The 144,179-nt window shown below is 41.0% G+C and overlaps 2 protein-coding genes across 2 annotated transcripts; one reads left to right on the top strand and one right to left on the bottom strand.

The window, feature by feature from the left end:
- Positions 1-46,243: 46,243 nt before the first annotated feature.
- On the top strand, positions 46,244-53,385 carry CSRP2 (cysteine and glycine rich protein 2). Its single transcript, XM_040553850.1, has 6 exons — positions 46,244-46,400; positions 49,491-49,609; positions 50,922-51,090; positions 52,026-52,158; positions 52,862-52,955; positions 53,082-53,385. The coding sequence occupies exons 2-6, from the start codon at positions 49,498-49,500 to the stop codon at positions 53,156-53,158; spliced, it is 585 nt and encodes a 194-aa protein (XP_040409784.1). The 5' UTR covers positions 46,244-46,400; positions 49,491-49,497; the 3' UTR covers positions 53,159-53,385.
- A 6,956-nt stretch (positions 53,386-60,341) lies between these two features.
- Positions 60,342-134,429, bottom strand: ZDHHC17 (zinc finger DHHC-type palmitoyltransferase 17). The gene is made up of 17 exons (XM_040553833.1): positions 134,310-134,429; positions 114,569-114,672; positions 105,068-105,190; positions 99,603-99,680; positions 98,060-98,204; positions 91,936-92,000; positions 91,019-91,181; positions 86,299-86,424; positions 84,872-85,014; positions 82,085-82,185; positions 74,126-74,250; positions 71,081-71,143; positions 70,087-70,180; positions 66,058-66,141; positions 65,516-65,673; positions 63,309-63,403; positions 60,342-61,627 (listed from the first exon to the last, which is right to left on the bottom strand). Exons 1-17 carry the CDS (start codon positions 134,370-134,372, stop codon positions 61,489-61,491), a joined length of 1,869 nt encoding a protein of 622 aa, XP_040409767.1. The 5' UTR covers positions 134,373-134,429; the 3' UTR covers positions 60,342-61,488.
- Between the last annotated feature and the right edge of the window lie 9,750 nt (positions 134,430-144,179).

The raw sequence follows: 144,179 nt of genomic DNA, 5'->3' as shown, positions 1-144,179 counted from the left end.
AAGAAACCTTTTTAGCTCCGTTTCAGCCATCCACATGTTCTCAGTAGCAGCAAAACTGCAGCCACTCAGTTTTGCATCACAAAAGGTTTCATCAGATTACCTCTGATTGGTGGTAGCCTTAGATTTCCAAACCTGTATTGTTGCACTCTGGACCCAAATATATTTATGACCCAAATATCATTTAATGAAAATGGATTTTTTTTACATGTGTATGTGATATAGCCCCATGTAAGAGGGGTGCAGAAGGACCCTGTGAAAGTCAATGTATTGGCCTGGGGTTCTGGCAAGCTCTGGCACTGTCCCATGCCAGAATGAATGCGAGATCTGCTGCCCGAAACACAGCACTGCTGACGTTAGCTCAGCTGCATGAACAAAACAGGCCTCTGGGTCCTGCCAACCTGCCAGTACTCCTCATTTTCCCCCATTATAGAGGGTACATATATATTTTTTCAGGCTATGATGTCCAAATGATGCCAGCCTCTGTCATCTAGGACCCCTGCTCTTTTCCCCAGCATTAGAGAGCTATCTTGTGGCACTTGTATTCCAAAGAGCAGTGAGCATCCTTGTTGTACCACAAACTAAATCTATGTACGATAAAAACACAGACTGTTTTTATAGTTTCTGGATAAACAGTTTGATTAACATAGATGACACTATCTTGACATTTCTTCCAGATTTGCTTACGTTTATTTTGGTTCTACCCAGACAGGAGCTTTTCCAAGCAGCCACAGATTGTCTGAGAGTGGAAATACCTCAACAGCAGGGGGGCATAGACAATCATTTCTATTTCTTCTCTTGGTTTCCATCTTGGAGAGAAATATGCCATCTTTCATGTTTTCTGCAGAATTTTAAATTCTCTCTATATGTTTTTTAAAAGCTTTCAGCTTCGGGGAATTTTGAGACAGCATTTTCCTCTGTAGCTATTGATACTTCTTCCACAAAGCTATCAGCCTCCATGCAATAGACTAAATAGCGTGAGTGTGGGTAACATCGTGCTAAAAAGCTGCAGTTTGTGTGGCATTGTTCCATTAATATGCCTAGCTGACATCTGCTGAACCTGTAAATCACTGCTGGAAGCAAAATTATCCGCTCTGTTATTTGCACATAAAGAACTGTTGGCGTGAATGAGGAGGCAAAAATCTTACAGAGAGGACATAGGAAAAATCCATCTTTTCCTCTTCTGTGAAAAATATATTATGTTAAAAGGAATGAATAAGACATACTGAACAGTGAGTGAATACTAGCAATGTATGTCAAAAGATACAGAAACATTTATGACACGGACACTGGGGGTTTAGGGAACTTTACTATTTTCTGCTTTTGGTCACTTATCAGTAGCCCATAAATCTGTCACCCAATATTGGATTTTAGTAACTCTGTGTTTAGCTAACCCTGGACAAACTGTCCTTTTTTGGGCAACGCTGTATATCCTTTACAAAAGGACAGACACAGCTTTGGATCTGCTTTAATTAACTGCATTTACTGCTTGTGTAAAAAGCATCTCGTACTGGAAGAGAGCCCCATGACCTGATACACACATCTGAAAACACATTTCCTGGCCTGAAAATGTAATTCAAGTTGCAGTATACTCAGAGGTTTACTAATAAAATCCTACACTTAAAAAGACTGTGTGGGCATAGATGAGCTCAGTTCCAGCCACTAAACAAACTGTAAGTAAGTAAATTATCACAGAAAGTGCTTACAGGGCATTCAGTGATTTAGTATAGGAAGAAGCAGTAAGTCAGAATAATATAAAGAGCACGAACATAAATCTACCTTCTTTGAATCTGATTGACACCTAGTTTTACAGGGCCTTTGCTTTTGGAGGGAATGCTTGGATAGCAGGTAAAACTCTCCCACTGCAAAATAACCCTAATTCAACCAGTCTTGAATTGGTGAGAATAAAACAGGAGTTGGAGAATAAAACAGGAGAATAAAACAGGAGTTACCTGGAGTTCCTAGGAATTCTCAGTCCATAAATGAAACATGCACTGAGATTGACTTTAGAAAGACTGAAATGATTGCAAATGCAAAAGTAGGTTGATGCAAAAATCAATTTATTCCAATCAGTTTTCAATCATAATTCTACTGCCACGATAGCGTTGTTTGGGTGGCTTAACTGCACATTTATGCAGCATGAGACATGCATGTATTTACAAACTTAACTCGACTTGGTTTAACTTTACTGAACTTAAAACAATTACTTGGGTGTTACAGCATGTTTTAAAAGCAATATTTTTGAAGCTTAAATTATTATTTCATTCTCTCTCTTGGTTACAGTCATTTATTTTACCTAAGCATTAATGAATGCTTCTCTTCTAATTACGAAGAGAAAAGTGCAGAGGTAACCATACAGTTCTGCTAGGATGGAGTGGGATGTCTCTGTGAGCAGTCACAGCCCAACAAAGATGAGAACAATAGGTGGAGTGTGAATTAGTGGGACATACAGAGCACATAAATTCTGGAGTCAGCACGCAAATGATTTTGTAGTACCCACCAGTTATTGCAGAGTATAAATCATACTAGCCAGACTCTCTTAATTTTTGCCCTTTGGTCAAGGTACATCTTGAGGCCACCAAGTCCCAGGTAAGACAGCAGGCAGCTGTGTCACTGTGCTGCAGGCACCACATGAGATGCAGAGAGCTCTTCAGGGCAGGTTACTGGTGCACGTCTGAGCAGAGACACCATTCCTCTCTGATTTACTGGACTTGATGAAAAACAAATAGTTGAAGAAGGTTTGTGCAATGAAACCATGTTTTAAGAATGAGCCTACTGCAAATTAAAGTGGGACTAAGAGGAGGGGCAGTGAGTTCCTTCCCATGAACATCCCCAGTGTAGGGTCCCATGGCACCCAGGTATTTCCTCCCAGTAGCCTCACACATACTGGTGGGCCATGGTGGTGTCTTGGACACCCTCCCTCCCCAGCTCCCTTCCTCCAGCCCATCACCCTGCCAGCCTGAAGGTGGACGTTCACATGGTGATGTGTAATCCACCAGTGCCAGTGGCCCTGGTAAATGACATCCTGATAAACTGGACTCTGACAAGCACTGTGGTTCTGGAGGTGCTGAACTAGAGCTTCTCACTTTATCTTTTGAACAAACAAACAAATAAAACATCTCGGTCTAATCTGATCTGGCAAAAAAGAGGACCTACTTTTGATCATGCAATGAGCACCACTACTGGATAGACTTATAGTTATCTGGGTGATTTGTCTGTGTATTCCTGCATCTTAACCTACCTCAGTTTCCGCTAAAGCCTAACTTTCAGTCTGGGGGATCTGGTTAATCCTTAGTTTGAGCATAGCTACAACATCCTACATCAGCCTGAAGAAGACAAAGCTCTGGGGAGACCTCATTGCAGCCTTTCAGTACTTAAAGGCGGCTTGTAAAAAAGATGGAGAGTACCTTTTTACTCAGGCAGATAATGATAGGACAAGGGGGAATGGTTTTAAACTAAAAGAGGGTAGACTTAGATTAGACATTAGGAGGAAATTCTTCCCTCAGAGGGCAGTGAGGCCCTGGCACAGGCTGCCCAGAGCAGCTGTGGGTGCTCCATCCCTGGAGGTCTTCAAGGCCAGGCTGGATGGGGCTTTGGGCAACCTGGTCTGGTGGAAGGTGTCCCTGCCCATGGCAGCGGGTTGGAGCTGGGTGGTCTTTAAGGTCCCTTCCAACCCAAACCACTCTGATTCTATGATTCTATGACCCTCATAATGAATGTTGGCATCATAGGCACATTTCAATAACCTCAGTTCATGTTTAGCATTTTTTTCCCTTCCCCTGAGAATACATGTGAGCTCAGTTGTTCCTAAACCTGAAACATTTATCTTTCTGTGAATTTCTAGCCTGTGTTACGTTAGCAATTGAACTTTCCCTCAGCAACAAAACCATGATAAATGTTCAGTTTCCAATGAACAAAAGGGAAGTCAGAGTAGAGTCTGCTTAGCTTCCTTTGCCTGTGAACTAATGAACAGAGACCATAAATGACTGTCTGCAAGATCAAGTTATCTATCTCTGTGAGAGGAGCGTATACTGTAGGAGAAAATGAGATTGCAAGAAAGAGGGAAGCAGGAGGATTAATGACTACAGGAAAGGAAACTCATTTAGAAGCCTAACATGATCATTACATAACTAAGCTTTGTTCATGACCATTCAGATAATAAAGCGGTATAAACTGAGAGCCACCTAATGACTTGCTCAAAATGCTTTAGAAGCTAGCATTTGTTAGCATGAGCCCTGACCAAACCTAGACCAAGGTGACTTATTATTAATTGATTATTTTTAAATGTGTTCTGTACACATGAGGAGTGTTTTCCTTTCCCCAGAAATCCAGAAAGAAAAAGGCTAATGGGCTTGATTTTTTCCCCAGAGATGCACCTGCAGCAGGAGGGAACCCGTAGGTATACTGGAAAAAAAATCATGTGGGATCAAGATGTAAGAAAAGCCTCTAAGGACTAGGCTCAAAAAAGGGCTGATATTTTGGTATCTGTCATCGAATTCAGATCAGGGGTGTACAGTGAAATGCATTCACTAACTCTACACTTCAAAAGACTGTGGAGAAGCATTCTTAGGTAGAACAAGAGACTGCTGGGCCCCTCAGCAGACAAATTGCTGTAAGGCAACTCTGTTACAGCTGCCCATGAGGACTATGGTAAGGGTGGGAATGGTGTGTGCTCTGCATGCCTGGACAGAAGAGACGGGGCTTTTGCTGGGAGGGTTTGTCTTCAGAGGGTATATCTGAATTCTTCTCAGTCTCTTTATCTGTGTCCACATATCTCCTTCAGCTTAAATGGGCTGATGGGGCAGCATCCCGGTTCACTCCTCCAGTGCGGTGAGTGCCATCTGGTCCTGCACTTGAGGGACACTTGCCTCTTAAGGCAAGTAAACACAAGCAAGAGGGCAAAGCAGCCTACTCTTCAAAAACCAAGCAGCCTTTTAGCAGTCACCTAGCAAGACATGGAGCCCTTAGGCCAGAAAATCCATCTCAGACCTCAGCCCAAATACACATTATTATCCCCCACCTATTCCAGAAATCGACTTTGCTTCTCTGTCCCAATGTGCGTGTGTGTGTCAGACTGTCTATCTTCTGCTAGATGGCAGCAAAACCAAAAACCCGTCTCTTCACTTTTGGTCTTGTAATCATGGTTTTCCTGGTCTTCCTTCCTGGCAATCCTTCCCGGTGAAGGTAAGTAGCGACATCCAGCTCTTCGTGGCACACTTCATGCCACGCCAGACACCCAGCAGTTGTTCCCCATATCTCCCCATAACCTTCCCTTGCTCACAGTGGAAACGTCAATATAAAAAAATGGAAGAAATGGAGTCATGAACAATAACTCTGCACTTATTTAACATTAGCACAGGGACTGTACATCAAGATATAAATCAAACCAATGTTAAAGTACGCTAAGAGTTGGTGGAAATCTGAGGTTCAGAAGTAAGTAGGATTTTCAGACTTTTATGAGCATTTACACTTTCTCAATGGTTCTCATCAAGACTTCTATTGCCTCACAGTGCTAGAGAGATCTCCTGTAGCATATAAAACCACAGCATGAGAAACAGAGGGACATCATTGGGGAATATTAGTCTGGAAGCACAGAAACAACACAACCATAGCTACCATAGCTGCCAATGTCTTCTGGAGATTCAGCATAAAATAAATTTACATATTTCAATCTTTTGCCATTTTAATTGTGCTCCCAGGTCTAAATAAGATTCTGCTGTTTGCTTGGGAAATGAGGGACTTTAGATTGTATATCAGTCCTGACTGAGAAAAAAATCATCCTGTAGTTGCTTGGAGCAACAAATACTTGCTCCATGCAAAAATATTTCCTCTCCAGCATAATTTTTTTGTAAAAATGAACACAATATGTCCATTAATTGCTATAAAAGATTAGTCACTTTTAGACATTGGACAGCCAATGACCATGTAGATATATAAAGGAATTTTGTAGCAGATAACAGCTATGTGTAAGATTGATGTGAATGATGCATTTATTTGTGGGATGGTTACTGCACTCCCCAGTTGGTGAGTAGGATGCAAAGGGTAACATGCCCTTTTAATCTCAAGAAATTTAGAGTCATTAAAGTAATAGCAGTATTTATGTCTTCAAAACACTTTGTAAACATTAGCTAATGAATCCTCACTCCATCTCCAGGAGAAAGACACTTTATAGATGGGGATATGCATGAAGAGATGCAATAATTTACCCAAGGTCGCAGGGACAGCCAACATTTGCAAAGATTGGTACACAGTATTCATTAGAACACATTCATATCAGGAACAATTTCTTAAATATTTGATTAAAAAAATATATTACCCTTCTCATCCAAAACAGAACAATTCTGCAGCTGTGACAAATGCTTTGTCCAGAAACAAAATGACCTTGTGCAGTGTCATTTCCTCCACCTTTTGTCAAGTAGGGCACCCTGCTTGGTTTGATTCCCACAGCATCTAATCTGAAGACAAATTATAGCACAGTATAATTACCTACACAATCCTCCACAACTTGAGTGATTTTTAATAAGCACCTTATATATCAAATAAGACAATCGCTTGACAAAACCTGCTCGCACAGACCTGGCTATTCTCTCACATGCCATAACTAATGCTTCTAATGCAGTTCTAACTGAAGGCATCAGTAAAAACATTAAAATTATATGCCTGCTCTTCAAATTCACAGCTGGAACCAGCTCCACCTTAAAAGGGTGATAAATTCAGTGGGCCAAATTCACAGGCAGCTTGATACCAAGGACAAATACAGCTGTGCCAGCCAAAGAGATTACTGCTCTAAGCTTGCTGCCAACCACTTGTCACCACTCTCCCTGCTTCTCAGGGGAGCATCTCCTCAACCACTTCTCTTTGTCTAAACAACTGCATTTGTAGGCATTGGTTAGCTTGGATTGAAACGAGGAAGAGAGGTTCATGAGTAGCCAAGACAACAGATCTGAGCAAACAGAAGCTTTCAGCAGACCAACAGAAAAGAAAGGGAAAAAAAAAAAAAAAAAGGAAAAAAAAACTTCTTCCACTGCTGTGTAGTCCAGGATATACGTGCAGATTTATGGAGTACGACCCTGCAGAAAGGGATCTGGTGGTTTTGGTTGATGGTACGGTACATGTGAGTGCCCTAGGTGGCCAAAAAGGCCAATGGTATCATGGGGTGCATTAAGCACAGCATAGCTAACCAGCCAAAATAAGTGATTGTCCCAGTATACTCAGCACTGATGCAGCCCCACCTTGAGTACTATGAGCAGTTCTGGGCTCCACGACATAAGAAGGACATAAAAATATTAGAATGTGTCCAAAGTAGGACTACAAAGATGGTTCAGGGTCTAGAGAGGAAGATGTGTGAAGAGCGGCTGAGGCCCCTTGGTTTGTTCAGCCCAGAGCAGAGCAGGCTGAGGGGAGGCCTCATGGCGGCCTGCAGCTCCCTCACGAGGGGAGCGGAGGGGCAGGCGCTGAGCTCTGCTCTCTGGGGACAGCGACAGGACCCGAGGGAACGGCATGGAGCTGGGACAGGGGGGGGTCAGGCTGGGTGTTAGGGAAAGGCTCTTCACCCAGAGGGTGGTCGGGCACTGGAATAAGCTCTCCAAGGAAGTCATAATGGCTCTAAGCCTATTGATGTTCAAAAAGTGTTTGACCAATGCACTTAAATATATGGTTTAACTCTTAGGTTGCCCTGTGCGGAGTCAGTAGTAGGACTTATTGATCCTTGTGGGTCCCTTCCAACCCAGGATATACTATGTTTCTATGATCTGTTTGCAATTCATGTTTACTTGCATGCTGGGGCAACACATCAATGCTGCTTACACCTTCCATCATCAGGTACAGGGGATAGTTCAGTCCTACTCCTACTTCCACTCCATCATAGCATCAGTCCTATTGTGTATCTCAGTACAGCCTCACATTGGTAATTCACTCACCTATGAAGGAAAAGAAAGAGAATGACCATCCTGTGTTGTTTCGTTGTTTCACTTTTTGAAAATTTTCCTTCCCCCTCTGTAGTGGAAACTAGTTTTGTTCCATTGTTTCATAATTTTTTAATCCTCTTTTGCTACATGCTATACTGTAACCTGTTTTCCTCCAACTGTAGTTAAGAGAGATACAGCCTTAAGAGGCGAAATGAGTTTTAACATGGGCAAAATAGTAAAGAGATCTCTCTGAAACAAGAGACACCTATATGCCTACTGAACATCTGCAAGTTGTTAAGGCAGTTATAATAATTCTTCCTTCTTTTTTCCTCCCAAACTATATTCCAACCTGTTCACTTTTTGGTGTTCATCTAACCATAACAGAAATAAACCTGGAGATTTATGCTGGAAAAAAAAAAATATATATATATATATTATTTTTTTTTTTTAGGCAAGAAGAATTTGATGCCTTTTCATAGCAAAGCAACATTGGCTCATTTCTTACTAGACCAGCCATCCTTTCTTTCCATTAACTTCCGCATGTTCTGCCTCAGGTGTATGATTAAAACAGGGCCAAAGCTGGATCAGTTTATTTATCCAAATAATCCAATTAAGAACAGTGGGGAGTCTAACTGCTGGTAAGGAAAATAACCCACCTGTTGAATTGTTTGGACCAAGTAAGAGAAAATGAGTCCCATCTGTTTTCTCTATATTCTTAAGGCAGAATGAATAGCTCTGCAGGAAAATACATTTCTGGTGTATTTTTAAATCATCATAGTAAAGTTAGAGGCTATTTTCAGACAGTAGAAAATAAAAAAAAAATCTGGAAATGAGTACTATCCCAGATGCCTAAGTCAGGCATAGAGCTTCATTTTAGCAGAACCATCACTGAGCCATCTCTGGTGTGCCACACTTGGAAAAATGGAGTTCTGTTTTTCAGTGCCATTCTTAAATGCTTCCATCATTATAGGCACCAGCACTGTGACAGACTGTGTCTCCTAAACATGTTTGATTATATTTAATAGTGTTTCATCTCAGACATTACATGCAGGGAATGAAGAAACTGCCTATGTGTAATAGAGCTGTCAGGTCTGGAAAAGAGATACCAAAGGGGCACCAAGGAACATCTGTAATTCTGGAATTACTTCAGGATGGGGTCAGTCCCTAACTGATTTGCCTTTTGTTGTTTTTCACTTGCTGATCAATTCCATAAAACAGAGTATTCTTTCCTATATATGCATTTCTACTCGGAAAAAAAAATGGGGAAAATGCCAGAACAAGAAAAAAAAATGCCAAACCACACATCCAAACAGCAGAAACATTACAAATCCTATTACAATTTACAGCAATTGGGATTAGAAATGCCACAGAATCCCCTCCTGCCATCCTCTTACTGACAAATCTGGGCTCCTCCAAGGAAATAGCCCGAAAGCAGTGACTGCCAGATTAGGCCCACAACTCTGACTTCCAAGGAGACATTTGTTAAGAGCCAGTCTTGACAGGTAGGATTCAGGGTCGCTATCGTCTTGAATAGGCCCTTTGGCACTGTAAGCATTTTGGATCAACACCATAATCTAACGGATGATGAGGGCAATGGTCCTTGGGGAGAGGAGAGGCTGGGAATATACAGAGGTCCTGGACCCACCATTCATGCCATGTGGCGTGGTGGTGCCACATGACGTGTGGGTGTCACACAGAGTGGGGGTGCCACTGACACAGAATGTTGATGCCTTCCAGGTCCTGCCATGTCCCCTGGAAATGATCTGCATCAGACACAGGCCTGGGCTCCAGGGAGGCTGATGGCCACCACTCAGGTGCAGTGCAGGTACAGCTCTGACCCCTCCAATGAATATTCTCAAGCATCTCGTGCACAACAAACAATGAGTAAAACAAATTGAAAACCCCTGTCCTGAAGTATTCCTGAGTATCAGGACGTTAGCACATTGCTCATTTTATATGAAGCGTTCAAGTGCCTTGCAATGAATTCCCACAAACCAGCAGAGAACAAAAGCTCCCCACACCCCTGCTCACCTCCACAGATGTTTCCTTCCTGCACACAGGCACATGGGTGTCCTTGGGAAGAGAACCCATGATCTGTTCTTCTCTGGGGAAACAAGATAGCCATCTACTTATGAAAAAGAAAAAATACACTTCAAAGTCATGCGGGAACACTTGACTCCAGAGTCCTTGTTGTCGTTGTAACCCTACGAAACAACACCACTGTGGACTGGATCAGCCCCGCGCTAGCTGCTGGAGGCAGAACAGCTTCTCTGGGTTTCCTGTGTTGTATGGCCAGGAGGTGAGATGCTGCAGCTGACAGCACTACCTGGGGAGTTACAGCCCCCCCGACCACCCCACAGCCCAGCTACCTGTCCCAGGGTTTGAGAGTCCATGCTCCCAGAATAGCTCTTCCAAGTACTGCAAGAATTAACTGTTTCTGTACAACTCATTTCTGTCTATATAAATTATTAATTCTGTCCACATAAATTATTAGTTTATGTACATGTAGTTTTTGTTTTGTTTTGTTTTAACAATTTCCATCTTCCAGATGACGTTCCTCGAATAGGAACCTACACCCTCTGTGGCCAGGCTTACACAGCACTCCAAGACGTCACCGATCAATCTGTTGCCTAGAGTCCCTAAGGGGTTTTGGATACTTCGGGGACATGTGGAAAGTTTCAGGAGTGTTACACATTGCAAAATGAGGTAAACATGACCTACTGCAAGGCAAAAAATGAGTTAATGCAATGAAGCACTTGGGTTTTTCCACTTTTTCAAAATGATGTTTTTGTTTACAGAAATGAATGTCATGTCCAATAGATGCACAATGAAAGGAAAAAGGATTTCCTACACTTAAAGATGCTTTTATACAGGCATGAAGTATACACTGAAAAAAGGAAAAGAAGGAAACTAACACTCAGCATGCGCTTTCAACTTCAAACAAGTGGGTAACTGTATGAAACAAAAGCTAAATGTATGTTTTGATATCTGAACAGGAAAGCCAACATCCCTTATGGGTATCAACACCTTTATTTTATAGGAACAACTCTTGAGGCTTGGAATGTGTTTTCCAGGCTCAGAGCGGGACAGAGGATTTCCAGGATGCAGACAACCTTTAACACCTCAGGAATCACAGCATGGTCCAGCCCTGAACTATGGAAGATGGACAACAGAGAAAGATGGGCATTTTCTGGTGGTACCTGAAGCAAGCTAAATAAACCTAGCACCTGGAAGCAGCTCTACTGGCCAGGCTCTTTGGTAACTTGTTTAAGTGCCTGAAGTTGAGAGGTAGAAATCCAGGTCACAGTTTTGGAAAACCTTTCGTGATGTCACAGCTGAAACTTGCCTTCATAGTGCCCCTTTCTGTTTCCATCCATAAACTGGCAACATATACTTTACTTAAAGTACAGAAGAGCTAGCGCTTCCATAAATAAATAAATAAATGAAAATAAAGGAAAGAAAAAAAAAGAAAATTGATGAGAGTGGTAAACAGAAGGGGAGACATCACTACATGTCTTGGAATGGGAGAAGGCAGAAGAAAGGGCTGTGACATCTTTCAGAATCAGTGTTTGGAGATGTTGTACCTGATGCTGGGAAATAACATGGTTGAATCAGACCTTCTCAAACACTGCAACTGAGGTCCAAGAGGATCCAAGATGAGTACCTGCTATGGAAATATTTAACAAGAGGTGACCTAAAAGGGCTACAACAATGGAGACAGAGTTGCACATAGCTGCACAAGGAAGCTCATGGAAATCTTGGAAGTATGTCTGCTCCTTATGCACAACCAACATGACAGATCACATTGCTCTCACGGTATGAGATCTGATGAGTATGAGGTCTGATGTCTCCAAAGGAAGGACAGCTGCAGCATTTTGACAGCATTTAGCTGCTGTGCTGGCTCACTTGGGGGAGGAAAAAAAAAAAAAAAAAAAAAAAAAAAAGCCTTCATGAAACTGTTTTACAAGTTTAAACTTTATTCCCTTAGCTTACCTCATCTGTCCACAGCAGAGACGCAGAGACACTTAGGTTAATAGCTCTTTTGTTTCCTCTGTAGTGTCCTCTAGACTGTGTGGGTAGTGTGTGTCAGCATGTGTCAGGCCAGAGCTGACTCACCCCAGTGAAGCAGTCAGCCAGAAGAATTAACCACATCTCATAAACTTTACATAGACAAAAAAATCTAGACTCTGACTTTTAAGCTGATAAACAAAACCAATCAACCAACCAACCAAACCAAACCAAACCAAAAAGTCTTGGAGCGCCTACATTGCTCACACAAAGCTTCCTTAAAGAGGGAAACAGGTACCCTGAAAGAGCAATTCAGGTTGTAGGAGGACTAAATTGCATTCTGGAGTTCCTTGTCTACAGCAATAAGTGAGCTTAAGACAATGAGACTCTTAATTCAGGCACCTTGTTAAATGCCTAAAATGAGATGGGATGAATTTGGGCGAAAGCGTTCATGCTACTGCAACACCTGCAGACTCTGGTGAGGGTTGTTGCTGTGCTTCTACCCAGAGAAAGGCTAGCTCATCATTTTCCCACAAGCCTTTGATCTCATCCCAGTGGCTCAGCTGAAGTCACTAATACCCAAAAGCCCAAAGCATTCTCTTTTCTTTTCAATTTAGAAAGAGAGTGGGTGGATAGATGAATATACCAAAAGAGTTTAGGGAAACCAGAGAAAGAGAGGGAATATAATTTCAAAACCCTGCTCTCAGCAAGGTATGTGCTTCTTTCTCCTCTTACATGTTTTAGAAGAGAGTATCAGACTTCTGCTATTGCTTTAAAGTCTGAGTGTTTAAACAGACATGCTGTCCTCTTGCCTGAGGACAGCTGCAATGCACAAAGTGCATTTTAAGAAATCATTACTTTTATTAACTGCAATAATACGGGGCTGTAATGAAAACAAGTAAAGACTATTAGCCAGTCCATCCCACCTATCAAAATTCAGAGCAACAAGCATCACTTTGCTAAGGTATAAAGTAAATAACTTAAGCCAGCCAGAAAGAGCCAGGGTAGGAGTATGACTGACCAAACTCCCAGCTTTCACACACCACATTCCTGACCTTCTGCCCACCTGATGATTTCATGGTAAGTGTTCTTGTCTGGGGAGGGAAAAGATGCTTTATGAACATCTTTATGCTTTATGAACATGTATTGTCTCAAGTTCACACTGATATATAGAGAGAGATCAGCGGAATCTTTCATCCATATTTTCTCAGGAAACAAACAAAACAAAACATTAAGTTATTAAGAGACTGAACTGCTGTTGAAATTGAAGCCATGGGATCATGGAAATGTTGGTTGGAGAGCACCTTCAAAGGCCATCTAGTCCCACCTCCTGCTCAAAGCAGGACAGTTTTGGATCCCAAGGATGAAGATTTGACAACGTTTCTGGGCATCCTGCTCCAGCATGGCACTACTCTCCTTGTGAGAAGTTCTTCCCCACCACCAACTCCAACCTCCAAAGGCTCAGTTTGTGGACTTTGTTCCTTGGTACACCATCAGATGTTGCTGAGGAAATTTTGGCTGTCGTCTTTGTAACTGCTCTTCCAGTAGCTGAAGTCTGCCGCCAGATCACTCCCCAGCCTTCTCATCTGCAGACCCAGTAAGCCCATCTCTCCCAGCCTCTCTTTGCCTTTGCCCATTGTAGCAGCCCCTTGTTGGATCACTCCCAGTTTCTCCACATCTTTCTTGAGCAGAGGGTCCCAGATGGACACAGTATCTCAGGTACAGCCTCACAAGTGCTACGTAAAGGGGAGTATTGCCTTCCCTAAATCTGCTGGCAGTGTCCCTCATAATGTAGCCCAGTACGTGGGTTGTCTTATTGGCAGGAAAATGTCCTGTCAGCATTCATCCACCACAGACACAGACATTTTTAGCATGGCTACTACTAACCTGTACTGATGCATGGGGTTATTCTGCCACAGGTGCAAAACTTTGCATTTCTCCTTTTTAAACCACTAAAGCTCTTTAGGTTAGCCCAGTCCCCATGTCTTGGACTGAAGGTTAATTTTGTGTTATCAATCAGGTTGTTGATGAAGATGTTAAACTCCCGTAGTACTCCTCTCATAAATGACCGCCAGCTAGATATGAGTTACACTTTGAGTCCAAAGCTTCAGCCGCTTTTCAATCCACCTAACAGTAGTTTCTCCAGCCCATTTTTCATTGGTTTCCAAATTACAATTCTGCACCAAAATTATTAACAAAGTTAACATGTATTGCATTTGTGTCTCTCACCTTTTCCACACAGCTATTCAACATATTCGATCCATGTTGACTATTTCTCATAACCTTCTTATCCATCCTGTCTGTGAGTGGATCCCCAGAAGACATGTGCCATGATCTTTCCAAGAACTACGGTGAAGCTGGCTAGCCTTCACTGCAGTGAAGTTGCCTGGGCCCTCCCTTTTGCGCTTCTTAAGGACTTACTGCTAGCCTTTTTCCTGTTGCCACGGACCTCTCCTAACCACCATGATTTTTCAGAGATAACAGACAGAACACTAGGAAATCACATAAGCCAATTCTCTCAGCTCACTTGCAAAAATATCATCCAAACTTGACATGAGCCAGCAATGTGTGCTTGCAGCCCAGAAAGCCAGCCGTGTCCTGGGCTGCAGCAAAAGCAGCGTGGGCAGCAGGGCGGGGGAGGGGATTGTCCCCTTGCTCTGCTCTCATAAGACCCCACCTGGAGCCTGCGTTCAGCTCTGGGGACCCCAGCACAAGAAGGACATGGATGTATTGGAGAGAGTCCAGAGGAGGGCCACGAGGATGATCAGGGGGCTGGAGCACTTCTCCTTATGGGGACAGGCTGAGGGAGTTGGGGTTGTTCAGCCTGGAGAAGAGAAGGCTCCAGGGAGACCTTACAGCAGCCTTCCGGTACCTAAAGGGGGCCTACAGGGAAGTTGGGGAGGGACTCTTTTAGGGTGCGTAGTGATAGGACAAGGGGTAATGGCTTTAAAGTAAAAGAGGGTAAATTTAGATTAGATATTAGAAATAAATTCTCCACTCAGAGGGTGGTGAGACACTGGCACAAGCTGCCCAGAGAAGCTGTGGATGCCCCATCCCTGGAGGTGCTCAAGACCAGGCTGGATGGGGCTTTGGGCAACCTGGTCTGGTGGGAGGTGTCCCTGCCCATGGCAGGGGGTTGGAACTGGGCGGTCTTTAAGGTCCCTTCCCACCCAGACCACTCTGTCAATATATGAATTCTTGCTATCCTTAAGATTCCTCACTAATATTAGCTCCAGGGCTTTGACCTTCCCGACCTTCTTGAAACCAATTGTCTCATACAACCTCTTTGCTGCCCATACTTGTATTAATGCCTGGTATACTCCTTTTTTGTGTTACAGCTCATCAGGTAACTCTCTTGCTCACTGAACCTGAAGCTGCCATCCACAGGTACATTTGCTCCCAATTCTTCCCTTCCTGGAAAGAGCACAGAAAAAGAGCATTGCCCAAGTGGATATTTTCAGAGTTTACATTAGAAAAGGGTTACTAACAGGTTGGGATCTGCTAAGTAACCCTTCCAAAATTCCCCCTGTAAACTCAACTACATGGTCTTCAGGAGTTCATGAACTAGAAAGGTTTCTTAACATTCCTCCTAGATGCTAAGATATGGAACCACTTTTAAAATATATCATTTTTTAATAGCATACATAATCTGTTTGTTATCTAAATACATCCGTTCTACTTCCACGCATATAATGAATTTGGTTCTATATCAGGCTGCTTCCTTCTGTCTTCTGCTGCTATCTGAAGAAACTTGATTTGATGCTTCCTCTACAAAGCTCACTTTTGCATAATGAAGAGAACAACAAAGATGAACCATAGCAGTCAGGGGCTTAGACGATGAAGTTCTGGTTTATTTTTAGAGCAAAGCTAGAGTATAGAGTCTTGTACAGACTTAACATTGAGATCTTACTGCACTGCAGCTTCTGGGGCCTTGCACTTTCTGTAGTCTTTTCCACTTGTGCAAAGTTAACAACAGTAATAACAACAAAAGTGAAAAAGCTAGCAAACCCAAAAAGTCATTGCATTTCTTTATTCATTTTGGTGTCCCCCTGATTTCAAGCACTGGGGTAGTGCAGACTCAGGCCTCTTATACTGTATTAAACTGTATCCTTAAAAGGATGCATATAAGAATGTATGCATTTTCTTGCAATATGTACAAGAAAAAAAAAATCTCTGATGCAAAAAGGAGCCAGAACTTACCCTCTCTTGGGAGGAGAAGGCCACAGTCAGCCAGGCTTGCTGTGCAAAGACTTGATGTGGTACTAAACCAGATGCAGCAGGGAGGTTCGTGTGTCAGGGAGCTGAGTTCTACCAGCATTGGAAACTATCAGTGTCTTAGCAGTGTCCATGTCCTACTGTCCAGGTTTTTCAGTCTTTCATTTCCCCCAGATCTATACAGATATATATATATATATATATTTATTATTATTTTTGCTGGGAGAGCTTCTCAAATAAAGGTCCGGCAATACTTAAGCTCTGCCCTGTCATCCTCCCCCTTCCCAAAAGCATATGCTTTAGCCAGAAAAATGGTTGAGTATAAAATGAGTAGAAGAGAAATAAGGGCTCTGCCCCTGCTTCTATCTGCTCAAGTGGTTACTTGTTCAGCAAGAATAAACTCTTTTTGTCCTTCTTGTATCATGCATCTCAGGTCAGGAAGATGAGAATCCTGTTACCCTTAGAAGCAGGGTCTCCTGCAGCCTTACCAGCTTTCAGAATCCTCTTTCCATCTCTTAAATCACACCGAGTGACTTAAACAGAGCCGTGTTTGTTGGCCTCCTTCCTTATCTCACACATACAGAGTTCTGTAACTCCTTTCAAAAGGACTTCTGAGGTTTTCTCCAGCACTTTGGGTATCAAGTTATCCATTAACACCGTCTCTGCTGTCTGAGGTCTAAGTGCCCGATGGTAATATTTAGCACCAGTTCTCCAGCCTCTCTTGCTAACCAGGATGTTTATTTTCTGTAAGAGCCTTATGAGTTTAAGCTCCTCACTGGAATTTGCATTTGCCTAGTGAATGTAAATTCCCTCCCCCTGGCACCTGGTAGCCTCTAACAAGGTAAGCCCTTGTTACAGGGTATCTGGTTCCCAAGAAAAGACGAAATCTCATCTCCCTGAGACCTCTTTGGCTTTCACCCTGTGCTGGCCCCAGGAACCTGTCAATGTGGGTGTATTTTCCAGTGCCTTGGGGGTGCTCAGTTTGAAGAAATCATCGGTACCGTTTAGCTCAGTCTGTGGGAGCCAGCTGGTCATGATTTGTGCCAAGTGGCTTTTTAGTAACATTTACTACTCTTGGCAGGGTTTTTACGAGGACTTATCAATAACAGGGATTAGCCCTGATTTGAGCACTGGGAGACCAGACACTAGTACAGGCACACCAGTGCACACCAGGAACCAGCTCCTTGTGCACCCAAAGCCTTTCCCCATTTGGAAGCGCAGCGTGCTCTGCCACTGAAAGCTGCTGCTGCCTGCAGCTGTGCTCAGGCTTCGACCACAGCAGCCAGCATCACTGGCAGGTGTGTTACACCTTCAGAGTGGATAATGCAGCCTCTAAGGCTTCTGCTCCTCAGTTTGCACAGGAACAGCAGATGCTCCTGGTTCGATCCCCCACGCAGATGCCAAGAGCTGGAAAGGGGCTCTGTTGCTGTTGTACTTTGTATATGCTGTGCTGGCAAGAGCACTTTTTGTTAGCATGACTGCATCTACGCTACGGCTTTTGCTGGCACGGATATGCTGTACTGAAACACATGCCTCTACCCCAGCCAACATTCCTGCTGCAGCCAGCATTTCCAATGTAAGCCTCACTGGAGAGCCGGGCAGGCTGGGGTTGTACGCGGCCCGCAGCGTCTGTCTGCTCTAGGGTGAATTGTCTGTCCTGCAGCATCATGTTCCAGCAGTGCCTCGCCTGCAATGCCTACCCAGGCCTGGAAATGTTTCCCATTTTTCAGTCTAAAGAAGCTGTCCCAGAGTGATGGTAGATTTACACTCAGTACATGGTTACCTTCCTGTGATTTCTGCCTCACCAGGATTTTTTCTTGGGCCTCAAAGAGTGTGGAAAGTGTGGAGCATAGCTGTTTTTAAAGCGAAACCACTCCGAAATACCCATCTTCAGCCAAACAATAGAGGTTTGGCACCATCCGTTGCAGTCTAGCCAGCTTCCAGCTCCCTCTGAGCATGCTCACCAGAAGGAGTCACGCTGAGACAGCCACTGTCACATACAGCTAGGGAAAATGAAGTGCAGGGAGAAGCTCTGCCTCTCACCTCCCACTGATTCCCCCACAGTAAATCGTTCTGGAAAATTAATTAAGGTTCTTTGTATCTTCAGTTCTATATTTGGCAATAATTCTTTATGCTTACACATTTTATAAGTGCCAAAGGGAAGAAAAATGCTATTAATTGTTACAATTTATGTTGCAGAAAAGCTTTCTTCCCAAGGAAAAAAAAAAAAAAAAAAAAAGGAAAGAAAAAGGAGGAGAAGAGAAGAGAAGAGAAAAGAACAGAAAAAATAAAGAAAACATAAAAAAAAAAATAAAACAAAAGAAAAGAAAAGAAAAGAAAACAAAAGAAAAGAAAAGAAAAGAAAAAAGAAAAGAAAAAAGAAAAGAAAAGAAATGAAAAAAGAAAAGAAAAGAACACTTACCTGAGCTTAATCAGGCTGTATCCTAGGGCTTGCCTTAACGGAAAGCATTCCTGAGATAAAGCAAATATCATAACAAGATGAAATGTGATGAAATGTGTGGTTCAGTGCTGGTCACGGATGGTCAGTGTGAACAAGACCAGATATGTTGAGTTCAAGGACACCCCTCTGAGGGGTACCCACCTCAGAGGACAAGGACTAAGAGCAAGATCACTCCAAGAGCACACCCCTGGTACTGACTGTACCAGGCTGGGGAGTACACATCTTCAAAGGTCTTTAGCTGGCCCATGCATGCTGGCCAGACCAGGCCTCGATTTAGGCATTCCCCATGTGGGGAGAGTAATTTTGGTGGCCAGGAACCTGGCCTGGTGCAGGAGTGCAGTGGGAGCAGCTCTGGGGGCGCAGGCTGAGCTCTCAGTTATGCCTGTTGCTGCCTGAGGGCTAGCACAGAGACGCCAGCAGGCAAATTGTTGTACAGGCTCCTAGGAGAACCCCGTGTTGAGCAGGAAACCGAAGTGCTAAATGGCCGGGGAGAACGGAGGGGATCCATCCATTTAACACTCAGGATGTAAGGCAATAACCAACTTCAGACAATTTTGCTTCACATCCCCAGGAGTCTGACAGTTTGTCTCATTGTATTGCCCCTCAGTCCCTGCCCAGGGACAGCGTGCATGCCAAAGTTCACCTGCTTCTGGCTGGGATCTCGCCTTCTCCGCAGAACCTGGAGCTGTGAGCTGCTGCACAGGGAGCACGGCCTCCAGCAGCCTCTGCTGAGCAGCCAAGCAGACCTGAAGCCACAAAGGGAGCTGCTGCTGCTGGCTGCCTCCCAGGGAGGAATTTACAGCCCTTAACTAAGCAAACCTTGAACGGTAAGAGGCAGAAACCCGAGCTGGCCAAAAGGAAATGCTGAGAGGAAGTGCATAAAGTAACCTCAGCCCTGCTCCTTGGGGCCTGGATGTCCTCCCAAAGCTCCATGGCCGGGCAGGGGATGCTCGCCCCTCTCAGCCACGTTGCTCACGTTGCTCCTCATGGGTGAAGAGATGTGTATGTTTTTTTCCTTTTAGCTTTATGTAATAAAGCATTGCCTGACTCAGCAGCATAGACATCTGCTGTGTTCTTCTACCCTGTGCATACAGATAATGTTAACGGCTCAGGCTCAGCTTTCCCTCTATCTGAACAGCACCTTGTTTTTTCCCCATGCCAACCCTGAATTTCACAAGTATTTTGTCTGCACCTACTGCGCACATCCTGACCTTGTCCTGCTTTGCCTTGTCCTGCCCTCCACCAGCTGCCAGGACCCTGGGTCTTCCTAACCCAGAGACCCCTGGAGCTCCCTCAGCTGCCATTAGGACCTTGGCCCTCCCTGCTGTCCAGGAAAAATGGGTCTTACTCACCCATTGTCCCAACAGGTTTCATGATTTCTTTCATTGCACTGGGCAATGAAAGGCAGGGTTTGGGTAGCCGTGGCTGCAAGGGAGGTGGCCAGGAGCTGGTGCCAGCTGTTTTCCCAGCCAGTTTGCCCAGAGCCTCAGGCATTCAGGTTAAGGAAAGGGGCAGGAGATAGGAGAGGAGACACAGGGGAGGCAGATAGCTGAGAGGAGGCAGAGGACACACATGGGGAGACATTGCTGGGACACAGCTGGAGATGCAGTCTTGGGAGGAGCACTGTGTGCCAGAGTAGGTACCTCTGCAGGGCCATGGCCATGGGTCACCATGCAAAGAAATCAGTGCCCTGTGCTGCCTGCTGCCTCGCCAGAGGAGATGGGAAGGACTGTGTGCAAGGGGTGGTGGAAACAAGGGGAGCTGAGTCTAGGGAGGGGGTGGAATGTTGCTTGGCTTAAGCTGAGTCTGGGGAATGGGAAGGAAAGGTTCCCTAAGTGTTCAACTGTCTTCTTTTTCTTTTTTATCAAAATAACTGATTAAAATTTTATGTTAACTTGCAAAAAATATATATATATGAACTAAAATTTTCCAAGTCAAGATCATTTTGCCAGTGACACTCATTGAAAGCTGCTTTTTTCATTAAACAGTAGTTTACAACTAGTCCCATCAGTCTATTTGGAACTCCAAAGTCCTTTGATGAGAGACCATGGTCTGAAAATAACACTGCTCTTTTATAAAGATATACTTCAAAAACAGCTACAAGTCCCTTATATGCCTCAGTTCCTGCAAAAATCCCTTTACCACTGTTGCCTAGTTCTGTTCTCTGCATATCTGTCAGTTTCTATGTCCATAAACACTCCTCCTGAAAAGTACAGTTCATTTTCTGTGATAGCACATATTGCCTCATTCTCAACGTCTTGATGCACATTGCCTGGAATAAGCAAAACAAGGCTTCATATCAGAGGTTCTCAAAATGCAGCTGACGTGCTTGCTCACCCATACACTCCCAGACTTGCACAGTGACTAAAATAGTAGGTTTTTTCCTATTTGTTTTTTAAACTGGCCAGTCAGCTACCCTGCATTTGGATAGGCAAAAAAAAATAAATTGTCCCCATTGGACATCTTTGCTGGCACCTTAAAGTTTGTTCTCTTCCTGGGGTTCACTCCTCCCATGCCCTCAGAGCGGTGGAGGTACAGCTCACCTCACTGGACCATGAGATATTTTTTGTGTGCACAAAGAGCGATATCTCCATGCACAGCCCTGCCTCACTTTATGTGAAATATGGGGAAACAGTTGTGCAAACCTGTTGTGCATGTGGAAACCATCACTCCGAGACCTTGGCTAGCTTCACTGGAACACCAAAAGGCCCACTGCATCTCTGAGGGCTATTTTCCTATAGAGTTTCAGTCTTTCCTTACCCCCACCCATTTTGACACCAGAACAGTTCAAAACAATCTATTGCTTTTTTTTTTTCCCTCCCTTCAAATGAAGGGAGAATATTTTCCCTGTCTGCAAGAGTAACTGAGCTCTGTTACTCGCACCTTTAAATTAAATTAATCCCAGGGAAGAAACCCAGTCTGGAAAACTTCAGCTCACATGCTGAAGGTTTCAGAGTGTAATTAGCATCTGAAAATAGAGCCACTAACCAGGAGTAGCTTGACTGTGATATTCCAGGTGTGTATCTCTGTGAAGAAATAGGGAAAGAATCACTCCGTTCCAGGCAGAATACAGATCACGGAATGCTAGAATGGCTTGGGTTGGAAGGGACCTTAAAGATCATTTACCTCCAAACCCCTGCCATGGGCAGGGATGTCACTCACTCCATCAGGTTGCCCAAAGCCCCCTCCAGCCTGGCCTTGAACACCTCCAGGGATGGGGCATCCACAGCTGCTCTGGGCAGCCTGTGCCAGGGCCTCACCACCCTCTGAGCAAAGAATTTCCTCCTAATGCCTGGTCTAAATCTATCCTGTTCTAGTTTAAGACCATTCCCCCTTCCCCTATCATTATCTACCATCATTTTTATAAGACCCCTTGAAGCACTGAAAGGCCCCAATGAGGCTTTTTTTTTTAATTTGATTTTTTAATTTTTATTTTGTTTTATTATACTTTATTTTAATTTGATTTTTTAATGAGGCATTTTTTTTTTGCCTATCCAAATGCAGGGTAGCTGACTGGCCAGTTGTTTAAAAAACAAATAGGAAAAAACCTACTATTTTAGTCACTGTGCAAGTCTGGGAGTGTATGGGTGAGCATGCACGTCAGCTGCATTTTGAGAACCTCTGATATGAAGCCTTCTCTTCTCCAGGCTGAAAATCCCCAGCTCTCTCAGCCTTTCTTCACAGGAAAGGTGCTCCAGCCCTCTGAGCATCTTTGTGGCCATCCTTTGGACTCACTCTAACAGATCCACATCTTTCTTACGCTGGGGGCCCCAGACCTGAATGCAGCACTCCAAGTGGAGCCTCATGAGGACAGAGCAGAGGGCCACAATCCCCTCCCTCCACTTGCTGCCCACCCCTCTGTGGATGCAGCCCAGGATGCAGTCGGCCTTCTGGGCTGCAGGTGCACACTGCTGGCTCATGTTGAGCCTTTCCTCCACCAGAACTCCCAAGTCCCTCTCTGCAGGGCTGCTCTCAAAGATTTCTTCTCCCAGTCTGTCATCATGTCTGGGATTGCCCGACCCAGGTGCGGCACCTTGCATTTGGAGTTGTTGAACCTCACGCCATTCACATAGGTCCAGTTCTCCAGCCTGTCCAGGTCCCTTTGAATGGCATCTCTTCCTTCTTTGGTATCAATGCACCACTCAGCTTGGTGTTGTCTGCAAACTTGTTGAGGGTGCACTCAATCCCATCATCTATGTCACTGATGAAGATATTGAAAAGCACTGGTCCCAAGACAGACCCCTGAGGGACACTGCTCATCACAGGCCTCCACCTGGACATAGAGACATTGACCACCACTCTCTGGGTGCGGCCACCAAGCCAATTCCTTATCCACCGGATGGATAAGATGTAATTGGTCAGTCTTCCCTGTTTGAATGATGCAGTCACTCCATCACAGAAGGCCACCAGATTGGTCAGGCATGATTTGCCCTTGGTGAAGCTGTGCTGGCTGTCTTGGATCACCTCCTTGTCTTGCATGTGCCTTAACATTGCCTCCAGGAGGATCCTTTCCATGATCTTCCCAGGCACAGTGGTGAGGCTCACCGGTCTGTAGTTCCCCGGGTCTTCTTTTCTACCCTTTTTAAAAAGGGGAGTGGTGTTTCCCTTTTTCCAGTCACCAGGGACTTCACCTGACTGACATGATTACTCAAATATGATGGAGAGTGGCTTGGTGACTACATCAGCCCATTCCCTCAGGACCCTGGGATGTCATCAGGCTCCATAGACTTGTAATTGTTAAGTTGCATCAGGAGGTCCTGAACTTGCTCTTCGCTTACAGTGGGAGGGACTCTGCTCTCTCAGCCCCACCTAGAAGTTTGGGAACTTGAGAGATGTGAGAAGCCTGACCACTAGTGAAGACAGAAGCAAAGAAGTTGTTAAATACCTCTGCCTTCTCCACATCTGTCGTTACCAGTTCTCCGTCTTCATTTGTCAGAGGTGATACACTCTCCTTAGTCTTTTGCTGACAGTGTACCTCCAGAACCCCTCTTGTTATTCTTTGCATCCCTCTCCAAGTTTAGTTCTGCCAATGATCCCATTTCCTGATCCCATCCCTGCACATCTAGGCAGCATTTCTATACTCTTCTCAGAGCCATGGCCTTGTTTCCACTGTCTGTGCATTTCCTTCTTTTGCCTAAGTTTGACCAGCAGATCCTTGTTCAGCCATGCTGGTTTCCTACCTTTCCTGCTTTCTTTATTACCTATGGTATAGAGAGCTCTTACACTATCTGTCTCGGTGGAGAAACAGGGGAAAAGAGGTCTCTGATGGAGATTACCACTTCTTATGGACCAGAGCCCAGAGAAGGTCTGTGCCTGCAATAGCCCCAGCAGTCCTTATTTGGTGGATTTAAGAACTTTTATGCCCTTTCATTTCTATCATTGAACCACCCTCATTCTTCAGCATACTTAGCATATCTGATGTAGAAAGTACTCTTTTTGCCTTTTACAGTTAGGAACTCTAGGAAAGGGTTACTGAGATCAGAGACCTCAGAGATATTTTAGTTCCTAATTCAAAGGAGGGTCAAGTGCTTAAATGCATGTAAAGGTTTGGGATTTACCCAGCCCAGACTTGTCTCCCAGCTGGGAAGGACACACTGCAGTATGCACGGATAGGCACATGGCATCCCACTGCTGAAGGTTTCTGCCTTTTTTGCTTTGGCCATGGCCCTGCACCAGCTTCTCAACCACCATAAAACCACCATAAAGCAATAGCTAGGAGCAAGTGCGTGGCCACACAACTTGCCTGTGCCAACCTCTTGCCTGACCTTGCCCTCACATTGCACGCAAAATTTGCCATTAGCCCCCCAAAGCTCCTCCTTTGTCCCTGTGAGCCCCAAGAACAGTGGAAAGAGCTGCCCTACAGAGAGGTATTTCTTCTTCCCTCAGACTTTTACAGCTGTATGAATTCCTGAAGTCAGCCCTAATGGCAGCAGATTTTCAGAGAATTAGTTCAGGTGTTTTGGAGCTGAGCCCTTCACAAATCTTCTTGAAACTCCACGAATTTATTGCTAATGTTGGTTCCTGAGAATCACACCTTCAGCCTCCAAAGCACAAAAATGTCTCTTTTGTTAGAGGATTTAACTACTGCTTAGATTCATTAGCAAAGGTAATTTTGGCCTAATTAGTCTTCTAATTTCTATGTTATCCCTTGTAGAAATATGCCCTCAGAAATTAGTAAAATGGCTTATAATATATGCTAATCACCATAATCTAATTCGTCTTTAATTATACATGTAATAGGGAAACTAATTGGCAGATGAAGGATATTCTGAATGGCCAAAATATTTAAATCAGGAGAACAGAATACTATCAATTAAACAACTGAAAAAAAAAATGTTTTCCAATACGTGGAAGAATATGAGTTTCCCAAAGCAGAAATATCAGATTGCTTAATTTCTATTAAAGCTCCTTATTGCAGCAAAACTGATTAATAAGTATAATGGTAATTGAGGTTTTGGTCTTACAACGCCTGCCTGGGCTGAAATGGAATATTTAATACTAGGGGCAAAATTTAGGAAAAGTTATTTACAGAATAGAAGGCAACGTATAAATAAAGTTGCAAATTATAACAGTGGTTTCCAAATGAAATTTTTGTAGTTTCAATTTTTTCTCCTTGCAGGAATAACGTCACTGTAGTCTGAAGTTTCCTTTGTGTTTGAAAAACTCTTTGGGCTGTTGGGTCTTGTAGCAACTTTTCAGTGTATTTTTTTCCCATCCCATGGATTTAATTAGCAATGGCAGAAAAAAAATAGCAATTTCCTGGGCATTTACTATTTCTGTACTTGAAAAGTACACTTTGTATGAAGTACTGTCAAGTTCTATCCATGCTTTAAAGGCTGCAGTGTAATGTGATTTTGCACGCACAGCAAGAGAGAGAAAAGGAATAGGTATTCTGTAGTGATGTCAGAAGGGGGTCATTTGAGAAGATCTTATTACAAAAAGAGACATAGATTAATAAAAAATGAAGATATCCATGGTTTCTGGCATAAATACTTGAAAAGATAAGCATTTTCTGAATTGCGTGCTTCCTGATTAGAGAATTCAGATGAAGATTTGGAATTTGTCTGGATGAAGACCAGGTTTTTGTTTAATAGTGGTTTTTATAATGCATTTTTGTTTAGTTTATTTTTCCTGTTATTAGACTACAGTTGACAAAAAAAAAAAAACAACATGTTTTTGCACTGTAAGCACTCCAGTCCAATCAGTACCTTACCGAGCTCTTGAACTCAGTGCTGAGTCTGGAAACACCACAAGGCCACGGGGGGAAGCTGATGCATGCGTGCTGCTCTCCCAGCCAGATATTTGCCAGAGCTTGTCTAGCAGCCCTGCCTCTCCTAGCCTTACTTTGTGCCTGGCCCTGCAACTTCATTCACAGAAGATTTTCTATTAAAAACAAAACAAAAAAAAAATCACAACAACAAACACCACCACAGTTACACACATTTGCACCAGTTTTCAATCATTTGGTGTCCAGCTTCGCTGGTTCCAAGGGTAAGTTATGTATCTTAATCAAGTACATGGAGAGCATCCACACTAGATTTTGGGGTATTTTAAGAAACTTATCTGTTAATTGTGTGAGTGCATAGTGAAATCCAGGGTGTCAGAAAGTTGTGTGGGGCTGTAGCTCTTCAGCTCTAGCAGGCATGCTGCCTCCAGTCATGTAGCACACAGGGAAAGCAGCTGTCCCCAGGGAAAAGCACATCATCACCCCTTGCTGCAGCCAGTGCTGGATCTGCTTGTGTTCCCATCCACAGCAGAATTTGGCCCAACAAGTTCCAACATAGTTTTGCATAGATTTTTAAATCTGTTTTCTTCAGTACAAAAGCTTTCGAGAAGACTTGATCCCATTGTTAGGCAGGTTCTTTTTGAGCAAAAATACATTGGTATCTGACAGTATTCAGCATTTCAAATCAGAGTGCATTTAAGTTATTAGAAAGATACTCCAACACCCCAAATTTCTCCTTTGTACCTTCAAGCTGAGATACTGCTGGACAGAGTGCTGGCCACACCAGGGTTGGGAAGCTGACAGAACACATTAAAGAAGAATTACTTGGGTTTTTAGCAAGTACAATATCAGATGCAAAGACTCTCACTTGAGCTGTCCTTTGGCATTTAAACAACAACAACAAAATCATACCTGTTCAGTTTGTTTTTGTTTGTTTTCAATACAAAATCTTGTACTGAAGGCTTTTCTAGATTGTCCAAATTTTAGTTTCATTTGTACAATTTTTTTCTGTCGGTTTATGTCAGCAGTGGGTTCAGCCTAATGAATATCATGCACTAACATCTCCTAATTTAGGCAACTTAAAATACCAGTGATTATATTTTTTAATGACTTGTGCATACATGGGGGAAGATTCCAGTCTTTCAGCAACTGGCAGTCAAGGTCCCAGCACAGTGAGGACTGGGATGCCATGACATCTGCTAATCTTAAGAGAACCAGCAGCACAGTGGGATATGCCTTAAAGCTTGTTCTTAATTTTTTAATATATTTTATTAAATAGGGAATTTGGGAATCAGAGCACATTCATACATGTGTTACTTCCCCTGTCAATAGGACAAAACCAGGCCAGCTACACAGAATAAATTAAACATGAGCCAATTGAAATATTAATTTAAAATAATACTCTATATAGACATAGATCTTTCATGATGACAAAATATTCAGAAGACTTTCTAATTGTCTGTGAATTTGGAATATTTGCTGAATAATTTGAACAAATAACTTTCCCATGAGGTATTACAAATTGTTTGTTTCAACTATCCACCAAGTCTTCTCTTTTGGCTGGTAACTTAAGTCATCTGGTATTGATTACTGCTGTTGGAACATGAAATGGCAACAAATTTAAGCAAAAACAACCTGTCCATTTTGTAAGTGGTCACAATAATTAAATGATATCGTTACAATTGGGAAGCCTTCAGAATAACGGTAATTTTCTGAACATGTACAAACCATCAAAAAACATGAACGGCCCCCCTGGCCAAGCACAAAAGGGTGACTTTTTTTTCAACAAGCAGAGTGTATGTTATTCAACGTGTTATTCTAAAACAAAGAGAGTCTCCTTAAAAAATCTCAGTAGGTCAGTGGAAGTCCCCACAGACAAAGTGGGTCTTGAATCAGACCCCTACTGATAACACCCCAGAGCAGCACAGGAGCTTGCCAAGGTGCTGGGAGATGCTCTGTCTGCCTGCAAGCGTAGTCAGGGATCAGCCCTTGTCCTCTCCTTCCCCATCAGACTCACTTAGGAAGCCATGTACATGCAGAGTGCTGCAGATGTTGCCGCAAATGATCATCATGTGGTTCACCGCACGATCCAAACGCTGCCACTGCTGATGACCCTTTCAAGAAAATACGTAGCGGATGTATTTAAACCTCTATATCCAAGGGGCTTTGTGCGGATGCAATCTGTCGGCAAATGAAGCCACAAACTAGAAGTGGCTTCCATTTCTAAAGTAACCGTGTACTTTAAGGAGAAGTCAAACGGGAAAGATTATCACCCATCCCTCGCGGGCTTCATTTGAACTTCATTTTAATTTTTTCCACAGATGTATCGCTGAGCGAGCCCAAATGTGGCCACACACCATAGATTATGAAAACACACATACAAAAGATGCAGAGCAGTGAAGAATGATATGAACAAATCTGGATGACATTTAACATAACTGTTAATGGTCATATTGTTCTTGGGTTTTATTGAAAATTGCCAGGCGGGCTCTGGAAAATATGCGCTGTTGGGAATCTGTTCAGAGTTTTTATCAAAGCTTCTTTGCAATTAGTGGCAAATTATTGTTCATTCCTCTGGAATTCTTTGAAATAAGATCACCCTGATTTCAGCCTGATACTATTCACGGCCCCGCAACGCACAGCTCTATGGGAAATGAGTTTTAATAATAAACGTAATAGCAAGTATTAGCAAGCAGCAGTGATAAGAAGCTAGTGCCGTTCATGGCATTCTCCCCTTCAAGGAACTTGACGAACCTTAATCTGCACGGCTCCCAGTGAGGTGAGCCCGTGAGCAGCTTATCTATCTCAGTAAACATGCCGATAGAAGCAGCTCATCCTTCGGTCCTGGGGCTGGTGAGTCACGGCACGATAAGCTCCAGCTTGGCGGCAGGAGGAGGCGATGGCCGGGCAGGCCTGCGGCGGGGCCTGGGCCCGCTTTGCCCTGCACTTACATGGGCTGGATGTGGGCACAGCAGTTCCTGGGCCTCCGCTGCTGCCTCGTGTGCCTGGGTACAAGTGGGGCAGGCTCAGCTGGTTGGAGCTGCTCTTCGGATGTGCTTCAGGCACTTCACAGCCCTGCGAGTTGATCTGTTTTTGCTTTGGATGGTGGGAAGACACATGTCAGAATTGCTTGCCTGAGGCCAGAGTGCTAGCACTGAGCCAGAGAGCCAGAAGTTCAGCGAGGCCATCAGCCCCATGCTCCCAAACGTCCCTCAGCTCCTGGGCTGCTTCTGTGTCATGCCTCTGAGTGAGGAAATCTCTCACTTCCCAAGTGCCAGTTCTCCCAGGTGGCCACCACAAGTCCCACCTATGGGGTCCATGGGCTGGCCAGTGAAGCCTGGACAAGCTACACAGGGCAAAGGTCCCCAGTGGAGATGTGAGGACCTCACCCTTGTTCCTTCCTTCCTGCATCCATTTCTATTTTATAGCAGCCCTTAAGCACCTTCTTCTGTAGGGGGCCTACAGAAAAGCTGGGGAGGGTCTCCTTGTCAGGGAATATAGTGATAGGACAAGGGGTAATGGTTTTAAACTAAAAGAGGGGAAATTTAGATTAGATATAAGGAGGACATTCTTCATTCAGAGGGTGGTAAGGCACTGACACAGGTTGCCCAGACAAGCTGTGGATGCCCCATCCCTGGAAGTGTTCAAGGCCAGGCTGGATGAAGTCAATCTGGTCGGGTGTGAGGTGTCCCTGCCCATAGCAGGGGATTTGGAACTGGATGGTCTTTAATGTTTCTTCCAACCCAAACCATTCTGTGATTCTATGATCAAGGACAGCAGGTACAGACATGGAGGAAGGAGTGCAGAGACACCTGGTTGGACTTTTTTCTTCAGGGGAGGTATCTACCGGCTTGCCATCCACTGTCTGTATCACTGGTCTTCACAAGGGGACACTCTGAAGTCACTGCAGTGTGTTAGTAAATGAGAATTAAATACTCCTCTGCTGGGGATCTGCACAAAGTCTTCATGCAGCAACATCTACATCATTCACAAGCATACTGCTGGTGAGCCACCAGGGTACAGAGAAAAAAATATATATATATATTATTATTACATATGGCATTGAGAAAAAGAGAACATTAAAAGTATTATGAGTAGCTGGTTTTGTTCAGTACTATAAGGCATGAGGTAAAGAATATTAACCATGAGGGAAAGAGCTGGAGTGCTGTCAGTACTTTCACAGTTGTTTCTAACAGTATAATTGCTAGTAGCATGAACAATGGGAAAGCATTGTTAATTTAAGCTGCGAAATATTTTCAAGTAATTTATGCAGCAAAAAAAGCCCCTGATTTTTAAAACAGCCTGAGTAAAGGCATGTAATGATTTTAAAGGCAAAGACATTACTAACAGTTCTTTTGAATTGATGGGATGTATACTGCTTCTTCCCTTCAAATAACAACAACAAAAAAATGTTACTAATTTGATTAATGATGAATCTTCAGAGATTAAAAATGCAGCATGGAAATCTTGATTAGCAATCATTGCTACCCAAAGTTAATGATTGTTAATGATTAATTAACAATTGCTCAAATGAGTTCCTGCAGCAATTGGATGAAATTATATAGGAAATTACTGTGCCATGGTACACTAGACAAATGATTCCCCTAGTGTATATTTATAGAAGTAAATTGCGCAAAGAAAACAGCAGAACAATTATCGAAATGAATTACTCCTGGAACTTGGGATCTTGTTTACCTTTTATTTGGAGCTGTGAAATGGACAGTTAATACCCATGAAAAGCAGTATCATCAGTGGCAAAGCAGCATCTGGTAATGGATGTTCACCCAGACTACCAGCCTTACAGTAACATATGCTTGTCATGCTCCCTCATAACCTTCTAGTTTTAAAGGAAAATGCACAGAATTGCAGGGACTTTGAATTTTTCAGTGATCAGTGATGTAATGATGGCTTTGTTCCTCTTTTAGGGCCTTACTCAACAGAGAAATGGTGCCAGGCACTATTGTGGGCAGGTGTGTGACCACTGGTTTCAAGGAGGCAGTACAGATCTATTTGAATTCATCTCTCTGCAGGATCAGCTATCAGTCATTTATTTTACTTACAACAAAGTGACGATGGAAAATGCTTGATATTATATTGAAAGGGAAATGGGAAGAATAAGAAGGAAAAATTATGCAATCATCAGAAAATTATTTGAAATGACAATAAATTTTTAATAGTCTAATAAAAAAGATAAGTGGAATGCAAATCTACAAAGCCTGTCACATGGCTGCATTTTGTTTAATAAAAGATTTTTTTTAAAGTGAATGGATGATTCACATGGAAAAATATGTTCTAAATGTTCATCATCTGTGGGAGAGTATTGTTACAACATGCATAATGTGGTTTCAGAGAGAACAGTTTGGCTTTGTAATAAAGATGTGGGCTTTAGTGGTAAGAAAAGTCTACATTACTTTAAAAATTGGTCAACGTTCCACAAATAAAACTTTATTTAATGGAAAAAAATAGCACAGTTATTCCCAAACTGTTATTACGGCTTGGTCTTGTCATGCAGCGAAATCCACAGTTGGTTATCCATGCCACTGAACCATTTGATAGTCTCCTTGCAAGACACCATCCCATCCACATTATAACACTACAGTAACACAACCATGGTGTAATCATCTTTCCTTTCACAATAAATGAGGGTCATAACACAACAGTGGGGAAAAATGTTCATATCCTAAAATTTTCATTGCTCCTTCTGGGCTAGAAACCCCTTCCTTGTCTATTTCTGCTCTTGTGCTTACTTCCCCTTCCTTCTTGCATTAATTTATTCACCATGGGAATCTACTGTCAAATGAGCTTCTCATCTAAGTTTCCAGAGCCAAAAGCTTGTTTCATGTATGGAAAGGGAAGCCCAGGTTCATTGTTTCCTCCAAAACCAGTTCTGTCAGTGATTGCATCTGATGAGAACGGTTGGACCAGCATTTGTTCACCACAGGGTGCTCGTACACAGCACGTGGGGAAGGTACACATGTCCCTGGGCATATGTCAATGTAACGATGTGAGATAGCCCCGATGCCTCTGGAAGAGGCGATTTTCTGAAATAAATGGGTGGCAGAGATACAAGCAGGATCCAGCTTGTCCACAGCTCAGAACAGAACATGTGTGGGTACTGAACTGAAGTACTTCAGTTCTTTTTTTTTTTTCCTTTCTTTTTTTTATATATATATTTTTATATATTCTCAGAGAGAATTTTTAGAAAGATGGTTGCCTGCTTATTTGTTTAAAACATTGAAAATGAAATGATTTGCTGTAGTAAAAGTATAGCTATTGCTTCTACAGCATAATTTGGGTCTATCTGAATTTCATTTCTAGCCATGTCAGTATCTGGAAACTGAGAACTTCTCAGCGTTTGCAATTTAATCTAGTTACAAGTACTTATACAAAATATAGGTATATTAGAAACAAATAGGTGAGCCAGAGAGAGAGAGAAAGAGAGAGAGAAGGGATGTATTAACACTGAAAAACAGCCATGACCTGATCCATTATTCCTGCATTTCTGGTTTGCCAGAGCACAGGACAAGAGAAAATAACTTGTTTAATTCATTAAGAAACAAAGCAAAGATGAAGCATCCTTTCTGCTCTTTGATCATAGCTTCCTGAGATATAATGTTTATACCGAGTGCAAAGATGAAAATTTCCATACACCTCTCATCCAATCTGAAAAATGCAATACTTTTTTTTCCCCTCACAAAAATAAGATGCTAGGAAATCTTCAAGCAGGAGATTGCATCCATCAACAGGCACTGCAGGACAGTAGCTATATCCCTTCAACATTACTTTCCGGTTAATGTGTATAAAGAAAGCAGATTTGCAAATTGGCATGGCTTTGAACCAGGTTATATATTTCTTCAATAAACAGCACTGACCACAACAAAACTAAAATACATATTACATAGCCATAAAGGCAACCCATTTAGAGTGTATTTTTAAAGTAATATTCAGGGGAAAAAATATGAAACTGAAGAACTCCAGACCACTTGCAGCCGCATTAAAGGAGAAAAATGAACCTTTTAGTAATATTTATATTAGTAACTTGTATCAGCCTCAGCAATCCTGATACAGACTGAAGTAAAATTTCAGCAGCCAGCTCTCATACATGCTGCATACAATTTGGAAAGATCAATATTTTGACTCTTTTTTTTGGTTAAACTTCAACTTAAGATCCAAATCCTACTCATTACTGAATGTCCCCATGCACTGCTACATGCTCGCTTGGGATGCTGTTTGCCCCCTGATCCTAGTAATTCAAAGCCCTCTTTGTGGCAGAAGCCTATGAGGATCTCCTAAAGATAAAAGAAACACAGGTTACAGTTTCCTCTTGGGTCTCTCTCTAGGCCTGGGGAAATTCAAATCAGACAGCAGACTTCTACAAATGGAGAAAGAAAAAAAAAGAAAAGAAAAAAAAACAATTCCACAAAAAGGGAAGCTGCACATGATTCCCTAAGGGCTGGGATGGCTGCACCAGATTTGTCATGTCATTGGAGCGCACAACTGAGCCCTGTTCCTAATGATGAAGTTGAAGGAAATGGCCTTAATTGGGCTCTTTGAAAACGCCAAAGAATTAAATAAAACTGATGAGTCAACAACGAACATGGAAATGAGCCACTACAGCCGCTGAGCCAACAAACAAGCAAACAAATGAGCTGCCCATAACTCTGAAGTAAATACAAAGAACCCGTGCCTTTCACCCACCCTGTACCCGCAGTACTCTTCTGTGGCAAAACCCATTCTAGCTACAGGGCAAGAGAGCTGCCTTCCTGCCCAAGCCCTCACTCCCTTTTGCCTTTTAAAATGTTTTTTTTTTTTAAACATACTCTTTTGTAAACCTTAGCATTCCCTCCCCCACCATCAGACGTCTAACACTGATGCTCTCATTCTGTATATACTGCCCCTTGATGCAGACTAACTCTGATGTCAACAGCCCTTTGGGGCAAATAATAGTGTGAGGACTTCAAGATTTGGCCAGGAATAGCACGCATGTGTGCTTTTCAGACCCTCATCGATATGCTGTTCACCAGCCCACCTGCATAAGTTAATTTCTGTGCTCTTTGTATGACTGCCCTTATTCCCATCCTAAGTAGAAGGTGCCAACGTTCCTTGTACTGTCACTCCCCCTGAATTATAAACAAACCAGAAGACATCTCAGATTTCAGAGCTTTGACTCCAGGATCAAGCAGCTCTATACAAGGATGGTGGAGCACATCCTCCATCCCAGGTCCCCCAAACAGTAACGGTGGTGGTGGACCAGCAGCCCTTGCCTACAGAGAGCAGGCACGTGGGACACTGCAGGCACCTGTGCCGCACCTCTATCCACAACAGCTCATTCAGCTGCCTTCTCAGGAGACCCAGGTGCCCAAGCCCCAAGCAACAGCTGATGAAGGGCTGCCCTAGCACAGCCCTACAACTTAAGCAACGCTGCGAACAGGTATTTAGCCATCTTGCTCCAAATGGACCGTTTGCAGATATTACCTTTTGCTGAAATATACTCTCTCTCTCTTTCATGCCTGTAAAAATCAATTAAACATTTATTATCAGAGCACCTGCAGCACAGGGCACTGGTGACACCCACTTACTGCTCCCCTGTGGGCTGGAGGGACATCCCTGTGCTGCTGGAGTGACATTTCCTAACAAATGCTCTCAGACTGTCATCAGTATTTTCAACATCAGGTCTCTGCGTTCAGACTCTTCAAATGTGTTAATGCCTGCGAGGACTGTACTCAGTGAAGCTCCCCTGGGACCTAAGGTAAATTCATGGGTTTGTGCTTGCTGAGCTGCGCCTTTTGCAGCAAATCTTGGTACTCAAGATGAATGAGAAGCTGTCTCCTGGAAAACTGGATTCCTGGAGACATTTTCGTTGATTGGTGTTTAAAATAAAATGCTTCGAGAAAATATGGAAGTGCTTCAGTTCTAAAGGATGAGGATGACAAGGTATTTTATAAGCCTCACATGCATAAATATTGCAAGTCTACCATCCCTGCCAAGCTGTGCAGAAAACATGCCAGGGCAGCAGAGCCCAGAACAGGAGCACAGACTAGTTTCTGTGGTGGAGATGCAGATGGGGGACTATATCCTCCACAGAGGATCCTGAGACCCTTGCTCAGCTCCAGGGCCTGACTAGGCCATGGTGGCACCAGCCTGCTCCTCCCACGAATTCCCATGCCTGAGCAGGGACAGCAAAATCAGGTCCTGAGGCCACGGTCCACTTCTGCAAAGCCACCAAGTGGTACTTTGGGAACCTACTTAAGCTTTGTTCCGGCGGTTCAGGGACTGAAGGTATGCCCTTAAGAGTGCATTTTACCAGGGACCTTACCTCAGCCCTGACGGAATGAAAAACACTTGCTGCATGGCAAACTGCAACAGCCCCGGGCATAGGGAAGAGCAGAGCAGGTAGCACCCTGTGCTGGGGAAAGCCTCTCCAAGACATCTTCTGCCGTCAGCCTGGTGAGGAGGGCAGTCCCCAGGGCCGCAGGCTGCCATCCTCCCGTCCTCCTGAGAAGCGAACGAAATCTGGGTTTCCCAGACTCTTGTCGGTGGCTCTAATTGCAAGGTTATCCTGCACAAAAGCACCACGAGTTGCCCTCAGGGCAGCTGACAATGGTGTTTCTGTGAGAACAATCCAGCCTGTGTGTGAAGCATGAGCGATGGCGGTGGGCAGGAACATTTTGTTCGGGATCCCGGCTGGCCTCGGGCATCCTCCCCGCCCCAAGGGGACATCTGGGCCAGGGAGGGGGAGCTCCGGGTCCCCTAAACCTGCACCTCCAGCAAGGGGGAAACCTTCAAATCGGGAACTGAGGGAGCTTTGCAGCCAGGTATAAAGCAAGCCTCTCCTCTAACTGCCCAAGTGCTCTGCTGGATTTGACTCCAAGTTTTTTACCTGTAGACTGTACACAATGAGCTAAGACACACTGAGGGGAAGAAGAAAAAAAAAAAAAAAAAGAAAAAAAAAAGCTTGAAGCAGTCCAGGTGCTATAGTATTACATAAAAAATCATATCTGACATCTAGTGAACACCAGCAGCAATGAGAACTGCTGGCCGTAGATGAAACCACAAGTGCTGATGCCACAATATGCAAGGACAATATTGTACATTATCTGCGAGCGTCCCCCTCCTGCCCACCCCAAATTAAGCCTGCTGGGAAGACATCCAAGAAAGAGTACACCTAATACTCAGGCCCCTGGTCCCCTGTGACAAAACCCTATAGAATGGGGCAGATTTAAGAGCAACAGAAAACCTAAAGCAAAACTAAGAAAACCATTTTAAAGAGCTACGCTGAGTGCCAGAAGGATAAACGAAGACTTTATCTACTCCCAAAATAACAAATTGGTCCAGTGCCATGAGAAGTCTAGCAGCTCTGGAAAACGTATCACTTAGTGCCAACAATAATAGACACCTTCACTCGAATATGATCCCTTTACAGAAAGTTACCATATATGACTATTTCAAACAGACCGTAGTACATCAAATGTCTGTTCCTTATTTATATATGAAATTATTTATAAAACAATGAAATTCTAACATTAGAGTAATACATTGCATAATAATTTTCCTTTGTATGTTATTTTAATTTTCCAACATTTCTTCTCTGAAGTATAGTTGAACAAGGGAGAAAAGAACCAAACTATAAAGTCCCGTATAAATTCAAGTGTAAACATGCTGCTAAGACAAACTAACATAAGACTGAAATTTGATATGAGTTATTTGAAAGGTCGTGACAATAAATGCGTGCTCTCTAGAGCAGAAGAAGCACTCAGAACTGTGGAAATAACAGCAAGGATGTGCTGCCAGATGAACTGAGTGAGCGCCTACTGCAAGGGGAGAAGGACTTGAGCTAAAGCAGAGAGTAACTCCGGCAAGAGAACAATTTCATTACATGCAGAATAAATGGACACACTGCTGAAAGAATGGGAAGTGCCAGCGGAGACGATGTGCACAGTTTAACAAATGCAGATGGGCATGCAGAGGGAAAAGCATGGTGAAGAGCAGAGTGCAACTCAAAGGTGACAGAGCTGGCTCACCCGGCCGGCTGCTCTCACATCAGGCCCTGAACTACAGAGGCACTCCCCTAGCACGGCTGGTAATACACATGCTGCCACAAAATAAAGCCGTGTTGTGCTCCCAGACCATGTGAAAACAACACATTGGTACCTATGCACGTGTATACGTATGCGTATACGTGTGGTATTGACTTGGGATCTGCTCTCGGGCAGGGAGGAGGACCACAAGCCAGCGAGGGCTTCGGGGTGGAGGTAGAGAAAAGACTGCCAGGCAAAGGGGAAAATGAAGGACGGGGCAACATGATGCGTTCTGCATTTTCCATGCAGTGAGAGCAAGAAGGAGCTGAGGCAATGACAGCAGAATGAATAGCAGGAAGTGTTTTTATAAGCAAACAAGTAACCCCTAGAAACTATCTCCATACATATTCCTGGAGCAATTAGCTTAGAAAACATCAGGAAAGGATTATATTTATGCAGGTCTGAACATCATATGGAGTTACAGTAGCTAAAATAAATACCTCCAAGGACCACTGGCTTTCCTCATTCGAGAAGGATTTTGCTGGGTGGTGCAGACTCCAGCAGCAAGAGCAGCTCACTGAGGTCAGAGAAACCATTAGTGGTCTCTGCTTGCTGACTGGGTGACCCGTTGTTTCCCTGATAATTAAGGCTTATTTCAAACACCAGGGCCCCGTGGTGTGCTGAGGCCCCGGCAAACATCCCCATGCTGTTGTGGGGTCTCCATGCTGGAGAGCCAGCCCCACTGAGCCAGCACAGAGGTTGCAGGAGCAACCAATTTGATGTCTAGCCGGTCTGCCTCTTATCTCTCAAAACGAGATCTGTACTCCTGGATCACACCAGCACTTTGAAAATCTTTTCCTGAAATACTGAATGGGTGAGAGCGACCTGAGCATGCTGAGAGAGAAGGCGATTTGTGCGTGAGAGGTCTCCCACTGCGTGCCCTTGAATTCAAGTCCTCTGTGAACACAAAACAGCCACAGGCTGATGGAAACCACCAGCTTTCATTACCCTGAACGTGTAATTATCAGCAGCTGTGTCACCCAGTGGTTAAATCGTTGAGTCTTGGCCAATTTCCCTCTTGGTTTTGGTACCAGAGTCCAAGTGCACTGCAGACTGAGGAATTGTCCCATTGCCTTCGCTAAATTTTAGACAAGACCACTGAAAGGACCGTCAAACAGTAAAAATTGCATTAACATGCAAAACAGTTTTATTTTGCCTTATGCCTTTTGCAATTTAGTATATTTATATATATCCTCTTACGTTTTGCATAAAATGACTGCTTTTTAGAAGAGCTAATTGCTACTGATTTCTGTTAACCTTTTTGCTAGGAACATAGGGCTGCATTGAAAACGGGATCTGATCGCATGACAAAACTTACACGGAAATAAATCAAAACAAGTTTTAGTTGTGAATTTCAGGCCTACGTAATTATTCGTGGGACGTTACAAGCTGGTTTTGGAAAAATGCGTACAATGCCAAGGAACCTTAAAGAGGCTTGGTTCCCTCCAAACAACCACAAGCTGGAAACAAAGCTCTTTTGTTTCTGATGTAAGCAAACACAAAGGTTGGATTTGGGAATGTGAAATTAATATGAAGGCTTTTTAATACTGCAGCACCTCACGTGCTGAGACCATGTGGCGCTTATTGCACTTTTGTTCCGCTGCTGTTTCTGCAGGGTTTGGCCGGAGCTAAGCCGAGTGTTTTCTGTTTGAAACACCGGTGTCGTGGCCAGCTGCAGAGACAAGGCTGAACCGTGTGGGACGCAGAGAGACAGACGGCTGTTTGCTAAATGGCCACTACCGTAGCAGTAATGTCAAGCATTTCATCTTCAGACCACTGAGTTCACCTTTCGTTAGTGATAGGACTTCGGTTGTCACAAGCTGTGATCACGGTACAGCACCAGGTAATTAAAACTCATGCCTCACGCTCTGCTGTCCCAACGTTGGTTACTATTACTCCCATTTTATGGGTGGTGGAAGACGAAGAAAAGAGGAGAGAAGGCTTGTCCAGACCTTACCGAAATCCATGAGCCCCTTTTAGGAGTTATCAGTGGGTTCCTGATGCGGCCTCAGCCTTAGCTTGCAGGGTTTTGCGGTTCAGCAGCAGCACCAGCGACCTACCAGTACCGCTGCCGTGGCCACGGCTGTCCTAGGGCACCATCAGCCAGCCCCACCAGAAAGCTGCTACCAAAGCCCTTTCTGCTGTTGTTCCTCTCCCCTAACCCCAGCCACATCGCCCAGGCTGTTACGTGTGCGCAAAGCACACTGCTAAACTGCACTGCCGAACATGAGAACCGGGGGTGTCTCAATTCAAAGTGGAAAGGTTCAGGTGATTTATGTCGAACTGATGGTGTGTACTCACACTGAGCTCAAATGTGCAGAACAAATAGTAGAGGACAAACAATAACGTGAGTAACCGAGGATTAAGAATGACCCACACGTCATTGAGGTGATGTGTGTATTTCCATATACATACATATATGTGGCTATATACATTTCTGACTTGAAATTCCGTCTCTGAAAAAACATTTACAAATTATTTTGACTTAGGGGAAGAAGCTTTTTGGTGGTAAGGGGAAATGAAACCCAACACCATTAACTCAAAAAAAAAAAAAAAAAAAAAAACAGCTAATTAATTGTTTATTAAAGTTTTTGAACATTGGAAATAAAACATTTATGGACTGCTGCAGGGAAAAAGAATCATTGGACAGAAGTGCAAAACCAGTACCATGACTTGCAAGGGATACAAAAATAAAGATAGTTCTGCTTCTAGTAACCAGTCTGGAGTTAATAAACTTCTGAATTTTGGGGTAAGAATATTTCAGCCTGCTACCAAAACTTTTCTCACACTGACGACTGTCCTTAAACCTTGATCAGTTTCATGTCTCACAGAGCATTAGATGTCAGTTCTTTGATCTCATCCAAAAGACCTTCTCCATTGGGACATTGCATGTTGTCTTCCTTGTTAACTCTGTTCCACTTTACCTTGGTACCACTCATCATTTTCCCCCATTTACACATTTCCCCTCTTTGCTCTCTTTGTTTCTTTTTCTCAATCCAGGCTTCATGTTTTCTGCGCTACTCATCATGTTCTCCCCATCTGCACTTACAAAGCAACCTGCAGAAACTTTTTTTTTTAATATACACCTCTCTGTAATCCCTACTTTTCAGTCAATAAATCTCAATCACCTCCTCTTCAACTTCTGTATGTCTTCTCCCACTTTAACTTTTAGGTTAAGCAAGCTGTTTTTCTGACCTGCATACATGCTACCTCTTTTCGCGTGCAATGCATCTTTTAATTAATTGCATGGAAGAATCTATGTCCCAACTTGGAAATAACCCTGTGAGAGACAATACCAATTTGCGCAGTTTTGAAGTTAATGCAGATAACCGCATCATCTATGTTAGAAAACAGAGATCGCTGTTGCCCAAAATCTAGAAAGACAAACTGCCTTTGAACATAAAGTGGAATCAATAAGCACAACAACCTTGTTTCATAGCCTTGCTCAGTGAAGTGTAAAAACAAACTGACAGCACAACAAGGAGAAGAGCATAATTGATTTTCAGGTGTATTCCAAAGGTGACATTTGTAATCCAATTAAGGAAAATATTGTAACTCGTTTGGGCTTTTTCCTGACCAAGGAATTTCCCTTTTGCTAAAGTTGAGTTTTCTTTTCCAAGTGATAAGAGGTCTCCAGAAGTCCTCTAGGCTCTTTCATTGCCTTTTTTACACCAGCAAAAGTGATCTGTATTTTAAAGGACCATTTGCACACTGTTACAGGATGATCATTATGTGACCGTGGCCATTATAATTTGAATGCAGCATTAAAGATAATTAATAAGCCAAATGTTGAAAGCTGACCATCAGCACCATGCAGTAGAGGCCCTGACACCCTGTAGCATCCTAGCACTTCTGTATTTGTGCCAAGAAAAAGGGATGATTGCCAAGACTGCGTGATGTACAATAACTAGCCAACGTGATCTTCTTAAGCACAGCTTGTTTTCACTCACTATTTGCGGAAGGAGGTCGTAAATTGTTATCCAAAGAAACCACAGAAAAGCAGAGTGCCTTACTATGATTTGTTGCTGATGATTCAGCTGTATGATCGGCCAGAGCCAGTACTGCCACTATAGATGATTTTTGCACAGTCGGCTTTAGATGTGCACCCTGATTAATGCTCTGGCCAGCAAGATGGACAGGGCATGGCTGAGGACAGGCACTGGCGGGAGCAGGAGGGCCAAGTGACCAGGGGAGCCGCTGCTGGAGCCCCTGTGCACAGTCACCATTTCCACATATTGCCTATTTTTCTGGTTCTTAGAATCATCATAGAACCATCCAGGTTGGAAAAGGCCTTCGAGAACACCAAGTCCAACCACCAGACTGACGTACTGAGCCTCATCACTAAGCCACATCCCTCAGTGCCACAAATAACGTTCTAATAAATGATTTAGTGATAGAGGCCATTAAAATATTCCACCCGGTGATGATAACTGCATTAACGAATAATCAGCATTAGCTGATCTAATTCGTGAGGTATTCTCTCCTCCTCAGACAGCGCCAATGGGAACAGCTCAGCTTCGCCTCCTCCTAAAGCACACGGTGAAAGACAGGCATGAGGCGTTACGGCCTTATCCTGAAGGAAGTCTGATGCTCTTTTTTGTGTAAATGAGAACAGGAGCAACTAGCAGCTACAGACCAGCCACACTCAATACTCATTCCCCTTGAGGCTGGGTAGGTTTGCCAGGTGGCACGACCCATCCCGCAGCCCTGCTCCCTGTCAGGCAGGCCGGAGGCAGAAATCACCATCCCACCCAGCAAAACGCACCTCTGCGCTTCTTTTACTAGGACCAGAAGCGACACACAGCAGTGCCGGGCTGGAGAAGGGCTCCAGGTCCTCACCATTACCCAGGAAGAGGCTGACGGGGAAAGAAATCACCTGGGCTCTTTGTCCAGCCTAACCATTGCTCATTCACGTTATGGATTAAGCACGGCTGCCCTCTGCTATCCGGGTTACATCTTCCTGGCAAATCCCCCAGCAGCCTGATGGGGCTGGGAAGCTTTCCGAGAGCAGCAAAGTCAGACCGTCCCACCTGGCTATCCCCTCTAATATTAAACACATTTCCCTGCCCTCCTCAAAGTCAGGAACAGCGTTATTGGAACAAGCTGTGTTCGTCCTCACATTTTGTCCTGTGCTAATGAAATCCTGTCAGTCAGCAGCGGAGCTTGTACGTTTTGGAGATTAGCGAAGCTCTTGCCTGCAGGTTTTTCCATGGCAAGATGCGAGGGATAATCCGGCCTTGTGAGCATACTGTGAATAAATCAAGCTTTATTAAAGAAATCAATACTTTCAACCTAAATTATGTCTCCTGCCAGGAAGGTGACATCATTACTGGTGCAGGTACTAGTATTCTGCTGAGCTGGCATCTGGAATAGAGTCCGTGTTTTGCTAGGCCTCTCAGAAACCGCCGTCCAAAACCTCAGGACCCGAACATAATAACTTCAATATTTTGCTGGGTTTTCACAGCACTGTCGCCTGATAGCATCAGTCCCAAAAGCCTATGCTGTGTGTTACGTCGTTCAATGTATTTGGGATTACATACAGACCATGTGCTCCTTTCATCTTTACGGGTTTAGGCAAACCTACAAAAGTCTCACACGAGGCTCAGGCTTTGCGTGTGACTGGGAGCTCTCTGCCCTGTTTCATAAAGACTTCCCCAAAGCGAAAGCTTCACCCCACTCATATTTCCTTAATGAGGAGACGAACAATTCACGAGCATTTATCAGCTCCTACATCCTGAATGACTTTAATTGAAAATGTTTTGAAAGCCCACATCTAAGGGCTGTAAATTAGGACAAGTTTTTTGCAGGCTCATTTCAAGGCAAAAAATTTGCCTTGCTGTTGTGAGCTGGTGAGCGTGCATGGGCCCTGTGTGAGCTAAAACCCAAATTATCTCCCTGGGGGATTGGGACCACACTGGGTCCATTGCGTGCAAAGCTTTGCTGAGCTGGAGTGGATCTGAGCAACTCTGAGCCGAAACAGAGAGCTATAGGGATTTTCTTAGAAGCCCCACAACTGAGTCTCCTAAAATCCCATAGCACCCATATTACCCACTGCTGCCTCCGCTCCTGATCAGAGTCCTTGAAGCAAAGCCCCCCGAGAAGTGGGACCATCAAGGACAGGTATTCCTCTGCCCCTCGCACCTTCCCCTGCTCTCCAGGACACTTTGGGAGCATACCCGGAGTGAGAGGTTTGCACGCCTCCATCACCCCAATAACTTGGTATTTGCTATACTTGCTTCGGCCACATGAAAACCAGGCTCAGATCTTTGCATTTGAGAAGAAGACAGAAGTAGCAAAAGCCGGATACCTTTGAGGACCTGTGTTGAAGCACATACATCTCCCTCATCCATGACTTAGAACAAAGCAGGTTCTTTAAATTAAGAGTTTAAATCTTCTTCACTTCTTAGCTTTAAAATGCTGGAAGCAGAGAACCCCTCAGTATCTGCCCCTGTGTCTCAGGAATCTAACAGCCTCAGGTACAGTGTTAAAAATGCATGCTCCATAAAAAGGAAAATTTAGATAGATTTTAATTAGGATCACAAACCTGACTATTGACTTCTACATTGAGAAGTCTCACTGATATGAAGGTGTGGGTCAAGAAAAATGAAACTATAAATTTTATAAAATTAAGCTAGCTTGGATCATGTTGTTTACTGGACATCCAAATTGCTCTTTCTTATAACCTCTAGGCAAATGAGGATATTGTAATTAACTTTTCCTAGAAGCTGAAATTCCTAGAAGTAAAATAACTTTCAAATATGAGCAATGATAAAGAAATCAATGAAAACACAGCCTGCTCATATTGGATGTCTCTGAGATCCCTGCTTTGGATTTAAACAGCTGATTAAAAAAAAAAAAAAAAAAATCTCAGCTCTGGTAAACCCTAGAATTGTCTGCATTGGCTGCATTTTTTACAAATTTATTAATTTGTGTAAACTTCATTGATTTATCATTGCTGTATTTACAATAGAACAAATGTATAGCATTATTGCAATGCATGAATATTTAGATATAGCAATTAGCTGAATAGGTATATCCTTCTAGAACAGAGCAAGTACAGGTAACTGAGCAAGAATTAGTTTTTCACTAGTTGATGTTGCATAGAGCTCATTTAAAAAGACCTTTTACTATGGGCAAGTGTGGGTTTAGCAGTGAGAAATTAGCCAAGGTACAACAGAACACCTGGAGAGGTGTCTGACCTCGAAGGTTAGTAAATGATAAGCTCTGACGCTAGCTTTAAAACAATCTCTTGTAACAGGAAAGTTAGTTAAATTATGCTCTGTCAAGAGCATAAGTAAGAGAGCTCTATCAGTAGTGTCAGTATTTTGATAAAAATACATCTGGCAAAAGCTATATCAGAATATGACCAAACTCCCTGCAAAGTAAAGTCCCAACCATCTAGAAAAACGTACATAAAATGACAGCAAGGATTACCAGGGGAGCGAGCAGACTGACTGAGCTGTAAGCAGACATGTGGGACCGTACTTACAAGATCAAACAAGGATAAGATAATCCCAGGTGAGTGGAAGGTATTTAGTGGATGTAAAAGGCCCAAGGCTGATGTGTGACAAGTGGAGAAAATAGGTCAGAAAGCCTGGTTATTTACTCAGTCCCCAAAACCTGCAGACCAACTTTTACGTAAGATTACAGAATAGGTAAAACCAGAGAACTTTGTTTTGAGGTGAAAACAGTGGACAAACATGCTTCAGGTCGGTTTTACAAGGGAAGGGAGAACTGGTTTTGTGCAGGTGGCCACGGAAGCAGAAGAAAGCAGAAGCATGTGTCCCTGCTCACAGGCTGATGCCGGAGCTGGCCAACCAATAGAGGAAACGAGCAGTGGTTGTTGAGAACCTAAATGCTGCTTCTCAGAACAAACTGACCTGTTTGTGAACTGCTGAGCTCAAAAAAGCACAAGTCAGAAAAAAGCTGGCAGGCAGCAGGAGCAGGGCACCTGGTGGGGAGGTCAGACAGGAGCTCCTCCGCAAGGCAGTGAGGGGAGTCAACATTTGGGATTTGGGACGAGTGGGTTGGAAAGAGGAATGTACAGCGGGTGTTAGACAGGAACGTGGGGCAGGATGGGATCGTGTCAGGAGGGTGGCGAGGAGGGCGATGGGTCAGGGAGGCTGCTCGGGTCACCGGATGAGGGAGTGTGCAGGACAGCGAGGGGTGCAGGAGGGTCAGATGCAGGCTTCGTCTTCAAATTGTTCCAAACTGTGTCCTCGGGAAAGGCAGGGACAGAGACAGAGAACAGACCTCCTGCGGAGATACAATGTGTGTGTGTATGGAGTTATACCTACATACATATTTATAAAATATGCACATATAAATAAGAATGCATTTATATATATTTATGCCTATTTGAATATATTTATGAAGCGTATTATAGATATAGTCATCAATAAAAATAAACTATGTGGTGAAAGTTTTCACTCATTTCTGCTTTCCTTCATTCCAAGCCATGATTCCTGAGGGTTGTAGTAATGTACTCCTTAACGTTGTTCCTACAGTAACGGACTTACTAACATATTTGTGTCAGTCCCTTGTACCTACTCTGTTTCTGACAGACTGATTAAATACTGGACACAAGAAAAATAATCCTTGCATGTCAGACCGTCTTCTAACTCCCTTGGCAGCGCTGAAGAAGGTTTTATTTTGTACCAGCACGGCCCCTTAATCACAGTGAGCATTTCCTTGCCTTGCACACGTTCACATCTTAACAGGACTGCAGCGCTGCTTTCTTCCCTTCAGGATCCTCGCTGTTTATTTTCTTTACAGTCTTTAGGAAACATTATCGGGAGGGAAAATCTCACCGCGTTGGAGGCTACCTGAGGAGACGTGGTAAATAACTCGGCCTCGTTACACGCAGTCCCAGCAGGGCTGGGAGCGGGACTGGTTGGGCAAGAGAGCACAGGTACCTCGTGCAGTAGGCGCAGGCAGCCTGCTCTGACTCACACGCCTCTTATTTTCCTCAACTGGAGGGATCCTCTCCCTTAACCTCACCTCCAAGCCGAGCACCAACCACGGCCAATACTTCGGGGGTATTTCTACTAGCACCCCGAGCCTCTGGGCCTGGCTGGCGGCCACCACGGGGGCTGGTGCTCTGCTCGCTTTTGGAGCCGAGCTGCGGGGGCAGGACCCGGGCAGGACCCCCGCGCCCTCCCCACCCGCGCCCCTTGTAACACCGAGGCCACTTTTGGCCCCAGGAGCCCGGCCGCGGGCCCCGGCGGGCTGTCGGATGGACGCGGACAGGCCGTTTGGGGCTAAAACCCCCTAAAACGGAGCAGGGCGAGTTAAAGCGCAGCCTGACCCCCCCCTCCAGGGCCCGCGGTGGGGCACCTCGGACCCCCTCGCCCCGTCCCGTCGGGTCCCCCCCGCAGACGGGGCGGCCCCGGGGGGGCAGCGGGGCCGGGGCCGGGGCCGGGGCCGGGCCGGGCCGGGGAGGCTCCGCCCCGGCGCTTTAAGCGGCTGCGGGGCCGCGCCGGGCCGAGAGGAGCCGAGCCCAGCCCGCGGTGAGTGGCGGCCGGGGGGAGCGGGGGTCCTGGGGGCGACACCGGGCCGAGGGGGGGCGTCGGAGCAGCAGCTACCCCCTCCCATCGCACCCCATCCCATCGCACCCCATCCCATCGCACCCCATCCCTGGAATTCTTTTGGGGCACCCTTTGGGGTCTGCCCGGCCGGCGATGGGGCTGGGGGATGCTCGCCCAGCCCTGCCTTGTGCAGAGGCATGGAGGGAGCTGAACGGGGAAGCCCTTCGTTTTTCCCTCTTCCACTTCGGCTGCTGAGGAGCCCCCCGGCAGTGCATAGCCCGTCCCCATAGGTTTATGGGTTCCCTTGGTGTTGGTTATGGTGGGTAGCCCTGTGCTGGGTGGCTGTGGGTGAGCGGTGGGGCTGGGGCTGGGGAGAGCAGCGTGGGGCTGCTCGATGCCCATCAGCACTCAGCTTGTCCCATGGAGCGTGTCTGGGTCCCTGAACGGGTCACTGCAAAAGCTGTTTTGTGTATTTTAAGGATAACGGGCTAGCTTGAAATTCCTCACTGTCTGTCCTGTGTCTGCTTTGGGTATCTTGTGTTTAAACCCCATTAACAAATGTGTCGGAAAGGACTTTGCTGTTGCCCTAGCTCGTAACTGGCATTTTGGAGAGCGCTAGCTGAGGAATGTAGCCTCCTCTCAGCTGGGCACGAGCTTAGCAGAAGCCAGGGTGCTCTTATCAGAGGGAAGGCGCTGCCAACAAACCTGCAATTAGAAGTCAGAATTGTTGGTGCTGCTGGTGAGATCATCTGGATGCTTAATTACTGCGCTGGAGCTCCCCGGAGGCCTGCCTGAACTGGCCAAAAAGCCTCCTGGGGGTGGAGAAGGCTTCGTGCGGGCGCTGGGGTTGGGAGCCGCTGCCCGCGGAGCTCCCGGAGGAGAGCCCCATTCTCCTGGGGCCTGCACGCCGTCCTGCGCGCCCCCACACCATCAGCACTTCCTCCCCAGGTGCCTCCCAGGCACCGCCACCTCAGGGTAGCCCTCGCTGCCGGATAATTGAAGAAATATTGCCGTTCTTCCCACGCGAGCTGTCATGGGAACGTCGCGGGGAGGATAAATGGGAATCTCTTCTGTGGAAGAGAGCGAGGTCACCTTGAAGCTCTGACTTCAGTTCCTTTTTTGCTTTTCATTTAATGAATTCCCAGAGCCCTTATCAGGGTATTGGAGTCAGCTAATGGTTGCCAGATCCTCTAATACTTCGTCTCCCCGAGGAAGGAGGGGTGGAGCTGCACCCTGTGTTGGCCAATATTGCATGGGAAATCTGGGGCGAAGCTGGAAACCGGATCCAGGTCTTCAGGTCTAGTGTGTGTGGAAATTAGACAACTGTTTGCCAATAAAGCAATTAAAATAATTTAAGCTGAAGTGAATGCAAAAAAGGACGTGAGCATGGGGATGGTGAAAGGAAACTAGAGAAGAAGTAGTTCTTGTACCAAATACCTACCACTTATGCTTTGGAAAGTGTACAAAATGGATAGGAATCCCTTCTCCATTTTTTTTTCCAGTTAACACATTCCTTTTCCAAAGCTTTGTGCAGCCTATATTCCCGTTAGCTAAGGACGCCGTATGCCATGATTGATGTCAGCTGCTGTGCAGTAGCACAGCCAAACACTTGAATAAAAGAAATGGAATCTTAATTTTTAGACTCTATGGTTGTGCCAAGAATGACAGAGACAAACTGGTGAACGTCATAAAACTAATTTTATGAGCTTGGTCGGAGTATTAGTGCTAGACCATGAGCAGTAATGTTGTTAATCCCCTGGAAGCATTAAACAAAGGAATATCTCAGTAATTAGTGTCGGTGCTGTAAATGGCACCGCTCAGCCACTCCGAGGAAGTTTCTTAAGCCTTTGTGTAGGAATGTACCAAAGATGCCCTAATTCGCGTTAATAACTAATCTTATTTTCCCACATGCTACGAGTGGCTGCTTGCCTGTCTGGGACAAAGGTCTCCCAGCCGTGGCTTGGCAGCGTGTCTCCCTGGGGGCCCATGCAGCCCTCCCTGCACACCCCGCACTGCCGAGCTGGCACTCAGGCTGCGTGGGCTGGAGGCACTTGTGCAGCACGGGTGAGACGGGTGGCTTCGTTTGGGCTTGGCAACGTCACCTTGGAAAGGTGTACCCCAAGCAAAACTGCCCTGTGGCAGAAAGCTCATAGCCCTCAGTGGCGGCAGGAGGAGGAAAACCCCATACAAGCCAAAGGTAGTGCTCTGCATTAGTGCTTTAGCCCAGGCCAGCTAACAGGACCCTCTGGGGAGCAAGAGGAGCTGCAGGCCAAGCTGGGTGGGATTTGGTGGGGGTGACAGCGTGAGGACAGGGCAGTAGGTTGAGGTGGGAGAGCTGCTGCTGCTTCTGGCTTCGGGTAGGCAACTGCTATTAGGGCTGTAGCTGGATACGACTGGTAGTGATAGCCATCCCTCCTTGCCAGCCTCCCGGGGCCTGCTGCAAATCATGCATGAGAGAGTTCCTCTTCCTCTTAGGGCAGCTGCAGTCCGTGGAGCAGTTGGGTTTGGTTCCCGTAGCTGTCTGGTAAAGATGCAGTTTGTGTAACAGCGGTGGGGTCCCTGGGAAATAATCCCCCTTAAACAGCCTTGAAGTGCAGGCGTGATCCCAAGGGAGTTCAAAATGCCCCCACAGCCCTAATAAATGGCCCTCCAGCGAGCTGAGCTTTGGCTTGTGCTGCGTCCCGAATGTTGGGCCCTGCAGGAAAACAAAATGCCGTTGTTGGCACAATTGGTTTGCTTCCACCAGACGAGAGGCCCAGCGCTAATGAAGCATAGAAACTGAAATTACATCCATCTGGGGGGCGTCCGCTCAAGGTACAGTAAAGCCCTTGTGCATGAAAGCCTAATTTGTGCATATCCAGTTTATGTAACGTTGAAACTCCTGAGCAGGCACTGGAGGATGTGCCTCGTGGATTCGTTGTCTCTGTTTTCCTTGCTTGGAGCACCAAGCTCGGCAGATTTCATTGTCAGTACCCAAAACCCTAACCCTCGGGGAGCCGGGGCCCCGAAGGACGCGGCAATCAGCGCAGCTAACGAGCTTCTCCTTCTCCCCCACCGCCCCGCGGCCTGCAGCACCGCCATGCCCAACTGGGGAGGAGGCAACAAGTGCGGCGCCTGCGGCCGGACGGTGTACCACGCCGAGGAGGTGCAGTGCGACGGCAGGAGCTTCCACCGCTGCTGCTTCCTCTGCAGTAAGTACTGCCCCCGGCCCGGCCTGCCACCCCAAAACCGCCCGGCCTAGCTCGGGGTCGCGGCGGTGGCCACGCTGTTGGTTGGGGGTCACGTTATTTACTTTGAACACTTGGCAAAGCAGCAGCCTGCCTGACCGAGTCAGGGAATTTTACCTCATTGCAGCCATGAGGTACTGTTTTGTCTTGCTGGCATTTAATACCTGCAGACGGAGCTAGGATTAACCTTCTCTACAAGCCACACTTGCGGCTGGACCTCTCAGTCTGGTTTGCCATGAATCTGCAGCACAACGTCAGCACGCCGTGCTGGCACGGGAGCCCCGGCGCACCTACGCTCCTTTTCCTTAGCTCTACAGCAGTCACAAAAATTAGATGTCTCAGCTGCCTCACTTTCAGCCTTTTATGGGAGTTTCTATTAAAAGAAACCTGGAACTTGTAGGCAAACAATGGCTCTAGTGTGTTTGACTCCGTGTTTGCTTTTGCTTCGTGCATAGTTCTGCTGGGGTTAAAGTCTGTACACTTGAACAAACGTGCACGAGTTGATTTACTTATTGGATATTTGTGTCTTATAAAAAGAGCCTTGGAGCTAATGAATGCCATAAGCAAAGGTTGCCGCGTATTTTGAAGACCCTAAATTCTTTTTGAACACAAAATTCTTAGGGCTCTCTTTTTTTTTTTTCCCCCTCAATCCAAATTCTTTATCACTGCACAGTGCTGCTGCAGACTGAGAGAACATGTCAGTGTGGTTACAAAGGAAGGTTTAAGAAGAAGCAGGAAATAGTTCTGCCTTCAGCTGTAACCTTGAGCAGGGTGCTTACGTTGTGCTGAAGGACGATTTATGAATGCCAGAAAAGCGAGGCCCCTCTGGTGACAGCTGTGAAACAGCACCAACTGTGCCCCAAACCAGAACCAGGCAGGGGGGAAGCCTTCAGGTTTTCCTTCCCTGGCCAAAAGGGCAGGACAGGGACTCTTCTGCACTGATTTGCTCTCTACTATACGGCATCTGTCAAGGGAAACTGCTGACGGCACTATCTGGGTTTCTGAGCGGTCTCATTCATCAAACCACGGCAAGTTTCCAGGCTTTAAATGTCATGGCTGTGGAAAGGTGGGAGGGAAGAGAGCTCTTTATAGGGCTAAGCATAATTCACTAATTCAAAAGACAACCTGCCCCCTCTAATCTCCAGCCGTCCCACAGCCTAATAGGAAGACTTGTGGACAAGGAAAGCCATGTAACCACTTCTCCCTTGACTTCTGGCTTTCTACGTGTGCTGTTGGAAATTGTCCCTTAAGGCTGTTTAACTTTTTTCCCCTCTAGTGGTCTGCCGGAAAAACTTGGACAGCACAACTGTAGCGATTCATGATGCTGAAGTTTACTGCAAGTCTTGCTATGGGAAAAAGTACGGCCCAAAAGGTTACGGATATGGGCAAGGGGCAGGCACGCTGAACATGGACAGGGGAGAGAGACTAGGTATCAAGCCTGAGAGGTGAGTTAACCGGGCTGGGATGTGCCTCACCTTTGTCCTCCAGCACTGTTCTCACAGGAGGCTTTCAGGGCGGATTTTGTCTAATTCATGTCACTTGGAGAGGAATGCCGCAAAAGATATAAGCGAATGCAGTATAACCGAACGCGAGGCGTTTAGCTGACAGTGCACAAACCTTCCACGATGCCTCTGAGTAGGCACTGTAAGAGCAGGGGTCAGCACAGGTAAGGAAGGACACAAGAAGCAAGCCATATGGATTAGGATGGGGTAGGGTTGCTGCCCTGCTGGAAGTTCTGAGGAGCCCTCAGCAGGTCAGCACCCTGCTGGGTCTTGGGGTGCTCTCCTAAGCAAGCTGCAAATGCAGCTGCTCAACAGGTTTGTGGAGGGATGGATTCAGGGAGCTGCAAATCTGGGTCTACAAGAATGAAATTTTAATTGGTAAATGAAGAAGCATTTGTGCTTAATTACAGCCAAAACCAAGTGGCTTATTAAACTGTAAACAGTCCTAATCTGATTAAGTTCTTGCTGTAAAGCAAAGCACCTGAAAAGCACCGTAGGTATGCCTTGCCACTGGCCTCATGCAAGTTCCCGAATTGTTACTTGACTTTTATATGATGCCTGCTCTCCAGCCAGAGCAAATCTAGAAATGATACATAGCTCAATCCGTTAGGTTCACTGATCAGTTCAGGTTCCAGACATGATCAGATGACAGGAATTTAACAATTGTTTTTAGCTTACTAAAGGTAAAATAAATCTGTGTCCTGATAAAGGTCTTGGAATTCATCATGTCTCTAGAAGTGGCATGTGGTAACAACCTCTCAAATTTTGGAAAAGTACTGTATTCTGTACTGTGTGTTAGATGCTGCACTGTTAGCGTTGTCAGGAAGAGCAAGAGCTCTTTTACTAAGAAAAGAAAACAAATGTCCTCTTTCTTTCAGCACGCCCTCTCCCCACCGACCCACAACAAACCCAAACACTTCAAAATTTGCTCAGAAGTTTGGAGGTGCAGAGAAATGTTCCAGGTGTGGGGATTCTGTTTATGCAGCAGAGAAAGTAATAGGTGCTGGAAAGGTAAGGGAATGTGATTTTTTTTTTTCTCTCTTAAGTGGACTTTAAAGTGAGTGAGGTATATTATGAAGGCTTCTGATAGTGAGTGCTATCTAGAAGGTATTGGAGAACCAACTGTGGGGCGGTCACCTTAAAACTTAGTTTTTCAAAACTGGAAATGGTCAAAGTAATCTAGTCTTCATTTTTTGTTTATATATTTTTTAATTTTTTTTTAAAGAGCACTTGAAATGGAAATTCTGGGTAACAAGGGCTCGCCTTGGATTTCAGAGATGAAGCTTCAGTACCTTCTCATGCCAGAGACTTGAACCAAAGTTCAGGAGCCCTCTCCCTCCAGAAAAGAGAATGATCCTTTTGTGCGCAGCTCATGAAGGGCTGAATGTTTCAGCAGAAAGGGCATATTCTCTGCAAGCACCACATAAAACTGTGTGTCAGTCTGCCAGCTGTCTGACTGATAGCCAAGATCAGAATTGATTAGGGCAAGCCCAGGCCTTTCAAAATGCTTCCCTGAGCAGTAAGCTGTGTGGAATCCAGGGCTTTGTGCCACCCAAAAATGCAGACACTAATCAGCCACTAGTGCACTTTAAGTGGTTTTCATTGCACCAATATATGTAAACAATACTGATACAAGCATGTCTAATTAATAGCTTTTTATTTTTTACAAATTCAGGCATTCTGTGTGTTTAAGCTTTTTTTTTTTCTCTCCTAGCCATGGCACAAAAACTGCTTCCGATGTGCCAAGTGTGGGAAAAGCTTAGAATCTACGACCCTAACTGAAAAAGAGGGAGAAATCTACTGTAAAGGTGAGGAAAAACAAAGACGATTTGTTAATGGTTCAAGGTAATCTGTTACAAGGGCAGAGGCTGAATTTATTCCTGTTTCAAGAGACTTTCAGAAGCCTCAGCCCCTACCACTCCTCTCTCTTGCAGGCTGTTACGCAAAGAACTTCGGCCCCAAAGGATTTGGCTATGGGCAGGGAGCAGGTGCCCTCGTTCATGCCCAATGAGGGGGCACAGCGCTCAACCTGTACGGCTCTGCTCGGATTCTGCTGCAAGAAAAGAGTTTCCAAAATGTTACTAACTACTGTGAAACCGATAGTAGTTTACTGTAGCGCTTGGGCCATACTTCTAGACGTTATCTTTGAAAGCACTGCTTTTTTCCTTGCTTTATGTACCACACTTTAACACTTCTAATACTGTGTATCGATTCAATAAAGCTTTGCTTGTTGACGTATCCTAAAGCCAAGTGTCACCTGCTTTGCCAACTATGAACAAGTAATTAAAGAGACTGTTACTGGGGTGCTCCAGCGAGCAGGGGTAAAGACACAATGGCATGGACTTGGTGCAGATCTTCACTGAAGGTCCAGCAGGACTGGAAGGTGAGAGGTGCAGCACTGGCCATGGCCTTCAGTGGTGACTACCACACCATCACACGTGTGGAAAGTGGCTAACCACCCGCTGCGCAGAAGAGGTGGGTTTTACGTAGCTGTGTGCATAAATGAGCAGCTGTCCCGGAAGTAGATTCTCTAGGGAGGGGACATAGCCTCACCATAATTTTCTGTGGGATTGCATCTGCTTTGGTATTGAGGTTTTATTATGCACAGGACTTGCTTTTTGGACAGGAGTACTGTACCAGTACAGCTGCAGATTAATAACATCCCTACTTACAGTTGACCAAGCTCCAGACTAACATGTCAAATGCAATCTTAAGAGAAGCTTTTGGCCTTTTTCCAGTAGTGTTACACCCCTCGGTTTCCTAAAACCGTGGAGGATTACAGCCATCTGAGGACTGCACCTGCCAGAGGCAGCTGTAGTGCCACAAGAGAGCAGAACAAAATCCTGCCTCCAAATGTTCTGGTAGATAACAGGACATGGAGTCAAGTTGACTAGGCAAGGAGCGCTAGCAATTACACATCGATGCATGGGTAAGCACAGACTTACTCCATGTGATCACGCCAGTTGTGTGAAGGCTGCAACAGCCAGGGCCCTTGAACCTGCTAACCTAAGTGTTTATTAGCAGCAGTTTGCTAAGGTTTGGAGAAAAGTGCTTCTGCTGTAGCCATACCTTTAGTGGAAAGCTCACTGGCGAGCTTGGCTTATTTTAGGGGCTGGAGCATCTTCCACCATGAAATTGCTGGACCTAAGCTGACAGCACCTCAGGTTTCACTTCTCGTGGTACAAGCAGGAGTCACTTCCTCAAGAGGAGACCAAGGTCTAGCCCAACACAGAGGCCTTGCGTGAGAATGAGGTACTAAAACTGGGAGGCAAAACGTTTGAGGCAAAGTAACCAGCATTTAGTATGAACAGCTTAGCTGTTTTTGTTTTGTTTTGTTTCCTGAGTGCCAGGAACAAGCATTTACTGGTGCGCTCAGGCTGCTCGGCCAACCTTTTGCAAAGCTTAGGGCTTCTTCTTGCCTACTGTTAGGAGGAAGCAGACGAGATCTGGGAGTCAGCTCCTAAAACCACACACCATACCTCAGGGGAGCGTGTCTGAGCAGGTAACAGGCTGCTGTACGAGTTTCTTTCCATCCCTTCCCGTGAAGGATGTGCTACTGCACAGCGAGGCCACCAGGGCAAACTCCCAGAGCAGGGCCACCTGGGTGCGGAGGCACGAGCTCGTGTTACAGCCCAAGTGGTGGTCTGGGGGGAGGTGGGAGGCTGTTGTGTTCTCATCCTGCCCAACAGAAGTTCATTACAGAAGAGATGAGGTTTGAAGCAGTCTGGTTTTGGACGCAGGATGATACCTTTGGGGGAAAAAAAGCCTTTACAGAGCGAGTTCACGGAGGCACATTCAGGACTGGGAACGCTACAATAAAATGGTAATCACGAGCGTGAGCGTGGTCGCAGGCAGGGTTTCAAGCAACATCTACCACTGCAGGCTGAGGTAGTGTGGCAGCATGAGCCAAAAGCCTGATTAGAAAAATATGTACGAGTCAAAATAATACACAAAGAGCATTTTGTACGAGTTATAAAGGAACAATATGGGTACGAGGAAGAACAGACAGACTGATCAAAACTCGAGCCAAGAGCTTGCACAGCTCACACAGAGAGAAAAATTACAGCTGAAAAAGACACCAGTAATGTGGAAGCAGCACACATTTGGGGTGGGAGTGAGATCACAAGCAACAGTGCAGCCCGGGAAACCTGGGCAGAAACCTATTCACACTGCAGAATTTAATACTTTTCTCCTAAAAATCATTTTTCTCCTTTGCTGACTCGACAGTTGTGCAGGAAGGCTCCCGCACCCCCAATTCTTCCATCACACCGAAGGCGTGTGCCTACACCTCTGTGACAATCCTCAAATGAGTCTGCCTTTGGACTAAATATATAAATACACGGCTGAGAAGCTGGCTTCCTGAAACAGGGGAGGGAGGCTGTTACACAACAGAAAAAAAAAGGCAAGATACAACTTCCAGAGCAACTCAAAATGAATTAATGTTATGAAGTGGTAATTTATCACAACTTTTCATTCAAGCTAAGCTCCTACTAGATTTTTTGCATTAATATATACACTAGTCACAAGACACATTACATTCAGGATAGAAAATAAGGGTCTTTTAGGGAACACATTTGCAGGTTTGTTAAATTCTTGCAAATTATTACCATTTAATAGCAGAAGTGTTCGTTATTCATCAAGTTCTGCTGCAGGGTTGTGTCACTCTAACCATCGGGATCAAATGCAGTCATCTCCAATGTGCAGAATATCTCAACACTAAGGAAGCAGCTACTCTTTGCATGCAAACTTGAGCTAATGACAAAATGAAAAAAAGAACATTTAATCAATTCAAGCTCCCTAAATATATTTATGCATACACACTTATGCTGAAAGAACAATGTTTGATCACCTTGAGCATGCCAGAAATACAGCACAAAATTCACCTATTTCAGAAATCTTTGCAAGCAGTTTTGCATCTTAGCTCAATAAAGGGTATGTGTTATTTCCTTCTTAACACCATGCAACACCGCTAAGACTTTTACAATCTTTATTCTATTCTATTTATCTCCAACCAAGGTCATTTTACAGCTGTGGGTTTTCAGAGCAACCAAACACAACCCCAAGAGCATTTCAGAAAATAGCGTACAGATCACAGCACCTAATACCGGAAACTATACTAACCAGAAAATAGAGATAATACGTAGTGTGGCTTATTAATACTTAGGAGGAAAAAGCTGTAAGAAGGAAACATGGACTGACATTTTCTACCTCAGCTGCAGACAGAAGCTCTGCCTATCACTGCCTAGCAATGAGCAGACCATCCACAAACACCTGCCGTGCACACAGCTGCCTTACAAATAGCTGCAGGGAGGCAGACAGACAATTTGTGAGCACAGACTTTGGCTCCCTTCTGGACTGTGCAGCAGCCGAAAGGGGAAGGGAGAGAGGCAGAGAAGTGTTTTATGCAGCCTTCACAGCTGCGGGCTCCTTGCCAGGCGCAAGGCTTCCCCCTACCACAGAGCGAACCTGGACACGGACAGCTCTAACTCAGAAGCTGTACCCAGGCCCCAGCAGCTGAGGACACAAAGACAACAACAACAACATCACTCTTCTGTAGCCTTATTACCTGTTGGAAGTGCTTCCTCTTCTTAGGAAAGGCATCGTGAACAGCTGGGTGGCACCGTTTCACAGACAGAAAGCAAACCAATGTTCTTGACATCTCAGAGCTGTAACAGACCAAGCAGATGGGACCGCTCCCCGTTACCTGGTGTAGCTGCTGTAGGTGACGTAAACCTGCCGCATCACCGCTTGGTGGGTGAAATTTGTGCTGACAAAAACCAGCATCCATTGTTCATTTATGTAAAACCAAGAGCTTTCGCTTCTTAGAAAAAAACGAACAGAAATTATCTGAAGTGATTTAACTGGCTAAAAATCCAGGGCTTTCCTCTCATTTTGTGCTGGGGTCCTAGTGATAGCTCACAGCTCCACATGGCTCTGCATCCCAAGGAGTTACTGAAATTAATGACAAAGACAAAGCAATGAAGAAAAAGAGAACACTTGTAACCACAAAGACAATATACCTGTCAAGAGAAATGAGTGTCCTACACTGAAGTGCTTTCACTTGGTTGCTGTCAACTTTCCAGCAGCAACAAAGGGCCGATGAATAAGCGCTCACCCCAGGCTGAAGTCATGCTCTGAGGTATTCTCAGTTCGGAGCCCTAACCAAGGAGAGAGTGGTTCTCACATGAACTTTGACTTAGTGAGCTGGAGATCTCAGCTGTGTGTAGCATTGGAAGCGATGTGGAAATAGCACTAATTCTGCAAGGCACTGGAAAGGAACCTAACTTGGAATCAGGAGGTGCAATTTTTACTGATCTCCCTTCAGTAGCCTGAGGCGGCCAAAATCCAAATGCAAGTGTTTGCACAGACTTTGCTTTCCTAGGAAAAAAAAAAAATCTGATTTCACTTAAAAGCAGGCAAGTGCAAGAGTGAACTTGGATCATGCCATAATGGTGACACAAAGGGCACACTTCTTCCCATGTAAATAAACCAAGTAATCAGCTTTCCTCAGCAGCAGCAACTGGGAGGCAAGGCTGGGCTCAAATCTCTGATGGAGATCTTCAGCATGCAAAGTTTTTCTTGGTGGTGGTTTTCGTTAAAAAAGTACCTTTCCTGATCTTTACCAGATTAATCAAAGGATGGTAGAGTTAAACTTGGGCCCAGTCTCACCAGAACCAACGTCTGGAGCAGGGAAAAACAGCAGCAACAATTCTGAATCAATGCCAATACTGAACCTACACCCAGCACAAAGCACAGAAACATTTCCCCCTATTAAGTGTACCCAAGTCCCAGCCTTATATTTTAATGTATAGGCTGGTTATGAATATCCTGATTAAATTACAACTTGGATGGCTACCTTGTTTCTACTAAAACCTAACCTTTAGCACAGACCAGAGGAATTAAAGTACTTCGTCTCCTGCAACTGCCACCTGGACATGCACATCTTGGTCATATCTACTAGCCCTGTGTATGTGTCTTGTTTATCCTTAGAATACCTCAAACAACATTAAATAAGTACATTTGAACACCTAAAATGCTCCCCCAAATCCCCTTCCCTTTAAGAAAGCAGTTATGTTGCCAGCATCCTTTACTCAAAAGAAAGGAGAATCTCATTGGGGAACAGTAACTTAACCGGTAGTAGAAAGGTGTACTTTACTGAAACCCAGTGAAAAAGTGGCCTTACAGGATTTCCCATCAGCACAGAACTGGGTGCCTGCCAGCTTCTGAGACACCTGTAAATCTTTCTGGAAACCAACACTGCTAAAATCAGATGCAAGGTAGCGGCTTTTTCCTTGAGGTACGGCTTCTGAGGTTGGATAAAAATGATGCCGTGTGTAATCACATTTGAAGTCAAGACAAACACTGCATCTAAGAGTCAATATTTATTTGATTAATAACTTACAAAATTTAACAGATTTAATTTATGTAAGGAGAGCTAATTTATTAAACATTTTACAGATTTTTTGTTCACAATGTAATACATCAAGATCCTGACAGTATTAAAATAATACTTGGCACAGTTATAAATAAAGAATATACAAAAAAATCCCATAGCTTAAAATGCAGTGATGCTGTTTTACACATTAATTGAAAAAAAATATATCTGGTGGACATACAGAAACCTGCAAAGAAACAGCACATGTTTAGGGCCAAGACAAAATTCCCATTTATTCTACCTATATCAGATTAAGTTGGTCTGATCTGTTGTTGGTCTGGATCAGCTTCATGAAGTTTCAGAAGCGATGCAGTTTTGGTTCAACAAATGAATTGCAAGTTTGATAACTTGACAGAAAAATGCTGCATAGCTGGCTCCCCCCTCCTGCTTGATTTTACGACTCTGATCAAAAGTTTCAGTATTACTCGAGACAAATGACAATCTGCACTGGAAACTTCACATCCCCAATTCACATATGCAAGTTCATTTTAACAACTATTTACTATTGCTCAAATTCTGCAGATCTTAACAAAACTGTCACCAGAGAAGTACTAAAAGTAAATAGTGTAGAATTCACCACATATTACCAAAGATCACCTTTGTCTGCAAACTTTTTTTACGTGGACAGCGTGCCACAATTCATGGCAGTTAATGCTACTGGGCAACTAAAACCAAACCAAACCGCTCTTCTGGTGCTAGGTGATATTTAATAAAGTGGACTTAAGTTCTTCAAGACAACTGACCCCCAACAGACATGTGAAAAGTGAACAAATATGCAGAACATTCCTGATAAATAAAATAAACAACATTGTGAAGTCTTCATGCTTTTTTGTTTTCAGATTAGAAAAATATGAATAACTGATGTCAACTGTTTTCACTGAAACAGAACGTGTCTTCGCTGGGATTACAAATTTTGTCTGACAAAAATAGCAAAAGCTTCTTGCCTCCCCTATACCCAAACCTCTCCCATTAGAACTGTGTCCAAGATGATGTTGATTTTTCCAGTATTAAACATTCAAGTACTCTACTGTTGCACTTCTGTAAATCCTGATATCTGGTACTTGCAAACTAAGCGTGTGTCTTGAGATCAACAAACAACTACAAAAAGAAATGTTTACTTGCAAATACTGAACATCAACTATTTACAGTTTCACTGCTCCTCTGACTAAGGCAAGGGGCGGGAATACCACTAGATTGCTTTATTACCTGTAATCTGCGTATTACAGAAAACGCTAATTTTGCCAAGCATCAAACATGCAGTGAATTTGCAGGGCATAATGCCTATTAACAGCAATATTTAACATCACTAAAAGCTCATTAGATATCTTCCTACACTTTTTGGTTGAATAAAATGAAAATGAGCAGCTTTAAATATACTAAACACACACTCACAGAGAGAAAACTATTTGATAAATTATTTATATACAGATACACATTCTTTACACTGGTCTCAGACATCTGCTTTCAGGTCCCCTCCCCATACTCCCCTCACAGGTTTCTCGAACCACTAGGTTGCTACAGCACTTAGAAGAAAACTAACCTGATTCTCAGTCTCTCTGTAAACAATAGTTAAGAAAGCAGTGAACAATTCACTATGAGTATATGAAAACACCATAACAAAAATCAGTGCATCACATTCAAGAAAAGCCCCCTTGGAATGCAATTTTAGGTCATTCCTTACCTTCCAAACACATCTGTAGCATGAGAACTTAAAAACATTAAGGGTGATTTCCACTTGCCAATACACCGTCTTCTTCAGAATGTTGCATTACATTTTCTATGTGCATGTGCTATTTTGGACTTTTTTTTTTTTTTTAAGTTTTCCATCATTTTACTTCCAAACAAAGTAAGTATAATTCAGATGACTCTAGTTTCTTCTTCTGCAGTTGCAGTCAATTAAAAACCATTTCATCTTGTCTTTTTATAACTGAGATTTTTGCTCTCACACCTTTGGTTTCCCCCATGCAATTTCTCTTTGAACGTGTCTGCAATTACACTACACTGTACTGTATGGGGACCAAACCTAGTAATGAAACATTGCTACTCTGTAAATTGTTTATACATTTACTTCAAAGATAATGAAGTTTTTCCACTTTTTTTTTTTCCTGAACTAGCTTTACAGGTATATCATGCATTTAAGCAGGGCTTTAACTTTGACAGAAGAGCTTTTCTTACTTGCACAATCATTCATTTCAGACTACATAATCTCAGAACAGGGCCTTTACAAGTATTTAGCTGTACCAGTAACTGGTGACAGTAACATTCACCAAAAAATGTGGGCAGTTCTTTTTTCTTTTTAGAACCATTATCTGATGTGCCCTACTGCTCTAACGTAACACATTACAGGGGATTCCCACCACATGATGTTTTTCACAGTATTGAAAAGCACATTTTTCAATGTACATAATACTACAGAAAATCTGTATTAAAAAAATCACATTACAGGAACTACACCATAGCGATCAGTGAACTCTGCATCATGAAATTTAGCTTTATATTCTAAATTCTTGTTTCAGTGGAATTATTCATATTGGGAAATGAATTTTTCTGCTCAGCACAACATAACTACTTATGTCAATACTTCAATAAACTCATGCTCCATTGTGAAAGATCTTAAATAAAAAAACAACAACAAATACTGTGAATATGCTGTTGCGAATAATTCTCATGTTAAGAACTGTTAAAATCCCTTTTTGATCTTCCTCCTCTTCCTTATCAGGTTTGGCAGTTTATTCTGTCCATTTTCACTCTTGTTAATAAAACTCTGATGAAGAGAAGGTACCTTAAGATTCATCACCAGCCCTACACATAGCATGCTACTCTTCAAGGGATGTGGATTCGAGAGAGAGAGAGAAAAATTTTCAGGCACCACTCAGATATGATATGCTCACAGGACAAAGGTGGTGCTACACTAGCTGGTAGCCTGATCCTGAAGTTTGGTCATATTCAATTGTGTACTGCCTTGTCCAGTCCACGATGACAGGCCGAAAAAGACCACAGCATCTGAATTCAAAGAAGTCTATAATGTTCCTTATACATCCATGGCTAAAAACAAAATAAAAACACACGTTAATAAGCAGTACCATAGCTCTTTTAACAAAGTACATTTTTTGTCTTTTTACAAATTCAGTTATTGTCTAAGTTCCTAACTGTAAAGAACTGACTCACGTAAAAAATATTTTAGTGACTGCTGATGAACAAGTTCTAAAGTACGTCATTAGACTCATCAATGTTTGATCTTGGACACAAGCAAGACACTAACTTTCCTTCACTATCTGCTATCGTATTTCTTCCACTATCCACTGTTCTTATCTAGAATAGTGTCCGTCTTTATTGATACCTATTTATTTCTGTCATAAATACTTTCTCACCAGTTGTAGATCTAAGATCAATTAAGTCCCCAGAGAAAACAAAATTAAGAAAGCATTATCTTCACGAATTAGATTGGCCTGTTCAATTGATGCTTAATCAGTTCACATATATTGAACTGATTATATATATGACATATAATCAAGATGCCTACATCAAAATTCCATTTTTTTTTTTAAATGGGCTGAATAAATTATGGTTTTCTGGAAGAGAAGCTCATGTTGTAATACACCAAATCAGTTCAAAGCAACAAGGAGATGACTGCTGCTTCGTCTCACAATGCTCCATCTGAAAGGTGATGCCAAATCAGTTATTTTAGACACCTGCTGTTATTTTTAGGAGCCATTTTTATAATAGTACCTGTTCCAGTGAAAATGGTTTGTGAATGTGACATCAACTTGGAGATAAAAACAGTAGTTTTTTTCCTATCCTGTCTTCCACCTTTGTTCTTTCTTCAGGCAAAATAATTACCTGATTTTGCTACAACTCTTATCTATAGGAAGACTAAACCATACAGAGATGCTCATCTGTTTCTCACTAGAAGTTTTGTACAGAAGGATATTAAAAAAAAGCATCACACAAACTTCTCTTCTAGCACTCTTATCTCCTGTTCCCTTTGGTGCTACCTGAAAGAGGAGCAGCTCCCGCAGGACACAGCATGTACAGTGGGATGAGACATGTTTTTCTGTCCTTTCTCTGCTCCTTCTATAACACGCCCTTAACCCACCCATATTCCAGCCTCATGCCTTCATTTATTTCCTGCTTTGACTTCACAAGCTGCTGTTGTATTCATCTCCTACAAGCACTAACATACCAGTGCCACATCATCCCTGAGCTCTCCTCTCTTTGCTTGCACCCTCAATCCTGACACCCAAAGGCACGCATCTCACCCACACAACACCCACTTCAGCTCCTGGGACACCCTGCTCCCTGCCCCACAACCAGTTTTCGTCAATGATCTTCCTCCTGAAGAGAAAGTGCTACCTGTTTGCTCACAGTAAAGAAAAAGGGAAGCTAGTGCACAGAGCAACTAACTACCTCTGGGTTTGAGCACCTGATTTATAGAGAGAGTATTTTTGGTTTATTTCCCCATAAACTCTGCAGTAAAATACGATCACTGCTAGAGAGCACTATTTCTGGTGTTTATACATCACTGTCTCGAGTCACCACAAAATATTTGCCACTTCTTTTAACTGGACAGAATGCGTTACTATAAAAACTGCTGACAGCTCCAGCATTCCAAGTAATGAAAATCCTTTAAAAGTATTTAGCTATGTTTTGTTTCACCAAGCTGCACAATTCAACCATGTGAACGGCTACACAAGCGAGAAATGCATGTTTACACTTTACAACTTACTTGAATGGGCTTTCAATAGACGTGGTTGTAACTTTAAAGTGCTTGTATCGTCTTGCATTCATTCTTTCATTTGTAGTGATTCCTAAGCAAGATATCTGAAGACAGGAAAATAAAGTAAGCAATTTAGCCCATGTAAAAACAGGCAGACAAGTCCTGCACAAGACAGACTGAAAAAGGATTTGTTTTTTTATATTCTTTCTTTTGAAGAACAATTTTTGTCTGCAGAAATTGTCGAATCCCAACATAAAACACCATACAGCAGCTGCACCAGATTGTGCAAAAGGTTTAACGTCGAAAGTGATTGGAAATAAATCATGATCATTGAACAAACTGTGACTTGTTAGTTCATAACAAAGAGATGACTGACTGATACATTGTCAGATGAGGTGTGCTGTAAATAATAGATTCAGGAGTTTCTTCACACAGCATTTGAATCACTTTCTTTTCCTCTTGACATTCTGATTATAGTATGGTATACAACAGTAGTATATTTCCCTCCAATTTATATCTTTGTTGCAGTAACATAACTTTTCTGTCTGCAAGATAAAAAGACGACTAGAAAAAGGTTTTTTAGTTTGTTTGTCTTAAACCACAATCATTTGGCCCACAGACTATGATTTTCTGTAACAACTTTCCAACTACTTTAGCCTAACATGGTATCTGATATAAAACTGGAGCTTACTGTAATGTGATGTAATTAGAAACAAAAATATGAGAACCCCCTTAACAGCCTTATACCATAGCAAGATAAAATCTTTTAAGTCCCAGTGGAATATGAAAAGTCAACTCTGCTGCATGGTAGAAAAGGAAGAACATTGAGAAAATTAAATTTGCGTTTGCTTGCCTCATTTAGATTTACTTATTTTCTCAAGCATTTTCTCTGCCTCCATGAAACCCAGAGGAGTTTCATTTCTATGTATATAAATGAGGTGTTAATGGCCAACTTTTGAAGTTGGAAGTAAAGGTTTTAAATTACTTTTCTTTTGTATGCAGTGCTTTGGCAAGAACCCTGGCCAGTTCAACATGAAGGGCAAGTCAAAACTTGACAATGGAGAGGAAAAAAAAAGCAGCAACAGCAGGGGCTGTGTAGTTGCACAGCAAAAGAAATAATTTGGAGGATATCGATTTCATCACTATGTCAAACTCCAAAGAAATAATTCTCCAAAACAATCCTATGTTTTCTATATGTAACACTCTTTAGAAGTGTATTAATTTTGGAAATGTATTAATTATTAAAGTGCTAAACTTATTTCACTTAATTACATTAATGATACATAATACTATGAGATGTATTTTTCAAGGTGTCCTGTAATTCAAAGATTCACCTGCACACAGAGTGTATTAACAGGAATCCTCAATGCAAAACTTAATAGAATAGATCATGACACAAACGTGACAGAAGGCTCTCTGGAAAGTTACATGCTTATCCTGCTATAGAAGTCTGGTGGTTTAGACTTGTTTGAAAGCCACACGAAATGCATGTAGTTACCTTTGCTCATTTGTCTTGGGCAAGAAAGACCTCTAAAAGACCGAATGGCTCATACGCAAGACTTTGAAATTGGCATGTATTGTAAATAACCATTCTAGAGAAAGGAGGACAAAACTCAAATTTGCTAAGAAGTTTCACCTAAGCCTTATAGGATGATTTTCATTTCCAGGATCTCTGGACAGATTAAATCAGTGAGTCTCGCTGTTCATTACTGACAAGTCATACTGAAAGGCTTCCAGTATGACTTGTCTTTCATTAAAAAGGTTACAGAAAAAAATGGGTTTGGTGAGATTACAGTTAAGTCATGTGATGACGAATTACCCTGAAGCAGTGTAAGAAATTACTGCATCCCATTTGAAGTTACCACCCTCTTAATGCTAATGACATACTGCATTATTCCTACTTCTATCCACAGATTTTATCCTCTAGGCTTCTATTAGTCTTTATTGCTTTTCTCTGGTCTATTTTACCTTTTTGTCATTCTTAGAATGGAAAGCAGGAGGTAAGTATTTTAACCTCTTGCAAAAAAAAAAAGTGAACAAGAAGAGAACAATGCCTTCTATTGTGCAGAGACAACAGATACTTACCTCCTTCGGCTGTGGCTGAGAGTCTGAACACCTGGTCTTGCATAATGAACATGAAAATGTAAATGACAACTGTTTGATATTCCTATGTCACTCCCAAGACTCAGCATTATGAAGGAAGTGCTCTTCCATACCTGATACATCTGACACATGAGTAACACAGCCACCCACATGAAGTGAAAAACACTGTTTAGAAACATCCAAAACATCCAAGGAGAACAGGTAGCAATCTGTGTAATATAGGTCCAAAATCCATCCTTTGCGTAACTTGTCTCACAGTGGAAACCCCAGTCTAGAGAAAAAAGGGATCAAACACCATAAAAAAGATTTAAGACATGTTTATTATACATCAACATAAAGACCACATTAGAACATGCTACATGAAATCAGAAAACAGAAGAGTTTTAGTTGTTCTCACTTCCTTTCCCAAGTCATTGAATATATGACATATGCAGATACATGCTATGAGGATGAAAATAAACTAGGACAAGAAAAACATCATCTAATTTAAATTACCTAGTATAGGCAATGATTAATATGCAGTTCAATTCCAGAATAAAAAATATCAAAAACTTTGATAAGACAAAAAATCTTTTAAAATCCCTACCAGGAAATTAAGTATTTACAAGCAATTAAAAAAAAAAAGCCAAAAAAATCCACAAAACTATTTACTCACAAGAGATACATCCATAAATCATCCAGCAGATCATAAATAGGAGGAAGAACAGGTATCCCATAAAATAGCGATGGTTCCCTGCTCCTAAAGTTGTACAAGAACAACGGGGATCAAATTACTCCACTTTCAGAAGAAAGACAACAATACACAGGATAGCTTAATTTCTTGCTTCTATGTACCGTTCATTATTGCATATAGAAATATTACTCTCCAACATTAAGCCAGTATTACTTTAAAAGACAAGTGAAACAGCTAATTTCACTATGATTTTTCCCACTACTGAGAACAAAGAACTTATTTACTTCACTTCGTTGCATTACAGCTGAAATTCACAAAAGTGCATTTCATTTTTAGCCTCTTTCATGAGCCAACACAATTATTAAAAGACAATATTTTTAACAATGTTGGTTAACAGCTGTTGCAGAACCCTGAACAGCCAGGAATTACACATCAATATATATTTTTTAGAATTCCATTAGAAAAAAAAAAAAAAGCCAAACTGCAGTTCACTTACTTAAAAGAAATAGGAATATAAAAAATACAACTCCCCCGATAATAAGTTAACTCAAAACTTAGCTTTATCAAGCATGGTTAAGCCTAACTGAAAACAAAATATCTAAAAGAAGTTAGACATTAACAGAACAGACCAGCCCCGAAGAGCTGGCTAAGATAATGAATGGCATTAAAAAACCAGAACATTCTGACTGCATTTAAACACAAGAAAAATCAGTTATTTAAAGGATGATCTATTTCTAACATCATCACAGCTAAGAAGATGCCTCTTATGTATGTCGTTGTTTTGAAGGACTCAACCTTCCTTCTGTCTCTAAAATATGCCCACTGCTGTAACCTTCCAACAGCTCTAGGCTGTGAACTAAACCAACAAAGACTGTAATGGGCTAAAGAAGATTTGGCTGTCAACATTTACCAGCACAGCATTTTCTTCTTCATTATGTCAAATGTTTTGCCTGCTAAAGCAAGAGCATCCTCTGGAGGCAGAAAATAATCAAGTGCTTTTAGCAAGAGAACTGAAAGACTGTATAAATAAGAGATAAGGAAAAATACACAAACACAAGCTAGACTAAACACGACATTTCCTTGAAAATCAAACAAGTTCCTTCAGATGTAAAATATGTTGCAACATTGCCTTCAGTCAGCTCTGAGCACACCAGAAATAGTGTTTGGGAATGCCCCTAAGGTATCACTTCCACTTGCATCCTAAGTTTTGGAACAGTTAGGTTTCATTAAGAAAAAATATCAAAAAAAAAAGAAACTTAAATGGTGACCTAGAGGTCCATCTGATAGGTGTTTGATGAAACATTCCTTGCAGTAGCGTCTCCAATGATCCTGGACCAAATTTTACTTAACAGGAAATCCAGGTATTTGGTGAAAACATATACATAGAATTTAAACCTATGAAATAAGACAGGTACAGCCTTGGTAACTATTAAAAGACATCAGAAAAGGAAAGTGGACTTTCTTTTGGAAAAGAAAGAACTTTCAAAAAGGATCACAATCAGTAAAGGAAAGAACTTCCTTTTTTATCTTAAATAAAACTGAGCGAAACACAGCACTGTTTTCTACAGGTTCACCCTGGACTGACAGGAACAAAGTCACTGATCCTTCACAGTTAAGACAATGCTGTAAGAATAGTTGCTAATTTCTTTTATATGCTTTTGTTTATATTATACATAGGTAATAACATATAATAAAGACAACTGCTTTTTATTTTTTAACTGATGGAGTTACACATTGCATGACTTGGATGATTTGTTCATTCCTTCCTCCTCTTTTCCTACTTTTAGCCCCTTGTAGAAGAATCCTTTTTTGGGTTTGGGAAGAAATCATTTTTCTACACCATAATGTAATTTCTCACGTACACAAGACCTACCTTTTCAGTTACTGCTATCCAAACAATAATTCAGTACATTGTCAGCACAACTTGTGACATAACAGTATAAAATTTGGCTATAGCTCCTTTCATGCTGTTACTTGTAAACTAGATTTCTGTTGCAAGTTTACAGTTTGAGTTTGAAACGTAACTGCAAGTTTGAAAATGAAAAATAAGTTATTAAACAACTGACTGTAAAATGCATAATGCCATTCTGATACTCAGTTAAAAACATAGGTATAAATCAATCACCTCCAGAGACTTGCTCGCTGAAATGTTAACTAAAATTCTGAAGGTATGATGAAAATAATTTGCCCCAGTTAATTACCTTTTTTTTTTTTTTTTTTAAATAGTCTGCACTTCTTGTCAACCTCTTCAGAATAGTAAAAATACTGTCTCTCTTTGCATTGCAAATAAACCCCAAAGGATTTATTTTTAGGGTGCCTGCACACAGACTTTCTGCAATCCTATCTTTAGTAAAATTCTTATCCTTTTAACACATTTGAAGGAAGACTATACAAAGTGTTTCCAAATTCAACCTTCCTGGGAAAGGCATAATTCACGTTTCCCTTTTTGGGAAACATACCATGAGTGCTGTTTTAAGAATGGATTCTGTTTTGTAATCCTATGAACAGAGTCACCACGAACAAATTGGAGGCAGAAAAGCCATGTAAGGTCATTAGACCATTATTCCCTCCAGTTCAGGACTGTTCCCATAGTGTAATTTCTTACTTTTTTTTCCAGCATATTTTCAAATTTCCTAATGTTTACTTTTACCACCAGTTATCCAGATCTGTTCAAGACCAGGAAGATTCTCCTTTTTCATCACCACTGTTTTTGAGGGGGGGGAAAAAATACACTATACCCTCCCACCACCCCAAATCACATCACATTTCCTCCCCTTAACTTAATCCTACTCCTAACATACTCTCTTATTACACACAATGTGTTTTTTTTTTCCTTCCCCATGTTATTTTACGCTTTTTCAAGTTACTGATTAAAATCATGGATCTTTGTCCCACTGACAAGTACTCCTCAGCACCCTTGAAAAATAAATATCAAGCTGTCACTCAGCGTTGTCTCCGAAACCTGAGCCTGTGCCCACTCTGCCTTTGTGCTGTTTTTCATTACACATTAAGGATGCCTTAGTTCCTCATTGTAAAACATCCAAAATGGAAATCAAAAGTAACTCAGATAATGACAGTAGCAGGAAATGTAAAATAGAAGGGAGTGATACAAGACTATCTCAAAGAGATTTCAGTGATGCTGTTATAATTCAAATGTCAGCACTGACCATTTTACTCTTGACCATAACAACAGTCAAACTACAGTGACCATCTATTATTAGTAGTATTCGGAAGGACTAAAATGTCAGTGAATCCAGGTCCTAATTCCTGCCCAAAATTCTGCTTGTGTCCTAAAAAAAATGAAGCAAGCTATATTAATTTCCTGGCTGTGAAGCTCCCCCTACATAATAAAGGATTTCAAGTAAGTTTCTCAAAAAACAAGACATAGAATTTAGAGACTTTACTCATGTTCTATTCAGTTCCTTACATCATCGCTGGGGAGAATAAGTGAATACCTGTGAATCTGGGGGCTGGGGGAAGAAGGGGCCATAAAGAAAATAATACCTCATCAGTAAGCCATTCTGTATGTAAGTACTATAATCATCGCACTTCTGAATATGCACACTTTGCCATTAGAAAATTATTAGTAAAGATGAAAAAATTACATTATGTAAATGGCTAAATAGTTGTCGAATCAGTACATACTCTTTCTGTGGAAAGTAAAAATGCAGTTAAAGATTTTCATCTTTTAAATACTAGAATGTAAGTGAATATAAATATACATACAGGAAACTGAATTACACAAAACAATTTTGAGGATGGGTATATAAGAGACAATACAGATAAGAATAATGCTGAGAATCGCATGTAGAAAAAAGCTAAGCTCAGTACTAAAAGCACGTTTCCTTCTATCAAAAGTATTCAACAGTTTTTCTGTGGCTTGGACACAACCCAAGTCACTTTCACCATAAAACAGGAACAGACAAAATCCCATAAAACACACGGTCAATTTCAGAAGCTCTTCCCTTCTTTATCCATTATGAAGGCAAAATATTTTAGAGAATTACTTACCTACGCAGTTACCCACCCACGGGCAGTGGTGATCAAACTTTGCTATACATCGATTGCATACACCACAGTGTTTGGACCTCACTGGCTTCCGTATCTGTAATGGTTATCAACGTTTACATCATCAAAAATCTGACATTTTTATATAGGAAAAGAATACATTTTAATGCAAAAAAAGTATTAACTACTTAGATAGCTTCAATTTTTAACAATCTTAGCTAATAGACTTAGTCTGCATATGTTTATGTTAAATAAATTATAGATTACAACCTAATTTAAATTACTTTTACACTGATTAGTTTATATAAAGGATTTTTTTTTCCCAAAACTTATTCTATCCCCTCCAAATACTAAGCTTTCTACAGCAACCAGTTTCATTTCAGCTTTTTAACAGTGAAAGTACAGAACGAGTTTGAGTTCCACAATTCTGTCAGTATTATTGATAACTGACACCTAAACTGTTCCAGCTTATTTTCTAAAGACAGGAATGCAATTCAACAACTGGAACTCACAATGCTAGATTACTCTCAGCAACTTTTTTAAAGCATGTGTTTTGAAAGAAATACAAAATGGCAACGAGGATTAACAGAAAAGATCTGTTAAGTATTTTAAGATATACATATGTATATACACACAGATGATTTTAAGGTGCCACATTTATACCTGATTTTCCAGATTTGATTTTAAGAATATTAACATCATTCATGTTCTACATAGGTCAGAGCATTACAGTGAAATACTGAATGCCTTAATAATTAACTAGCTATCTTTCTAAAAAACCACAATACATTACATTTACTACAAATGCTTTTTTCCTTATTGTTGCAAAGGCTTTTTGTATAAGTTATTTATTGAAAAAACTGCTTAAATTAAAGATAGCAAATAAATTCTGTCCCTGATATTGCATTACTAAGGCCGTGCGTGTGTTCAGCATAGGAAAATCTATTTTTAAAAAGTGCTGCAACTGATTAAAAAAAAAAAAAGAGAAAGCAACTACCAAGCATGTACTGCAGAATATACTGAGGTCCAGACTTCCCGTCTCTGCAAGTTCTACTATTGTCTGAAAAAAAAATAATTAGGTTTTAGTATACAAACAAATGTTGATAACCACTGTTATATCTGCACATCCAACCAAGGTTGTGAGCTCCATTAAATTCAGGTACTTTCTACATACAGTAACAATTTAAATTAATCTAAAATTGATTTTAAACCAATATAGACATTTACTTCTAAATTGATTCTAGTTTATACTCATTCCTACTCTCTATCTAGGTTTAATTAGAGAAAAAGCAAGTTTATATTAATTTGGATACATCCTCACACTGGTTAGCACCAGTTTGACTAGATTATTGTTAAGCTTATTAAAATGAATGCAGCTGAATTTCTAAACAGGAACACAATTAAGACCTTTCATGAAGCTAGCAGGACAAACCAGTCTAAAAACCAGACTTTATTTCTAGAGCTATCCCATCAAAAACTTTAAATCTATATTCACCTCTTTTCTCAGATGCTGAAGTTTCTAGGAAGAGAAGAATAATAATGCAAACCAAACCTCCTCTTCCAGATGTTATACTCATGGCTCAAGTGATGCACATAAATAGGTATCAGCTAAAGCATCCCTATTCCTTCACACTAAATGACAGCTCTTTTATTTTGTGCGCTCCTTCAGTATCTACTTTATTGCTGGAATAGAAGTAATGTATTACTCCATTAAATGGCTTCCAACAAGTTTTAAAATTCAGCAGCTGAAATCTGTCCCACATGAGACTTGTAAATGACATTTGCAACATATGGAAAATATCCGGAAAATGTCTTTTGCCAAAGTACCCTTCCTTGATCCAGAAGGAATTTACTCAGCATAAATAGCCTAATGGCAAAGAGGTCAGTCTATTGCTCCCTTTCAAACCACATATAGCTTATGCATTAACACGGTTTCTAACTGGAGAGGCAGTAATATAGTCCTTAATTATTAATATCGTTCTTAATATTATAGCAGTAAGATAGTTCTTAATTATTTTCTCACCACAGCAATAAAATCATCACTTCCTTCATTAGATGATGAACTCTACGATGGGTAATAGGACTGAAGCCACAGAAGTTTTCCTCCACAATACTACACTTAACTGGTCAGGAAATGTTTATGGTAATTTTTGCCTCCAAGTAGCCAGTAAAAGCTACAGTCAACAGTCCAGGGGTGAGCTTTGTCTTAAAGCTTCCCCTGCTGATTTCAGGCAAACAAGGAACAATTTTCCCATTTTCTAACACTTCTTAAAAAACTCCAAAATTTGGACTACTTTTTCTCCTTGCTTGTTGTATTTCTAGTTGCTTTTGGTGCAGTATTCATCTCCACTACGGGAACCTCCTACTGAACTTGAGTTCGGTATGGTCCACAAGCAAGATCCCAAAGCTCATGAGAACAGAGCTGACCAGGAGTAGATAAAGCACTTTTAAATATAATTTTTCGTAAAACTTACAAGACAAAGACCCAGGATACTTGAGTTACTGCCACACTTTTGTGCTTTGTAAACCCTGGGTCTATTTTATGTGCTTTCAAACTATTAATATTTGATTGTGAATATGGGATATTTTTATTAATTTACTTATTTTATGAGTAACTCAGGTTATTTTGTAACATAGAAATGATAGATGAAAAAAGAACATGAGATATCAAAAGAATAAACATCTGAAAAATGTTGCTTACTGCAACATTTCCAAATATACTTAACTTGGTCATCTGGAATTAGAAGAATTTTTTTGGTTACTTGTTCAAAAGCTAAAGGCAAACTCAACATAAACACATTTGGAGACAAATTAAGAAAACACGAGATAGCACTACACTGCAATCAGTGGCTTATGCCCCTGATAATAGATCATTTTCCAGTTGGGTTAGCTGCAACATAAGAAATCTAAAATATTCATGATGATATTCATCTAACCGGGGAAGTTGCATTTTATATTTCCTATCCAGTTCAGCAAGGCTTTTGCACCCACACGTAACGACTTGTGCACTTAGATCAAATGAGTTGCACATTCATGCAATTTGCTGAGTCTGAGTCCAGGTGCAGGTGCTGATCGTTCTATTTAATTTAGACCCACTGAAGGAAGAGAATTTAGTCTGGATTTTACTTTGCCAAATTTGCAATAATAGAAAGGGAATTTGCACAGTCATCTGTATATTGACCAACAAAACTCAGTAATAATCAGAGAAAAAATCGTTTAAGCAATCGCAACCATGTTTTAAAGGCTATCATATATTTATCCCTTTGTAAGGCCATAATTCCAAGTGTTTTGATGTTAATCCACACGTGTTTTCACAAGTAAGCATAAAGTGGAAGCACAAAACTCAGTTTTGGTGGTATGTGAGCTTCTGGTAAACTCAGAATGAAACAAAAAATGTTTCTGCTGCTTGTATAATTTTGGCATATTCAATGCTCAGGTTAGTTGCTGTGAACAATCCATAACTAAAATATATTAGAAATTTAAAAAAAATTTAGAAAAATAAATTTTTAATTAGCATTAAAAAGTGTTAGAAATGTCTCAAAATCATCCATAATTTCTCTAATATTTTAACAAACAACCACCCCAGACTGCCTGTGGTTTTGGTTGTTTTACACTTAAAATCTTCGTCAATCTAATATTTTTAGACACAAACATAAAGAAAACTAGAGGTGCTTGGAAGTCTGGAAAGTTTTTATAGAATCAATAAGTAACACGTAATCCATAATGGGTTGTATGTTTCAGTAAGGCAAAATTCTAAACCTTCACATTTTCATCCAACTGCTTTATAACTTTTTCTGTTGAAAATCTGAGTTGCAATTCTATTTTTTTACTGAGAACAATCTAAATGCAACTTTGGACCAGTAAGACTTGAACGTATATTCCAAATGGAAGAGAGAAATCTGCAAGAAAAGGGAAATTTTCAACATTTTAGACCTACTGTTATACAACAATTTACTGAAATTTCACATACTAAACAGCAAACTACTGTGACCAACTGGCAAAGGCAGCAGAAGAATACATTTGACGGAACTCGTGGCTTTACCTTTTTCTTTTGTTCTTCTGTGGCTTTGATGATTCCCGGATCAGATTTCCAGGATTTTCCAAAATTGTAGAAAAGTGCAACACTATTAGCAAGGAATGGAAGGTGTATAAAGAAAAAATTGAGATGTGTTTGAAGTCAAGGAATTTAAAGTTCAAAATCAAACTTCCTCTTGACAACACCCACTAATAATTCTGAAATGAACTTAAGATGAATTTTTACAAATGCTCTGGAGTCAGTGCTCTGAATTAACAAAATTCAACACAGCTGTAAGAACTTTATCAGTATTCAATATTTTCTATTGCTCAAAATTCCAAACTTATTTTTCTTTAAATGCTGTTTTCCAAAAGACACTTCTAAAACACTTATCCTTCTAAAAATGAATAATGACGGTTCAGTTTTGTAATTATTTTCCTCTTTAAATAAATTAAATTCCATGAAATTTATCTCCTTAAAAGTATTTCCTGTTTTCACAATAAACATTTCAAAGTTCTATTTATAAGATTGTCATTTGACTGCTTCTGTCTTCACTTGCTTGAAATTCCAGTTAGATGACAAAAAGGCCCATTTCTAGCCTTTTAAGGGATTGTGCTACGTGGCACAATGCTGCCTGGCGATCACTTCGCAACCACCACTTATCTCCAAGAAAGGTACCATCTAAAACCTGGTCCTGTCGTAAGGCAATACCCACATTTCTCACCAACAGAAGTTATTTTTAATATACTAATACATCTAATACTTAGAAAAACACAGGACCCCGTGAACCTGGAAGTGCTTATGAAATCAACTACCATATAAAGACAGAAAATAACCATTAGCTTTAAAATATATTTCCTGTGATGAATGATTTTCATTATAACGTGCATAGGGTTCTAACACTTGACATTTCTCAGAATGAGAACATTTCTTAGCAGTGATGCCAGAAAAGCAAATACTTCAGATACACCTCTTCCACTAAAATGGGAAAATCAGAATATTTGCTCTGTGTGATAAACCTGTAAAAGACCTGGCCAACGCTAAAGATACCTTACAGCTGCCAGTCATACCTGCAAAGAGATGCCGTATTTGACAAAGCTTTGATAGGAGAAGACTTTAAAGAATTATCTGTGCAAAAAGGACACTTTTCTTACTCTGTCACAGATCACTGCACACTCAAACTACATTATTATTCTGAGTCACGTCAGTGATTATTCCTCTCTACTTTGGGAGTCATTAAGACTTCTGTAATTAAAGCTTAATATGGATGTGTTTGTGCTACAAAACTGTATACAAGCATTATCTGTTAAAAAACTTAAAAATATCATGCAAAAATCTGTATGGAAATGGCACAGAACACTTTAAAAACAACAGAACAAAAACATTTTTGCAAGCTTTGAGAAAAACTGGATTTTGAAACTAGAATAGATGCTCAAATATATTCTACTATATATCTACAAATCTATTATCTTCTGTTTGTATTATTGGAAAAATGCTTAAGAAAGGCATTAAACTGTGAAGAAAAATATCTTATAAACCATTTGTAAATAAACCTACGTGGCATAGATATAAGCAAATATTAACTGAAAAAAAATAGAAGTTCTGAGGAATAACAGTAAGCCTCTCAAATCTTTCTGCACCACTCTCACGGCATGAAAGAACTCTGAATTATCAATAAATGCAACCAAGGCCTCTTTGGGACTTCTGAAATCACCTTCTGGGCTGCAAGCGCAAACTGCTGGCTCATGTTTGAGCTTTCTGTCCACCAGAACCCCCAAGTCCCTCTCTGCAGGGCTGCTCTCAGTAAACTCTTCTCATTGAGGCACAGAGTTGAGGCTTACAGTTCTGTAGATCCCCGGGTCCTCCTTTCTACCCTTTTTTAAAATGGGTGTGACGTTTCCCTTTTTCCAGTCACCAGTGCTAAGAACGAAGTCCAACTGTTAATGTAAGTGCATCCCAAAATACTTTTATTTCCCTTCTCCGTTGAGGGGAGAAATTGGCTATAAGTTTCCAATAAAAATATTGACAAATTAGGTTAAGATTATAATAACATACATTATATAGTAGAATGTTGTTATTGACTTCTTAAAGGCTAATCCTTCCTCTAACAAGCTGTTTCCAGCAAGTTTGTAATAGGGGAAAAAAAAGAAAAAAGCAGCGATACTACAAAATGAACACTCACAGTTCTATTTCATACATTACAGATGAAAAGCTCTGACTGCAGAATTTATACAATCTAATTTCTTCCTCTTTTTCTTCTAAAACTACCTGCTGCCAAGAGTAAGCTGGTTCAACTTATTTTTATAGCTTTAGAGAAATTAAATTTTCTTTGCTATATTTACATTATCGTTGGTGTTCTTGCCACAACAGTGATTTTTTTCCTTTAAAAATACCCTAATCAGACATCTGCTACAAACAATAAAGGCAAAACTGAAAAAAAAATTATGGACCATTCCTTAATTACTATACGTCATGTCTAGACTTTTAAAGAAGATAGGAGAAAATACAATTTATTTTCTATCCAATAAAACAATTTTGAAACCTTAAGGTTATATTTCTTTTCTGTTTTTACTGGCTAAACTTTGGACAATATGTGATCAAGAAGTTGTCTACGGATCCAAACCACCGGAGAAGAAATTCAGTACACAGAATTTTTCTACATGTGCCCTTCCCACTTTTTACTCTATAAAATACATGGAGAGCCTAAGAGACTCCCTACAGTCTACGTTTTGCCTTTTACTGTGGTGTTCTGAGATGAGTGCTATACTGACCATCTAAACTGTGGCAAGTAAGTACCACAGACGGGAGACGTTGAGAGTCCATATGAAAAAATATATTTACATATAGGCAAGCAGTAACTACATATGTGAGGAAGACAAAAAAACAGCATTTTTCATCAGTACCTTAAAAATACGTTTTGTTTTGCCTTTTTTTTTTTTTTTTCCCCCCGGAGGTTTGAATTAAAGCTGGGGAGAAGGGATAAAAACCATCCAGACTTCAAAGGAGAAAGAAAAGTTAGAATTGTATTTTCTAGGACATTTCTAGCATCTAGTGTGAACAAAACTCCAATTGTGAGATTCACCTCACTTACTTTAAATCACTTTGTATGCCTTCAGACACTACATAAAGAAAATGCTGAAGCTGGGAAGTGGATTTAAGATGTTCAAGTCAGACAAGCAGTGCCATGCAATTATTTTTTTTAATTATGAATTCCCCTCTGATATTTACTTTCAAAGAGATCTTTGCAACTTGTATCATAGACATCTCTCAAAACTCTCCATACATAACAAAACCCGTGTAGCTTAGCATTAGCTACAGAGGAGGGAATTGGTTCTCCAGAGACAGTGCCTCATTTGTCCTAACATCCTCATTTACAACTAGGCAAAGGAAACCACATTACCATATTAATGGCTGCAAAAAGCATGATACAGCATTTACCTTTGGCACCATCACCAATCTGCTGTCTTTTATGAGGCTTCCCTGGTTTTCACTGTGAGGGACAAGGCAGAAACAAGCATGAAATGTTTCCTACTTTTAGTCTCAATCAGCATCCTTTAATTATAAGAACAACAGGCTGAAAATTATTCCAGGAAACCACTTGGAACCAAGAGACTATCTCATTAGAAAGAAAGAAAGAAAAACAAACAAGCAATCCCCACCCCAAACCCCACGAGTGATGCAAACACGTGATCAGGTAATTTTTTATCCTGACTTGCAGCCTATTTAGAACGGCCCAAGCAAATGATGATTCCTGGTATCACAGCTACACACCCTGCAACAAACTCTGAAACCAAGCCAAAGTACACATTATAAACCAAGATATGCTCTTCCACTCACTACTAAGCCAGTAATAAAGTCCTTTTCTCCTAAAGAGCAAGATCTGCAGCTAACACAAGATGTCAGATCAATACCGGCTAATGAATCTGCCAATTCGTAACAGCTGTACATCTGGATCCAAGCCTACAGGTAGGCAGGTAGGGAACAGAAGACAGGTACACGAGAGGTCTCATTTTGACAGGAATTTATTAGACTACATTCATTTTTTTTTTTTTTACCAACAAAAGCTCTGCAAAGGCTCTCCACCTCACCTCCATCCTCTATTTATAAAGAAAAACCTTTTAGTTTCCAAAAAGTAATTGAACTCGCTACCATCTCCTCCACCCCAGAAATGTTTACTTTTTAGTTAGAAAAAATATTTTGACATGGGAACGTAAGTCATGGACAGCTGGAACTGGGGTTTGGATTCTTTTCCCCTGGTTTTAGTTCCTCTAGAAACAAAGCCACTGCCTTCCTTCTTTCTCCATGCAAGACTTTCTGTTGTTTTCCTGGCGGCAACGTTTAAATTTTGATACTGTCTGCTTTGTTTTTACTGCTTAACTGTACCAACTGGCTTGTTACTGTCTTTAAAACATTATGCTACTGCAACAGCTTTGTGAAAGCATGGAAATCATCATGAATTCTGTTACAACCAGTTTTAAAAACTACTATTTCTTTCACTAATTGAAAAAACGTGCAGTACTTGTTTTCCTTCACCTAAATACCACTAATATATGAAGTGTATTTGTCATAATGTAAAGGTAACCGATAAAGCATCAGTCAATAATAAATTATTAACATACAGACCATTTGGTTTCTACCTCCTTACCTCAGCTTTGCAAGTGGTATGCCATGACAAAAAAGCATAATTATTGAAAACTACATACTCACAATTGCATCAAATGGAAGGGGTAGAACAACAACAACAACAATTATCCTATGAATATTTTGGGTTACAGTACACCCTGACACCTTAGAAAAACAGAGCAGCAAAAGCACCTCTGACACAACAGGATCTATTTGTTCAGCTGTAACTGAAAAGACTGTATGAACAACTGACATATTAACCCAGTATATGTGCCCTGAACTTTTACAGGACACAAGAGAACATACTACCTGTAAATGCTAAAAGAACAGAATGAAATGTTAAATTCTACTGCATTTATTATTTGAAAGTGTACTTTCAACTGTTTTTTCCCCTTTAAAAATAAAAATCAATTAAAACATAGTGATTCAGTGTGCAGGATTTTTATTATTATTATTTACTCCGGCTTTGCTAACAGTAGAAGATTACGATACACTACGAGAGCAAGACATAACTATCCTTTGTTATGCACAAAAAAAGCAGAAGGGAAGCATGGGAACACAGATTCATACATAAATACCCAGCTCACACATTTCTCATTCCCATCAAGAACAGTATTTCTCTTTTAACAAATAAATTAGTCTTAGAAACTGCAGGGAAAAATCCAATCCGATTGAAACATTTACGTAATTAAGTACATTAGATTCATATAAACTATTTCAATTTACTTTCAAGATTGGTCTTTTGAAAGACATACCGTTAGGTCTTATAACTTACATTTTCCATGTGACCACCCTGAAATTCAAGAAAATGTGCTGCTAATCGTTAGTTTTGTATGTTCTTTACGATACTGTCCTGTTCTGCCTCATTAGGCTTAAATCCAGAAGACTAGATGATCTTTCAGACACCCTACACGTATCTATATGAAAAGAGAATTCTTAACAAATACTTGAACATTAAACGTATCACTTGGATCAGTAAAGACTTTCACATTACTTATAATATTCCACTTAAAGTTCCAGTATGGCATCCCTTGACAATTGTTTCAAGTTAGTGCGTTTTTCCTGAGCAAGATATTGTCAGCATTCAGGAAAACTACCAGGACAAGTTTCATTACATCAGCATTACAGAGTATAAAGTAGTAGTACTCTGGTCTGCTGTAAGTAATCATATAAAGCTGTAAAAATACAAGAATCCTTTCCCCAACCACAATACTGTGCCTCATGCTATAAAAATAGAGCAGGCATGCAATTTCTTTTTTTTGCAATAAAGCTACAGGGCAATTTTCCAGAAGAAGAAGAATGAATTTGGAATCTTATTACAAAGACTTCCAATTTAAAACCATCAATTAAAGGAAGATGGCCTCAAATAATGTCATTAAAGCTGCTTGTCACACAGAATTGTGTCAGCTCTAATGAAAGCAATCAGTAGGAACTGAAGTTTTAAACTACTACTTCTGCGTGCAAAAAGACTGTTGCAAAGGTGGGGTTTTTTTGTGACATCTACGCTAAATTACAAAAACAGCACAGTATTTTATTGATGTTCTGAAGTCAGACTTTTATATTAATGTAATTAATTGTCTATGCTGACTACTTCTAGTGGACAATAAACACTATCCTGTGACATAAACTTCAAATTACATTAATCAGGACAGCTACCAGAAATAAAAATCTGAGTAAGTTGGTACATAGGAAATACATACATTTTCATCTGAATATGGAAGAACTGCAAGCCTCAGGGAAAAAAAAAAATCTCACAATTTGCTAGCCTTAAGGCACAGCTTTTTACATCAAGATAGAGGCTATCAGCATGCTGTGCTGGCTGTGGCAGCCATTTTAATATGGTCAAGGACTATAACTTAAAATTAAACACATACTTAGATTTGGTTCAAGATAACGTTGCGTTAGCACAAGAAAGCATTTCACAGCTTTCACAAGCAGCTCAGTATTTGCTACCCAAAACATACAGTAGTGTTAACAAACACGAGTTCCTAAAGAAAACCTATAAGGCTTGGAGCACAAGGATTCAGAAAAGCAACTTCAGTCTAATGGCATGACATATTTAGACAGTATCTACTCTGTTCGTCAAGAAATGGAAAAGTATACCTCCACTTTTAACTACTGTTTTTTATTAAATACATTTTTGTTATTTATATTGTATTCACGTTCCTCATTCTGCACTTACCAGTAAGTTAAATTGAAAAAAACAGAAAATCAGAGCAGAAAGAGATTGGTAGTAGCATCAGCCTTTCTAAATGCCTGTTTCAAGACATGCTCATGTTAGTACAGATAGAAATATTTTTTGTACTTAACAGATACTAGATTTTCTTGTTAAAAAAAAAAAAAGTATGCAATAGCAGTCATCTCATAATATATTAAGAAAGCTATTATTCACAGCAGCACCTTTACAAACACAGTAGCCCAAGGCAGCATGTAAACAGGATCTCCTCTCTGTTCGCAACCCAAAAACATGAGGCTCATTTAGCTGAGATTGGAGAACGTATTAAGAAGATGATAAAAGGGGTGCTACTACCTTATTTCATAGTATAATTCCTCTGATAGAGGAATTTCCAAATAGAAAAACTATTTCCAGAAAAGTCAAGCTAATACCCATTATAATATATTGTGATGGGTACTAATTTATTAAGTTCATTTCAACTACTTGCAACTACAAGAACTACATTAAACATTTAAGAAAACATTAAATCTCTAGTCGGTTTGGAAGTTATTGTAATTACAATACTCAAGTTGTTTAAAAAATTAAATCTATTTCCTTAAGGGGGATAACTGACATTTTTCAGTGAACCCTGAATCAATTTCTACCCCCAGCAGTATGTAGGGTTTATATGTAGGCAGACAGTCAAAAACATAAACCATGGGTGTATGCAGAGTCTCTATAATCTAGTGTTGTTAATACATTCATCTTCAAAGACTGAAAATACAGTTAACTTAAACTTATCTACAGTATGTATGGAATGGAATTCGCAAAATCTTCAAGAACTACCTACAAAGCTAACTCCGCTAGGATTACTACATATCATGAAACTACCTACTGCTTTTCAGAAAATTAAAATTTGTCAACATACAGCCACAGCACACTTTACAGGCTTGCTTACATTTCCCCACTGAAGAAACTGGTAAAACACAGGAGGTTTTGCTGACTGCCTCCTCTTACTTACTGAAGCAAAGCAATAATATGCGCATTTTTAAAGTAATAAAACAATTACCATCAAGACAGAGTGTTTTTATTAGTGACAGCTTTTTAAAATTGTAATTAGTTTACTTACTCTTATATGTAGGATGATCCTGGGTATTACCTCATACTACTAACATGAAAGAAATATTACTGTACACTAAAAAGGATATCATTCCAAAACCAGAAGAACCACGTCACATACATCCAGAATTTTGTTGCCAAGTATATTCCAAGAGGCAATGCACTGTGCATAGAGTGATCAAAGAATGACCTGTAAAGCAGGAACAATGTCACATAAATCTGAACTTATAAAGCATAAATCCTAAACTACAGCTTCTGAAAAAACAATTCCTAGTATACTATGTACTACTATATGGGATATTGCAAAATATGCCACAAAAACACTCTTCACTTTTATGTTCAAAGTTCAGTTTTCAACCTGTCCAGATGAATGGGCACGACTAGAATGTGTTTAATTAAAATTTATACATTCACTTTTGAAGTTCTATCCCAGAAAAATGAGATAAACACAATCTGTATATCTTGAGAAATGTGCTTTACAGAAAATAAGACACTAATAGCTGAATTAAAAAAAAAACTGTCTTTATAAAAACTGATCTTTTCTATATAATCACACAATGTTTCCTGATCTTATATAAAAAAAAATCTTTGCTATATACTTTAAAAAAATGTTCCATCCTCTCAACAGGAAAAAAAAAAAAAAGTATTCAGTTTGATCGTTTTGAAATTGTTCATTATATCAGAAAACCCATGTTTTTTCCTGATTGCTAGTTTTATACTCAGTGAACCATTGTACTTTTAATAAGTCACAAGCCACCACAATAGCACCACAGCAGTCAAAACCTGGACAAGAAATGTAGAATGCTTAAATATTTAGCTAAAACTACACTGACAACAGGTACACACCTATGAGATTTCAAACCTACAGCATGGATAGCAGTTGCAAATTATATTTACACAAGAGATTCTAAGGTATTTAGGAAACTCATACAATGGAAATTACATGTTAAAATTACTTCAGTAAGAAAAAGGCTTAAGAGACCTTGGTATTATCAGCCTACGTGTTTGAAATATTTCTGATTCTTGAATCTTCTGCTTCTGTTACAGTTGCCAACAGAAAGTCAGAGGAAAAACAGACAATTTCCCACATCACTAGATTTGCCAGGTTCCAAAACTGAATGTTAATTCTTTAATAAAAAAATAAGCAATTCGAATTCTTTTCACCTTCTTACACTCTTGCATTTTAAAGAATATTTTGCACAGAATCTGAACTCAGTTTGGACAAACTAGGTTACTGACTAGGTAACTCCATATTCAAAAAAAAGTTGCTGAACATATCACACTCTAAACTCCTCAACTCCTTGAAATAAAACTTCTTTCAAAACCTGTTTAAACATCCTTACATTGAAGCTTTTCACTTTTTGTCCTGATAGTGCCTCAGGGCTGCCATGGACTAACGTGTGCATTGAATAGTTTTCATTTTACTCCATTACTCCCTTGCAGTAACTTTCATTCCTCTACTGGAAGCTTCTTAGGTATTTTGAGAAAATCCTGTAAGGCAGATGAGCTACGATGGTAAATAATATGCAAATATAAATTTCAACACACAGTGGTTATTCAGCAATAACCATTCTTTCAGTGATTTACATTTAATTTTCTTGTGAATAGAGTAGGGAAGAAAGCAGAGCTAAGCAGATTATTAAAATCTGAAAGGGAAAGGAAATACTACTAGAATAATAGCAAAAAATTCATTCAAATCTCAACCTAGAAATAGATTTTGAATTGTTTTTCACCAACTAAACATTAAGCAAAGGATGAGAGAAATAATGTTAATCCTGAACTAGTGCAAGGTAGGTCAAAAATATAAAACTTGAAGAAACGCACATCTTGAGAAACTTGAAATCTTATCCTTGCCAGTAGGAGGTGCAGTTGAGGATTTGCATTGCCAAGTAAACTAGCTGTGGGAAGAGGTCAGTAGATTGTACAGCCTCAGAGGTGACAAACAGACTGAGATTATCACAAAGATCCTGCAGAGACAAGAGCCTGATGACCACACACCCCCAGGTGTATTAAGATCACTTAGATTCTGTGAATTTGATTTACAGGGCAGAAATATATTCTTTTCTTCTAAACAGAAAGGAAAGAGGAGGAACTGGCTCTAACAAACATGACATTCAATGCCAGAAGAGCAGAAAGTTCCTAAGTATGATGATATAATAGGTTTTTCTATACATGCCACACATAATGAAGAAAAGCAAAGCACTGATGAAATAGTCTAGGGATCTTGAAAATACACTGAAGTACACCTCTGTGTGTGTGCATTCGTATGTACATTTACAGTTATTTAAAGAAATCATGAATACATCTGAAGTTCTTTATGATCAGGTAACAAAGCAACATTATAAGAAAGCAGCCTTTTTCTTTAGTCATCCCCTTCCACAAAAACAGAAGCTACAAATCCTACATGACTATTTCTCTCTGTAAGTCTCTTTAGATACCATTTGGGTATTTAAATTCTAAACCCATGGGTTTTAATTTTAATTTTTTTACTTGCACATCCTTCTTCTATCCCTTTCTGGTAGCTTTTCCCTTGACTGTTTTCTACAAAATTCACACTGATAACTCTTTGTAGGCAGACATTCAGCACCCTCCTCTGGAGAACAACTGAATTTCTGTTCTGCTGTTAGCTTCTATTAGCTCAATGGCATTCAACCAAGATAATTCCATGTCTATCTGCAAGACAACTGAGCACTCCAAGAGCAAAGTTGCACAAGAACTTTCCCAGAAATAGTTCTTAAAAAAAAGAAAAAAAAAAGTTGCATGTCCAAAAACTGCATAAAAATAGAAATTTCAGATTATTTATCCAATAAGTATGATGCCAACAAAACACTTCTTGAGTGCATGCTAAGCAGACAGTGTCCTGGTGAAACACTTACTTTGAAAGAAACTGCACCATAGCCCAAACGCCACCATACATCAGCCCTTTAATGAGCCAAGAATCAATGTCTAGGTCTGCTATGAACCCAACCAGCCAAATAACTAGGAAAGGAGTTCCCAGCATCACCTTCTGACGGAATTCCTATATAGAAACAAATATCAGTAAGCAATTCTACTTTTAGGAACAGGTTGTATAACAATATTATATAATAAAAAGGACAGTCACAAAAACTTGTATAATTTTTCAGGAAGTTTGACATACAGGAAGGAATAGTCATGATTTTTTGTCATTTCCTATATTTATATATCTCCAGTGTATGTGCAAGAAAAAAATCATCTTCCTAAAATTCTGTAACAAATTAGTAATTTGCTTTAGAAGAACCCTCTTTTAGAGACTTTGGTATTAATCCAGAATAAAGGCAATAGTAGTTCTTTTTTAAAAAAACATTGTGAAGTGCATAAATGACTATATAAATCAGGATAACCTCAGCAAACATTAACAAATGAAGTGATGTAAGTAATAGATTGAGTCATACTGAAGAGTATACGAAGAAAGATAGGACCTGTTTTGCCTCATATTACATAGGTACAATTCCTGATCAAGGCACTTTGAACTGTTTCTGGATACTGAAAGCACAGTCACAATGCACATAATGCAATGCACAAATCACTTAAAGGCCATATTTGTTGCATTCTTATATGGCAATACTGTTAAAAAAATAATCAAGATGCAATGTATCTTTAAATCAAGAAATAATTACAAATCAATGACAGCAACACTTAATATCCAGCACAATACTCTCATTGGTAAGAAAACATTAATGCTATGTAAGTCCTCAGTACTACAGGCAAATGGTTTTTCATGCTAGTGCAACACATTACCCTTTATATCCTTATTTCTTGTCTCCTCCTATCTGCAGTATTAGATATTAACCTGAGAAGACGAAGGCCTCCACGTTAGAGATTCTTATGACATTATGATACTGCCAACACTGACTGCTTTTGGCATTGAACAGAAAATACTACATAATAGGGAGTAGAGTTCAGGTTATCTAAAACTCTCTCTTCCTTCAGATATTTGAGAATCAGCTTTGCAATAATGTTGGCTATGCCCAACAGTACCACTGCTTGGTACTTTCTTAACAATTAGGCAGCACAATAGCTAAAGGTAATTGTGGAGGCTTATGGTTTTCTTTCCTCCTGCCTTCAATAAAGTTGTGGGTGGTTTGTTGTTGTTGTTTATTTTGGTGTGTTGTTTTTTTTTTAATTTATTTTGAAATTACTTTTGTCATAAAAAATGATGTTTCCTAAGACTAAAATGTGGGGAATGCACAGTGTGGAATTGCTTACCTTAAACTAACAAGACCCCTCTCCCACCAACATCAGCAGTAACACTGATTTACATAAGCGTTATACTACTTCTCACCTTATCAGCTTTTAGTTTTCTCAGAAAGGATGGACTGTCATATCCCTTAGCCTGTCTTGCTTCCTGTAGGTGATTGATCATCCAAACGTTTTTCCTCTGTTTTGCTAGATCAAGTGGTGATTCTCCCTGCCAGGAGTATAAAAGCGGGAAAAATCTAATTTAAAAATAAAATGCATTCAGGGAAATATATTTAAAATCAGATTAAGCTAGATTCTGGCTTTTTTATTCCTTTGCAGCTTACTTGACACCAATCATCCTTCATTCCTTTTGGTCTTTTTCACACTCCCATAACTACACAAGTGGACAAATATAGAATTAAGGTGTGACGCTGATGTATGTCTTGACGTAGCAATAATCATTGCCTTTGGCATAACACATCTGTGCTCCGCTGTTCTATACACAGTCCACTAGCCTGTAAGTGAAAGACTGTGCTTCCCCCTTGGCTATTGACAGGCAGCAGAAATCAAGCAAAGAAAAAGAACTCGTGACCCACTGGATCATGGAAACTCTCCCAGTCTAAAGCCTGACTTCGGTTAATTCTCTGCTTTCTTGGCAGAGAGAAGTTACTAATATCACGGAATGCTTCTGATTGCTCGCGTTCAACTTATTCCAAAATTCCGAATTTTTATGCTTGGCTTGCGCTTCACATAATTTGGGTGCAAAGCCAGCAATGGTCCATGCTTTCGCGTTCCCTACGCTGAGAGGACTGACAGACAAAGCAAAAAGAGAGAGAGATACAGGGGCCAAAGGTGCCTACCAAACTGATTTGAATTTATTGCTTTCTAAACTTTTAGGAAGAGAGCTAAACGAAAGTTACTGACTAGGTCTAAAATTACAGAGGAGGCAAGAGACAACCAATTGCAGGTACCTCCAGCTTCAGTTTTGCATTTGACTCCTCCTCTCTTCTACTGGAGTTAAATCCCCTCCTAAACAAACCATTCATGGAGGCTTGAAAAATGGCTGAATCCTCCATCGCTTGGCCCCCTCCTAAAAAAAAAGTGAGACAGGTACCAGAAACTGAAATTACCCACAAAGGGCAATAATTACTATAGACAGAAGAGATGTCAAAGACAAAAAAGGACAGTTAGCTACCTACATCCTGTAGAAAGAAAATGGGAATCAACTACTTAACTGTCATCTCTTGCTCCAAATCTCTAAAAGGAGGGTAAACAGCACATGCTACAGATTATGAGGTGAAGCTTTTTGCTGCCTAACAGGATCTTGCATGATGCCTGCCCAAAGAGTTCGACTACCAAAATCAGTAAGAAAAAAATAACCTTTTGACAAAATTTGGCTTCAAAGTTATTTAGCCAGATGATTAAGAAACAGATTAAGAAACAGATTGAGACTTCTCAATTCTCAACAGAAATGCCTGAAATCAAACTATGGTGCCTGCTTCATCACAAATGTAATTGCATCTTGAACTGCTACTATCTGGAAAACTCCAGGCGCGTCTTCTTTTTTTTTTTTTTTTTTTTTTTGAATATCACCTTAAATATCCAGACTGTAAAGATTACCTGTGGACAAGCAATTCCCTCTGGGAGTTGATCTCCCAAGTAAATCCTGAAGTTGTCTTGGGGTCCAGCTGAGCATCCCTTCCACTAGAGGGCCATGAGACACCTAGGAACTGCCTAGATAAAAAATTGAGGGAGCTTTAAGGAAGTCTTTGACTATGTGTCTAATCATCTGGCCATTTTAATATTTTCCTTGTATTCACAGGGATGGGTGGCTGACTTGCTTAAAAAGCGAAACAAAACCAAAAAGTATCAGGGATCTTGGTCTAGTAATCAACTTAGTTTGCCAGCAAGCAATAAGGCTTCAACAGATTATATTTTAAGATTAAGCAGTTAGACAGAAAGAATAGTCTGCAGTGTCATTACCATAGGGAACTTTACATACAGACTTCCACGGACAAACCTACAGATACACTGCATAATCAAGAAACTACACCTAAAATCCATTCAATGATTCATTAACAGATTTAATTATTTTTTTTTTCTAAAAAGTATCTTCTTTAAATGATAAAAGCTCTTTTCACACTCTAGGGAAGAACAAAAAGGAGTTTCTGCTTATACTTAAGTAAAATTTACGGATTTCCCTCCCAATCCCAGTAATAAACTGAGTCCTTGTGAAATCCTGTTCTTATCTGCCCAGCCTGTCTACTGGCGCCGCAAGATACTTTACCTACACAAAAATGAAAGAACAACAAAACAGAAAAAGAACAAAACAACAACAAAACAAAAAAACAACATTCCTTTGACTAGTGAAAAGCAACTTCCACTTCCAACTGTAATTCAAATCTCAAAAACGAAAAAGAAAATCTTACTACCAAAAGAAAATTGTCATTTCTTGTACAGCAAAATACAAAGAGGATAAATAACAAGAACAGGACAAACCCACTTGATTAACTTGAAACAACTAAACCTGTGATATATGTACATTCTGGTGTTACTAATCCATGATGCTACTTTACATCATTTTACTTCCAAGATGGGCGTTCTCTCTCTCTTTTTTTCTTCTCCAAAGTACCAAGCTTTATTCTAGAAGAGTGCAATTGTTTATATTACTCTCTTACGTAGCCAGCCCCCACTAGCTCTCTTGAACTGTCATGCAATGTGAAAGTAGCACCTCACTGAGATGACTGGTTCCAATCCGTTCCAAACCTAGAACGCCAGCACAGCATGCACTTCTCTAACATACGCTGCCTAGAGCCGATAACAAAAAGATCAACATTCACATCTAGCATTTCATCTACTTCATACCTGGAAAAAGATAAAGAGATGTCAGCCAGTGTATTTCTTTAACTTTAGCTGTCTTATTATTATTTCTGGTCATTTCCATGGACTAGCTGAGAAAAGGACTTCACTAAATACTGCTACAGAAATCTGGAAATGACTGCATTAGAGAGAAGCCTTTCATGATTCCCTTATCTAGAGAAACATGAGCCACCTAAACAGCTTTTTGCTGAAGAAAACTTTTTTTTTTTGCTGAACAGTCAAAGGAGAAGCACAAAACTGAATTTATACCTATCTGTCTAAAGAAATCTACCAAAAATTTTATGTTTACCGTGAGCTTTTGCTGAACGTAAGATATATCACCCAAATCAGCTATCTGTCATAAATCCAACAACAGTATGGCAAAACTACCACTGCTAGAATGATTTTGACAACTGAAGATCCTAGAAACCTGTAGGAAGGCATGCAAGAAACTTTGACTCCACTGCAGAAGGCAGGCAGCAGATAATGAAATCAAGCACGTGTCTTCTGGCATGACTGGAAGGATATTATGATCCAGCAGGTTCAAAAGCCTGTTTTTCTACTGACTGCTGCTGTCTGTCAATAATGAAGGAGAGACCACGAACTGCATTCAGGCTAGCTGATATAATTTCAGTTGGCCAAATGTACAAATTTGTATTACAGATTTCCTAAGAGTCCAGAAGCTTAGGTAAAGTGAGGACTTTCAAACTCTAGTTGCACTAATCAGTCTGTCAAGGGAAGCAAGTTATGACACACTGATTTTTTTTCCCCCAAAAAATATATATTTTTTTTAACCAGGTGGCACAGGGAAGAGCTTCTCAACAGTTTGCAAGAGTGAGACTAGAAGCATAATTCATCCACACAACTGATCTTACAGGCTAGGACACGTATTCACATCAGTACACATCTACTGGATATAGAACCTATAAAGTTACTAGCAAAATTAGACTGCACCCTTAAAAAGACTGTTCCATGCTGTTTAAGAAAATGGATGAATAAGTTTGTTTGTTTAAAGCATATTTCTATCATTTGTGCCAAGTGAAGTAAGGCCTTGTCATCTTAATTGGTAGGCAAAATGGTGAAAGGTCAAATTATTTTAATTAGATACTAAGTATTTTATACGTGTAGATGTACAGCAGTATTTTCCAATCTATCCACCCCACCTATAACATTAGGTGAAAAATACAAATATTTGAAGAGAAATGGAGTAGTGGAAAATTCCATTTCTAAAATTGCATTCTTCTGACACCACAGAAGAAACAACTTAGGCGATGAAGTATATCTCATTTGCTATACAGAACAGTCTGGAGTCAATGGACAAGAACACTGCAGAGCAAAGGTTCAATAAGCTCACCCTCCACCACTGAAGAATCTCTTAAAGACTCCAGGTCTACGGCATATATTTTAGCAGCTCCATGGCTGGTCTAACACGCTACGAACGAGCCCTGTTACTGCTGAATCTAAGTGACTTCATTAAGAGGTTCTGGCAGAGTAACCAGGCAACTTAAAGTTCTGATGTGAAAAAGAGCCCATTTGCTTATTTTACTCTTAGTGATATTTTTCAGTCTCAAACTTCCTTGCTGCCACTGGGAGATGGACTGTCTTGCGTCTCATTCCAACAAAAAGACAGGTACCCCAAAATTTCACTAAAAGATATTCAGATTTTTTTTATAATCCAAATACACAGTGTTTCATTCATGCAATCTAAGTGTGCACCCCAGCTCCAATATATTTACACATAACCACTGTTAAATTATTTACATGGGTACTTTTGAAGGTTCAGATTTAATGGTTATGCATCACTATTAGTAAATACTGACTCCCAGGTTAAAAACCAGTGGCATGACTTTTGCTCCATCTTCATGATCCCCCCCCATACCCACAAGAATCATCTATTCTTCAGATTTATCATAGGCTCTGCTATTTCTGCCTTAAACCACTTACAATAAAAACAGACTGTTTACCTTTATATTCTGAGCATCAACATTAGCTCCAGCTTCTAACAGAAGACTAATAACTGTAGTATTTCCCGCTAGCACAGCCCAGTGCAATGCTGTGTTTTTGTGATATTTGTCTCCAAGATTAACAGAAACATTAAATGTAAGTAGCAATCGCGTTGGATCCACACTAGAAAGGAAAAGTCTTGTTAGATCTACAGAAGAACTCAAATACATTCCAACTTCTTGTTAATGAGTTCAGCTTCTATGAGCAATGTTTATCGAGTACAATATGTAACAGAAAAGGTTTTTTGCTGATGATTCTGAATGGCTCAAATTTTGTCCCACCAAAAAAGCAACGACATTTCTGTTGAATTTAAAAGGAGCTTGTTCTGGGATGTCACGAAACACATTTGGTACGCAATTCTGTTTTCATTTCTTTCAAAAACTAACAGTACTAAGAGAGATTTGTAAAAGCAAGCACGGGATTATTAATTTGACAGATAACCAAAGTTCTAAATACATCAGACTTCTACTTCGCGTTCCAAAAGATGAAAATAAAATAGGATGATAATGTTGTTAATGGTAGGTATTTGCGGAAGCTCAATTATGCTCCTCTCAACAAGCAAAGGAGACAGGCCTCTCCAAGCAAGAAACTAACTGAAACTAAATTGCTCTTTGGAGAATTGTCTTTTTACACCAACTTTTTCCAGTAATCTCCACAGGAAGATTTACTTAGCAATCTAAAGTTCATATTAGTGAGTAGATCTGGATGCTACCTTCACTCTGGAATAGATCATAAATGAAGAAAGATAAAGTGGCAATTGCAAAAAGTACATTGGCTAGTTAAACCAAAGCACTTGCCAAAAATCAAAACCAATCACCATTATAAGCTACTTAGTTAACGCCAAGATGAAGTCAAAATTGAAGTGAGTTTATATTACCTATGCGTTCTGTAAGCTGCCCACATTAGAGGTGTCATTCCATTTTGATCCATCATATCCACATCCTAAAAAAAAAAGAAAAAAGTTGGTAAGATAAATAAGCATGCTCAAGCTCCAAGAGATACAAGGTTTGCAAATAAGAAGCAGTATTTTCTGACTAACCAAATGAGTTGGTGAAAACCTGGCAAGCTTTTAGCACATAATAAAATAGTATTTAAAAACAAAAACAGACATTAACACCACCATTGCAAAAACATAACCATTCCAGTGTATTTTGGAAACTAAGGAACAACCATGATATTTAAGACTAGTCATGTTAACCGTACTATTCACTTTCAACATAAACATATAAATAGATGGTGTAATACTGCACTCCAAAGCAAGATAAACCTAAAGTAACACATAAATATTTAATAAACTACTTCATAAATTTGCATTAAAAGCATGACTTAGCACCCTACATGGCTGAATACTAGCTGCAGCTATTTTTCCACTTACAGAGCAATTTTCGTTAGTTCACACAGGTCCAAGGGTATTTACATATTTGGATATCAACTTAATGGATGCCACAAAATTTTTATGCCAAAATAAAAGCTATTAATGAAAACAATTAACTAGTCTATAAATAAAGTGGTGACTAAACTGATGACTAAAAATTAAAAACAAAAACAAAACAAAAACCACACCATTTCATTATTTTGCCTAACTGAACCTATGTTCAGTTAGCCACAGAATAACAAAACAGCACCATCCAGGACATCTGAGTTAAGACAACTATTTAAGATCAGAAAGGAAAGTATCTATTACTTATAGGGTTTTGTTCTGCCTCACTAACATGGAAGATGGGAATTCCTAAAAACGTTCAGAGCCAAATCAGACTCTCAGGCACATTTGGGCAAGTTCCACAGCCTGCCAACAGAAAATTACTCTAAACTAACTTAATTCAAGACCTAACAATTGTACTTAGAGGCAGTAGAGCTATATCAATATCTCCTGTGCTACTCCCCTCAGCCCTTATGTCTTGGTTTCAGCTGGGATAGAGTTAATTTTCTTTTTAGTGGCTAGTATGGTGCTGTGTTTTGGATTTAGGATGAGAATAGTGCTAACACCCCAATGTTCCAGTTGTTGCAGAGCAGTGTTTACATTAAGCCAAGGACATTTCAGCTTCTCGCTCTGCCCTGCCAGCGAGGGGACTGGGGGTGCAGCAGGGGCTGGGAGGGGACACAGCCAGGACAGCTGGCCCCAACTGGCCAAATGGATGTCCCGTACCGTATGGGGTCATGCTGAACAATTAATATGGGATGGCTGGCGGGGGTAGGTGGGATTGCTACTCCAGGACAGGTTGGACATTGGTCAGCGGATGCAGTGAGCAACTGCGCTATGCATCACATGCTTTGTACGTTCTCTTATTACTATTACCATCATCATCATTATTATTAATCTTCCTTTTCTGTCCTATTAAATTGTCTTTATCCCAACGCACAAGCTTTTACTTTTTTTTCCTTCCCAATTCTTCCCCCCAACCCATGGTGGGCCGGGGGGTGAGGAAGGCAGTGAATGGCTGTGCGGTGCTTAGCAGCCTCCAAGTTAAACCACAACACTTTACTAGGAAAATTAGGTTGAAAGTGTTTCAATATCATTTGCTAGAGACACCCATGAGAGAAATCAAAAATGTAGATGATGATGCTTTCTACCTGCCCTCCATTCCCTCCAAACCTTCTCTGTTCCAGTGTCTGCCAAACACCCAGCTCCCTGGGACCCCCACCCTCTGTACTACTTCTAGCCTGACCCAAGCAGACATTTTCCAGAAAATCCAATTTAGTTCTACCAAATAATTGCTTTAAAAAGACCTCTAGATCGCAGATACCCTGACATTGTCGAATTTTTACTCCATTGCTTTACTAAAAAAAAAAAAATCAGAAATAAAGTGACTGATGAAGGGGGAGAGAACCATTACTTTATTGCACAGTATATTCAGAAACATGTTACAAGCACTGAGACCAGCATCCAAGCCTGCTGGCTCTAGGTACGTGTACAGACTACACCCTTTTGAGCCTCCTAGGGCCACACAATTGTTGGCACTGCCTTCAGCCACCTGTTGCCGAGACTGGGAAGGAAATGAGAACCACAGTCTAACCTCAAGTTCGTTCATCCTTGAGAAGCGTGCCTTTGATTCACAGGTCACACTGTGTGAACAACTCATTTTGAAAAATGCATGAATTACTGAGACGTGAACAATCACTCTTTCATCTTTAGATTACACACAGAAATGCAAAGCTTTGTGACCAACAACAGATGCTTGATTGCTTGGAAGGAGGTAAAAAAAAGAGATTCCTTTAGTGATTCCACCTGACAAATCAAAACTACACTTCACATACTACGTGACAGTTAAAAGAAGGGGAAAAAAAGAAAAGATGAGCTCCAGATTACTCCTTCCACAGATTATATAAGCAGGCTATACCTATTACTCATAATAAGCCACTAAGCTCCAGCATAGATGGAGGCAGATCCCTCTTCAAAGGAACTGTACCAAGAGACAAGGAAACTAAGATTCACTTGCATACAGTTTTATAGTCATACTAAAGATGATGTACTTGCAGATAGAAGAGACATGTCTAACAAAGCTCCCGTCAAAAATTCTTTGTTATTCTGCCAGATCGTTACCACATCCACACAATAAAAGGGCACATTTCTGAAAGAAACTTATCTTGCTCTTCTGTACCAGAGGGCTGAGACAAAAAAGTAAACCTTCAACAGCCTATACACCTCAGGACACTGCTCTTTTGTTCTGGTGTGTACCAACAGGCATCTTAGCATTAACTTCTTGTTTAACTCTTGCTGACAGGTCAGCCTGATATTGCTCATGGACAGGCATCTATGCTATTAGAACAGGAATGTGAGCAATACAAGCACCAGATTTCACTGAGTACAGTGATGCAATGATCCAAAATTGTGCAGACCGATGCCCTGTGTATGTATTTCAAGTGTGAGAACAACACAGATCATAACTGGTAAATTATTAAAATTGTTTCCCATATAGGACAACTCTGGCTCTGAATGAGAACAACTTTGCATGCGTAAAGATGAGCCAGATTTTAATTAATAAAGGATTTCACTAAAGCTTCTGGAGAGGCAAAAGTATAGGGGAGGAAACAGCTTCCTGCATGGAAAGGAGCTGTGGCAACTATTCTGCTGCTTGAAGCCACTTTTCAGAAGCAATCTAGCTGACGAGTTTGAATTCTGAATAGCAGCTAGAGATCACAGCAGCATTTAGGCTTACCAGGGCATGGAACAGTAGCGCTCAGACCAGTCCTGTGTTAGTTACAATACAGCCTTCTCAAAAGCACAAAAAGCATCAAAGGATGCTTTCCAGTTCGAAATGCGCTGAATTGCACAGAAACGGACCAGGAATTTGATCATCTTCAGAAACATTGCTGGTTATTTCACAGATCACAGACCTTTGTATAAAGATTCATTATTATACTTGTGGTGAATAGGGTTCTGAATAAGGAAAAGATCTCTCTTGCAGGGACTGTCAGCCAGGGAAAAAGAAACTTAGACTCTCAAAGAAACAGCATATTTAAAAGCAAACAGTAAGAAAATTTATCAGGAAGGTGGATGTAAGAATGAAAACATTTCCTAATTTGGGAAAGACTTGCTAGTTATTCACTGAAATAAGAGATTTGACAGGGTCCTAGTGGAACAAGCTGAGTGCAGACTGACAGGCAATTTACCAAGCAAGGTAAGGCACACAACAGAAGCTACCTTGTTCTTCTGAACAACAAAAGCTCTGTTCTGAATAATCTAGTCCAACAGAGTCTGTTTTGACAATCATGAAGAAGAAACATGACTGGCCTTACAATTCTGCAACTAATGTGCTGTAGGTTAGGTCTAGGCAGTAAATGCTTGGTTTAGTAACTTCCCTGGCCTTGTGGATCCCTTCCAACTCGGGATAATCTATGATTCTGTGCAACACAAGAGGTTCCCTCTGAACACCAAGAAGCACATCTTTAATGTGTAAGTGATGGAGCAGTGGCACAGGCTGCCCAGAGAGGTTGTGGAGTCTCCTCCTTGGAGATCTTCAAAAGCCGCCTGCCCTGGGTGGCCCTGCTGGGGCAGGGCTTGGGCCTGGTGGGCTCCAGAGGGCCCTGCCAGCCTCAGCCCTTCTGAAACTCTGTTAAACTTACCTATTTGCCATTTAGTACCCAAGTGCTACAACTGGGTTGAGAACAAAGGCAAGCCTACTCTCTGGACATAAGAGAACCTGATCTCTGTAAAGGCAAAAGAAAAAGAAAAAAAAGCTTGCAAGAAGTAGCAGAGTAAGCCCACGTAGGCAAAAGTAGTTAAAGTTTCCAAACACAAATTATGATACTATGAAGGAGGTAAAGACCATTGTGAACAAAAAGCAGAATTAACAACCTCGTACACGCTTACTAAAGGAGAATAAAAAGCAGAATCATTTGTCTCCTATAGCTTCTACAGAAACTAAGTAGTTGTTTTAGTTGTATGTAGTACAACTAGAAAACTGTGAGTTTAGGGATTGTTATTGTAATGTTGTTGATATTACTATATTTTAAATCTACAAATCAATAAATAATTTTAAATTTGAGCTTTTTGAAGTGCTTCTGAAACTTGTGAAAATAGCTCTTAATTCAAACTTATGGCATGGAAAGGATACTGAAATCATACTTGTTAACACTTGGGAGTTTTAATAAGAATCCTCATTAAAAAGCAATTGATAAAGATCCTTTACCAAGATAATGGGTTGGAATTTTAAATAAATCTTAAAGCAAGTTCTTTTATGTCTATGTACGTACACACATGCAGCTTCTCTTGGACTGAAGCATTATACGCTCAGATAAATAAATAGGCCAAGTCTGTATATAAAAATCAGGGCAAGCAAACGTTCACAGGGAGGTTTCATAATCATGATAGAACATTTTAAAGGCTATTTATACCTCGTTGATGCTGTGCTTTACATGAGCTGGCACATGTAGAACACCTGCAAGATTTTTCTGATATGAGTGCATGGGGTTTTCATTTTACATAATTTGTGAGCAAAATATAAGACTTGTTCCTGATAAAAGAGCATTTCTCTCCAATCTCTATGCTCTTGAAATACAGAGATTATATATGATCAGCTTCCTCTTCTGTCTAGCTTACTCTGTCATACACTAATTCATGTTTTACCAAACAATTTTTAGATAAAAAATAATTATTGAAAAATACATTTTTTATTGTATAGACACAGATCATTTTCTCCAGCAAATTTAGTATTTGTTCTACAATATAGTAGCAATTTGCAGCTGAACACAACTAACTTCATAGTCATATTCTACCAGACTCACTGGATTGTACCTCACTTGATACGTGATATATGCAGAATAGAATTGGCAGCAGCATTAGCAAGACTAAAGAGAGAGGAGAGTTTTAACTCTCTTTATGGTTTACAAAGTAAATCAAATTTGTGCTTCAAGCACATATTTGTGGATGAGTAAATCTACGAACTGTAATGCATGGTCAGTAGACAAAAAGGTGAACGTACATAGAGTTTTGAGTATACATAATGAAGGATGGGACAATGAGAAAAGTAATAAATGCATGTGCTATATACACATTTTGTAAATATAACAGTAATAGAAGAGGCAAGAAGGTGGTTTTTAAACTTACATACACATGCTATTTTAAAACAGCAATAAATAAAAGTCGTAGACATAGGTGTCCACAAAAAGAGAAATGACCTATGACAACTCTGTCACTGGATTCTTTACCCATGCTTGACTTGATATTTCTATGAAGATTTCCAAAATATTTGCTATCATCATCACTGCTAATATTTAAAGATTAACTTCAGTAGAAATAAAGAATGGTAAAAGACTGTCTGCTAGAATTGGCATATATTATACCAAGATATGAATTAAAGCCGAAGTACTCCAACCTCTGTTCCAGGAAATTAAGTTAACAGATGGTATATGCATCAATTGAAATACAGTAGTCTACAGTAAAATACATTGAATTACTGAGGTTTAGTCAGGCAAATATTTTGCACTTCCTGAATGATTTAATTTTCAACTCTTTTCTTATTCTGAGTAGAATCTGTTTAAATATATTATTTAAAGTTTACCTGTCCCTTTGCTATCAGGTAAGCAACAATTGAAGTATGTCCAAACTGGGCAGCCAAATGAATACAGCTACATCCTTCTCCATCAATTAGCGACGGATCCGCGCCATATTTCATCAGCTGTACAACCATGGATAAGTGACCCTGTCTAAATGCAAAAGAACACAGAAAACAAACAACTGAATAACTATATGCAAAAAAAAAACTATTAAAATGTTAATATTTTAACACATCAAATGTGTTTAGAATTTAATTACACTACTGGAGCTTCTGAACTCTGACTTATATTTTGACAACGGTGATTGTCATGATTTGGTTCTGCAACCAAGTATGCACGCTCATTCAACATGAGCAAATTCTATGCAGACAATGCATACATCACAAGCAATTGGCTTAGGTGAGTTGTGAAGTAAAAGGCCAGTCAACAAAAAGCCCAAGTTCAGTTTGGAAATCATCTACTGTGCCTGATTCAAATTCATGTATGAAACCTGCTATTTTAAGAGATGTCCAGCTGGCTATGTAATCCTGTATTTTGTAGTGCATGTGGTTTAACTTTCTACTATTAATAACAGCACTAAAATAAAAATAGGAAGAAAAAGGAAAATGTAAGGCCTACTTTTCCTCCATGCTACACTTAAAGCTCAGATATCTATTTGGCGCAATAAACACAGGCACATCCTTCCAGCTGATAAGGTGTACAACTATCACCACAGTGTTTCTGACATGAACTAAAAAAAAAACTTTTGAATCTGTCAGAAGCAGCTCTGGAAAACGCTTCACAGAACAACAGGTTATAGCTATGAACACCAGCAAATTTAATCAAATATTTGTGCTGTTAACATACACAAAGTAGAATGAAATCTGTAACAAGAAATATACAAGCTAAGACTTTTAAAGGAGTGTTACAAGCAAGTTGTCATCTTTAGTAAAGGAATTATCTTGATACATTATATGTTCTACAAGATAATTTTCTAAGCAACCTTTTGCAGTCTGCGGTTAAAAATGTCACAATGGACAGTGCTGCTTTCTTGTCCACTTCTAGGCAGTTGTCTGAAGAAGCAGTCACTACCAGAAGGCTGTCTTCAATTTTTCCAGCCAGTCACCATTCTCAGATGACTTTCAACATCATACACCTGATTTTAAGTGTATCTTAAAATATCCACACACATAGTAGAAAGTTGCAAGGACAATGTCACACGAAATCATCCCAAGCCCCAGCTGCACAAGCATTGCTGACCTTCAGAAGACTGACAAAACTAAGATCTCCAAAGTAAGAATAAACCAAGTTGACTACAGACTCTAATTTTATTTTACTCTTTATCCTATCATAGAAGTTTTTCTCTGCATCAGACAAAAACTGAACTAATGCTGAAAGCTCTTGTAGCTCAAACATACCACATTCATAGTGTGTGCCGTTATCAATGACTGAGTTCACTCCTGTGCAGGTATTCCCATAAAATACAGCAATCACATAAAGCATTCAGTAGCAGATACCAGGTTAAAAAAAACACCCAGGTAAAGAAAATTATAGAAGACTTTTCCTCACCTTGTTGCCCAGTGAAGTGGGGTAGAATTTAAATCTCCTCCAAGCTGATCAACGATAGCACCTTTTGATATATAGTATCTAGTACAACAAAAATAGTAGTAAGCATTATTGCTCATCATGGTTACAAAGAAAGGACACAGCATGCTGCAAAACAGGCAATTACAGGTCCGAACTTTTGCTTTCATGTAAGCTTCCTTTTTAGAGGTCAATATTTTTTGCCTTTTTGATATGGGTAAGAAGAATAGGAACACCCCTTCCGTGTTTTAAGCACACTGCTGTTTCCTAGCTTGGTTCCGACATAAAACAGTGTAGTTGCTCTACATATGCAGACCGTGCTACCATGTAAGTATTTGACAAAATGGATTCTTCTAAAATTTGTAGGGGTGCTTGCTAGGTTAGAAAGAATTCTGAATTCGTGGCAAAGGAAAATGCTGCTAGAAAAGTAGCATATTTAGAGAATTTTGGCAAAGATGACAAAACTACATATAATTCATCTCAGAGCACGTATCATCCCTGCAACTCCCCGCTGAAATCACTGTTCCAAGAGCTCCTGCTTAAGTTACAGTTTTAGCCAAGTATTGAGATTTTACATGTTTCTCTATTGTAGTACGATATTAAATAGAGGACAAAAACATTTGAGTACTTTAAAAATATTTCTAAACGATGGGCTAGAGATTGTTTTTTCCTCAAGAATATTTTTAAACAGATGGGAACAAAATAAGCAATCCACATTTAACTAAAACAATTTATATTCAGTCATTTGTACCGTTTTGGCCAACTGCTTTCCTTGCTGTTTTATTTGGTACACGAAGCTGGCAGTATTATTTTTGCTTTGTGAAAGCAAAAATTCATGTTTTTAAAAACCAGGTCTTCCCACAAGGCATAGAAATTTGGTTCTTCATTCACTACTGTAAATGCCAATGGCAAAAAGTTACAGCTAAAAGATCTTTGAAAGGTACTACGTAGGTACAGATTTCTAAGCGCTTGAACATTTTGAGTACCTGTGCCTGCAGACTTTTTGCTTTCATAACACCTTTAAATACTATATGGATCCTTCTTTTCCTGCCCACACAAACTGGCCTTCAAATCCTCAGCATTGAGCTTCTGGCACCTCGATTTCCTCTAAGTGTTTCAAGACAGATGGCAAGAAGGAGAACAAACATAGATTTGAAAAACATTACTCTAAGTAACTACCTTCTTCTCCTCGAGTGCTTTTCAATTCACGGAGTGAAACTTCAAAAAGAGACCACAAGTTACCTATAGAAGCAGTATCTGAAGAATGCATTTGCTAACAATGTACATGCTAAAAAACCTAATACCTAACCCTGCTCAATACAGGATAGTCCACTCCACTGCTCTCCAACATCCAGGTAACAGCAATGCAGTGTATCTCTCTGCTGAAGTTAGGCGTTTGGACTTTCAAAGACAACAAGGAAGATTTTCTGAAAGTCTTGGTCCTGTGTAAGTGAAAATGCAAAGCCTGCATAAGCTAAAGGGACGGCATTTCATTGTTGTGAAGCAAAGTCTCAGCTACTAAAGAACAAATTTCAAAAGACACTGAGAATGCAGATTCAGTCCATTTTAGGAAGGAGTTCCCAAAGCAATCTTGTCTAGATAAAAAGACAACACAGACATTCACAGCCAAAGCTTGGATCCATCTCACTGATGTGACAGCCACGCATGGGGAGGTGAACATTAAACAGATTGCCTTCATTCAAACACTGGTCCCTGCAGAAACGCAGAATATGTTCAGATTTTACTGAGCAGAAGCATTACTTACTGGCTAGTACATTTTATTTAGAATGACGAACTTGCAGTTCGACAACTGGGAAAATACAAGGCGTCTATCTCCTGCCAGATGGTACACTGAAATAACTTTTTGTGTTTCCTTAAGGGTGTTCTAGACTAATTTGAGATTTATCACTGTATTACAGTACACATAGATGGGGAGATTTTTCTGCAAAACTAGTCCGAGAACTTGATTTCCTGGTCTAGATAAACATCTAAATAGAACAATTTAGTGCATCGTGAGAATGTTACTGAAAGGAGGAACTGAATGATTTGACTCTCCTTTAGTCATCCAGGCATCCACGCTAGAAGATAACAGGTGTGCAAGTCCTATTTAAGCAATCTACTTACATTCAAAGCAAGCAGATCTGTTAAGAGGTTGGCTTAGGAAGAAAATACTTCCACTGATCTCCACATTACAGTCACTAAGTCTTCGTCATGCATTTGTAAACTGCCCCTGTTGGATTCAGTGGTTGTGAAATTAAAGTGCCTGCAGTCACTGTTGCTAGAAAGAGGAAAAGTAGAAAGGAAATCCTCATCTGGAGAAACAGGGATGGTGAAATGCAGTCACTAGATAACTGCAGAGGTATAACGCTAATTTTTGCCTTTTCACAAAATTGAGTCAAAGACAGAGCAACAGATCAGTGTCGTGATGAAAACAGAACTACATTATGGATGTCTGACACTTGGGTGACACTTATCCCTGATCCTGCAGAAATAAGAACAGGTTCTGTAGTTTTCATAATGAAGTATCTTCACTGGTATCTAGGCTGAATCCCAAGTTTCATAGTATGGATGACGAACTGAGAACAAGAGAGGTCTAGTTCTAAGTTGGCTCTTTCCACAAATGAGCTGCTAAGCTCCCGAACCAGGATGACACGATATAGTCAATAGCCAGTAAGACAGGCACTAAGATCTTGTATCATGAGACCATACCTAGACTCTTCCTCTGTGATACCAAGCTCACTAGTCAACACACTTACTGGAATTGTCCAGTGCACATAATGGACAGAAATGGTGGAGACCTAGGGAGAGATGTCAGCACTCAGTTGTAGGTAGAGAGATCTCCCTATCATATAATAAAGAACTAAATACAGGTTTAGCTTAGAGCATGGACTTCCATCTATCTAAATCCAACATTTTGATTTTGAACTGCCTCTATGTCTGACACAGTTGCTAAAACAAGAAATTATTAGCAACACACTCAGAGGGAAAAAATCTTGCAAAATACAACACAAAAACGCACGCTGAAGTACCACTCAAAAAAAAAAAAAAAACACAAAAAAAACAGTTTCTAAAAGACAACTAATTAGGAATTTAAAATTTGTCTGATTTTACTCTATGGATGAAGAAAGGTCCTCAAGCATTTCAGGCTTTTTTTTTTTTTAAATAAAAAACTGAATATTATATGAAATGCTACTGAACTAAAGCATTAGGTTGCAATCAAGTATCATGCAAGCAGTAGCTTCATAACAAAGCTAATATGGAAACTATATGTAAGTTAATAGAGAAACATTATCCACAATATAGGCCTATTTTCTTCATATGCCTGATAGTATAGTGATGTTTTTAAATGGTTATGGTTGTCTCAATGCCATTCAGCTTTCAGACCTTACAAAGACATATCAAATAAGACAGAAGACATTTGTTTTACAGGTATTCCAACAGCTCAAATAAGATTAATAATTTATTGCACATAATTAATTATGCATTCAAGTTGGATTTAAAAAGTGAGGTCAGAATAAAACAACTGCATTTATAAGTTTAATTTGTATAAAAGAAAAATAGCTATCTGAGAAATTCTACACATTTCAATAATTTCAAATCGAGTTCTAAGCTGCTTAGCCATGAAAGACCCAAGAGAAACCAGAAGGAAAATGAAATGAAAAGGAAGAAAACAATAGAGTCTAAAACAATCTCACCGAGAAGGTTATTTAGCTAACCAGCATTCTGCATCGGTTTTGCAAGAGGGTCTCTCTCTGTGTGCCAGAAGGCACACTGGTTACCCATCTTTAGTGAAAGGAAGATACCAAACACAGAATTACAGTTTCCATGATAAGCTCCTACATTAAAGGCATAAAACCTGCTGCACTAGCTATTGTTTCCTTTGCTCAAGCACCTACATCAGGTGGCCCAGGACCATGCCCAGGAGACTTTTTAAGATCTCTTAGGAGGGAGACTGCACAACCTTGCTGGGCAGCCTGTGCCAGTGCTCAGCCACTCGCACATGGGTAAATAAATAAATAAATAAATAAAATACGATGTTCAGATGGAATTTCATGTGTTTTAATTTGTGCCCACTTGCTCTTGTCCTGTCAGACAAGAGAGAACTCTGGCTCTGTCTTCTTTATTCCTTTTCCATCTGGTATTTGTAGACATTGCTAAGATCCTTTCCCCTGAGACTTCTCTTTGCCAGGCTGAACAGCCCCAGCTCTTGGAGCCTCTCCTCAGATTTCAGATGCTCCAGTCCCTTAATTATCTTTGTGACCCTGCACTGAACTCACCCCAGGTACGTCCGTATGTTTCTTGTACTGGATAACATTAGCCTTTTTTGCAGCAAGGGTGCATTGTTGGTTCACGGTCAGTTTGCTGTGCACTGGGACCCTAAGGTCCTTCTCATCAGAGCTAAATCTTCATCTGTTTATCTACCTTTAACCTTCTTTTAAAAGAACTGCATCAGGACAAAGTCCTTTAAAAACAAGAAGAGAAATATGAACCTAAGATCTGCAGGCAACTTCAAGAAACTCAAGATCTGTTCTGATGAAGGCACTGGTGATGGACATACATAGAGAGAAAATGCTTAAAATGAAGATGTTTTGCATTTGGTTTTGTGTACATTTACCTTCGTTCATAAGAAATATTTTGAAAAGTGGACTGATTGAAGATGTGCAGTTTAGGCCAAATATCCTAGAATCCTGCTGATTCAATAATATTTTGTGTATTTAGATTCAATTGCACATACTTAACTCATCATCTTGCTACTAGTAGAGAAAAGAAACGTTCAGTATACACTCGTGATTTGTAAAACAGCAAGTACTGAGGATTAACCCTTCACGATTTAAGCTCTTCATGTTTTGAAGGATAGGGATAGGTTTAAATCACAGCCTCAAATATTGTGGTCTAGAACTCATAGATTGAGAAGCATAAAAATATCTCAAATCTCACACCACTGTTCTTTATTACTTGAAAGGGGAGGTGCTGCAATATTAACCACTGTAATAACTGTGTTTTTAAAATGCAAAAGTGTTATTGAACTCATAACTTCCTGAAATGCTGAATGAAGGATGCCCCTTCCATCATACTAATCTCACTTATTTAAAATACTTGCTATCACCTTGCATAAAATTTCACTCTCTAAAAAAAACGTTGGCGCTTCAGCAAGTCCACCATATTATAAAGGAATTACACATGCAGCTGAACAGCTATTCCACAGATTCATCTACCTGAAAAAAGCTTAAGCTCAAATACTAGACATTTAACAGGTTTTATTTCTGTTAACTGTGTCATCAAAACAGTGTCTGTAAAACATACAGATTAGGTCTTCTGACTACTACCCCCTCCCTCAGATTTCAAGAACAAAAATTGACTTTTTAAGATAATTAGGACTAACACATTTAAAATAACAGTATTTTAAAGGATGCAATTAGTTTATATATCACTTTAAGTATAATACGTACTTCACCAGATCTATCCTGTTGTTGATTGCAGCCCAGTGGAGAAGCGTTACGTTTTCTTTGTCTGGTTGTCGTACATCATAACCTGCTTCCACCAACTCTCTACATCGTTCATATATTCCATACCTTGAAGAAGAAAATAAGATTTTCAAAGCTGTTACCTTGCACAAAAATTAATTAGGCAAACACTGTAATAATGATGATACACAACCTTCAACAGAAGAGAAACAAAGCAGAGACTTTCTGGCACTACATGAATACAGATCTCTTACAACAGTAAGTTTCACTGGCAGAAGTTATATTAACCAGTTCAAGATTTTACAGAAGAATTGTCTCCACAGCAAACTATACAGCAGAACAAGGTGAAATACAGCTCAGTAGGATGCCTAGTGTAAAACTGGACTCTCCTCTTCCCAGGGACTCAGCTGTATTTGTTTCTCCCATGTCAGTTTTCCTTCCTTTCCCATCTCTTGAAGGCCTGAATAACAGGGCCAACTGATTTGAAAGTATCTTCCAAAAATCAGTGGAATGGATAACAAGATCATCAGATCAGTTACAAACATTAACACATCCCTGACACTTTCCATTTTTCTTCTCAGATAACAAACAAAGAGCAATCTGCCTAATGTTAGTTAGTACCATTTTATCATATCCCTTCAAAATTCTGTTTTAATATGAAATTAATGCTTTCATGAAATTAATGCTATTGACTGTGAGCTAACTTCATCAAAAAAATTGCCGATGTTTTGAAAGTTGAAACAATCCATGAATCATAAACATCACATATGCATCTAACTCCATACATCACATATGCATCTAACTCCAATATTAAACACCATTTGTCCTGATACTTACACTGTTTTACTCCTATTTTTAGTGGCAATAAAAGCAATGTAGAAAGGTTTGTTAAGATTACATTTGAATGTATACATTGAATGTATATACAACCCACAGGAATTTCCTAAGTCTCAAGGAGGAGACTGGTGTGGGCAAAACCTGAAATCAAGTTTAATGCTTCCTCTCTTTGTGACATCTGACTTCTGCTAAAGCAGAAGTTTAACAGCCTCTCGAAGTTGGAATTTAAGTATGTTTTCCTTACGTTGCTTCTCTATCCCACTTTCTGCAGAACACACAGCCTTAGACAACTGAAGGCCCCTTTGCTCCCCTTGCGTCAGCTCTCAAAACTGGCGTCAAGACCTTTTTTCCAGGGTAGTTACCATTCTTGCTTTTTCTTCAACATGTTTGAATGGCTCTTCAACCCAGACACAGTCCTGCCGTAGGGAAGCCTCAATTGAATCAAGTCAAATAACCTCAGGAATGCTTTCCAAGCTCTCTCCAGGTTTGAAGCACATTAATCGGACAGTATTTAAAAAAAAAAAAAAAGTGCTACACATAACAACCTACTTAAATCATATTTTCTACTTCTTAGGAAAGTCACACTGGAAATTATGAAAAATGCTAGATATTGCTGTCACGCCTGTAATCTTTCAAAAGCACTACAAAAGCAGAACAAAGACTACTGCCTGCAGCACATACAAACTGGAAACAAGCCTGTATAGCTTGAGCTCTGCAGACTCAGTAAAAAAGTAGCAGTCATGAATTATTTTGACAATAAAACTTTGTTTTTAATCAGCTGGAGGGAGAAGGGGAGGATGGGAAGAAGAGGTTTGGTTTAGGAAGGCTCAAAAATATGCAACCAGTTAGACAAAATACATCCAGTCAGACACACGTAACTGCCAGGAAAAGTGATAAGGTTTCAAGTCAGGCCGGTCTCTGACACTTGTTTAAATGGGTTAATGTGACGCAATTCTTGGCTGTCCCTACAGCTGCAAGGGCCACTGAAACAAGTTAGGACTACAGGCAACTTAGCCAAGAATAAGCAGACAAGACAGTAAAAGAGATGCAGTGAAAGCAGGACTTCTGAAGGCAAGAAAGCTAATTATGATCTTGCCACACAGTATGTAGAATAGAACAGTTCAGTTGGAAGGGATCTAGAGAGGTCATGTAGTCTGACTGCCTGACCATTTCATGGCTAACCAGAAGTTCAAGCTTATTATTGAGGGCATTATCCAAACACTGAGGGCATTATCTCTTGAACACCAACAGGCAGGAGGCATCAACCACTTTGCTAAAAAGCCTGTTCCAGGGTTTGGCCACCCTCACAAAGATATTTTCCTCGTACCCAGTCTGAAGCCCCCCAGTGCAGCTCTGGGCCATCCCCAGGTGTCCTGGGGAGCAGAGGCCGGCACCTCCCTCCCCGCTCGCCCTCCTCGGGAAGCTGCCGAGAGCCAGGAGGTCGCCTCTCAGCCTCCTTGTCTCCAGCCCAGGCAGCCCAAGGGCCTCAGCCTGCCCTCACGGGACACACCTGCCGGCCCTGCTACCAGCTTTGTCATCCTCCTCTGGAGGCTTTCAAGGACCTTAATGTCCTTTTTATATTGTGGAGCCCAGAGCGGCACACAGTATTCAAGGCGAAGCTGCACCCACAGTAAACATAGCGGGAGGATCACCTCTTTTGACCAGCTGGCTATGCTGTGTTCAGCACACCCAACACACAGTTTGCCCTCCTGACTGCCAGGGGTTCTGCCATTACCAAGGCAGGACTTTCTCCTGATGAGCCCGCATTGACTATGCCTGATAATAGCTTTGTTCTTAAACTGCCTTTCAACATCTTATTCAAGATAGTCTACCCCATAACTTTTCCAGGTACAGAGGTTAGACTAACAGGCCTCTTCCTGCGCCTTCTCTCTTGCCCTTCTTGCAGACCAGTGTAACACCGGCTAGCTTCCAGTCAGCGGGGACTTTCCCAGACTCCCAAGTCCTTTGGTAAATTGTTGAGAGGGGTCCAGTTATCATATCTGCTAATTCTTTCAAGCACTCTGGTGTGAATCCCATCAAGCCCCATGTACTACGAATATTCAACCGATAAATAAAGCTGGTCCCTCACAATTTCAGTGGCCACTAATGGAAAGTCATTTCTTCCGCATTCATGGTCTTCCAACACAGAGGACCAGGCAGCTCACGATCTATCATTAAAGTTAAAAACTAAAGCAAAAATGCATTAAATACCTCTGCCTTTTCCTCATCCTTAATTGCCAGGTGACCATCTTCAAGTATCAGTCTAATGTTTTCCTTAGACTCCCTCTTGCTGTTGACATACCTGAAAAGGCCTTTTTTTTTTTGTCTGACACCACATTGGCCAGTGTCAGCTCAAGTCGGACTTCAGCTTTTCTTGTTTTCTCTCTGCAGATGCAAAATGCAGCTCTGAACTCTCCCTGTGAAGCTCAGGCCTTGCTTCCAGAGGTGATATATTTTCTTTTTCTGCCCTAGTCCCAGGAGGAGTTTCTTGTTCAACCAAGCCAGTCTTCTGCCCTACTTGTTTGACTTGCAAGGGCAATGGGATTGTCTGCTCCTAGGCTTTTAAGAGGTGGCCCTTGAAAAGTGACCCACTATCACAGATCCCTAAACCCATTGGAGCCAATTCCCAAGGGATACTGCCAACTAACTCCCCAAGTAGCTTAAGGTCTGCTCTTTTAAAATCCAGGGTGGCAACGCTACAGACCCTTTTTTTGCATTATACCAAAAATTTTGAACTGTTTCATGACCACTGGGGTCAAGACAGCCACCTCCTGTCACATCTCCAAGGCCTTCTCTAATTTCTGTCATAAGTACTTAGTGAGCCAGCTAGGAAAGGTGGCCTCATACATCTGTTGTTTGAGAATTATCTTCAACATGCTTTTGGAATTTCCCAAACTTGCTCGTCTGTATATCACATTGGCATACAACAGCATCTGGAGTTCATAACTGATTATAAAATATGTAACAAGGTATAACTTAATAACTCTAATTTATTGTCATGAGAGGACGTAAGGATCTAGATAGACAAAAACCACCTGGCAAAAGGTTAGGAATTTACAGCAATTTGTTCCTATTACTGGAAACAGTATGCTCTCTACAATTAAATAGAAGAAAACACAAACTGATGCAGTCATAGTTTCTTGAGCTCTGTCCTAGAAACGTAGCATTCTTCTCTTAACATACTACACAAAGTCTTTCTTTCATCAGTTTGCCACAGCTGACTTCACTTTGTCTTTTCCAAATATTCCTGATGCACTGTTGGATTACAAAACGCGAAAGTCACCTATTTCAGACACTCAGCATACTCATAATGTTGCTATAAAGGGGTGTAGTCCCTTCAAGAGAGAAGGCTGAAATCCTCTCAACAGATTAGTACATTACTGCAACAAATTCAGCATCTGGGTGAATTCTGGAGGATGGTATTTGTAAGCATCAATGGAATATAATTTAGGAATATAAGTCAATACTATTGAATTTGTCTTGTTCTTGAGAAAAATGGGACTAGTTCTTCCAGAGCAAAAATCCCATTGTGCAAGCTCATTTCATTGTCACCGTCTAAGCCATTTCAGTAACTACAGTATTTTGTCATCATAAATTAAAGATATTCTTAATTTAATACTTTCAAGAATAGTATCCTAGAATCCTTTTGTGTTTTAAATTTGTAAATCTTCGGTTTTTGTCTGCAAGCACACGGTCTTAAAAATAGACACTGCCAGCTTTGCCATATGAGCAACATCAAATTTGGTCACAATAGTAAGAAGGTATCTCTCTTCAGTGAGCACATCCCCAGACCAACAACCGGTATATAAGCCAGGAGCCTACTCCCTTATCTTACTATCACTGCAAATCCAATCAAAGCTGTTTTAACTGGAAATGCAATTAGTACAAAAATAATCTTTTGTTTTGTTTCACCTTTCGAAGTTTCATTCCCATGAACTATGGCAGTTAAATACTAACATAGCCTTTCATACTTTTTTTTTTGGTGTGTTAAACAGTAAGACAGCTTTGTTTTCAACAGCAAACATGCTCTTGAGCAAACTCAAGAGCTGCCTAATGAACCTTGAACAATGATGTTGAGAGACAAGAGAATTTCAGCTGTTGTATACACTCCAGAGCCCCAGATTGGCTAGACAGTTGTGGCTATATTGTTAATGTGGTTAAAAAAACAACACCCTTCCATTCAAACTTAAATTATATTGCTAAAGCTGGAATGTATATAAACTCCAGAGCCTGAAATGAGCAGGCCAAGAACATGTACTTTTGTCACAATCTGACCTTCCTCCCCTATGGATGGGTGAAATAAAAACAGGAGTAATCGTCACTTTGGCCAGCCCTCACCAATTTGAATTATTTCCTATGTATCTTTTTTTTTTTTCCTTCTTCTTGTCATGTACACTATGAATAATAAGAAATGGTGAGGACAAAAGACAGTTCTCAAATGTATCCAATTTATTTACTTCTGAGCAAGATTCAGCATAGATCCAGCACATTTTTTTTTTGCACTATTTCACAATGCACACAAATCTCATTTTTAATGGTACTGGTGAATGAAACTAGCAGAAAAGTTAATCTTGCAATAATGAAACCGTAATACTTGAGCACAGGAAATCAATCTCGCAGAACCCACAAATGTTATTAATCTTATTAATGTTTAATACTAATGTTCATAATAGTTATTTAACACACTTCTAGCAGTTGGAATTTGCTCAAGGTCACTGCAAGCAGAAGGTGTCTCTTCACTCAGAGTTGAAAATCACAAAGCAAGAATTAACTTGTTCCAGAGTTAGTTCTAGTCATAACCCACCATATACTTCTCCACCTGTGAACATGAGCTATTTTTCCTTAGTTTCATGGCTTAAACGATCTAAAACAAAACCACCAGCAATGAGCTTTAAGTTACCATGTTAACATGGTACCTCTCCTAAGTCATCATATTCAAAGTTGACTCCAACTTTGCAGAGCTACTGCTGCTAATCCACAAGAAATGGAAATAAACAGACCTAAAATATCCCCAATTACATTTCCACTTTTAAACAGCTTATGGCTTTTCCTAGTTTATACAAAACTCCATTCACTCATCTCTAGTGAGAGTAGGTATCAGAGAAAGTAAACTGGTACAGAGCCCATCCTTGGATTTTGTAGAGACAGAAGAAATATAAAGACTTGCCGTGCAGTTCCAGGTGAAGTACTTACTAAATGTTAGTAAGTAACATTACTCTACTGCATCAGCAAAGGCAAGAATGGCCCATTTTTTACTAGTGCGTTGAAAATATATTTTCAAATATACCAGTGGCTTGCTTCTACTTTCAAAAACAGTGGAAACTTTACATGAATCAACTTGAATTTTGCTATAATTGAATACAAGATGCCAAGAGATTGCAAACATCTTGTGGATGTTACAATGTGAAGGGTTAAGAAAGTAGTACTTTTAACTCTAGCTAGATGTCTTTGGACATGTAAAACAGCCAATGGAAAGTGTCCTTCATATCAATGTGTATTAAAACTAAACACTATCATTTTTACTCCAGCACAAGCTTCTGCAAAATAAACAGAGTATTTTTGGTGTAAATCATGCCTAGACCCGCTTTGTGCGAGAACTTATGAGGAATATAGTGGGAGAAAAACACAAATACTGATAAACTCCTTGCACCAATAACATTGACTGAACTGCTCTTTTCCATACAGTCTTCATTTGATTTTAAGAGGTTATCAGATTTGTAGCTCAGTGTATAAGCAAGTTAATTTTGTAAGTGCTCAAACTACAAACTAAGAAGATAAAGCACATGAACAGTCCAATGCGGCACGAAACAAAGAACAAAATATTCTTCTGGAAAAATGTGTGGAGCTTGCAAGCTCTTATCATTTTGACCTGCTGAGAAACATAAAAGCAAATGCATCATTTTACTAACACTTCTATTTCTCTGTAATCATGTGCCAATAAAGTCAACATCTTGAAGCGGAATTCTACAGTCAAACAGCATATAGAGAGTGAAGAGGAATTACACATTTTCATTCCATTTTTCATCATCAACATTAAAGTTTAAGGAGCTATGTTCCCCATTTCAATACGTGTTGCAGCAATAAACAACGCTAGTTGATTTCACAAGAGAAACTTTTAATAATGTAGTACATGAAATACAGCATGAACAGTGACTGAAAAAGATTAAATGACTGACTAGGTACTCATATGATGCGACTGACTGCTTCCTGTGTGGATTATCACAAACATGATAACAGACAACTCCATGCTATGGTGAAATTCACCCTCTATCTGTCAAGAAGCCTGCAATTTAAGTGGTCTTACATTAAATGACAAATATTTTGGAAGGCACAATCAGACAGATTTGTTTGTCTTTTTAAAAGTGTCAGGTTTGTTTTATTTTTTTTAAAGAAACAGAAAAATGCACAACTCTGTTATTATAATTAGCTCTTAGAACAGTCCTGAGAACAACAGGATTTCATTTTATTAACAGTAAGCACCCCAGCTGCCATCTGATATCATCGCACTGAGAAAACTTATATCCTTCTGGGGAGGTTTTGAAGTGACTTGTGGGGGGGGGGGGGAGGAGGGGGGAACACAACAAAAACAAAACAACTGTGCTGCCAATCCTAGCTGAATACACATGTGAATTTGGGGGGAAAAAAAAAATGCCAAAACTGAGGAGAACGAATATAATTTTTATTCTGTTTTTCTGTATTGTCATTGAAGTTACTGAACTGCTTGGGGAGGGGAGTTCTAGGAGACACATTAGCGTTCTTTTTTTTATTATTATTATTTTAAACAAAGCTTTTTGTGGCATCCAACTTACATTAGCACCAAACTGAAAGGTAAACTGAACCAGTTATTTTAATCTAAGTAAACAATGATATTTGAAGACAAGTGGCAGAGGATAAGATCACTCATTTTTTATTAAAAAGAGGCAAAAACGTAATAGATGTAAAAGATGTTAAAAGGTTATAATTGTAAAAGAGGTTTTATTTCTACAAAAGTAACTACATTGTTCATTTTAGCAGGAACTATGCATCAGTGATGCACCTTTTCACCATTGCTGTTTATCACGTGAAAGTTCACCTTCAACAGTAATGAGGAGATCATTTTTTAAGGCTTTTTTTTTTTTCATAACATTGAATTAATATATTAGCAGCTTTATTTTACTGTAAGTCTTACAATTCTTGGCTTCCCTCCCTTATAGACTGCTGTTTTACATAACACGGCCTTCGAATTTTAGTACATACTTGAAATAAAGGTGAGGTATCCCTCTACTGGGGGAGAAGGATATCCCAAGGAATACCACTAGCATAACTTGATCGTATACCCATGCTGAGTCACCTTTCCCTGAGCTATTTAGCATTTGGGCTGCGATAGGAAACAGCAGTCCTCTTAGAGAGGAGAGGACTTCTCACCAACTGCATCACACCAAGACTGTGGAGGAATGTAACAGATAACTCACAGCCCTGTTAATTGTCAGAGGAGACCAGAAAAGGATTAAAGCACGTCAGTTGAAAGCATAGATCAACCTAAACCTGAGGGATAAGAGACAAACGTGTTTCAGGGCGTCAAGAATACAATGAGCATACAAAAATGGAAGCAGGTAATTTGCAAAATCATCACTTCTGGTGTCATAGTTCCATGCCCTTAAGAAGCAGATAGTTCCATGTTATACCAGTGCTTTCATTTCTAGGAACCCCCTGATAAGAGGATTATAGGTTGTAGTATTACTATTAAACCCTATAGAGCAACAACTGCAGGGTCAGTCAACATCTACATCAGGAACTTAAATCCCTAAGAACTCAAAAGGTGAAGGAAAGTACATACTTCCTAAACCTACATGTGGCCTGTGCCAAATACAAATGTGCTTCCAGTTGAAGGAGATGACTTTCAGGAAAAACTGAAAGTTTGTTTTTTTTAAAAAGGCAAATAGCTTGGCAATATACATAATAGAGTAGGAATTCAAACTAACAATAGTTTTTAAAAATGAAATTGTATCATCTCAGCTTACTGAAAAACAAAGGTCAAAGTGATGGTGGTGGTTTCTGAGCAGTGAACAACGGAAAGCTGAAAAGCAGTTCTAGGACGATTCTTCTGAACGTCTTGTGAGTTAGTATGTATTACAGGACTAAACAGATTTGTCTTCTATACAATTAATCTGCATTGAAAAAGCAATTATTAATTAAATTTTCTTCACAGTTTACTCCTACAATTCTTCTTTCAGCAATAAAGTCAGTTTCATATCAGCACTGAAACTGCAGAATTAGAGACGACGGAGGAAGTTACATACTGATGCATACTTTCTAATCTATAAATGATGCCAAGAAATCAAGGAAATCCTCACATTTGCTTATCGATATGCTGCCCACTTACCTCTTAACCATCACTTACAGAAAATAAACACCACTACAAGCTGGAAGAAAACTGTACTTTCTCTTCCAACAATCTGCCCAGCAACCACCTATATTTACAACTTATCACAATGCTTCTGACGTGTTTCTCACATTGCTCATAAAACCATCTTAAACTGTATAGCTCACTTCTAAAATCTTGCATTATTGTATCTACAAATACAGTTAGCCTTCAACTTTCTGCATATTAAAAAAATACATTTTGCTATTTTTCAACTAATCCAGAAAGACACTCAAGAATAAACTTACTGTGTGGCTTTGACAATGTCCCAAGTGCTGTAATCATCAATGTGGCTTTTTCGTCCAAGAGATTCACTATATCCATGGTTGTAATGACTTTGAGGCTTTATTTCCTAAAAGAGACAAACTTGTTATTAGAGCACCAAAATGAGCATTACTGAAGTTTCTCAGAAAAAATACAAATCTATAAGTAAAAATAAAATAAGGACCCAGTTCAAAACACTATAAAGCTACTTAAATCTGAGGGTGACCAGCTGACCGGCCATATTGGTACTTTTTGCAAAGTAGGCCACTGTATTCCTGAGAATAGACTTAAAACACCTTACAGAACATGCTACCCACAGCAGCAAAGTTCTGGCAAATCCTTTCCCGAGGAAGTTTTAAGAATGCTAACAAAGGGAAACAGAATTTATTTTAAATAAATGCAATACATACAGTAACATAGCTAAAAAAAGCTATCGGCCACAATTTGAGAAAGTCTCACCGCTACTACAAATTTGATACTTCAAATCACACGGTCAAATATCTTCTGTAAAATAAATACTTGGGAATGGTTAATACTGGTGGCTAGAACCTACTAATACTTTATTGATCCTTCAACTCGAGTCCCAGCTTCAGAGGTGATCTATACGTTTAATCAATGAGTCTCTTTTTGACACAAAATTTAAAAAACAGAATTTAATACTTTGCCAGAGCTCCTCAGCACAAAAGTAAACGGCATCAGCATGACACATTCTTCATCAGATACAGCTCCTAGTTACTTAATTACTTTGATGAACAGCATCGCTTCAACCCTTAATGTTCCCCTTGGTGGAATTTACATTAAAACACTGCACTGACAGATCACTCGGGTGGCAACGTACCATGTTTCTTTAAAAGCTGCACGCATGTAGAAACTCAGATAAATCAACTCAGCAAGTTGAAATGGAATGTATTTTATGTGGTTTCTCTACAATTTTCCATTTGTCACAAACACTATATAGCTGATTGCCTGTGTATCAGCACTGAATGTTTCTATGTTACATACAACACAATCAGAAAGCAAAAAAGCCAAATGGAGGAGATTTTAATGCATTCAGTACATTTTATAGCACTAAATTTTACTACGTTAATACTGACTACAGAAATTTTGCACGTAAAAAACCTTTCAAGAGATTCAAGTTTTTTGGATTTTTTGTTTTGCTTGTTTTTAAACAAGAACTTTACAACACAGCAATACTGCAAGCAAAATCTTCAGAAACAAATGCAAAAGGATAAATTCGGTCAAAAACAAAGACTGAATGTTAAGATCCATTAGCACTGCCAGATTCTTGACATAAAAAAGTAGTTCCTCCAAATCAAGCTAGGATGTGGGCCCAGAATAAAAACAGAACATGGCATACATAGAAGTCTGCCATGAACCTTGGACAAACCTGTCTTTTTTTCTGATTATAACATATTTAGGTAAACAGTGCAAATTTTATTTTGCACTTTATGGGATAAAATAGTACTTTGTATCCTCTAACACTTGATTCTCCATCATCTCAAAGTATAAGCGCAAGCTTTTATAAAAGCAATAGCTCTATCTGGGACCTAATTGCTATGTCTTGTTCTCTACTTCAAACAGCAGGAGCTTATGGTTTTGCATCACTGGTGGCAGGCGCAGACGCTGAAGATGACCCAAACAGGACGTCCCTGCACATCCTCACTTATAGCGGGGATTTAAGTGACATCTCGGGAATGGTCCGTAGGAACAAAGCAGGAATCCGCTTGTGAAAGAGCGCAGAAAGTGCTCCCTTTCTTCTCACTCATCCCCAGCTTCACCCATCTCTGGATAACATCCAGTCAATCCTCATGACATACAGCCTCACCCAACCATCACAGCTAAGACGATCAGGAAACAGAGCACTGAACCCCAAGATTTAGCTACTCATACACACCTAACTCTACAACAAGCCTGTCTCCATCCACAACCATATCGTGCTGCACTTAAGCACACAGACACGGTTGTAGCATCTCCGTATGGAAAGGCAGGTGTTAAAAGACAGCAGTCTTACTCAACGACATTATAATATGTCAAGAGACTGTAGATAACTCGTTGAATGCTCACTTCTTATTTCAAGACGTTTCTTTATTCCACAAACTACAAATTCCTACAAAGCCATTCAGAAAAAAGAATAGAAAGAGAAGGAGGTAACGCTTCTGAACCATCCTCGGCCTTTTGGGAACCTTCCCAGTCCAGTCAGAAGGAAAGCAATTCAACACCTTTATTTCTTCAGCACCATTTTCAGAACAGATGACCTATACGTACAACTTTCAAACATTTCATTTTTATTCTGACTTTTCTTAAAAGGAATGATTTTTTTTGCCAGTTTCGCTCAGTACCTGAATGATCCGAGCACATCTTTTCACGACCACAATGTTTTCTGTGGTGCTCCATCTTTTCACTGTTTTTCTAAGCCTGAAAACCTAACTGGATTAACCAATTAAGCATTGCCAGCCTGGCAGGAAGGCTTCTCTGTTGCCTTCTCTACAGGAGGAAACCTAAAACTGTAACAGGGCATCTGCTGTCATCCGAATCCCACGGTGCAACCTATTCTCTTACTATCCAGAAACACAGCTTCATTTCGGATTTGAAGGCGGCAACAGCTTAACCAAACCTCCTCCACCTCAGCTACTAGTTACTATCTGGAGTAAAGATGCTGAAAAAAGTGCCAGATGACATGACAATGAAAAAGCAAAATATAATAGCTTAATAAATTAATTCTTTTTGTGCCATGCCGTTTTCCCTCACATTAGGGGAAAAACCACAGAATTTATACAGACTTCACCTGTTATTATACTACACGATCACACCAGGATTTTTCAAATTGTCATGCTCAGGCCCTGAGGAGCTAAGGGGAAAAATCCACCAGGCAGAGGCCAGAACAAAGGCAATCTGCTGTCCTGGAGTACCCCGATGAGGAGACATTCGCGTAGGGTGTTTCTTGGCCTGCCGCAGCTGCTGAAGAGGGGGAGGGAGGGGGGATCCGTCTTGTTATCTCGCAGCTATTAAAAGCAAACAAACTTATTTTCAGGCAGATGTTAATTTACTAGGGAACACTATTCCTCTTAAGCTGCATTTTCCCGAGCACTTTAAGCACACAAACCAGGCTCCTGTTCCCTTGGGCCCACGCTAGCAAGCCGAGAGAGCTGCCCGCTTAGAAGCGATGCATATTTATGTCGGCCTGAAGTGACCATGAAACCACAGCCCTATGATACTAATGCTTTCACAAAAGGGTTTATGGGAATACAGCAGAAGCTTGAAAATTAATTATTAACCATATAAATTAAAAAAAAAAAAAAAAAAGAGAGGTGATATTCATCAGCCCCTCCAGCTTACCTACTACTTGTACTAAGCACTTACGAGTAACGACAGCATTCCTAAGTTTTTACACGTGCACCTTTTGATCTCCTTTTGTACTGCTGGGATCACTGCAAGACCCACCCCAAGTGAATGCACACCAGACAGGTGTTCAGGAGGTTATCTGGAAGTCTACCCAACGCAGCCCGTAAGCACTTCCCTTGAACCTTCAGCTTCTCACGTTGCAGTCGCTGTCAGCCTTGCTCATTTCAGAGGGCAATCTGGTTTGTAGGAGTCTCTGCTAAAGAATCCTACTCATTGGATCGAACGCTGACCTCTCAGGAGACTAAAAGCTGTTGTATTTAACACGCTTCCCCTCCTCAGATCTCATGGCTTGCCGTGCACTGCTATCTAGCCAACACAACTCCATTGTTAGCTACCTCTGGTTTTACAACGGCTATCTGCAAATGGACGGGCTTCAAATAACTTCAGATTAATTTATTATTATATTTCAAATAACTTCAGAATCAGATATCAAATAACTTCAGCCACACCAGTAAAACTTTGTGACTGAAATATATTTAGTCCTATTAATATCATCACTTCAAACCGAAGTTGAATAACTCCCTAGTTATTCAATGCACAGCACTGAAACCCAATAGCACCTTCTTACGGTCCATAAGGAAGTTCAAACTATGTCCTTTTTTGTGTTCTGTAATTGAAAACTGTAATTTGTAATACAGAATCACAGACCGGTTGCAGACATTTTTAAATAAAAGATTTCTGATACGTCTATTTCTTGAATGAGAAGAGAGACAACCTGCAGTTACTACCTAGCCAGCAGTCAAATTCTGCCACATATCTCTGTACTTGTTTAGAAAGAAAAAAAATCAAAAATTTTACAATGTATTTATTTCATTTGACTACACTGCCTTATTGCAAACCATCTGAAAGCAGACAAGATCTTCAAGCACGATTACAGTAACTCCTCTTTGTCAAGGATTGCAACCGTATATAGAACAGAATTTGCAACAACACTCCGTGCTGGGACAGCCCAACACTCAAAAGGAAAAAGGTCAGCATAAATATGCAAGGTTTCAACTCAGTCACATAAATAAAATCCGTATAGACACCAAAACTCCTCATAAGGCCCTACGTGCTTGGACATATTCACCTGTTAAAAGCCACGTAAGAGACACTGTTTAGAATACAAGAAAACTTTTGTGTCTCTTTATAAAGCAGTAAGAATTTGATGCCACTGAGCACCTTAGCTTTATAATATGCACGGTAACTACAAATCCTTCAAATACAGCCTGGACATTAGTCACATTTTCATTCAAGAGATACAATAAGACGACCTAACACAAACACTTACATTAATCCTTCAAAATAAACAGGCCCGACAAAAAGACAATCTTCGTTGCAAGTCTACCGCTTTGTAATCTACATGGATTATTTCACTTTCAGTCCATTTCTAGGTCTAATGTCACGGAAAAATAGCCCCATACATACAAGTTTTTTTCTGATGAGGCCTCTCGAGTCTGAGTAATACTAATATAACACAGGGAAAAACAGGATTGAAAAGGATGAAGACATCTTGAGCAATCACTACATTATTTAATTTGTAAAATATTTAAGTAACCTCTTTTTTTACACAGCAAATGTCCTGCTTGTCCCTGGGAGGGCCGATTACAGGGCTGTACGGGGCTGAGTTTGTCCAATGTTAGCTGGTCTGTATCAGCAGCTAAGATAAAAAAAACCCTAAGTCATGACATGCAAACAGCCTTTATCTTTGGGGCTTAACAGAAGATTAAAACACACAAAAACACAGATTACTTCCTTCTACTTGTCAGATGGAAGAAAAAGCTCTGTTCAAAAATCCTGTTCTGATCTAAAATATTTACCCACTGTTATTAACGGAGTAGGACAAAGCATTAAAAAGTGAAAAATAATAATCTGTTTACGCCATGCATTTCATAGACCCTTGCGTCACTTTCACTGTCGTTTTCAAGTTCTCACTTGAAATAGCAGAGAATGAAGCTCCTCTAAACTCATGTCCCCTCACAAATTTTAGGAAAAGAGTTAAAGTCCTTGCAATTATTATGTTTTTCCTTTTATTTTTTATTTCTGGATAGGTAACAGACTAGTAGTAGAGAAACAGCATATCAGACTGAGCCTACAACACATACCACGTTCACAAATAGCTTCAAGGATATTCCTAAAATGTTAAAATATTGTCCCCGTTATGATGAAAAGGATTTATTTCAGTAAAATTTAATTTTATAACGATGACTGACTGTTAAAACCACTAACAGCTAATTCAGGGATGAAAACCTAACTGAAATCACGTATTTTGATATTCTGATCACTATTGTCAATCGCGTTTCCATCTCCCCACTCTTCCCTGCCCGGCTGCCAGGAAAGCTAAATAGAAGGCAGCAGAGATGAAGCTCGATTTCACCGATTTGAAATAAGCAGGTTGCAAACACTAAACCTCTACTTACTTCATCCTGCTTCAAGGAGCCGTTTCCAAGGGTGACTTGAGCCAAATGAAGAGTAGACCGTTGCTAAAAGGGAAAGGTCATCTCCCTGCCCACCCTCCCCCATTGCTCTCGGCTACGCGCTTCCCCTGCAGGGCTCAGCCAGCTCCATACTGAGAGCTGCGGCCGCAGTCAGCCAGCTCGGGTCTTGGAGCAAAGAGACGAGGTTTTTCCGCTTCTTGCCTGATTCTTTTACTAGGGCTGCAAGTTGAATCTGTTTCTGCCACAAAAAGACAAGCTCCGCAGCCACTGCTAGAGGGAAAACAAGGTAGCAAGAAGGTGTTAGCAGCCGCTGGTTGGTCATTTGACCAAGCAGTCACGGAGTTACACGCTCAAGTTCTTAAATAGTGAAGGACTCCAGGCTGGTAGGATGAAGAAAATGATGCTGCTTCTAGGAACGGGTAGAGCTGGTTGGCTGGGAAGGTTGCACGAGAAAGAGATTTTTATTTATTTATAATTAAACTTGGTCCCCTCATTACTACTTATTCTAGATGAGCTTTCACGTCGGTGACTATCGTCTGACAGTGCCCTAATCACTCACATGCATCTGTGGCTAGTTTGTCATTGCTCATTAGGCACAAATTGTGCAGACTGCTTGCACAGATGCACAAGTAATGAAGGGTAGGGAAAAAATTACGTAGAGAAGGCTGAAAAATGTATTTTGGAAAGAAAAAAACACGGTGCAAGAGAAAAGGGAACCTCCTCTGGAAAACAGGACCAATAAATTGGGGAAACAGAAAATAAAGTGAAATATGAAAAATAAGCCTAAAAGAGAGGGAAAAAGAAAGAAATGCGGGGGATGAAGGGGAAGAGAATATGACTGCCAAGCACAAACAATACTGGCATTCCCAAGCAGTTCTCTTCACAACCAAATTCACAAGTCATGCTGATTTACCCTCAGTACCCAAATCTTAGTCTTTTCCAATCAAAGAAGCCAAACATAAAATAAGTTTAAAGATAATTCTGAAAACGGCATTCGTAGAAAAAATTAGGAAGTTTTGCATGAAAGAATAAGATGACCAAGATGAAATTATTCTATGATAGCAATTTCGTAACTCTCGACCATATATAGCAGAAGGATACGAATAGGTCAATATGCCTGCTTGGACATAAGGAAGGGAGGAAAATACTGCTGCTTACAGCTGCTACGTATGGCTCTGGTAGGCATTAACAGATGGCTAGAACTGCTTCTCCTTTAACGTTATGCAATATTGCTGCAAAGGAAGAGATACCATGATCGAAGTCAGACAGTCAAATCCCGAATGGTGACCAAGTTCATTAACAGACGCTTGAAAAGAAAACATTAACGAGGTCTAAAAAGAAAACGTAGAAATAAAAGCTTACCTTCAACAAAATATTGCACACTATTTCCTGCGTTTCTTAATGAAAACAGGAAAAAACAAAACATTTAGGCAGTCTGATATATATGTATCTTTACTGATGACTACACTATTTCAGTATCTGGCTGCAACACAAAGAATCTTGATAAAATCAGACGTGACTACAACTACGCATGCTATTTCAGGGTAGCTAAATAATGAAACAATCCTCACGCGTGTGCTATGTCAGAATCATGTCAGAATAGGTTTTTCTTCTTCAAAAACAGCAAGAAAAGTTCAGGCGATACCGGTAAGAGCTAACCTAACTGCTGGCTGTTATCAAATGGGAGCAGTCTGCTCTTTCCTATATTCACATGAGGAAGTCCTAGATAGAAAGAAATTCTGCAGGGCTGTGTAGGTTCTTCTGCTTCAGGAGACAACCACGAGCTGTTAGAGTGCCGATACGGGATGATGCATATATACCTTCAGTTTAGGTAACACATGCTGGAAAACGCGCATCTAAACCAGATGCCATTGCCCATGGAAAAGATGTGCACTGCCACCTCCGTTTGAATCCTATCAGGTCATATAATACATTAAAAAAAAGTTTGGTGTTTGGCTTGCAAATATTACTTGCAAATACCACTAGGCATATGTTACCTGGACATGCACAATTTATGCTGGGATTCTCCCTGCCCTCTAGTACAGCATTAAATTACACAAAACGAGTATGACTTGACAAAAAAAAAAAAATCTTCCATCCAATGCCAATTCTGTCACTGTTTTCCATCACTTTTCACATTTGACAGCATCTTGGTAAGTCCGTTTCATGGTTTCCCTCCTATCTGCATGGATCCTTCACATGCCCGTAGAAAGTAAGATAATTTATGAAAAACCCTGGAGAAGCTAATTACAGAATTAACACACAATGCAAAAAAAAAAAAAGGCACCTAAAACAACTTCCTGATTTTATTTTGAAAGCAGGTTACAACTGAAGATGAGAACGCTTTCTTTAAAAAGAAGCGAGATCAATTGAGCAAGGCTTCATCCCGAAGATGACAAAGCAGATCTTTTGCTGATGCAGAGTTCCACCTACGAGCGACAGCCAGCCATCACGCAAAGTGAATAACCCTGCACACTCCAGTGCAGACTTACATTTTTACGTAACGAGGAGTCAGAGACGCTCAACCAGAGCCTTTCACCCATCTGCTGCATGCAGATGCCAGAGATCTTGTGAATTAAGGTGATTTAACAGCTGGCAGCAACTCAGTCCTGTTTGTCCAAAGCAAGCGTCCATAAGCAACTGACCACTTCCTAGTCAGGTACTTACAGACGCTTCTAAACTGAGGAGTGTCATATTTTAGTCGTATTGACTAAATTGCACATGTATTATAACCAGCAGGTGTTAAGACAGATGCATTTACTTGCATTTGTAATGGCTAAAATATTTGAAAGCTTAAAATAAAAAGCTTAAAAGGTTTACAACATACCTAATCACACAGATTTCCAATCAAAATGCTTTGACTTCTCAGAAACAGTAAATACCAGTTTAAGATTTATAAATACAAAAGTATCATCAATCAGCAGCTATCTCCTATTTTAGGTACATAGGTAAACTACTACGGACAGAGACGTGGGAGTTAAAGTGCTTTCTTATATCATACACAGATTTAAAGAACTATGTTCTATGGTATTTTCTGCTTGTACCCTTACCTACCTCCTCAGTTCCTTTTCAGATGAGCATATTTCAAATGAAATTATTTTAACAATTTAAAATAACGGAAAATTGTCATCTTTGTCATTTAGCAGCAGAAAATTCTACAATGAAAGTATTCAGCATGAAACCGTACTTTCAAAAGTAAAATCCAGCAGCAGAAGCGCGCTGAAGAGAAGGCTGTTACATACAGAAAAAAAATCCCATTTATCTCCTAGGAGCACAAACAAAAAGCAAAACAGGCAAAACACACCTGCTGAGCACTACCAAATATTAAACGGACTACGTGCTCTATTCAAAACAAGCATTTCTAAACGATGGTAATAACAAAGTTTTTCAGTACAGATAATAACCAGAAATGCTGGTACCGAAGTTTTGCCAGGCGAGGCCACGCACTGCGTAAGCACGCTGAAATCCTCATCTCAGAAACATGAGTGCTTTGAAGCTGCTTTCTGGACCCCTGCTATATTTATGCACTTACAGGACTTAATTGAAGCTACCTGAAGATTCTCACAAGTACATGCCCATAGGAAAAAAAATCAGAAAACAAAAATAATTTTACAGTCCACGGAAACCTTTTCATACTACGTAGCAACCCTACAATTGCCTTCGAGATTGTAATAACTACAGATATTCACAAGTCAAAGCGCACTGACATTTTTCTAGTTAAAACTCTTCTCACTTTTTCTTTGAAACTTTTTTTTTCTTCAACAATTACTTTTTCTCCTCCTAGCAAGGGAAGTCCATAGAACTTGCGTGTTATTTAGCAACTTGTATCAACACGTACCTACATCTTTTTTTGTTTGTTTTCTTTTACAAGAGTTTTGCATTGTGCTCACATCCAAAATCTAAGTATTTTAACAGAAACAACTGTTTTCCAAGTGATTGAAACAGGTCTAGGTCTCAGAGTGTGAGAGCTTGCAGACCTCTCATTTAACATCAAAAAATCCCCGAGAGACCTCACATTACTAACCAGTCATCATAACTTCAAACCAATTACAAATTTTGCTATTTTTTTTTTCCACCAAATGCACATAAGCACGTATATAGCTGAATCTTGATACTCAACTACTTGGAGAAAAAATAAATAAAATAAAATTCCCAGAAAAGGACATTCAGAAAATTATTTTGCAACGATGAAGATCCTTCATGCAGTTTTAAACTCTGCTAACATCACATAGTTTAAAAAAAAAAAAAGAATGGAAATCCAGCAGAGCGATGGCTCCGCCTTGTTCAACAAGTATTTGCCACAGCACACACTTCAAATCTAAATTACGCTGTTTTGTGAGTTTGCAACTAACTCATCTCTGTGGAACAGTAGAAAAAAAATCAATCAGGGATTACAGAACTGGCAAGTGCGCACCACAGAACCAGCAGTCTGCCGAGCCATGAACCCTTTCTTTCCTCCTTAGCAAATACTATAGGGAAAAAAAAAAAAAAAAAAACCAATATTAGTGCAACTTGCAGCAATTCCTAGCGGAGAACTTCGATTTCCCATTCCCACCACCATCCTCCCGCAGCAAATGGACCTTCAAAGCAGCCGTCAAGCCATCGACCTGTCACTCCCACTTTGGCTAACAGGAGTCTGCCACAGCCAGAGGTGCACAAGAGGCGCTCCCAGCGCCCCACGACACGAGGCAGCTTCGCCCGTCTCTGCTCTGCGACTCCTGACCTCCCCAGCTGGTCATGGCACCCCTCCGTCTCCCTTCAGTACTGCAGCACGTTTGACCCTACAGTGAACAGGTCTAGTGAACTTAAAGAAAGTTTTTCCCGTTTTTTTTTTTAATGGGACTAACGCTCTATCAGTTTATTTCCCTGAACTCGCTCATTCAGTGATGAGCATCCGTGGCAGATCAGTACACCCGGAGGTGTTTAAAAGCAGGCTTCACGGCCACCTACGGCTGCCCTGCCACCAGAAGGGGGGGCACCCTGGTGGTCCCAGCCACCCCTTCCCCGCCGCCTCTCCTACCAGCTCTCAGGGCGGTGCCTTCAGCTCAGGTCACGGACCCGCAAAGCCAGACGTTTCCCAAGTCACCTCCTGGCCACACGCTGCAAGAGCCGGTGCAAGGTCAGGTAATGGGCTGCGTCTGGGTTCCTCGGTGCTTTCAAAGCACGCTGACGTCCCCCTTCCCCTTTATACCATGCTCCCCCCTTCCTGAGTCTTCCTCCAGACTTGCCTCGAGAGGCCTTCGAGCTCTGACCACGGCATTCCCACCACCCTCCGTTTTCGGTACCTCCTCCCTTGCAGGGAGGAGCAAGGGAACACTGCTGTGACCTCGGGGCATCCTAAAATCGTAGGAAGGAATCACAAAGCTGCACGAGACAAACCGCACCCTAACGTTACGTCACGCTTGGCTTGTCAGGCCCGAGGGCTCCACTCTGCCTCCTCTGACTTCAGAGGACGCTCCTGCTTCTTCCAACAGCCTCGCGTGCAACAGGCTCCAGCGTTCCTCCCGACTGCAGGGAAGCTCTGGAAGTCAAACCCGTACCTCACACTGCCTCTGAAAGGCAGCACAGGACAGTGGGAATGCTGAACTATAGATTACTGAGGCTGCACCCATCTACGCACGTCAGCATCAATGACAACATTACCCGGGTTTTAAAGCAACTAGCAAACTTTTTTAAACATTGTCCTCTTTATTCCCTTAAACTGAACTTCTGAAAAGCTACCGTTACCCCTTTCCGTAATTGTAATGCCCCATTGGTTTTCTGAGCACAAGGGTACACGCCGTGAAATAAATGCTGTTGAAGGAGCAAACTTCTGTTAAGTCTGAGAGAGATTAAGAGTGTGCTTAACATGTAAGGGTAAACAGTCAACGCAAGCTTAGGTCAAAGCTGATATTTACCAGAGATGCTTCAGAAAGTTAAAAATCGGTTACCGTTGCGTTTTTAGAAGAAAACATGTAGAAGAAAAAAAATAAGGTTCAACTATTTACAGTTTGTTTTACTCGATGCCCGAGAAGCCACAATGATGCTATTACGGAAAAGCCTGCAATGACGAAAAACTGCGCGGTTTACAAGGGGATTGAAAACAACTGCAAAAAAAAAAAAAGAAAAAAAAACACGTTTGTAGAAATTGCAAGAGAAGCACTGACAATGAATGCAAAAAGTTAGATAAATATGTAAAACTGAAAGGCAAGCAGAAGAAGAAGGCAGAGCCCCAGCCCTAGAAGGGCAAACAGGATACCAATACCCCAAAAATGCCAGACAGACAAAAGTTGTCGTACATAAGAGCAACTGAATTGCCAATAACAGAAACAAAACCGCAACATCTGTAACTGTTCAATAAATGCAAAACAAAAACAGCTGAGTAAAAAAATGGGAAATTGAAATCACATCCTGCTGCCACAATAAAAATGCTTTCTAATATCACAGATACTCTCAAACTCCTTTAAAGCACAGGCTGTTAAAGGCCAGCCGTATCACCCCAAAGATGTGGACACTGTTTTTCATCTGAGCCTGAAGAAATTCCAGTGGGCTGCACAAAAGGCAACACGGGTTACTATTCTAAATCGTTACTGCAAAAAGGCAAAAATTAGCGACACTAAATATCACAGGTTCACAGAAAAACAAACTCAGCACTTTCAGATCATAAGGGAGTAGTGGTGGTCAGAGTTAATGTCCTAAGCATATTATTCAGTATTGTCTGATATTTGGATTAAGAAATCAGAACATTAAGAAAGTTAACGTGCTGTATCTTGCATGTATTACAAACTAGACGAGCCTTATTCTTATGATTTGTCTGGTAACTTACACATACTGTCATTACCTATGCTGGCAAAAAGAAGTCTTCTCAATAGGTCCTATTTTAAAGCTGCAGTGGAGTGTCTGTATAACAACACTGCAAGAGCACTAAGCATCCCATAGAGCTTCCATTTTGACCCCATCCTACTTCATGTTGCTCTACGACCTCGGAACAAACAACACTTAGAGGCAAGTTTTCATGGCGAGCAAAAAAAGAACGACAATCTATTTCTGATACAATGGAGATTGTATCTCTTGGGAAGCTCGGGACCAGCCACGATGAGGTTTTTTAAATACCTACAAAGGTAAGGTCATGTATAAAATGAGGACCCAGCCAGGAAACTAGCCAGAAAGCACTGAAGAGACTTACAAACAGACAATCAGCTGGGCACACGCTTCCAAGGTGATGCAGTTTCCAACAAGACCACTACAAGGGTCTGCACAAAGGGAGACCACCGAGTAAGAAAGTGAAAGTTATCATGGAATGGGCTGGGTTAGAAGGACCCTTAAGTATCATCTAGCTCCAAACCCCCTACATTACCCACCAGACCAGGTTGCCCAAAGCCCCATCCAGCCTGGCCTTGAACACCTCCAGGGATGGGGCATCCACAGCTGCTCTGGGCAGCCTGTGCCAGGGCCTCACCACCCTCATGATGAGTAATTTTGTCCTTTATATATAATATACATCTACCTTTTTTAACTTTAAAGCCACTACCCCTTATCCTATCACCACACTCCCTGACAAACAGCCCCTCCCCAGCTTTCCTGGAGGCCTCTTCTAGGTACTGGAAGGCTGCTGTAAGGTCTCCCCAGAGCCTCCTTTTCTCCAGGCTGAACAACCCCAGCTCCCTCAGCCTGTCCCCATAAGGCGAAGTGCTCCAGCCCCCTGATCATTCTCGTGGCCTCCTCCAGACTCTCTCCAATACCTCCATGTCCTCTTTGTGCTGGGGGCCCCAGAGCTGAACGCAGGCTCCAGGTGGGGTCTCACGAGAGCAGAGCAGGGGGGGACAATCCCCTCCCTCGCCCTGCTGCCCACACTGCTTTTGGTGCAGCCCAGGGCACGGGTGGCTTTCTGGGCTGCAGGTGCACATTGCTGGCTCATGTCGAGCTTCACATCAACCAGCACCCCCAGGTCCTTCTCCTCAGTGCTGCTCTCAATCCATTCCCCACCCAGCCTGTATTTGTGCTAGGGACTGACCCAGCCCAGCTCCAGGACCTTGCACTTGGCCTTGTTGAACCTCATGAGGTTCGCACAGCCCCACCTCTCAGGCCTGCCCAGGTCCCTCTGGATGGCATCCCTTCTCTTCTGCGTGTCGACTGCACCACACAGCTTGGTGCCATCAGCAAACTTGCTGGGGGTGCACTCGATCCCACAGTCCATGTCACCAACAAAGATGTTACACAGCACTGGTCCCAACACCAACCCCTGAGGAACACCACTCGTTACTGATCTCCACCTGGACATTGAGCCACTGACTGCAAGTCTTTGAGGACAACCGCCCAGCCAATTCCTCACCCACCGAGTGGTCCATCCGTCAGATCCATGGCTCTCCAATATAAAGACAAGGATATCATGGTGGGACAGTGCCAAATGCTCTGTACAAGTCCAGGTAGGTGACATGAGTTGCCCTTCCCCTCTCCACCAAGGCTGTAACCCCATTGTAGAAGGCCACCAGATTTGTCAGGCATGATCTGCCCTTAGTGAAGCCACGCTGGCTGGCACCAATCACCTCCTTATTCTCCATGTGCCTTGGCAGAGTTTCCAGGAGGATCTGCTCCATGATCTTGCTGGGCACAGAGGTGAGATTGGTCTGTAGTTCCCCAGGTCTTCCTTTTGTCCCTTTTTTGAAAATGAGGCTTATGGTTTCTCCTCTTACAGTCAGTGGGAACTTCACCAAACTGCCACGACTTCTCGCATATGACGGACAGTGGCACAGCAACTACATCCGCCCGTTCCCTCAGGACCCACAGATGCATCTCAGCAGGTCCCATACACCTGTGCACCTTCAGGTTCCTTAGAGGTCTCCTCTCTTAGAGGCTCCTTAGAGGTTCTCCTGCAGTGCATGGTTCTTCATCCCCCCAGCTGCTTTATTAGCAGTCACACAGGGCCAGTTGCAGCAGTAAAGTGCTCTGTTCTCAAGTCTGCTGCTACATTGCTCTCAGAATAATGCCATGAAAACACTTAAAGAATATAAAAACCATGTCTTAACAAGATACTCAAAAGATTCAGCATGACTGCAGACCATAGCTCTAGTGTAGGGATCTGATAATCATCTGCATATTATAGATCTGTATATATTTATTTGGATAGATATCTCTCAAGAGCTAATGATCTGTAACAAATTAAATTCATTTTAGAGGTAGGTTTAAGTCTTTAACAGAATAATTAAGTTTCGGGGCAACTTGCCCAGGCATACAGTAGTATCTGTTACTGCAAGATTTTATTTTCTTTTTTTACTGTAGAAGTAGTATCCTGGCTATAAAAAGAATTATTTCATAAAAAAACTCCATGCCTGCATTAGAAGGCAGATTAAATTTAGACTTGCATTCCCCTCTGGCCTCGTGGCCTATGAAGCTAACCATGATACATGAAACAAGACTCGACTTTCAGTATTCAACATGTTAACTTCTCTGAGACATCACGGTTCCATCCTCCTTTTTCAAATACCACAATAAATAACAACCGAATGAGATGACAAACGTAAGCTTAGCTTCTGGAGAGACCCTGACTAAACTCCAGAGTCACTTCCACACCTTCACAGAACAAGCAAGAACAAGCTGCACGCCAGCACAGCTTCCATGATATCAGCAGAATCCCACAGGGGAACAGACTCAGACTGTAAAGTCAGGCCTTTCCCTGATATTTAAGATGGAAAAGATGAGAGCCAAAGCTAGGTACAGTAAGTTTACCTATCTTCTTCAAGACACCACCAAGAGACATCACGGAAATACCATGCTTCTAACTTCCTAGGTGGTTATGTACCATGGGGGACAGAAACAAAGATAAAAACAAAGGCTTCCAACTGGGAGAATTCCTGCCAGAAACCATAACTCAAAGATTTCTACCAATTTTGCAAGAAGATTTTTCTGACCGGAGTAAGCCAAAAAAAAAAAAAAAAAAAACAACTCAACTTCTACAGCCAAGAGTTTTCTAATTATCAGTAACTTCCACCTCTAACCCATCCAACACAGCCTGATAGCACTGGAGAGTGCACTCCACGGTCGTAACAAAGCAAAGCTCCCTCTCCAGGAAGAGTTCTCCTCGGGTCAGAAGCAGCACAGCCCTCAACAGCTGAAATACCTTCAGCAGTTCAGGCAACATCAACTCATACACAAGAATATTTTGCAAACAAGAAGGAAGGAAGGATAAAAACAAGGTCTGTTTCCTAAATATTCCCCTGCAATTCCTTTGTTTCGAAGGGAAACATCCAACCCTATCATCACCTACCGCAGAACCGTCAAGAAAGCGTCAAAAGAACTGTTTAGAAGACCCAAGGAACAGAATGAAGGTGGTAAGGACTGCTAGGATCATTTAGTCCAAGTACAAACAGGGTAAGCAGCACTCCCACGCCAGTGCTACGCCGTACAGTCGGAAGCAGAGCTTGCCGTTGCAGCCATCACTGGGCGACCTGAACACTGGGAGGAGGAAACAAGCCAGCAGAGACTGCCCAGACCGGTGTCATGCCCCATGCTGGGGTGCTCCACGCATGCATCCCGGCTCCTGCAGGGCACACACTGCAGGGCAGCCGATGCCATCTGCACCCTGGGGTGCACGCCCAGAGGACTCCCCCTCTTCGGCCATCCATGCGCACCCTGATCACGCTGAAGAACTCACGTGTATGAAAGCAGCGACGCCACTCGGAGAACCAGTCAGCACGACGTGGCCAAAGCTCCTTCATAGGCACAGATTTGAAACACCAGTTATCGGTGTGCCCAATTCAAAAGCTAGTACAATAATGTAATTAATAGAGTCTCCAGAAGGGCACCCAAACGCAGCTGAAAGCATCAGGGGTTGGATAATGCACCAGTTCCCTTCTTCCTTTGTTAGTCGCCCTCACTGTTTACCACTTGTGCCTTTCAGTTCGGTCCCATCTGGCTTCACTTTCCAGCCACTGGATCTTGTCAAGTATATACTAAATAAAGCGCTGCATCCCAGTAACAGTGCTGCCAAAAGCCACTTCTCACTATTTCTAACAATGTGAACATTTTTTTCCAAGCCTTTCAGCATAAGGCATTATTAAAGTCGTTTTTTAAACTCTTCCCCACTTTCCAGTGTTCAACAATCACTTTTAAAGACTCAAAACTTCAAGGCAGCACTTCACTGTTAGTATTACCTCATGCTCAGCCAAAAATCACCTCCTTGCTCCTGATCAGTAAACCACCTTTAAACAAAAAAAATCAAGGAATATATTGCACATTTTTAGTCACAGAATTATGCTGAGCTTCTGCTGAACTGCTTGTTCATATTTATATCCTACCAGTCAATACATTTCTGGATAGAGTCCCGTGCCTACCTTCCTTATCTTCAACGCATTACTTCGAACATGGCTGCATAAAGGTGGACTTTGCTTTACTAGTGCAACTTAATGTGAGCGCTAGATGGTTTTGTACAGTTGTTCTGTCCTCATTGCTTAATATCTATCCATCTTGCTCATCTGCAAGTCTTATTAACGGCGATTTTGTAATTACTTCCAAATCATTCACAAAAGCGTCTCAAGTCTAGTTGATTCACTCCTGCAAGACTTTCAGGAACAATTCCCCCCAGCAACTACTTCGGAGACCTACCAGTTGGCCAGCTAACTCGGTCCCTTTATCATATGCTATAAGAGCATATAGTGCTCATACGATGCAAAGTGGCTATTGGTTACTGTACTTCACGACTAAGATGATATTTGTATGCTCTGCAGCGGGATCTACGCAGTAGTTCACCCAACTGAACTTTGATAGGAAAGAATACCCTTGGAAATAAGTTTCCATTAAATAAATTAAGCTGGCTTTCAAGTGGGAGGAAGACCCACAAACTCAGTCAATGAGATACCACCAAAAAAACCAAACAAACAAAGAAAACACACACCATAAAAAGCAGTCGCATCATCAACTTCCTAAAGCGTTCACATTTTCAGAACAGTTTTTACCTCTTCTTACCAAAAATTACTTGGGTCACTTGTTTATGCTGAGCCTTTCATAAATAAACAAATACATAAATCTTTCAGCGCTTGAGTACTGAAGTAACATTTCACAATTTCTAAGACCATCTCTCCTACAACATTCACATTGACAGCATTCAAAAATACCTCATGGTAAAAACACAAAGCCATAGAGCCTACATAAAAGCCAAACACCTCCCTCCCCAAAAAAGCCCCTTAAACTTTGAAAGTAGCTCAAATTAGTCAAACAAAAAGACAGTAAGAAACAAAACTAATTTTAAAAAGCACAGGAAGATATCTGAAAAAGATGCATGACACCGAGATAACACTAGCATGAAACATGGGAAACTGGGAAAGATTATGACAGTCCTATAAAAAGCACCACTTTTCTGTGTACAAACGTAAGAACCGATTATATGCTCCAACGTCACCACTTACATAAGGACATGGTGCTATTTTCTTAAAAGGTGGAAGTCACCGAGCACGAAGGCCGCTGACCTTCAGAAGAACCACTGACCACAGAGGCACTGCACTGCTCGGTGAGCAGGGCTGTGACAGCACAGCCCCCTACGGTACCGAATCCCCGCGCTTTTACAGACACTCCAGAAACTCTCTTTTCACAGCCACCAACATTTAAAACATCCTTCTCTTTGAAAGGAATAAAGGAATTTTAAGGACTAAGGGAACAGCCACTAAGATCCACGCAAACACTACCCTGATATACAGCCAGATAGCATCCGACTGACTGTACTGACTGGTCAGATACTCAACACTTCCATGTAAATCCAACTACAAAACCTCAAGAGTAGCGGTATTTACTGCAAACTGACACATTTGGGTTGGTGTTGTGGTACATTGTTATATTAATTTCCTTCACCCTTCATAAACATATTCCTTTGGTGCACAAAATTGAGTAAGTAACAAAGTCTACCAGGTCACCCGGCTAGCGAAACTCATCAGTTTAACCTGAGACACATTTGCCCACTATGCAGCAATTACTCAAAAGTTAACCTAACAAATACTAATAAACAGTGCATAAAATGCTATGGCTGTCTAACAGCTCGCACATGCTTTTTATTCCATTTTACAGTTTTCTTCTATCCTTCTAAGCCTTCCACAAGTTCAGGATATTTCCTTTTAGGTAGAGACATCAGTTTGGATCGCTACTGCGAACTTCTGTCACTTCTGAAGAACATCAGACACTGGAAATGAGAGTACCTCGCCAGTAACTCTGAAGAAACATGTAGCGTCTGTCTGTGCGCACCACTTAAAAATAATAAAATAATCAGGACGTATCTGAGGTGCATGCTTTGCTATTTAACCTTCAAAATACGTTATTCTATTTTAAAGTCGTAAGAAAGCACGGTTTGGAGCGGGTAGGTTACACGGTCGCATACAGAGGCCTGCAGAACCTCCTCAGTCATCAGGAAAGCGAAAAGTGTCCTTAAGATGTTGTTTAAGGAAAACGAGTGCCATCTGCTTAGCAGAAACCGGAGCCTGGCATACGCGCTCCTCTTTCCCGTAGGCTGAAGAACCAGTCCCCAGGCGGGAGGTGCGCGCCCCACACAAAACACCCTCGCAGCAACCACCGCAGCCCCACACGGGAGGAGCGAAGGCATAAGACGAGCCCCCCCCCGCCGTGCCTGCCCCCACTCCTCCCCTCCAGGCCACCGACGGGCTGGGCAGGCCGGACACACGGCCGGACGGACGGACAGCCGCCCCCACGCCCCCAGCGCCGGCCGGGGCCAGCAGGAGGCAGCCTCCTTCCCCCCCCCACCCCGGGCTGGGGGGTGAGCCGGCGGCACCGCCCGGGGGCACCTCCCGCCCCGCTCGCTGCCAGCCCCGCCTCGCCTCGCTGCCCTGCCCGGCCGGAGCCCCAGTGCCGTGCCGTGCCGTGCCGTGCCGTGCCGTGCCCTGCCCCGCCGCCCCGTGCGGCCTCGCCCCGCCGCCGCGCGCGGCCCGACCTCGGGGTGCAGGATGGGCACGCAGCCCGCCTCCTTCTCGTACTCCTCCAGCGGCGCCGCCATCTTGGAGCGAGCCCGCCGCCCGCTGCATGCCGGGTGCTGCGCGCGCGCCGCCGGCCGGCCCCGCCCGCCCCCGCCGCCGGCTGAGGGCAGCGGAGGGAGGAGAGCGGGGGGGGGAGTGGATGAGGGCCGCGGGGAGGCCCGCGGGCGGTAACGGGCAGCGAGGGGCGCTAACGGGCTCTAACGGGCACCGACCGGCTCTAACGGGCACCGACGGGCTCTAACGGGCAACAGCCTGCTCTAACGGGCGCTAACGGGCAGAGGGCGGTAGCCGTGCCTCGGTGCCCTTTGGGAGCGCGCTGCTGCTTGGGGATGCCGCTCTCGGCTTGTGGTTTCTGAGAAATTTCTGCTGGATTAATTCATTATTATTTGGAATGAAAGCAAAACGAGGACTCCTCTGTCTGTGTTACGTTGATTTATTTCCCACGTAGCGCTCGTCCGGTTCTCTGGAAGTTATCTTCGTGCCTCCTAGTACCTAAGAGAGCCCAGGAAGAGATCAGCAGAGGTTTCTAACGTCTCTGCTATCAGCTCTTAAAATAAATAAATAAATAAATAAATAAATTGTAAACCATCACCATGCTCAGAAAGTCAACAAAGGATCCTTTCCAGGCGCTGGTGCCTAACCGAACCAAACATTTCTTACGTCTTGCCACACGTGCTATCCAAACAGCCAACTCGTGTGCTGAGGATTTAGGGGTCAGATTAGATTTTTGGGGGGGAAAATAGGTTTTGCTGTGTTTTGTTTGTATTTGCTGTTCTTACCAGCTGCGTAACACGCTCACAGCCAAGATTAGCAATCCTAAAGCTCTTCATTTCAAACTCATGTAAATGCTCGCCATTATAAATTACATTCTTATAAAAAATGTTTTTCCAATTACAGAGTGTTATTGCTGGTTTGATTGCTGCTTTATGTTGTCATATCTATGGTGCTCTCATTTGCGTTTCTGAGAAAGGGACTTTATATAATACATTTTGTTGTATCATAATGCATTAAGCTCATAAGCCTAAAAACCCACCATGATACGTTACATTCCTATCTCATATAAAATGCAACAGAGACGCACTAATAAAATTTGACTACAGCATTATTAAAGTGTTAAACCATAAATATCTTTTTGCTGTATAAATAAATACAAGATTAAAATTGTCAGGAAGAAGGATGACATAAGATTCAGAAAGCGCGAGTGTGGAACAGGTCCAAAAGCACAGATTTGAAATGTTAAGGTACTGAAGAGCTAAAAGAGCAGAACACAACACAAGGTATATAGAAGAGGATCTTTTTTTAACTGTGCATGTTATTAAACGTATGAGAGTTTAGGTATAATTTGTAATCTGATTTGCCTGAAGAACAGAGTCTTCAACCTCCTGCAAACCTCAGAAATAGAAATCCTATAAATCGCTGCAGTTCTTCGTTTATTTATAATAAAAGTAAGGGTCATAAAATAACCAAAAATCCTTATAGTATTTTTACTATGCACATTATTTTTTCTCACAAGTCTAAACAAGCTATGCTTCATCCCTTGGCACGTTCAATTTCTACTCTGAAGTTGGTTGTAAATGCAAACCCTGCCATTTCCCTATTTATACTCTGTTCTTCACAGGTCCACACGCTTTGAAACCAACTCTGTTCTGAGAGAACATCTGCACAGAGAATTCTTGCTGTTGAGCTTGAGGCCCTATGTAGCTCACGTGCGGCCCATTATTTCCTTCTTCAGAACGGAGTCTCCCTTTTATTCAGAATCATTTCCTAATCTGTAACAGAATCGCTTGGAAACATGATTCTTTACTGTCTTACATCGTCACTTCAGATACACTTAACATCTGTGCAGAGTAAGCCAACATCAGATACAAACCTAATAACCTGCTGTGGTGACGCAGTTTGCACCTATTTTCCATAAATGTAACAAGGTTAGATGTTTTTCTGGATTCTGAGAGAAAATTGTTACCTGACCTTGAACAATTATTTTGCTCCTCTACATTTTACTTTGCTCGTCTGTAAATCAAGTATTTTGACACCTAATTCTGAGGGGTAGTCTGAATTTATTATTGCTGCAGAGCAATGTAAAGTTCTCAGATTAAAAATGCCATGTAAATGCCAGGATTTTTACTGATCAATAGCAGAAAATGCTCTTCTGTGTGGTTTCATTGAATGATCAGTAGCTGATGTGTGAAATGTTTTTCATATTGACCAAAGGTTTTATCCAGTGCTTCCTACGCAGTATGCAGTAGGGACATGCCTATGATAGGGGCTAAACACAGTGCACGGTCAAAACTGGTTTTAGATTCTAGTCTGACAAAAGAAAGCACAGTTCACCAACACCATGGACCCTTGACCTTGGCTGTCATTCCTTTCCTTCCTTCCTTCCTTCCTTCCTTCCTTCCTTCCTTCCTTCCTTCCTTCCTTCCTTCCTTCCTTCCTCCTTTACATTAATCACCGTAAAAAAAAAAAAAAAAAAAAAAAAGAGTCAAGGTCCAGACACCTTTTAATTTTTGGCTAAGACAAAACACAGCTTAATGGAGAAGTAAGTAGCACAAAGTCTTATGATTCTCTTTTATGCAGCATGAATTTCACCTTTTCTGAATGAACTGTTAGGAAAAAAAATAGCTTTGGCAGAGACAAGTCATAATATATTTGTAAAATAAGAATCCATATACAGGTTTCAGCACTAAGGATTATTTTACAGCTATTTTAGATTGGATCTTCTACTAAACTGTGAAATGTGACCATGAAATAAAAGATATACATGTCTTAATAGTATTTTTGTATAATGGCGTTATCAATTAAAATGACTAAAAGTGCAATTAAACAATGTTTACCTTTGCAACTAAATGCTACAATTCAAGCTAAATGTTTGCGCTCTTGGCAGGCAAAAACATGTAGTGAAAATATTGGAACGTCTTAGCACAAAAATAAGTGCTAAGTCAAAAATACTCTTCCTAACTCTACAAGAATGAACATCCTTAAAGGAACTGTGTTTGTCCTTCACTTCTCCTACGTAATTTTCACTAATCCTACTCTAATTAAAACACCACGAAGTGGATTTGCCTCCATACTTTGCCTCTCTGAAATTTTCTCTTGCTTAGTCATCCTAAAAAGTAGCTTCAGTAGCAGTGGCTGAAATATCCGTGGAAGCACATCGCATTCCTGTTCTCTGGGTATGTTTGCAAAGCAGCACAAGTAATGTAATTAACAGAGGAAAAATGAAATACCGCTAGAGTGACATCCTCAGCGCTCCTGTGGCCCGAGGTTTTACATCTTCGTTATTAGCTATCCACGCAGCATTTTCTAATCATGTTACTTCATGTACTCTGTGCTTCCTCTAGTGGTAATTGCATCCATCCATCTAAATGTGTATGAGCACATAAAGCACGTAATTCGCTTGAGTTTATCCAAGTCTGAGCTAACTCTCCGCATTCCCTTCTAGATGGAGAGCACCCGGTTCTCACACGGTTTTGACCAGCTTGTGTCGACGAAAGCCTGTGGCTACAGCCACCCCCAGGTGGCCTCCTTCTGGGTGCATTCGGGGCTCTGCTTCTTTGAAGTGTTTATACAGCATGCTTCTGCAGGCCAAACTACCACACCATTATCACGTTACTGGGCATCTAAGTGCGCACTGGGCTCAGAAGCCTACCATTCTTTAAAGGCTGTGTAGGTTTTTCTTCGCTGTAGGGATCAGCATCTTTTAGTTGCCCTAACATCTGTCTGGTCAAACCTCACTCCTTTAGCTGTGACAACATGCCTCACACCCTGCATTTTCATGAACATTTCACATTTTGTTCTTTGCTATTGGAAGGCCAGCTGCCACCAACCATGAAACTTGCCTCAGTAATTTCATTTTAAATCCCATGCTGTAGGCCCTTTGCATTTTTAGAAACTCTTACTCACTAGATTGTATCTCAGCATAGCAGGAGACAACTGGAGGGAAATTTCAGATGAAACTAGTGAGCCAATTTCAACAGCAGGGAGAATGTAAAAAAAAAAAAAAAAACTTCATTCACAAATGACCTTTCTCCATCCAATGTGGAAAAAACTGGAGAAAAAATAATGTACGGTATGACCATTTTCTTGTTGAGGAGAGGTGTCTTCAGCATTCAGAAGAAACCATTAGTATATGAATGTAACAGGATCACGACACCATTACTGGTTTTCCTTTCATACCTTCTTGCAGTTCAGTTAGGTTGTGATGCCCCAAAATGCTCAGTTTAACAACTTAGAGAAAAATACTTAAACTGGTGACAAACAGCCCTTGCCCTACTCTGGGAAGGGAATTACATCTGAAGTCAAATTAGAACCAGTTGTTATAAGACCAATCCAAGTCATTTATCTTCAACGAGAGCCACAGCTGGTGGGGAAATTGGAAGTTTATTTTGCTTCATTCTGCTCAAATAGCTCCATGGAATTTGTCTTTAAAAATATAATCCAGATGAAAATGTTCTCAAAGCAAGCACATTAGGAGAATATTAAGTATGCAGAATTCATATCAGAAATCTAAGACAGTGAATTGATAAGGATGGCTAGTGATAGTACAACTGTGACTGTAATGTGCCACTGCAAGTCAGGCAGAGCTATGGATAAAAGAGATCAGTGAGTGACGTGGTTTTCCTTAGTACCATGCACTGCTGGGCTCCTCTGCTCTGCACGGCCAGCAAAGAGAAATAGTCGCAGTGGCTGCATTAGGCAGTTGTGGCAGGCAGTTTGTTTCTGTGGATCCCATCAGAGAGTCAGACAGCGCTCTTACTCCAGCTTTATAATGATGTGTTTCTGAATATCAGCGGTAATAGTCTTGATTTACACTGCTGTAAACAGAAGAAAGTCAGACACGGTGTATATACTACTTTTACTACTTCTCAAACACTACCACATATCAAGGCAGGCAGTTTTAGATACCATGCAGTATCAGCAGTCTCCCTAGAACAGGGGGAAAAAGGGGGGAAAATCCCAGCTTAACTATTTTCTGATGTCTGGGTGCTCCCTCAACCATTGTAAATTGTAAAACACCACATGGACAGTGGTACTAACAGAGAAAGCCACCTTCTTCCTCACTCCTCTTGCATAAATCTGTTGAGGCAAGCTTCTTTTGATGAGAAAGCAAGCCATAATTTTGGCTACTGGTCTGCAGATGATAGGTGTTTTTCAGGACTATTGGTATGGAACAGGATGAGTCTGTCCAAGGAAGTCGTCTCTTCCCCTGCACAGCCTCTTTTCTCCTGCAGCAAGTCTCCAGGAGATTAGTGTCTTAAAAAAAGGCCTAGCATGGTGTTTGAAAGAAAGCATCAGAAAAATAATGTATTGCTGATGTTTCACCCTCACCTTCCTAGAGTGAGCAAATTCTCCATCTGGCCTTTGGAAGCTGGAAAGCCCCTTGCAACACTAAAAGATGTTACCTGTTTCATTTGAAGGGAGACTTTTTTACTTGTAACTTCCCACAGTGTAATTGAACCCCAAATTTCTACATTGAATTAAATGCAAGGAGCTTCTCCACTAATGTTATTAAAATATAATGCTGATGAAATAAGCATATATATGACAGTGACAAACCGCAAGATGCTAAACGTATTTCTGGAATCCTAAATGGCTTAGTTAATTGTTATTAAGGTTGTGATTTCAAACGGTAAGGAATTCAACCTGTCAATACAACATCTCTTCCTGAAAAGCTTCTTTCACTTCCTGGTGTTTGTTTTTTGTTTGTTTGTTTGTTTGTTTAGCACAGGTTTTTGTTTGTTTGCTTATTTGTTTAATGAAATCATTATTTAGCATTTGAACACAACCAGAGAGGTGAACATTAAATTTAGGCTGTTACTAAGCATAGCAACCTCACTCTTAGGCTTTTGGTATTTTTGTCACTTTACTGTGTTCCTCTTTCCTGTCAAAATAATCATACTACCAACAAATAGGTATAGCTCATGAATAATATAAAACAATCAGGTTCTTTCCGTAGGTGATTACTTTTGTTGACACAATTCCACATGCTGACAAATTCTTCAATGATTCATAATGAGTTAAAAGTACAGAAAATTAACAGCTTTATCTATCAACATTTTTATGCCCTCTTTTTTTTTTCTTTTTTCTTTCTTTTTTTTTTCTTTAAGACAATGTGCACCTCTTTCCCACTCATCTTAATTTGAACATCTGGCCTCATGTTATACTCATGGATGGCTTTGCTGCTATTGTTAATGTCAAAGCATAATTTCATCTTTCTTTATTCGTTATAGCCAAAGTTACTATTATTAGCTTGCTCACTACTTAGACTGTCCAATACTTAAATACGTCTAATAGGTCTACTAAAACATATTTTAAGGTACCTGTTAGTCTCCTTAGAGTTTTGCCCTAGAGCTCTTTCTTTAACACATCCAGGAACATGCCACATATACCAGTTTGTTCTGCTAGCTGGGGCAAAACTACAAGTACTGTGATGCAGCTCTATGCAACATATGATACTGGTTTATGCTTAATATTTGTAAGGGAAGATGAACAGACTTGAAAATGAAGACTGACTTCACTTCATGAACTTCTTTTGCTATTTTTCATTGACCATTTGTTCTCCCAGACCTCTCTTTGCATACATTGGGCTGATTATTCCAACTGCCTTTGAAGAAGGTCCAGAACATGTCCAAAGGATGTATTACTGAAACATCGGTAACTGCTGAGGGAGTAGCTCACTGCCAAACTGAAAAGCAAGAACAGACCAATAAAATAAAATAAATAGCCATGCTACTTCTTTAGAGAGGTATTAATGAAAAAGAAGCAATAAATACTCAATTACAGTGCCCTTTCATGGAAATATAGGCTCCTCAGGAACTGAATTTGAAGCAGGCTGAATAACAAAATAAGAAACAGAACACAGGAGTTTAAGTTACCATCTTTGGCTGAAAGCCAATAAATGAATTATTTTTGGTAATTTAAATCAAATGAAATAAATATTTTCCCCTCTCAGTTCAAAATAAAGCTCAGAGGAGCGTGATAGATTTATACAGTTCCCCTTTACAAACTAAAATCTGTTAGCTTGATTGAATTAATTTTCAGTGATTAAGATGATGCCCAAACATATTTACAAGACATATTTATAAGACACTTTATAAGACATAAGTAGCATGACCATAGAATACTCTGTGTTATAATCCTATTCAAGAACTGCAGTTATTTTCATCATGGTAGTCATCTAGATAGCCATCTAGAGACCATTCTGCATATTTGCCAGAGATGGGCCTGCCCATTGACTGAACATGGAAGATTGTTTGCATACATGTAAAACAAAGCAAAACAAGGAATAGCACCAGGAACAATATATACAACAAGGAAACTTTCATCAAAAGTAGTAAGAAAGAAAATGAAAGATTAAAAGCAGAAAGCTTCTGATATTTCTATTGTTCACATTCTTTTAATGGGAGTTGTTTTATTTCTACATTTAATTCTGTAGAGGACAATTAATTGGCTGTTTGAAGTATTTAAATTATACCATGCACGTATTTTAGATTTATCATAGCATTGGAATTAAGGACAGACAAAATAAGCCAACACCACTCATGATAAGCTTTCAAAACTGTGACAGAAAAAGTTGTATGAATTACCGTCTTATTTAGGTTTCTGCTTGATTTGTAGTGAATATTAATTAATTTTTAATATCATTAATCATTACTTACAGGCAAGCACTCTATTCACAGGTGCTGATATGAACTAGGCTATGTTTGAATGGGAAAGAGTGGTAGCACCAACAGATACCTGCCCTGGATGAAGAAGGGCTATGTAGGCAGTAGCAATGTCTACTATCTCATTGATTCACCTGGAGAAAAAAAAAATGGACAAGGTTTTAGGGTTGAATTTCTTGTATTAGACATTAGTCATTCACATAATGACCGCCAGAATACTGAAGCTACTAAATGAAGAATTAAACCCTACAGTTAAGCTTTAAAATAAATAAATAAATAAGCAAACAAATAAAAACTAACACAGAGCAAACATTTAGGAGGTTTGCATGAAAATGTTCAATCCGAACTGCAAACTCAAATGTTCATATGGATCATTAATATTCAGTACTGCTGCATGATGAAATTTTATTCTTTAAAACAACAATAACAACAATAAAAACCAGAATACTGGGGGGTGGAAAGTTGCATGTTTAGACAGTGCACTTGGGAATCACTGAGGACGTGTATAGGAGGTGTATAGCCAGCATAATGAAGCCTAGGAGCTCTAGGGAATGAGCCAGTGGCACCATTTTTAGAATAAATGCAAGAGAACAGAGCTGTCACGTTAAGGCTGACAGTGCTGTTATGCAGCTCTAATCTGCTGTACAAAGATCTGGGTTAGGAGAGGAGGAGAATCTATAGATGCGCTATTCCAAGGCTGCCTTTCTGAGAAAATGCAAAAGAAAATCAAAAACCATGCATGATCAGAAACATTACAATATGCTGGGAATGCAGATAACTCCAGAAACAGGAACAGGATAACAGGGTAATTAGGGTAACAAGATAGTTCCAGAAAGAGGAACCCCCCCTGTGGATGATTCCTACAGCGTACTAAGACAGACTTCCCTGGAATTGCTGTGAAGTTTAAGACCCATTCAAGCCCCGTCCTCAAAAGTGCCACCACTTGAGAGACTTCCCAGCACTCTAACTGCACATCTTGATGTTAATGGGAAGCAGCAATGCTCAGGAACTTGCAGGATCAAGACCTCGGTCCTCCTGGACTTCATTTACTGCTGACTTTTTTATCAGTCTTTAAAAAAAAAAAGTAAAAAAGATTTGCTCACACTTTAATACAGTGGAACTAAAAGGTTTGGCAGACAATGGTATTTAATAGACAAGTATATAGCTGGGCTTTAAAACTGTTACAAATGGTCACACATTATACGGTAACAAAAACTTAAGCCATTTATTATAGTGTAACCTGCCACTGCTAACTCATAAACTATCTGGTTTAGGTTTTGGCCTTTTCTAGAAGTACATACATGCTTCCAGCATGTCTGGGAAACAAACGACAAAACATCCACAGGGAATGCCACACCATAAAATTGGATTCCCTATTAAAATAGGGAAGGAGGGGGCTGCCAGCAAAACTCATCAATTTCATCTACTGCGCTGCAGATCAGCACTGAGCCTATTCTGGCTGTTGGTGGATGCGAGCTCCCCTCTATAACGCCGCCAGTCTCAGGGAGAGACAGAGCATCATTCTGTGAAGGAGAAATGAAGCATAACGCAGACCACATAGCCATATGCTTAGCTTCTTAAGAATGTCTTCATTTTTCCTGAGAGCCCATGCCTGGTGTTCTCAGCGTTCAGCCCAGCGCTGCTGCTCAGCACGGGGCCACGCAGCTCCTGCACCTCGAGGCAGAGGAGCCGGGCGGCCGCCTGCTGGGCAGGGCTGCGGGGAGCTGGAGCCAGCCCTTCACCTACTGAAATGCCCAGTTGCCACACGCCAGCACAAGTAGCCAGCTACGTGGTATAAGCATGGTGCTGTTCGATTAGGAACTCGTTCGGTGCTCATAGCTCACCCTTTGCAAATGCTCGGTTCCTGTCCTAAACCCTGGATAAACCCACGTGGATTTATCCACATGGAAGGCCAAGCAGAAACACAAAACACAGTGAATGGATCCAGCTGCAGCTGTTTTATTCCTTAAAGCAAGCAATACTCTGGAAGACCCACAACATACCTGCAATCATCTGAAGTTGAAGGTTGTCTTGCATTAGCCTTGAGCACTTCAAACCTCTGGTTCAGGGTACCTTTCTTACCAGGGTAAGGATTTTCCTGCTACTGAAACGATAAAGAAAAATTTTTCCTGCCATCTTTTCAGTATCCCCATTTTCAAGTAA

Source organism: Cygnus olor, chromosome 1 (genome assembly GCF_009769625.2).
Source record: "Cygnus olor isolate bCygOlo1 chromosome 1, bCygOlo1.pri.v2, whole genome shotgun sequence".
NCBI classification, from domain to species: Eukaryota; Metazoa; Chordata; class Aves; order Anseriformes; family Anatidae; genus Cygnus; species Cygnus olor.
The sequence above is the reverse complement of the archived record's forward strand: the minus strand, read 5'-3'. Positions and strand labels throughout refer to the sequence as shown.

Excerpts from the sequence above, each read along its gene's own strand:
- ZDHHC17 (XM_040553833.1), bottom strand. The coding sequence starts at position 134,372 with ATGGCGGCGCCGCTGGAGGAGTACGAGAAGGAGGCGGGCTGCGTGCCC. Across the intron at positions 99,681-105,067 it reads AACAGGATAGATCTGGTGAA|ATACTATATATCAAAAGGTG; the intron begins GTACGTATTATA and ends TTGTTGTACTAG. Across the intron at positions 63,404-65,515 it reads TCATGTGTCAGATGTATCAG|ATATCTTGCTTAGGAATCAC; the intron begins GTATGGAAGAGC and ends TCCTGTCTTCAG.
- CSRP2 (XM_040553850.1), top strand. The coding sequence starts at position 49,498 with ATGCCCAACTGGGGAGGAGGCAACAAGTGCGGCGCCTGCGGCCGGACG. Across the intron at positions 49,610-50,921 it reads CCGCTGCTGCTTCCTCTGCA|TGGTCTGCCGGAAAAACTTG; the intron begins GTAAGTACTGCC and ends TTTCCCCTCTAG. Across the intron at positions 52,159-52,861 it reads AAGTAATAGGTGCTGGAAAG|CCATGGCACAAAAACTGCTT; the intron begins GTAAGGGAATGT and ends TTTCTCTCCTAG.